Below are 144179 nucleotides of genomic sequence, written 5' to 3' on the forward strand. Positions count from 1 at the left end.
TAACTGCCCCTCTGAATCATAGTTTGATGGCAACAGGACCCTCACCACCTCTTTTGGCATTGGCTCAACATATGCATGGGGCTCCAGTCCCAGCCCATCAGACTCTTCATGCTCCTACTTGGCAGCATCAAGTTTTCAATTCAAGTTGCGACAGCTGACTCACCCCGCACAGTGAATTTCCACAGAAAGAGTATCTTCTGCCTGCCAGCTCTCACCTGCACTAGTTATCAAATTCTCAAGAGAAACATTTCAAAAATGAAGGATCATGTAAACAAACACAAATACTATTTATCTACTTTGGCATCCTCCTCTCTGTCCTTGCAGAGTCAGACTTCATGAGACATTTCTACATTGCTAAAGTGTATCATCTATATAGTACAATATTTTACAGATTATTAATAATAGATATGAACTCAGACTTGCCACAGCACTTAAATATTGGCAGTGGTGCTGGGTAGAAGTGGGTAGAAGTCTGTATTCCTCTCCTGGTCTGAACTGCTGGCTGGTGAAGGGGCAAGCAAGAGGCAGAGCCCACTCTACATGTTCAGAACCTGAAAGAATCCATTTCAAGATAGGTTTTGGAAGGCCATAACGTGCATGTGTGGGTCTTCTTCCTATCACAATGACAAATCTGCTTAACCTTGCTAAGTCATATGATGCCTCAAGCCAATCTATCTCCATAAAGTTTTCAAGTCTGGCTTCCCCCTATACAGTTTACACCTTCAGACTCATCTATACATTATTAATATTCCCCCCCCAGAATACAGTCCCATAAGATGCAACATTGTTATGGTTCTCGTATCCTGCAAGGGAATGCTTTTTGGTCTCACTTACCTCATCGATCGTGGTACATGGCCCTGGTAAAGTACTTGCAGGCATGACTGTGCAAGGCTGGTTGTTCTCAAAGGAAAGGTTGTTCACAAACCTCATAGAAGCCAGAACAGCATGAACTGTGGAAAAGATCCTGCAAACGTATCAAAATATATATTACAGGAGTGCGCTGACAAACAAAACCACAACTGTTTATCTCCAGTCTGTGAGGTGGTATAGTGTCCCTCCACCTCTTCTGGGTTATCTTTGCAAACTATTTAAAGACAATTCCACATATCGCTGATCCATCTCCTTGTTACCGATACTTGGGCAGAAAGGCTGACTTTTTTTATACTCGACTGAGTGGGATATATGGTCTCAAGTCCTACATGGCAATTCCAGAATGGGCATCAACCTTTTGACTTCAAATACAAAAGAAAAGTGTTGGCCCTTTTTACCCCTACATGTTTACTGAATGTCTTCCTTGTTCTCTGGTTAGGAAGAACTGTCTGCATTTTCCTTTTCATTCCTCTGATCCTGAAGTTTAGCCATATTATGATAAAAGGGTGAGGAAAGATGAAATAATACTCGTGTTCATCCACATTCACCACCTGCTAAGGAATCAAAGTTTTTTGTTTCTTAGGGCTTCGCTAGCTGTTACTTCCTGCGCGTACCATCTTTCTCATCTTCAGAATCAAAGTGGTTCTGTATTTATAAAATCAGTAAGATGACCCTTTAGATCTCCAGAACAGTTAATGTTGATCCAAATGAATGGTCTTCACTGAAACATGACTTTTAAAAGAGACTGGAGGCTGTGTCAATGGCTTTTATGGTACTGATAAAGACAAAGTCCTTTAATCATCAGAGCTCCACCAGAACTCAAGCTACATCAGTGTACTTGCTGAGAAATACCTCTGTCAGTTGCATCTGCTAAACAGTCCTATGGAATGTTATCTATAGATAATACTTAAAGACCATTAGACAGAGTGGTCTTTAAGCTGTACAGCTGCTATGCAAAGGCCCTTACCCCATTTCCATTTAAGCATTTGTTGGAACTGCTGCTTGGAGTCACCTACTGCAATAAGAGGTATGTAGACTGTCACTTGCAGACAGAAAGCTATGTTAATCAGTTCATTGAGATACACAATTGACAGGGAAACCTGCTTCCTGCCTTACCCTTTTGCTGTCTAGCTCGAATCCTTTAACATCAGATACCTTTGGGATTTTGCAGTAACAAGGCACTCTCTATCATATGTGCTCATGACTGTTGCATGATGGAAGGTGGGGCTTGAGCTCACCCCTATGGACACTTTGGTATAAGGATATACATGAAACCATACATAAACTACACTTCAACCAAAAAAAAAAAAAATCCCCAAATTACAGAATGCTGCACCAAAAGCACAAAGCTTACACATCTACTCACCTGTAGGTCTCCTAAATCACAAACCTACTATCTACTGGAGACTATTTTATCAAGCACAAACCTTTTGAGCAGAGTTATTTGCACTCTTATATATAACAATATTGTTGTTTACTAAAGAGTAGACAGAGCCATAATCAAGAGAATAGTATTTCCCTTCTCTCCTGTCATTGCCTCTTTGGAATTAATTATTCAATTCCTAGTGTTTACAGTTTGGCACCTTTATTATGTTCTGCATAGTAACTCCATCTGCAAAGGTCTTTACAGGAAGCTATTCCTGCCAAATGCTTATTGCCATCAGAATAACCCTTCATAAACAAGTCACCGGTTCTCTGTTTAGCTCCCAGAACTGCCTTCCTGCATCATCAGATGAAAATGATTGCCAGCACAAGGGAGGCAGCAAGAAAGCAAACCCAGGGTTTAGAAGTGCCCCTTCAGCATCCCTATTTATTAGCTATCAAAAGAAACTGCATGTTTAGAATTGGAGCATCTGTCAATTCACATAGCATAACTAACTGAGCCAAGTTATGGGTAAAGACAAAATGTCAGTGGTAATGGATAGGAATCAAAAAGCAAAACAATAATTGCTATGTGAAAAGTTCTAAAAATACCATACTTGCATAGCAAAGAATTTTAAAACACTGTGGCTAAACAATTTACATTGCATTTTGACTTCTTTTTTTGCAAGACATGTTGAGGAAATCTCAGTAGCAGATAAAGACTGAATTTATAGAAAGTTAATGCAACAAAAAAAGCACCTATTTGAACCAAAGATTTTTGTCAAAGGTAGCCACAGCAAAAACAAAGCAAAGTGCTCTCCACAGAAATATCTGATACACAATATATTTCACAAATCAAACATTTTCGGTAGTGTTACTTTTAATTTCTCCCTGTGGTTGTTCTCATGATGTTTGGATTTCAGAAGATACTTCATTCAGCACAAAGTCAAGAAACTGCTTAAGCCGCTATAACCCACGTAAACAATATTACTGCAAATACATCATTACTTTCTCTCATTACCCTTTCCTATTCCCTGATCCTTCCCTCTGCTCAGCTTTCATCCGAAAAAAAAAGTTACTCACTGCCTTCATGAAGTTTAATAGTATGCTTAGTTTATTTTTATTAAATTCCTTACAGTGACTTCTCTATTCTCAATTCCTTACTGTCAGTATCAAAACTTGCAATTGTAATATGTGATGAATTACAAAGTGAGTGAAGCTGTTTTCCTAGTTAGGTCACTCACAAACACGTATATCTTCAAGAAACCATCTCCAATATTTACAATGAGTATATACAATGAGCCTTAGTATAATTAAGTTGAAACTTCATCAGCAATGAGACACAAATCCAGCCTTAATTACTTTAGTACCTCTTCCTCATTCATTCTAGAGGACAAACCTGGTCTGCAGATGATTAAGACAGTATGCAACGGATGAAGCTTTGCTGTTAGAATCCCTAGTCATTTACTGCAGAGTAAATCCCAAAATAGATGGGCTCATTCAGAATTAAAACCTTGTCTCCTCATTTACGTGGGGAAGGACTAAAAAGCAAGGTGACATCAAAATCTAGGGAGGAAAAATAAAGTGAAAAAGTCAGTCAGAAGCATGACACAATACACAATATCGAACAACAACCCTCAAACAAGAGAATCAGACATAGCTCATGGCTTCCTCTGTTGAGAGAAACCCAACTCATATGTATCATTTCACAAGTAGTAATGAGCCCTACACAGGTTTTCTTTGCGTTGTCTCAGATATGTCCACCACCTCAGCCAGTGCCTGATACTAGCTAATAATGAGATTTTCCAAACTCACACATGTATAAATCAGTTCTGATACATAATATAACTTCCTAATGCAGACAGACTCTCAATAGGCTCAAAAAATGCTAGAATAGGAACTTCAAATTGAGCACTCCTGAAAGACATATTCCAGCACCATCCTCAGTTCACATAAAGGGTAAATATGAGTAACTCCTGTGAGCATCCTATCATATCCTCAACTCCAAGTCAAAAATCACTACATACACCTCTGATGTGCTATAAATCCAGGACAATAAAAGAGATTAGACAGTTGTGTTTGTAACATATGAAGCAATTAATATAAAGGCACCAAGGTATCATGGTTTTGGTAGTAAATATTGCTTCAGGTTGCTCACAACTGCCGTGTAATTGCTCACTCTTCATTTTCTGAGTACCCAACCTGAGACGTTGAATCTGATTAAGAGAGCCAAGTGCCTGCTGAAGTTAATGCAGTAGGTATGCTAAATATATAAGTACTCTCTTATGTTAAGTATTCTTAGTAATCGTACCCTTGTGATACTAAATTGAACATCCAAATTTAGTACTTCTGAGCTCTGTTTTAAGGTTTCAGTCATTAAGTTGGCACTGCCTAGATAGGGTCCTGGAACAGGCTGGAGTCTATATGTAGTCGTTACCAATTAAAGGAATGTATCCTGTCAGCAATGACTAACGTAAGGATAAACAAGCAGTGGACCAGTACCGGGTCAGTCTGCTCCTTACACAGAGATAAGAGTGATTTGAGGAACTCTTTATCAGGAGCTGCTGGCCTTGCAGTTTGAACATCCTGGAATATGCGTAATTAGTTAAGTTTGTTTAACATATATCTTGAGACTGTCAGATGGAGTGTCCTTTGGATGAACTTTGCTCATTATAATACTAAAAATCACACCCACAGGCATGAAGACCCCATCCCAGGTGAAGACCCTAACCCGTGAGCATGCATAGTCCAAGAAAATGTGCAACAATACATAAATTACTAACCAGTCCTGGAAAGGGGGGTAGAAACGTGAGGAGGTACTAACCAAAACTGAAATGATGCAGGTACTGTGAAGAAAGAGTGCTAGCTTTGTGGTTTTATCACCTAGCTCCCAACATGGCACAATCTCCTAATAAAATGATATCTGGACTCCATGTGTATATTCGGCTGCTTGCACACCAGGTAAAGAACCCTGCTTTTGGGACAACACATACAGGGAGGAAAAAGAGATAATTTTGATAAATATATTATGTCATTCCATACAAAAGGCAGCAATTCTTTGCGCTTGACTTAAGAACTATTATTTCTTGATAGAGTCTTCATGATTTCATATGGAAAACACACCACTGATGTAGAAGTTGCCAGAGGTGAAGCCAAAGGTTTGAGTGATTGAGTAAGGAAAATAATCTTATCAGAGCAGGTTTAGAGATAAATACATTAACTGCCCAATTCTGCTAAAACAAGATAACAGCAGCAAAATGGTTAATACTCCCGACAGTGCTATTATCAATATGCCATTATAACACTTAATGTTTCCAAAGGTATACATATTCAGAAAGATAGAACTACATCAACTTATCATTGCAGTATCAGTGTTATCTTTACGACCAAGAAATAAATGGATTGAAAGAAGGGAAAAATATCAGATTAAGATGAAAAGTTTAGTGACTAGAGAGACTCTGAGACCACAGAACATAAAGCTCTGTCCGCAACAATCTACAATAACCTAATAATACATAACAAAATATTGACAAAGAAATAGGTATATTTAAGGCATATTTTAAATTCTGTCACAGTAGGAGGGGATATAAGGATTTCATCTAGTTTCCAACTGTTTTTAGGTTCATGTTAAATAATAGTCTTCCTGGGAGCCTTCTGAATTCAATGTGCGCCCCAGCATTGAGAATGACAGAAAGCTGGTTACTTACGGTTACTGAAGTGACGTTTCCTTCTTCTCTGAACCTGTAACACCTATTCCACAGAGAACTCAAACAGCTTATTTGGAAGCATGCTCTCTTAGCTTTCTGATATTCTACAAAACATAACAGGCAACCAGGTTCTTGCAGTTTGCTCCAGGGATTGGAGAGAGAAATGACTTTTTAATATTCATTTAATATCGCATCACTTTTAATTCATGCCAGGTTCAGTTAAACATGCAAATAAAGATGTTTATTCACAATGTCTGAAACAGATAACAAGTTTATAAAGGCATAAAAGGGTGAAAATGAAAAAAAAATATTTTCTGAAGTTAAATAAGAAAAGGTTTGGTAGCTTCCTGGCAAAATGTCTCTCCCAAACTTTCCTAATATTCAACTTGCCGAATCACAATGTTCTTCCATATACTTGCACCTCAGACCACATATTTTAAGGAGAATCTCTGCCTTTAGACTATCACTACACCAATGCTGCTACGTTCACCACAAGCCGGCAGTCTGGAGCCTTCTCTAGAAATTGCAGTTACTTTTTCTTTCTTTTTCAGTCATGTCATCACATCATCGTCATCTCATTGTTTTATTCTTCATATTACCTGGTCACCTGTGAGGAAAAAAAAGCCCCAGCTTTGCTCAGATTTTTAAGACCTACTTTCTTAAGTTTGCAGTGAGTATTTGTAAAACAGAAAGAAGTTTCAGCTAGCTCACTCCCTCTGTGATACACATGTATAAATTATATACTGAGCCACTGATTGGTTCTCAAGCCACTTAGAAGATAATTTAAAGTAATAACCAACTTTCATCAGTCTCAGCTTTCATTAACCCTTAAGGAAATTTTTGGAATAAGATGTATGAAAAAAATGAAGAGGTACAAAGAGATGCATACAGAAAGAGCAACGTGCAGTAGAAAAGTATAAAGTGAATTTCCAATATTTTTTAATTTACTGTACAATTTTTTGCTATAAACTGGAAAATTCTTCAAAGTCATAGCACTTTCAAAAAAAAAAAAAAAGAGGCATTTTAAGGAGCCAGATATTCTAATATTACGCTTTCTGTGGTGAGGTGAGTGTAACTATGTAATTCCAAGTGAAACTGAACATACCTGTTACAATTTAATAGCTCTCGAAGAGATGCTTTATGAGATTATACATTTCTATTTTTATTATTATTGCATGTTAAAGAATTGCCATAATTACCTTATAACAGACTGGTGATAAAGGTTTCTAAGCTAAGCTCTCATGCCTCTATTACTGAGTCTAGCTGGCAGATCTGGCTGAGACCAAATTTCATATTTAACTAGATGTTTCCACATAAATGCACTTTTATAACAGTGAAAACTGGGCAAGTGAAAGTAACTTCACCTCGAATCACTTTGGCCTCAGTCACTTGGCCTGAATTGTCTACAGTAGCAGTTTAACTGTATCTGTAAAAACACACTGTAAGTTACAAAGTTATAATATGGAACTAAGAAGGACTGCCAGCACACAGTGTAATAGCTATTTTGTTGTGATTTTGAATAGCGTGTTAATGAAAAAAAAAAAACCACAACAAGAAAGAAAAAAATACCCAACAAATCTGATATGAGATTTTTCATAGTAAACATTAACCATAACAGATTGTTTACTATCTATTTAGAAGACCACACCAGTACTACGGAAGTACTAACATACAAACACTATAGATGAATGTTCCAAAGCTCTGCTATTTCAAAACAAAAAGCAATCAACTAAATTCCTTCACGTACTGACATATATCCAACAAAACATTTTTGACTGCTCAAGTAAAAAAGAAAAATTAACTGATAAAAACAACTCACATTAAAAAAAAAGTACTCGCTTAAGCACAATTTTTCTCTCTAAACACTGTGTTAATCTAAAACTTCGCATTACTTCCAAACCAGTGCTGTTAATGTTCTTCTCCTGCTTCCACTCGCAAAGGCGAGATCTAAGTTGTTATGACCAGCAACACTGAAGTCTAAGAAGCAGAAACCTGTGATCGCTGCTGGTAACTGGACAACAAATGTCAAAGCCTCACCAGATTATATCTTTACGTAACTCTCTGTACAAATGATGTACACTAAAAAAAAAAAAACCACAACAAACCACTCTGCTTCACCCCCACCCCACCTGAAAAGCCTGGATCCCTCAGTCCAATTGACAACCTCGACTAATCTTTCTCAGTCACAGAAGACAAACACTGACTCACAACTGAACGTCAAAACTGGAAGAGCAATAGCGGGCCACCACTTCACTGAACCGGCACAAGGCATCTCCTTCATCCCTGAACAGCTTCCCCGTGATGGCTACACAGGGGACCAGAAACAAGCCCCACCTGAAGTGCCCTCCCGAGGCGGACAGCAGCTGCAAACACAGCAAAACGGAGCCCAGGAACAAGTCCAGCACGCGTTACACTACAAATACATGTCGAGGTGGGTTTTTAAATGCAAATATGCGTAAGAGAGATTAAATTCCTGAAAACGTGAGGGCTGCGTTCAGACCAGCGACCCGCCCGTACCCCAGCAGAGCGATGCCCATGAAGGCCTCTCTCTCCTGGGTGTTTTGGCCAGGGGATGCCGCCCGCCTTTCCCGAAGCCGGGGCCCCGCCGGCAGCCCCCTGCGAGCCGGACACCAACTCCCCGCACCGCCTCGCCCGCCAGCCCCCGCTGCGAGCACGGGAACGGCCGCTCCGACTGCAGCCGGCCCAGGGGAGCGCGGGACGCTCGCCCGCGGCCTCCCGGGAAAGGCGCTGCCGGCCCGGCAGAGGCCCCTCGAGGCCTGCGGCGCCGCAGGAACCCCCCAGGCCGGCGCCGCGCCGTCCCCGCCGCCCTCAGAGCCGCAGCAGCAGCCGCCACCGCCCCTCTCGGCTGTCCCAGAAAGGAAAGGGGCCGAGGCGGGCGGTCGCGCCTCTGCGGCGAAGGCCCGCGTCTCACCCCGGCCCCGCAGCGGGGGCGGCGCAGCAGGACACCTGCCTCCCTGCGCCCGTCGCCGCCCCGATCCAGATCCGGGCGCGGAGCCTCCCAACCGCCCCCTGGGTGTCACGGCCCCGGGGCAGCCATTTTACGGGCCGCGGCCCGGATGACATGTTGCGCGTCGTGCGTGCTGCCGTCCGCCGGCCCCGCCCCCCGCACCCGGCGCCTGCGCACCGCGCCCCGTGGCGGCCGAGCCGGGGCAGCCTGTTCAGCGCCGCGGCGGCGGCGGCCGGAGACAAAGCGCCCGGCTAATGAATGGGACGGTCCCGCCCGGCCCTTCCTTTTAACTCCTTCGGGCCCGGCCGGGTGGCGGCGGCGGCGACCTCCGGCTTCCCCTGCGACGGCCACCCGAGGAGGTGAGTGGCGCCGTTCCGGCACCGGGAGGGGGCCGGGCAGGGTGGTCCGGTTCGCCCTCCCCCGGCCCCCACCGCCCCCGCGTTTTGCCTCAGCGGCGCCGGTGCCTGTGTGGCCGGGGCCCCGCGCCCCGGGCCCGGCGGTGCCCCGTCCTGCCTGGGAGCGCCCGCAGGACAGCGCCGCCAGGCCGGGGAGGGGGCGTGTGGCGGCGGGGCGGCGCAGGAAGCCGGGGACTAGGCCCGCGGTGCTGGCTCCATTGTCTGCGAGGCCCCGGGAGGGGGCCTGGCCAGCCCGGCGGGCGGGGGTCGCCGGTCCCTGGGGGCTCGGCGCTGGCCCGGGCCGCCCGGCAGGCTCTGGGGGGTTGGGTGCCCGCTGGCCGCGCCCCGAGCCCGCCCGGCATTGTGCGCGGACCGGGCCGGGCCGGCGGGACCCGCCGGGGCTCAGCGTCCGCTCCCACCTGGCGGGGCCGCGCCGCGGGGAGGCCGTGGAAACCGAGCCCGCGGAGGGAGCGCTGACCATGTGGCCGCAGCCATCCCGAGCCAAGATGGCCCGGGCAGCCCCGGGGGCGGAGAGCCCGCCGCCCCCCGCAGCGGGCGGCCGTGGCTCCGTGCAGGGTGCACGGTGGCCCGGGGCTGCGCGGGGAGCCGGGGGCGGGTGGGTTCTCTGGCACAGGCTTGCCAGCCGGGCGCCGGGGCCAGAAAAGCCCAGGAAATCGTGAAAACCCTTCCCCCCCGAGAACACGGGACACGAGGGGACAGGCGCGCTTCGGCCGCGGTGTAAACAGCGCAGCCCTTCCTGTGCGCGGCGACCGCCCGGCCCGGCGCTGGGAACAGCCGCTCCAGAGAGCTGCACATGGGAAAACTGTAGAATTCAACTTCCCTGTACTGCTTCTCTCGTTTTCTACTTGGACGCCGTAATTTTGCTTAAAAATGTCTTCTGTAACTTCTAGATCTAGACTGAAACAGCTGCTGATAGTAGAGACCGGCTGTGTTATTATGTTCATTGGATTTTGGAGGGTGTCTGATACACTCGAAGTTACCTGCTGCGCGTGCAGTCTACTAAAACTGTAAAAACATTTATTAATGCAATGAAAGGTAAAAGACCTGCTTTGCATTAATGGTGATTCTAATTGTCATGGCTATGTTTAGTAGCATTTTGCTTTGCAGTGTAGAAAAAAGTCCTCTTTCCACAGCCCTTTCTCCTTGGTGCTTATGTGTTAAAAGCAGTCGTGTCTTGTTTCTGGGGGGTATCTTTGAGATATTTAAGATTTAAATAATTTAGAGTGAGCTGTCATGCTGTGCCTATAATGCCATGCAGAGAAAGTCTTCCAAGCACCCGTAACACAAACATATTCCTTAGGCTTTCCTTATGTTTTGTCTCTATGTCCCACCATGTATGTGCATGTGTTTTGCTTTTTGAGACAGTGAGTGCAGTTCTTCTAAAGGTTATCTTCAGTAATGCAACATTTTACTTGAAAGCGCAGATGCACACCCTTGAGAGGATGTTCGTGGAGCACATACCGGGGGTAGTGATGTGTGGAAGACTTTATCAACTATCCCCAAGATACCATGCTGCTACTAGAAAGCCTATATTTGTACAAATACTGGGCAGGGCATTCTAGTTATTATTTACTACAGAGGTTTGTTTTATAGAGGGAAAAAATCTTCCATCTCTTCATTGTGTTTTAAAATCAGGCGAAATTCTCCTGTGTACTTTTAGAAATTTGAGTGCTGTCTGTTAGCTATAAGACCAACAGGCAGGATGCTGGAAGTTTTTATACAGTTGGATGCCTAGCCACTTTGGTACTCACAGTGTTGGTAGTATCTTCCAACTTTAACAGATGTTGAGGAATTTATTCTGTAGACATTCTCCAGAGCAGACAAATGTAAGTATTGATTGAGAATAAATAAAATGAAATATATAAACTAAGCATCTCAGAGGAAAGTTTTCTAAGCTTTTGTACTTTTGAATAACCATAACTTTTGCTGTTATTATATATAAAGCAAAATTGTGACAGGCACAGGATCCTCAATGGTAACGTGAAAGGCAAAGTATATAATAGCAGATGGCTAGACAGGTGATGAGCCTAAAGTAATGCTTACTGTCTTTCTGTTACCTTGTCTGCTATATGGCCTTTCTCTCTGTTTGGTGTTTGCACCTGTTCTGGTTCATTTTAAACCCAGACTGCAAACGTCTTGAGGGAGAATTGTGTTTGCAGAACAGCTGGTGTCATGGGGTCATAGGTGGTTAGTGCTGAGGGGTCTCCTTCAGTAGACACATCGTACATCATTATGGCTTATAAGAGGTCCTTTGGAAATACAGGAGGGCAACTGAATTTCACACGTTTATTTGAAATTGTCTATCCATATAAAGTTGAATACCCTCCTATCAAAGATTATTCAGAACTAGGTATTACAGAAAGAAGTCTTGGCAAACTCTTAGGTCGTAGTGACTAGTTGCTGGTTTATGTGGCCTTCAGGCCATTGTATCTTTTATTTTCTCCCTTTTTTCTTGGAATTTGTTTCCTTCTAAATTCCCAGAACCCTGAATATGATAGCTTCGTAGAGTTTTGGTTTTTTTTGTTTTTTTTTTTTGTGTGGCTCCAGGAAAGTTTGAATTAAGGAATGCAGATGTTTTGGGTTTTATCTCCCAACATCTTGCTGCATTTTACCACCATTCACACTGAAGACTCTGTATGAGACGATTTTGTAAATCCTGTCTTTTGAGGCTCACTTTTAATTTGTAGGAGCTCTCATTTTCAAAATAAGCGTATGTGCTATGAGGTTCCCACTGTAATATACAATTTAAAATAATCTGCTTTATGCAAATAGGTGTGATTATACATGTATATTAGCTTAGGTTTAGCTAGAAAACGGTATTATAGATAGTTTAGTTGGGGATTTTGCACAGCGTAGACCATAGTGTTTAACTCATCAGCATGACTGACTTTTTTTTCCATGAGTAGGGACAATCTAGGTGTTTTACTAGTATTGGCATAAATTAATGTACGTAATGCTGTCTGTTCTAGTGCACACATTCAAAACAGGCTTCACAAAAAGGTGTTCTCTTGCACATGGCAAATGTGCATTGTTTTCTGTACAATTTTGGCTGTTTATTTTCAATTTGCTACTGGCATCATCGGTATCTGTCAAGTCATGACTATGAGATTGTTTGATTTCAACCAATTAGTGAAAAAATTAGTTGTTTCTGTGGCCTAAAGATAGCTTTCAAGTGAAATCTAGAGTTTAAAGCACATAAAGAGGAACAACTAAAGCTTTTATAGGTTGTTTTTGGTTTTGTTTTTTTCCTGAGGTACAGGAACTTCTATCCTCAATTATGTAGTCTGATACATAGTTTAAGCATGGTAGTATTTGTTCGTTTCATTGTTGTGGTTTTTTGTTTGTTTACTTGTTTTTAATGAGACAGCATAATATGATGGCCTGTTAAAACAACAGGGAAATAGCCTGATTTTTAAGGTCCTTATTTTCATTCAAGTGTGATAATTCAGAACAAATTGTGAATTTTTGATATTGAGCAACGTATTGGAAAGTGAAGTATCAGTCTTTCCTGTAACCTGTGTGAGACTGGTTTTCAGTGGATGTTGATGTAAGAAATATTTAGATATTACTATAATCTTTGTTTAAACTTACAACCCATGTGCTCTGTTTAGCTATTCCTGCACACTTGCCTCCCTTCCATCACTCACTTCTTTCCCTTCCCCTTTGCTTTGTAATGACATTTAGGGTTGAACAATCCCTCTTTGAAGATTTAGAGGGGTTACTAGTTCACCGTTATATTTGCCTGAAAGCTTGTTGGATTTTTTTCTTTTTTTTTTAGTCATGCCTGCTAGTTTACATTCACAAGTGTCAAACAGATATTTTTCCCTTTGTGCGTTAGAGTAATTTTTGCACTGAGTACTCTGATTTCCTGTACATTTGATTCAAAAGTCAGTTCTGGATTTCAGTAGTCAGTAGCTTGAAAATTATGGCTGAAAATAGGCTTCGTTTAGCAGCTGTGACATGTTTTAGCAATACTCTTCTGTAATTCTTTACAAATATATGGAAGAAGATCTTTAAAATTAATAACATATGACAAGGATCAAAGAATTTGTACCAATTTTGCTCCAAATATATTTGGAGTCCACAGCCCAGGGCTAGAGAACCGTGGCTGCGACAATGATAAACTCCCAATCAATCTGGAACTTGTGTGGGATTTGCTGCACCAGCTAGGTCCCTATAAGTCAATGAGGCCTGATGGGATTCATCCGAGGGTGCTTAAAGAGCTGGCTGGTGTCATAACGAGACCTCTCTCCATTATTTTTTTTTTTAACACTCCTGGGAATCTAGGGAGGTCCCACATGACTGGAAGCTGGCAAACCTTGTCCCAGTCTTCAAGCAGGGCAGCAGGGATGACCCTGGTGACTACAGACCTGTTAGCCTCACTTCTGTGCCTGGAAAAATTATGGAGAAGATTATTCTGGGAGTTACTGAAAAACACCTGAAAGACAGTGTAGTCATTGGTCCCAGGCAGCATGGGTTCATGAGGGGAAAGTCCTGCTTAACAAACTTAATTTCTTTCTACAACAAGGTGACCCACCTAGTTGACCAAGGGAAGCCAGTGGATGTGATCCTTATGGATTTCAGTAAAGCCTTTGATACTGCCGCTCATAGCTTCATCCTGGACAAGACGTCCAGCATACAGCTGGATAAACACACGATACAGTGGGTGAGCAATTGTCTGACAGGCCGGGTTCAAAGGGTTCTAGTAAATGAGGTTATATTGGGCTGGTGACCAGTCTCTAGCAGGGTTCCGCAGGGATCCATCTTAGGGCCAGCACTCTTCAATATCTTCATAAATGACTAGACACAGGACTTGATGGAATACTAAGTAAGTTTGCTAATGACACAAAATTGGGAGGCGCTGTTGACACTGTTGAGGGCAGAGAGGCCCTGCAGAGGGGTCTGGACAAGTTGGAGAACTGGGCAATCACCAACCACATGAAGTTCAACAAGGGCAAGGGCCGGATTTTTCACCTGGGACACAACAACCCTGGCTGTACGTACAGACTGGGGGATGAGATGCCGCAAAGCAGCTCTGCGGAGAGGGATCTGGGGTTTCTGGTTGACAGCAAGTTGAACATGAGCCAACAGTGTGTTCTGACAGCCAAGAGGGCAACCGTGTTCTGGAGTGCATCCAGCACAGCATCGCCAGCCGGGCAGGGAGGGGATTGTCCCGCTCTCCTCTGCACTGGTGTGGCCTCACCTGGAGCACTGTGTGCAGTTCTGGGCACCACAGGATAAAAAGGATATAAAGCTACTGGAGAGTGTCTAGAACAGGGCTATGAAGTCAGTGAAGAATTTGGAGGGGAAGCCGTATGAGGAGCAGCTGAAGTCACTTGGTTTGTTCAGCCTGGAGAAGAGGAGACTGAGGGGAGACCTCATCGTGGTCTACACCTTCCTCACACCGGGAGGAAGAGGGGCAGGCACTGATCTCTTCTCTCTGGCGACCAATCATAGGACCTGAGGGAATGGCAGGAAGATATGCTGGGGGAGGTTTAGGTTGGACATCAGGGAAAGGTTCTTCCCTCAGAGGGTGGCAGAGCACTGGAACAGACTCCCCAGGGAGGTAGTCATGACCAGAAGTCTGTCAGTATTCAAGAAGAGACTGGACAACACCCTCAGATACATGGTGTGAGCTGTGGGGCTGTCATATGCAGGGACAGGAGTTGAACTCGATGATCCTTGTGGGTCCTTTCCAACTCAGGACATTCCATGATTCTATGTTCATTTAATTACCATTTCAGTAGCTATACTGCTTACCTGTTGTAGTTCTGTATGCTATTTTCTGAATTAGTGTTTGCCTCTAAAGAAAATAAGCTCAGATCCAGCTAAAATGACTTTTTCTTTGTTATTCTTCTCACTAAAATAAACAATCAGGAAAACCCAAACATTAATTTGAATTGAATGAAATGTCTGACCCAGCTCGAAACTATTTTATAGTAATCTTTAACAAATGAAAGAATGGGAATGGAAGGGTTGTGAGATTTTGGTGTTGTTTTTTGAAGACATGGTGGGGTGAGAGAATAAAGATGCATTATTTGTGCTCTATGTTGGCTGCAGTTTGATGGCTCTGGCACTTGCAAGGAATGTGGGAGAGCCAGGTTCACTTCCCTGCTTTGCCTCAGGAGTTAATCCAGATCTTGAGAGAGTTCCTTAACTGCTCCTGCTGAGCATCCTGCTTCGGGTGGGTCTCTGTCTCCTTGGCAATACCTTCTTCTTTGTATATATTATTTAAATGACTTTTTTTGTATCAGTCTTCACTGCCAAGTGCTCTAGCGACACAGCCCAAGTCACAGGAGGCAGAGGCAGGATCTGGGAGAATGAAGAACCACTGATGGTAGGAGAAGATCAGGTTCGAGACCATCTAAGGAACTTGCAGGTGCACAAGTCCATAGGACTTGAAATGCCTCTGTGGGTCCTGAGGCAACTGGTGGATGAAGTTGCTAAGCAACTATACATCATATTTGATAAGTCATGGCAGTCTGGTGAAGTTCTCACTGACTGGAAAAGGGGAAACATAAGCCCCATTTTTAAAAAGGGAAAAAAGGAAGACTCAGGGAGCTACAGGCCATTCAGTCTCACCTCTCTGCCTGGCAAGATCATGGAGCAGATCCTCCTGGAAACTATGCAAAGGCACATGGAAAATAAGGAGGTGATTTGGGACAGCCAGCATGTCTTCATTAGGGGCAAATTGGGTCTCACAAATTTGATGGCCTTCTACAGTGGGGTTACAGTGTTGGTGGGTAAGGGAAGGGTAACTGATGTAATCTGCCTAGACTTTTGCTAGGCATTTGACACTGTTCTTCATAGCATCCTTGTCTCTAAGCTGGATTTGACAGATGGACCACTTGGTGGATAAGAAATTGGCTGGATGTCACACTCAAAGAGTTGTGGTCAATGGCTTGATGTCCAAGTAGAGACCAGTGACAAGTGCTGTTCCTCAGGGGTCATTATTTGGACCGTCACTGTTTAACGTCTTTGTCGGTGACATGGACATCGGGACTGAGTGCACCCTTAGCAAGTTTGCTGATGACACCAAGCTGTGTGGTATGGTTGACATGCTGTAGGGAAGGGATGCCATCCAGAGGGACCTTGACAAAGTTGAGAATGGGCCTGTGTGAAGCTCGTGAAGATCAGCTAGGCCAAGTTGCAAGGTCCTGCACATGGGTTCAGGCAATCCCAAGCACAAATACAGGTTGACCAGAGAATGGATTGAGAGCAACCCTGAGGAGGTCTTGGGGGTGTTGGTTGATGAGAAGCTCAACGTGACTCGGCAATGTGCGCTTGCAGCCCAGAAAGCCAACCGTATCCTGGGCTGTATGACCGGCAGGTTGAGGGAGGTGATTCTCCCCCTCTGCTCTGCTCTTGTGAGACCTACCTGGAGTACCGAGTCCAGCTCTGGAGCCCTCAACGTAAGAGGGACACAGAGCTGTTGTACTGAGTCCAGAGGAGGGCCACAAAGATGATCAGAGGGCTGGAGAACCTCTCGTGTGAAGACAGCATGAGAGGGTTGGGATTGTTCAGCCTGCAGAAGAGAAAGGTCCAGGAAGACCTTACAGCAGCCTTCCGGTACCTAAAGGGGACCTACAAGAAAGCTGGAGAGGGAGTTTTTACAAGGGCATGTAGTGATAGGACAAGGGGTAATGGCTTTAAACTGAAAGAGGGTAAATTTAGATTAGATATGAAGAAGAAAGTCTTCACCCTGAGGGTGGTGAGTCATTGGAACAGGTTTTCTGGGGGAACTGTGGATGTCCTATCCCTGGAAGTGTTCAAGGTCAGACTGGATGGGGCTTTGAGCAGCCTGGTCTAGTGGAAGGTGTCTCTGTCTGTGGCAAGGGGGTTGGAAGTAGATGATCTTTAAAGTCTTCACCAAGCTAAACCATCTTATGGTTCTATGAAATGTTCACTTTAGTAGGCACAGCTGAAGTGTCTCAACAGTCAAATTAGCCAGCCACACAGCTCTGGAGATGTTTTCACTTGCTTTAGATGGAGTATGGAGGTATTTTTAAGTGAAGATGTCAGTAAAAGAGGTTATGTAGTTCATCCAATAATGCACTGTAAGCCAGGGATCAGGACTTTCAGCCCTCCGAGAGGTGTTCTTCCCAAAGCAAAAAAAAAAAAGTGTGTATATATATAAAAATATATATATATATATATATATATGTGTTTATACGTATATCACACCGGCTCACAATCTGAACAAGAGTGGTAAGCGCTGACTGGTGAGGAGAATGCTTTGCTGATTTAACCCCTGTTGATGCTTGTTCCATATGAAGTTCAGAAAACAGGACAAAGCAGCATCCTGACCACTAAACATTGCAAAGTCCAGCGTTTTCTGCATTTGGATTTGAAGTCAAAGTTGACTTTCCGCATTTTCTGAGATGGCACAAAAATTTCTTGTAGGGTATATTCGTATTGTACTGGGCCAATGAAACAGTTGGGGCATCTGCACAATGACACTTGTGTCTATATAATGGTCAGTGGGACTGAAGCTGCGAAACTCCAAAAATAGGTCCTGTGGTGGACTGTTTTGGTCTCTTTTGTTGCTAAGTCAAAATATCTGACATAATATGCTCCACTTGCAATCATTCCTTTCTCATACATGAGGAGTGATCATCTTGTGTTGATTCTATGCTGTTGTATGTTGATTAATACATGTGCTAGGTGCGGTGTATAAGCAGTGTTTTAGCTCATGGAGAACAGGCTGCCGGATGAATCCTGTAGTGCATTGGAAGATGTCAGCAAGCTCCTTTGAAATCTTGCATGTAGTGTAGACTTGGTTTCATTCTTCCTGAGACAGTCATCACTAAGCATTAAAAAAAAAAAAAAAAAAATTAAAAAAAAGGAGCAGCACCAAGACAAGTACAAAAATTTGACTTAAATCTTTTTAGTACTCATCTTGGGAGGGCTGTATTTAGATTTTTTGCTTTGGAGCTCTGGAGTTGAAAACGTCTAGTTTTTCTTGGCAATTATGGGGGCCAGGAATTTTGAATAAAATGTGAGAGCTAGTCATGTATGAGCTGGAGCTCATACCTATGACCTAAAGAGATACTTGAAACATCCCATGACTTGCCACTGTGGCAGTTAAAATGACTAAAAAAAAAAATTAAAAGGAATTGCTTTCTTCTTTTCCTCAGATACAATCGTCATCATTAAGTTTGAGTAGGAAGTATTTAACCTCAAATGAAGCCGCCTACATGCAGTGGAAGAGATGTGTAAGTGGTTTTTGTTTGGTTGTTTATTTTTCCTCAATAAGATAGTGGTCAGCTTGTTTGTTTTGGGTCTTGTATCATTATCATTGTTATTAATTTAGAGTCAGCCAATGGATAAAAGTAATGAATAATTGTATGCCTGTGCATTGACTTTTATGGAGCTTAATAATTTAGCAGGAGTTTTGTATGAGTACCTGAGACTTAAAAATTGAGTTTGGAAGCCTGGATATCTTTAAAGTGTTACAGTAATAGTAACCAGTTTATAATTTGTGGGGCACCTCTTACTCTGTGGTAACAGCTGGCATATATATATCCTTACACTTCAGTCTGTCTCTTAGAATGGGGGAAGTAACTTGCGTGCTACATTAATGCTATACTCAAATTCAACTCACCTTATTCAGATTTTCATGTCCTCACTGATAAAGTAAATTTTAATATTTTCTTCTTTTTTGTTTGAAACATTTTTTTATGTATTAATACATATTCAGTTTGAGCTGTTGAGTATAGATTTTTTGGAAGCCTGAGGTTCCTTAGTAAGATGCGGTACAAAAATTTTTTTCATATGCAGATGAACATTTCTGTGTAGATTAACAATAAATATTATTTCAGAGCTTCCTGTTTATTCTTTTTTTCCCCCTCTTACCTCAAATAAAGTAGTTCAGCTTTTAAGCTGACTATACTATTGGTTAACATGCATGTTAGCCACAGATGGACATTTTAATATAGGTAAAATACTGAGCTAGAAAGTCTTTGTGGAATTGTAGAATAGTTTGAGTTGGAAGAGACCTTTAAAGATCAGCTAGTCCAGCCCTGCTGCAATTAGCAGGGACATCTTCAGCTAGATCAGGTTGCTCAGAGCCCCATCCAATCTGGCCTTGAATGTTTCCAGGGATGGGGATCTACCACCTCTCTGGGCAGCCTGTTCCAGTGCTTCAGCACCCTGAGAGTGAAGACTTTCTTCCTTATATGTAATCTGAATCTCCCCTCTTTCAGCTTCAAGCCATTACCCTTTGTCCTATCACTACATACCCTTATCAAAAGTCCCTCTCCGGCTTTCTTGTAGGTCCCCTTTAAGTACTGGAAGGCTGCTATAAGGTCTTCCTTACAGCAGGCTGAACAACCCCAACTCTTTCAGTCTTTCCTCGTAATGTGATTCGGATTAATTTCTTGAAGGAAAGTTTTCCTAGGTGACCCATACAGAAGGTGTGTGGGATTTTGTTACATACTAAATCTGCTTGTGTATCATTCTTCAACAGAGTCCAAGCAAAAATGAACTGCTAGTGCTTTCCAAGTCCATAGCATAGCCAAAGAGCAGGCAAGGATAATAATTTTTTGCAGTAGCCTTTTGAGTCAGCTCTAGACCACTGTAAAGAAATCTGTTAAAAGGGACAATGTTGCTTTTGCCAGAATATCCCAAAGTTAACTCTTGTATATTTAATGCTGTATTCTAATAGACCCATCTCAGGGTCACTCTATGCCTTGCACCATTCCATTATATGATGTCAAGCACTGTAGCATTTTATAGTTCTACCTGAAGTGTCTTTCTAATGTGGCTTTCAAGGTTAAAAGCCTTCAATGAAAATATCCACTTTAGTACTACCTGTCTGCTGAAAATGAGTATCTGGTCTTAGTGTCTTCAAGAACTATTTCTTGAATTATAATCTTAGGTGAAATAACTCTTGCCTGCAAGTTCAATTGTTCTGGTACATAATAAAATCTGTAAGTGGTTAGTCTTAAAGAAATTAAATGCCGATATGAGCTCCAACAGAAAAGTGTATACATTTTATCACCTGTTTTTTCTGATAGTCATGTGCTTCGTTGAAATTTAGATTGTAAGCACTCTGGAATAGAGCTTAGATAATTTTGGTCAGCCTGAAAATGCATTTATAGAACATATTTTGAGTTCCTTGGGACAATTTTTTTTAAACTATTTTGTTAAGGTTTAGTAGAACACAGTCATTTTTACATGTTTATATTGGGAAATATGAAATATGAGGAATATATCGAGTACATAATCTTAAATTTTCTCATACTACTCCCTGCTAGGGTATTTTTCTTTCGTGTCACGGTGGTTGAAGACTGACTTTATTTTTCCTCTGTGTTTCAGTGCATCAATATGCACTATGTGATGTATTCACCAGTACTGATTGCACCATGCAGCATATTAATGAACAAGTTACTGCATACTAGCTCCTAGAGTTGAGTGCTGCAGCCCACAGAACTAGCACGTTTTGCAAATGTTCCTTCTGTCAATTTGCAAATGTTTTCTTCATTTGTGATTAAAGCGGCACTCTTTTGGTAGTATGGGTACTTATATAGAGCTGAAGAGCCTCCTAAGAATAAAGATGGAAATATTCTGCTCTCCAGAAGTCATCTACTCTCTTAAGATTTTACATTTTAGTAGACCTGAACTGTTATTGATCTGCATCCTTTAGCGACCACTGTAAGAATTGAAGTCTCCCAGTGCTCTGCAGTAGCTTCTATGTGCAATTTAGATGGTTGAAGAAAATCTAGTTCCTGACTAAAGCGATCTAGTAGTGTTAGACATGTCATGAGGAGGTGAGAGAAGAAACAGCAGTTTGGAAATGGCTGTTTGTTTATACCTCCCACCCAACTACTGGCTCCTAGTTCTTGAGAACTTTTTTTATTTAAGATTTGGAACAGCAAATCCTTGCTGAAATGTGGCACAGACAATGGCAATCATATCACATTTTCTATTTTTACTGTTTCTGCCCTTCTTTCTTCCACATTACAGGTGGGAACATGATATGCTAATAACTATGGGAGCATATCTACAGATAGGAGGAAAAAAAAAAAGCACAACCCAAAAGACAACAGGGTAATACTCATTACATGAGAGCTTTTCACTTCTTGTGACTTGCATTAGTCGTTGCTGAAATAGTAGGAGTGGGTCAGCTTTCAGGGAGCCACACAGGATACAGACCATGCTCTCAGCAGCATCTTTGCATTTGACACTGGGAAGCTGGGGAATTGAGGTTCTGTTCTTCTTTTCCTTTCCCTGTGATTTTGAGTTGTCTTCTGTGGCTTAGTGCCTGGTGGGGAGACCATAATAACTGTTTAGGACAGGAAATACAATACTTTTAAAGAACAGGGAGCTTCCTGATTCTTCTCCTTTCTTTAAATGTTTTGATTTCCCATTTCTATACCTAAAAAAAAAATATTAGGTTTACTAAAGTAATTACAGGGTGTTTCAAGAAGATGGCCCTATTACTTGATAATACTGCTTTGAAATTTGGTCCATCTTTTTGAAACACCCTGTATTATGATTTCTGTATAATAACAGAAATCAAGCAAATAGGAATAGCAAGGCTATCCTTTCCTTACCTGCTCTTGAACTAAAAATGTATTGGATCCTGCTCTGAATAAAACAATCTGTGTAACCTTATTCTGTAAAACTTATTTAAATTACAGGTTGCGTTACATGAATTTAAGCTCATGAACTGCACTGGTTAGAATAGGAACTGCAAAAAGCTTTATTCTCAATTAAAATTCTTCCCATAGCTCCTCAAGCAAAACCTTGTTTTCTCAAAATCTGTGTCTACAGCGTTAGGATGGTTCTCCTATAAACCATCTCTTTTGGGAGAGGAAGACTGAGGTATCTGTTTGCCAGGGATAGGAGTGTCTCTCTGGATTTCCTGCTAATGCTCAGTGTGGTGCTAGTGGAAACAATGTTGGATTTCCTGGCTTGGTTGTCTTTGTCAGCTGGGTCTGCTGTGAAGACTCACCTTGCCTTGAAGGCAAAGAGAATATGTCCCTGAAAGGGCTTAAGGGGTGGGGAAAAGACCCCTTGGTATGGAGGCCAGGGACAGGCTGGTTGACAAGTGAAGAGGGAGTTCTATACACTCAGTTCTCTCTCCCTCTCCCCTGTTTTATGAATATGAATGTTTGTTTTGAGAGGGACAGAGTTGAGGTCATTGGTTTTTAAACTGGGATATCAGGTGAAAATGTCAGATGCTGCTAATGAATGTACAATTTACTTCGACTGAATGACAAAAAAGTGCTTGAAATGGATGTGAGTTCACCCCTATCATGGGCATGATCGATTATGCCTGCATGTGATATGGAAGCTTGGCTTTAAAGTTATCTGGTTGTTCTTGTTGCAGTGCTTGTGCTTGTTGGCAAGATGAAACTGAGTATTTCTGAACTCTATAGAATGATCGTGGATGGTATTGTGAATGTTATTTACTATTATTTAGTGTATTTAGAAAAGAGATGGTATTTTCCTTGCTTCAAGTAAAAGATCTGTTTCTTCAAATTACTACGTGAGGAAGGAAGAAGATAACCTGGTACAGAGAAGGAACAGATTTCTTTGGAGAATCATTTGCAATTGAGGATACCTTCTGACTTGAAATAAAGTTTCGTGACAAAAGAAGGAGTAGGCTTAGCTGTAAAAATTCCCTATGAAGTATTTATACTACTGTTTATCTTCTCGAAAGTATTTTTTGTCTTTTCAGGGACTATGAACTGCGTTTTCTTTCTAACTTGTCGTTACATGCACAAGTGTTTCAGGATACAAACGTAATATAAGCATAGTACTATGTGATATTACACATACATGAATAATATATATGTAAATCGTGGAAAATCTCTCCATAACACAAGTGAAACTGTCTGAGGACATGTAACTAACCAGCATCAGTCCAAACACAGAAGTGGATTAATAGGTAGCTATGAAGGATTTTTTTAACAGACCTCTTCAGACTTGATCTGGTTAGTATCAAAATAGATACTAATATATGATAGTTTTAGCAGTTCAACAGATATATATATATATATTTTTAATTTTAGAAAAACAACAGTTCAAAGAGGTTAAGATAATGTTACGTTATGTAAATGCCCCATTTACATTTTTTGAGGTTTTTTTCACTTTATACTTACATGGATGTTTTCAGCAAGAGTTTCGAGAAGACTTGCTGTACACACGACACAGCTTGCCCCTCCTAACTGCTTTCTCATTCTTCATCATCCTGCCTATTCAGCTCTGTTACCCTCAGCTTTCTCCTTTACAGGTGTCTCATTTTGAACTGAAATAATATTTAAAGTGCTTAAAGTTTCACTCTTACTGAGTTTAAAGATAGACATTAAAAAAAAACAAAACAAAAACCCACAACAAACAAAATTTTTTTTTGGAAAAAAGCATATGTTTTCTAGTATATTTAGCAAGCTAGAAAGGTGGACTAGTCAGAAGGATCTCCTAATCCTATCCCATTTATTTTGTCAGTTATGGACTGCACAAGAGAAGGAGGAGAAGGGTGTAACAGGTTATACAGAGGAATTGATCACATGGAGAAAAGATGTGTCAGAGAAGCTTTGCTTTGAATTCTCTAACACTTTTCTGAAAGCAGGCTGCTGTTCTCTAGCAACATGGAGTAAATGTCTTTTGTCTTTTATTCTTTCGGAACTTGTTACTATGTTTTTGTTTGTGTTGTTTCTTGTTCCATGATAGTACTGATTCATCTTCCCTGCTCTGTTCTTACTTTTGTCTTCTGTATTTTACCCTCATGTTCTGTTACTGCAACCTTTGCTCATCTTCCCTCAGCCCTAAATTGTACAGCATGAGATACTAAAAGCAGCTTTGATGTCCTGCATTAAAAATGTTGTAAGCCAAACAGTATGTACTTCAGCTGTTTAAAAAAAAAATATATATTTTTTTTTTCTTAAGAAAACCACCTTGTCTCTTGTAGCATTAAGAACTGTCCCATCTTATTAGCATATAATATTTGTTTGTCAAAAAATGCAAGTGATAAAAGTATCAAAATAAGGGTATAATCTGTAGCTTTCATTTAGATGTGTAAGATTTGGGAAAATCCTGCTTAAAGTTTTAATGAAATTATTCCTTAAAACATCAGCATTTTAAACAATGACAGATCTGACATTTGGTAGGTGTGAACAATGGCATAGAAACATCTCCTGCAAACATTGCTTCAGTAGTATCATACCAGATAATGAGAAATAACAATTCAACATGTAAGAGACAGTTTGCATTCTAGAAAAATGTCCACGTAATTTACTTACTGTGACAGATGTTTTTTGTGAGTGACCTCTTAGTAAAAGCTGGAACACTTTCTTATAGTGTGCTGCTGTGGGAAGTTAGCAAAGGATGTGTGAAAGAAGAGAGCCTCATTTGAGATCTGATGGTATTTTTAATGCACTAAGAAAAAAAGTAGTGGCAATTAAAGACTTATCAGGTGGTTGTAGGTGTGAGTAGTGTTACTGTTTGTGGTGATACATAATATTATGTATGGTGGTACATGTAACACGGTGATATTTATTATTTTGATGTAAAACTTGGGAATGACATCGTTTTGGCTGCAGTGATTTTTTTGTTGTTTTAGCTTTGCATTTTTATTTTACTTTTAAGATAAATTCTATCCGAAATAATGTGGAATGGGCATTTCTGTTCTATGGGCTTCAGGTGGTGAAGGATGATGCTTCAAATAGATATACGCTTAATAAATTGTCAATTAAATTATGAAGAGTGATTTCTCCAGAAATAAGCTTGAGTTTTGACTTCCTACCCTATGTCAGACACCTATTTTATTCTTAAACATACTGATAAGTCAGCATGTACCACTGAGGTCTGATGAAACGTGTGGGTACTGAACAAGTTTTGCAAATCCAGTTGGGCGTGAAACAGGGATGTCAGGACTAAATGTCAGCCAGATGTGAATAATACTTATGCTAACACGAACATCCTCATTTATATCAAACTTCACAAATAATGGATATGAAATGTATAATATGTAAAAAGCATTATCTCAGTCTTTTTAAGAAGTTTTATTGTTGAGGATATACTGGTATAAGAACTGAATTAAGAATGAGATCCTATTTTTTTAAAAAAACCAAACATTAATTTTGAAAATGAAATCTTCATTTCTGCTTTTTGTCTATTTCAAAGTATTTTTAAAATTATGCTAATGTGGAAATCATGCCGTTTCTCTTTGGTTTTGCCATAGTCATGAATTATTTTCACCCCTTTTATGCCCCAATGTAGTTTTGTGCAGGGGGACCTGGTGCACACGCTTTCTTCCATACACTGTGATGCAGATGATTTAGGGTTTGAGATGAAGGTATTTGTACAAAGCCGAGGCTTTTAATTCTTGAATCTTTCCTGAGGCTTCAGGGAACATCTGAAAATGACCAGTAAATAGAGTCCCATAGAATTTTGGTGTTTACAGCAGCAAGAGGAAAAAACAGATGTACAAAATAAGTCAGGTTTTAAAAGAGTAAGAAGCTCAGCTTGAGTTTGAGTTTGTGCAACGTTAGGTGTTGTCCATGTGCTGGTTAGATTTTAACTCGACTCTGTCCCTTTAGCAAGAGTCTAAGAGTAAAGCTATCATTTCTGAGCTGTACTGCTGATTGTTATCTTCCTGCGTTACTGTTAATTTAGTGGTGGTGGGGAAAATAGAAGACAGAGAAGAATCCAGAGACCGCTAAACCAAAAACATACAACTTGATGCTAGCAAGTCTGTGTTACCGCTTAATATGAAATAGTCTGTGTTCACAGTAAAATTATTTGATATTTTGGGGACAGGAAGCAAGAAAGGGGTGAATATTTACATTTAGCTGGTAGTCTTTTTAACCTTTTAGTCTCTAGCTAAATTCCTGCATTCGTAATGAGGGCTGAGTACCCAGAGTCTAATGATGGCTATGGCTATAATACTCAGCTCTCCACACCTTGCTTTTTCTCTGTCTGTGATGACTGATTTAGGCCACAGCTTACACCAAACACTGAGTTTTTCAGCAACATGTAGATGCATGAATTATCTTTATACTTGGATAAATCGGAGGTCTCTGTGTCTTGGATGAGCACACTGGGGAGCTCACATGCCTTTCTTGGAGGGCTCTCATTCCTCGTGCCTTGTCTACCAGGCCTCTGAGCATGTACCTTTGTCCCATCACTTTCCAAAGCACATTTTTGTTTCCCTCCTTATGCATTACTCTGGATATGTTATTTTCTCTTTGAAATTTTTCCTTGCATCTCCTCAGGGATGAGGGAGTTCGAGGGCACCGGCTGCCCTGTTCTTCCAGCAGCCGAATCCCAGCAGTGACAGCATCCTCAGGAGGTGCCTGGTTCCTGCCTCCCAGCCTGTTACAGCTCCTACACATGGCATCCTACTTGGCTGGTTCCCTATGTGTAAACTAGCATTTTTCTAAATGTTTGTCTCGCTCCAAAATGGAACTTTAAAAATAATTATAAAAGCGCTGCTTTTTCCTTTTTACACGTTTCAGGAGTACTTAGGGAGCCTTAATGAGAGTGAGACCTTGTTGGATAAGGTGCAAAGTAAGATGACCCTGTAAAACTCATAGCAGAATAGATGGAACAAAACCAAAAGATGAAAGATATTACAGCCCTCCTAATTGTGAGGGTGTCATGGAGGGAGAAATTGAAACATCTGCAAGAGCAGTAGTTTATGACAGAACAAGAGCTAAACCTATTAATAGATATGATTTCTCAGCTGATATTCAAAAATGTTGTGTTTTTGTTACTTTCACATATCACATATTTTAAGATACAAGGAAAAAGGCATAGTAAATAGTTGAAATTTTAAATAAAAGTACTTTTCAGTTTCTAACATCAGTAGTTTTCAGTAAAAGAGAACACTTAAAAGGAATAGCTTCTGTCATTTGTTTGTTTCTTTTTCTGTGTATACCTCTCTTTTTTTTTTTTTTAATTGATGTAGATATTATTTTGGTGATGATGTTTCCCCTATCATTAACATAATGCTTCTCCAGTTTTTATTTTTACATAATTTCTGTTAAGTTCACAAATTCCTATAACCTTCAACTCTTTCATGTACGATTAATAAAAATGTCTCATATTACTTGTCCTAGTTATTATATTCTGTTGTGATATTCGGTTAGGGTGAAGACTGTTCCTGTCAACAAGGAGCAATGTACAGTATTGGTGGTGCTGTTTCCACACTTTACTCTTTTGTGTCCAGATGGAACATTTGGGGTTGTGAACACGAGAGGTTACTTTGCAAGTTGGAGAGAATACCTTTGTAAAACCGCAACAGTTTTCGATTAGTGTAAGATTTTCATTTCAGGTGACTGGAAAAGTAATGGAATAGTAAAGGTGGCTTTATCTTCCTCTTTTTTTCTCTCCCAGCAGTCCTCTACAAATCTTACCTCCCATGAAGTTCAGAACAATTTGTTTCTTTTATTAAGCCTGGCTTTCTGTACTTTGATCCCAATTACACTGTTGCATCCACTAGTTCATGCTTGTAGGTCCATGCAGATTCCTGTGAGCTTCAGTGAGACTGGAGCGCAGGACTCGCCTTGTTTCAGAGTGGGACTAACATGCTAATTTTGCAGTCTCTTCTAGTATCATATTTTAATCACTCAGTATATCGTAAACTTCTGCAGTTCTTTATGAGTGAGCTTGTAATGATATTTTGTCATAGGAAATCTCTGTAAAAAAAGAAAAAAGTCACCATTCTTAGTTTTCCTTCTTCAAGGGATTTGTAACTTTGAGAAGTGGTGAGGTTAATCTAGGCTATACCTTTAATATTAAAAATATATTCTGCTTGTTTGTTACACATTTTTGGATGTATGTTTTGTTTTCAGTTTTTTGGAGTTTTTTGTTTGCTTTGGTTCTTGTTTGTGTGGGCTTTTTAGCAAATATTCATTAATTAGTATAGTACCTGCCATTGAAGTGGAAGTTAATAATAATTTGTTGAAATGTCTCTTTCATATTGCTTGTATTGCTTGCTTATGAGGGTTTTCTTTTTACTTGGTGTTCTTAATGATGCCTGTACACTTCCAAAAATAAACAAGATTAGCACTATTTATTCTAAAACTGACATCCATTTCTGCAAATTGTTTTTAATGTGCTTTTATGGACCTCCCACGCTCAAAATCTGTCACTACTTTTTTTTTCGAAACAGTAAATAGTGTTGCTTTCGCTATCTCCACATTTGATGCCTCTCGAAACAACTACTCTTGCATTTTGCAAGTGTGTGTGTTTGTATTTACACTGTATGCACTTTTATATTAATTTAAAGTTTTTTGGTTTAAATTAGTTTTTCTAGACAATTATTTGCCCTAAGATTCTGTAACATAATCAAGTCCATGATGATTGCCTGACTGCTCAGTCTAGAATTGTTTACAGCTTGCAGGCCACTATCTGCTTTGCAAACAAATAATCTGCTCATGGCTTAGTGCTCTTGCATACTTTTCATACCTCTCTATGTGTTAATGTATGCCTCTGTAATCCCAAGACACCAGTGTTTTTCTTTTTTTACCCCTTCCTTCAGCAGTAGTTTCTTCTGGTCACGGCAGCCTGCTGTGGCACTCTGGATCAGAGACATTCTTCTGACGTTTCTTGTCAACTACCATACACTTTCAGTAATCCCATTTTGAATGGAAAGTCTTATAAAATGTTTCTGCAAGTTTCTTGCCACAGCAAACTGCTGACTATCTACAGCTGCTCAGGAGCTAATAGTCCAGGGTAGTATATTTGAGCAGATAATGGTCCTCTAGTTCCATTTATTTTCTTTGGAGATTTTTCTTGCAAGGTAGCTCTTAATTCTTTGGTTTGCTGCTTGTTGGTATCTAATTGAGGAGATTTCAAAGGCATTCATCATTTTAATTTTGAGCTGACTGCCTGTAGGCTTTTGCGCCTTTGAAAACATTTTCCTTTTCATTGAATATCCTGTTCGTTTAGCAGTAGTCCTTAACTTCACGTAGCTTATATCCAAGGGTAAATAATCTATGTAAAGGTGGTCATAATGAAATTTATACCTTTTAAAAATTTTACAGTAATCTAGAACATAGGATGGAGTGTTTTGTTTGGTTTTAAAATATATTGGTTCTTATATAGAGTTGGCATGGGAAGGGGAGATGAAAAACATATCTTTCCAACCCTAAGCATTTTGGGGACTGTATTCTAAAGGAAACTTGGGTCGAACTCTTGAGATTGTTTGAAGGAAGCTTGACATAATGTTACAGTATAGCGTAGTAACACTCAAAGCAATAGAGATCATGCTTAAATGTTTGAAAATGGAAAAAAAATCTCTTAAGGGGCATCCAACTTGGGGGATTTCCCAGGAAGTGATGGAGCAGCCCTAACAATTCTCCTTGAAGAATATCAGCTATTCTGCATTCCTAGAAGGCAGCAAGAATGCCCAGAAAAATAGGTACTATGTAGCCAGAGACCTGTAGCAGCGATAAAGTGGACAAGATTCAATTAATATTCTCTTTTCTTAAGCTCAGTCAGAAGTACACTAAAATAGTGTAACTGGCCACAGTATATAAGCACTTCATGACATTGCTAATAGCATAACCCTCCTAACAATATGAAAACATTTTATGTCACAGCTAAGCATAATTATAGAAATAATATGTAGCTGCTAAGGGAGACCTATATTTAATTGCACAAATAGGGGACAGAAAAACATGTGAATCAATAATTCCAGCAGCAAAATCTGCAAGCAAAAACAAAGCATACAGAATAAGCAGGAAAGATTTCTGGTGGAACAAGAGCAGTTTTCAGTCCTAAAGAAAAGAAGGTAAATAATGTCAGGAGCAGATGAGATTGCTTCCCACACCCTTTTTTGGTGGGGGAGATTATAAGCATTAAGAACACCCGGAGATGTCAAGGAGAAATAGGAACGAATGAAATCTACCACCGCCGTTTCTGCTTCAGAGCCCAAATAGCTTTCTCCCCGTTCACCTCAACTTCATCAACTAAGACCGTCAAGGACTGTAGCCATCTGTATTTAACCACATGGCATCAGCTCAGTGGTGTTTTGTGGTCAAAGCTAATTTAGGATAAGATGATTAGGGCCTACCTGTTTGAATATGTAGTGATAATGGCTGATAATGATTAAAAACTCTTGGCAATGAATATTGTTATTGAATGTCAGTCTAATTAAGTATTGTTATGAAGTTTGCAACTGGCCGCATCTATCAGGTTTCCAAATCTTCCCATCACAGCTGCCTTATATTATACTTCGCTGTGTAAGCAGTAACTGCTTATCAGGACAGGGACAAGTGAAGCATCTCTGTGGATTTCTCTGGTCAAAGCCTAGAATTGTTTTTGCATGGTTAAGAAGTTACAGGAATTGCAGGCTAAAGATGTGATTACCTGTTTTGAGGCAAAAAATTGTGCACAACTTCATCATAACCCTATACCAGTTGATGCATGTGTGTCTTGTGTGCGAATCTAACTAGGAATCTGTAATGTCCTTACTGTAACTTGGCACTTAGATGCATAATTTATGTTCTGTAAGCTCTGCATGGAGTCACTTGCTTGTGAGCCTTTCCGTTCCGTGATCCTAAGTCACAGCAGCTTATTACATATTATTGCTTTTCCTGTTTGCAGTACAAGCTCCAAATTCACAGATTAGGTCAAAATAAAGATAAAAAAAATCCTCTTTAATTTCTGTTTAAAATGTTGACAATCTTTGGCTATATCATCAATATGTGTGTGATCATTAACTTGTGTTTCATTCAGTCTTATGGTGAGTAACATAAAATTAGTTTCTGCTGCCTTAGATGTGATTTCACAAACGTGTGCAAAATACTGTGTAGTGTGTTAAATTTCTTCTGGAAATTTAAGGTTTTTCTTCAAGTCTCCCTTCATCAGAACTGACATTCTTCATGCTCAACCCTCATATCTTTTGTTGTCAGAAAACTTTTTTTTTTTTTTAAAGGAGAAAGAGTACAAATACTAAAGCTTTCACAGAAAGAATACCAGAGTTACTGCCTTCCTCTTCGCAAGTTCTGACTGTTGCATCTCCTTTTCTTTAAAATAACTGCAGTAAGCTGATTACCCTCCCTGTTCCCTGCCTCTTCCCCTGCACTGGAAAAGAAAGTTCTCACTACGATAGGCTTTCCAGAAATCTGAAATCCAAAGAATAAAAAGTGTTTCTGATCTCTCTTGTAAACAGGCCTCAGAGAAATATTAATTAAAATAGGTTAGAAAGCTAATATGGCATTAGTCTTGATACAGGGGGGAAATGGCTGTATAAGTACAACCTAGACTTTTCTTATGTGTCCTGTAGCTATGGCTAATTTCACCTTTTGTCTGCTGAAATCCTTCTTGTGTTTGAGTAACACATGAAAATTGTGTGAGAAATTTTTAAATAACCGATTCAAATTTGTGTTTTGTCTTCAGCTGGAGAGAAAGAATCCCTTAAAATCCAGTCTGCACAAATTGGACTGCATAGTGTAGCATCAGCTGTGTGGTCAAAAAATGGTTATCTTGAATGAAGATACCAGTAACTACATTAATGATACAAGAGAATGAGTGAGAAAAGGTTTGGCAAAATTTAGAGTTCTGATAGAACTGTAGTAAAAAGGAAAAAAAAAAAGTAGCTGACAAATGCAGATGTATTCTTCAGGTTTGTGTGGGGCCGGTGAGGATTTCTGGTTTTTGAGCCTGTTGTTGCCCTGTGATTTATATGCAGCTGTACTTCAAAAAACTATTCTTTGTACTGGAATTGTTGGTGGGTGAAGTCGTTAGCCATGAGGGAAATAGGCTGTCTTGCTGTGAATGTGATTTCTAGCATAACCGTGGGGGTACGTGAGGAACCTGAGCTGGCGGTGCTGCACTGGGCAGCTCTGTGTGCCACTGTGTGGATCTTTGCTTCTGAGTGATGCTGTTATGCTTTTGGGAGACCTCAGTGTGTGTGTGGCAATTGCATAGCGAGTTGTCCTAAATTCAGCATTGCTGTTTTCAGTATGTAACTCTAAAAGTAGCTTGTTTCTATAGTATGGTGTTGTCTGGGAGTGTTATGGCTTGAATATAACCATGTGAGACTATGGTTAAAGGAACAGAGAGATTAGTGTGACTAAACACTAGACACCCTTACAGAGGTTTCTTGTAAAATACTATATTTTTAAATACTGCTGTCAGTAATGAAGGGCTCAGTGTACAATAGTTTAACATTTAGCTTTAAATATGTATTTCTGTGCTAATGTGACTAAATGCTTGCTTGTCTTCCTATGTATCTGTACATATAGACACGTAGTATATATTTGTGTATGTATGTGTATATGTATGATTATGCAGTGGTTAAGATGTAGGATGAGGCATAGGTATGTCCAAGCAAATATACAAGTGACACTTGCAGTCTAGATTTTGTCAAAGCTGAACCAGAGCTGCACGTATAGACGCATATTTGCCCACAAAAAATATATTAAGTAAATATTTGTTGTTTTGTTATAGTACACTCAACTGTTTTTATCTCAGAGGAGAAAAAGAGGGAAAAAACCCTCACAAGCCCTCCCCCCCAAACACAAACAAGCAAACAACAACAAACAACAAAACAAACAAACAAAACCCCACAGAACATATAGTGCATGTTTGCAGTTCACCTTTGCTAGTTATTTAGAGTGTTAGTCAACTTTGTCTTCTGATTTTATTTTATTTTTTTTATTTGTAGATGGTGCAAAAGAATTGCAGTTGCCCAATCAAGATGAACAGAATGGCTTCCTTCAACAAGAAAAGAGAACATTCTTTTTTTAGGATTATGTCTACAACATGAAGCATTTAACAGTATCTGTCTTTGAGAACATTCATCTATGACCTGAAATGTCCTGATCCTGAGAAAAAAATGAGATTCCATTAATTAGGTCTGTAATTTTTAAATGCATTTTTATGACTGATCATATTTGCTTATGCACAACACGGGAACAGAATTCATAAACCAGATTATTTTGACACATATGCACATTTCTCTTTGTGCATTCAGTATACAAGATACATCATTTTAATCAAATATAAAATAATCTTTTAAATTGTCTGTATTTATTAATAAATGAAGACTTGGCAAGAAGAATTTGTCATCCATGGACAAGAGTAAAGCAGGTTCCCCCAGAATGGATGGTAATTTTGTATTGGGTAAAATCAATAACTTAAAAGTAGAGCAAGAGGAAGACAGCATTAATTGTACTCTAGAAAGTATGGATATTAAGACAGAACAAGATGATTTCAAACATGCGGACAGCAGTGATGAACAAGAAGACAAAGAAAAGAACTTCATTACCAACAACCCTGGCAAATATTTATCTACAGAAAATGAAGATGATTACGGATCTCTTTTTTCTCAGTATAGTAGTACGCTGTATGATGTAGCAATGGAAGCTGTGACACAAAGCCTCCTTTCTAGCAGAAACATAAGCTCTAGAAAAAAGTCACCTGCTTGGAACCATTTTTTTATATCTCCTAGAGATAGCACTAAAGCAATATGTATGTACTGTATGAAAGAATTTAGCAGGGGTAAAAATGAAAAGGACCTGAGTACAAGTTGTCTCATGAGACATGTGAGGAGAGCACATCCCACTGTGCTAATTCAAGAAAATGGAAGTATGCCAGGTATACCTTCCTTTTCTTCACCTACATTGTTACTGCCACCTCAGTCCACAGATGTTGGAGATCTGAGTTCTATGTTGTCCCCTATAAAACTGGTCAAGAAAATGGCTTCCAAAATACCATCTCCAGATCGAATAATTGAGGAATCTGTTTCTGTTGTTTCTTCTGAGGAAATATCGGATCTCTCAGTTTCTGAAAAGTGCAGCAAAGAAGAAGTCATGGTTGAGTCATCTCCACAGCTACCCAATAACCAGTATGATGACACTGTGGAGAATGTAGCAGAAAAAACTGTTGTCATTCCAAAGAGCACATCAGGTTCCAGAAGGAGATCTGCTGTCTGGAAACACTTTTATTTGTCACCTCTAGATAATTCTAAAGCTGTTTGTATCCACTGTATGAATGAATTCAGCAGAGGAAAAAATGGAAAAGACCTGGGAACAAGTTGTTTGATAAGACATATGTGGAGAGCCCATCGTTCCATTGTCCTGCAAGAGAATGGGGGTGGTACCAGCATACCACCTCTCTACACCACACCTCCAACTCTGTTGCCTTCTTTACTACCCTCAGATAGTGATCTGAATTCTATGTCATCCTCTCCTGGAAAACTAATGAAAGAATCAACTTCTGTTTCTTCTTCTCCAGACAGAATCTCTGAGGAAATCCATACTAATCTCTCTTCCGGAGATGCTCTAGTGGAAGACTCTATGCTGTCATCTTCTGATGATATAGGTGAAGTCTCTTTTGTTTCCTCTCCTGAGAAACAGTGTGAGGGATTAGGCCCACTGATATTTGAACCTACTGCTGTATTTCAGCAAAACAAAAGGATTATGAAAAGGCTTAAATCAGAAGTTTGGCATCACTTTTCACTGTCACCTGCAGACAGTCTAAAAGCAGTATGTAGGTACTGCAGTTGTATGATAAGTCGTGGTAAAAAAGGAGATGTGGGCACAAGCTGCTTGATGAGACATCTATATAGACGCCATCCTGATGTAATTGGAAACCAAAAGAGCTTTCTTGATGTAAGTTTGGCAAATTCTCCTTATGCCACTTTGGCTTCTGCAGAATGTTCATCCTCGAAGTTGACTGACTTGCCTACGATGGTTACACATGATAATCAACTTATATTTCCTGTTAATAGTAAGAAGACCTCAAAACTGTGGAATCACTTTTCAATTTGTTCTGCAGATTCAACGAAAGTAATATGTATGCACTGTGGACGTACAATAAGTAGGGGGAAAAAGCCAACAAATCTAGGCACAAGTTGCCTTCTAAGACATTTACAGAGGTTTCATAACAATGTTTTGAAAACTGATGTCTCGGAGACAGTATTATCCTCATCTACGGATAATCACATGCCACTGAGCACAGAATTACTAGGATCTTCAAATTTTGATGAAACCAATGACAAGTTTTGTGACTCTCACCCAGTTGCCAAAAAAATCACAAGTCTTGTAGCCGAAATGATTGCACTTGACCTTCAGCCATATTCTTTTGTAGACAACGTTGGCTTTAACAGGCTGCTTGAATACTTGCAACCTCAGTATTCTTTACCTTCTCCATCTTACTTTTCTAGGACAGCAATTCCAGATATGTATGATAATGTAAAACAAATAATTATTTCACATCTGAAAGAAGCTGAAAGTGGAGTGATCCATTTTACGTCTGGAATATGGATGAGCAACCAAACACGAGAGTATCTAACTCTGACAGCTCATTGGGTAACATTTGAGTCTTCATTTCGACCACAATGTGAGGATTACCATTGTTCAGCACTATTAAATGTCTCGCAGATTGATTGTGATTACAATGGAATCAGTATTCAAAAGCAGTTAGAGTACTGGTGGGAAACATGGATTACTTCTGTTGGCCTTCAGGTTGGGATTACTGTTACTGATAATCAGAGCATAGAGAAAACTTTAAATGAAGGTGATCATTCAAGTGTACAATGTTTTAGTCACACTGTTAATGTCATTGTAAATGAGGCTATTAAAAGCCAGAGAATGGTTCAGAATTTGCTTAGTATTGCAAGAAAGATCTGTGAACGCGTCCATCGGTCAGCAAAAGCAAAAGAGAAGTTAGCTGAGTTGCAAAAAGAGTATGAACTGCCTCAGCATCAGCTAATACAAGATGTTCCATCAAAGTGGAATACATCATTTCATATGCTTGAGCGTCTTATCGAACAGAAAAGAGCAATTGATGAGATGTCGATAGAGTGCAGCTTTCGGGAGCTCATAAGCTGTGATCAGTGGGAAGTCATGCAGTCCGTGTGTCATGCTCTTAAACCTTTCGAAGCTGCAAGTAGGGAGATGAGCACACACATGTCTACTCTCAGCCAAGTGATTCCAATGATTCATATACTCAACAGGAAAATAGAAATGCTATTTGAAGAAACAATGGGCATAGATACTATGCTGAAATCTTTGAAAGAAGCTATGGTGAGTAGACTGTCCTCCACGCTTCATGATCCAAGGTACATTTTTGCTACACTTCTGGATCCCCGGTATAAAACATCCTTATTTACAGAAGAGGAGGCTGAACAATATAAACAAGACTTAATCAGGGAGCTGGAAATAATGAGTTCTACCTCAAATGATGATAAACCTGTTTCCAATGGATGTGATATAGGTTCACCATCTACAAATTCATATGAGGAAGATAATCTTTGGTCACTCATGGGTGACATGAAGAAAACGAAAGACCTGAAAGAGAGAGCAAAGTTACCAGAGGAAATGGTGCTTTCTTACTTGGAGGAAGAAGTGCTTGAGCATAACTGTGATCCTCTAACTTACTGGAACTTTAAGAAGTCATCTTGGCCAGTGCTGTCAAAATTGGCTGTCAGGTTCTTGGGTTGCCCACCAAGCATCGTTCCTTCAGAAAGATTATTCAGTACATCCAATGAAAGCAACAACTTTAGCCAGTCAAGGTTAATGATTGAACACTTTGAAAAGCTTATCTTTTTGAAAGTCAATCTTCCTTTAATATACTTCCAGTATTGAAACTAATGAACAAACTGCTAGACTAAATCTATTGTTGCTCACTGGATATTAACTATCTAAAACTCGGATTGTTAAATTGCTCCAATAGGGGCCATGTATGACATCTAATCAGTGACTATAATTCCAAATTTTAGTTTCATTTTTTTCAGCTTTCAATATGTCTACATGTGCCTTATTCATAGTACTTCAGGCCAGATATTGTATATATGTTTTTTAAAAGTTCTTACTAGAGGTAGCCTGTCTTGTCAAATTATACAAAATTATGTAGGTTTTAATCCATAATTGTAAATGAACTTTAAAAAAGCTGAGTCATTTGTTTTAATAGAATGGCAAAAAAAAGATGTAAACAGTTCTATTCGGTAGTTTTTTATTCAATTATTATGTAAAAACCATAAACCAGGTACTGTATTTTAGTTGAACATTGCTTTAATTGCAACAAAACAGCTTTTGTAGTTGTTAAAGCTGTACATGAAAGGTGGGGTTCAAACTGTCTTTTTGTCATGTGTGTTTTGGTTTTTTTTTTTATCTGCAAGCCCTAAAGTACTTAAAGGATTAAGAAGAGTTATTGAAGCAGATGTGTTTACAGGAGACTATTGACTTTGTATCTGAAAATGAATCTTAAATTTGGAATGATATGGAATGTCAGTTATACAGCAATCGGTAGTAAAACTTCCCATTCTAGATTCTCTTGTTCAGGTTTTACATTTTAACTGAACTACAGAAATATTCTGGGTATTTATAAAAGCTCTTTGGAAGTCTTATCAAAGTTTGTGAATTAATGCTGCTTATTTAATGCTGTGTACAAAAAAAGGCAAGAAATTTACCATGAAGACTCAAATGTCATTCTGAAGCCTTTTCTAATCTTTAGTGCATTGAAGCTATAAGGTTCCCTATTGTAAAAATTGAGCTCTTACTCCTAACGTAATTTTGGTTGTGTAGAACAGCCTGTCTTAAAGCTCCTAGTACAGAAATACCTGATCTTCTGATTTTCTGTCATAGCCTTATGGATATGGTGCACTGCTTAGAATTTTATGTAGTAGGGTTGATTCTTGACTGTTGGTATCCATCAGGAAAATGGGATATAGAGCCCTCAACACTTCAAATAAGATTAAAATCCTGGCTATTTTTTTTATTATTATTTGAAAGGAACATTCTCCATGGTTTTTTTTAACTCTAGAAAGAATAATTTTCTCATTTCAGTTTTCATTGCATATTTTTGGGAAACAAGTCATCATTTGTCTATGACCTTTTAGAAAAGTTGTAGCTTTGTTAAAATACTGTACCTATGCCTAATCTAATTTTGCATTTACTATGTTTTAGTGTATTTATAAATGGTGAACTCAAGTTTCTGAAATTAAACATTTTATTTGCAATTTTCTAGTGGTAGTCAACACTGCCTTTTATTTTCAGATGGATTTAATTAATACAATTGCAATTATACCACAGAACACGCTATGTGAAAAGATTGGTTTTCCATTTAGCTCTTTGGACTTCAGCCTGGATTCTAGTTCTTTTCATTTCACTCCAGGTCTTCAGCCTCAGGAAAATGTGTTCAATTCTTTCTCAGGTGGCTTTGGTTTCCACATGACATTTCTCTAAATATTTTATGGTATCAGGTATTTCGACTGTTATTTCATCAGCTATGTTTGCACCTGTACTATTTAAGTAAATTATTATGGAGTGTACTTGGGAAGAACTAACACTGCATTTTGACTCCAGTATTTTAAAAGGCAACTTTTAATACTATCAACAGTCAGCATGTCTTTGTTCTTCTAGGGTTAAATGAGAACAGCACGTATTTTTTTTCCGCAGTAACAAAACAATTTGTTCTAGTTTATATATAGTTCAAACTAAGTGAGTTTGAAGCAGCTTGTTGGGAAACATGTTTAAATGGTTACTGGTTAATTATTATCTTCATTCTTTTCCTTCCATTTTAACTGTGAATATAACCTTGATGTTTGTAAAGATGTTTAATCTCTCCAGTAGAAAAGGGATGGAAAAATCTTTTTTTTTCCTCTAACAAGTGATAAAATTTTCATTCAAGGCTTGAATATAAATATGGCCTTAGGTTTAAAGCGTTGTAGAGCCACATCATAGCAGCAGTGCTGGCAGTGAAGTAGCTTCCCTGAAAATCCCAGTTCTCTGGAAACCAGCGTGGTGGCTGAAGGCCTTTGCTGTAGCTCCTGTGTGGCTTTCATGTGGAAAGCTGAAGAGCTGGCATTTTGTAGCCCCTGATTTGCATCTTTTTCATAGGGATACTTAATTGTATAGTTGTGCTTTTTTTTTTTTTTTTTTTTTTTTTGAAAGGCCTAGTTCTTAAGACCACACTAGTTCAGTATCGGCTTGGCAAAGAATTAATAATTACATTCAAATTTTTGTGAAGATAATATCCAGGCCCAAAAGGCCTTAAAATCAAACCATGTAATTCTTAAAAAATCAAATAAAAATAGGAAAGACTGAGAGCCCAAAGCTGCAATTTTTCAGATGTAAGCCTTGATCCTTCTATAGGAGTTACGGGAGCATCTCCACCTTCAGTTCAGGCACTGCCACCGTTGAGAAGAGAATGACTTCAAAAGGGCCGAAAGCTTTCACTGAAGTATTGAGGTAAGTTATTGAGTGGGTGTGTTTTGTGTTGGGTTTACTGTATTATTTTTAATATAAATTCTTAGTGATTGCTAAAAGGTTTTTTTCCCTTTTTCCCCTTCTAATATTTGTATTGTATAGAAACTCAGTATTTTTACGTTACTCTCTCTGACTGAGCTCTATTAACAGAGGGAGCTTTTATCAAGCTGAGTTTGTGCTGGAATGATCCCTCCAGCAGCAGACAGTTCCCTAATGCATAATGATACGGTGAACCTGCAACAGTGATATTTATTTTATTTAAACAGTTAATTTCAGTACATTAGCAACTTTAGAAATAAATTTAGTAAGCAGCTTTTTTCTCTTAGCTAAAAAGTAAAATGTAGCTTTGTACTAAACATGATACTTCGTGTCATCGTTAAGAATCTTTGGCGTTTGCTTAAGAGTAGGCAGGTGTAACAGTTACACGCTGTAGCAAGAAATATTTTGTAGTAGATCTGTATACTGCTCCAGAAGCCTGTGATAAAGCTCCCGCCACGTTGCCCCTTTCCATTTGGCCTCTTTCCCTACCCACCAAGTGAAAGTGAAGGTTAAACCTGTTTGACTACAGAATTTGGCTGGTGAGTGTTTACTAGGAATACTCATAGCTTCTCCTTGCTCCCCAAGAGCAGCTTCTGAATTTACAAAGAACCAAAATCTCAATCTAGAACAGTTTAAATTCTAGCATAAGGATGTGATGGATTAAATGTAGCTATAGATGACAAGCTCTAAGTAGATGTTTACAGTTGTTGAGAGATCTGTCCCTTAAAGTCTCATTTTTTTCCACCACTGTACAGAGCTGACCATAACAAACTTGCATCTAGGTATCTCCAAACACAGGAAAAACAAACATATAATTAGCAAATAACACTTTCTAATTACACATTATTTAGATTTTTATAAACTAAGTATTTTAGTCATTCCACAAATATATTCATCTTTTTATTCTTTACCTTCTTGGTTTCCTTGCAAAACTGACCCAAAGCTGCTTCATTTCATAAAATGAACATGCCAACCAGAAATAGTAACCGTAGCGATGTCCCCAGCTCAGGTATCAACTTGGCTTCCAACGCCAACTGCTTAAGCAGTTCCTTGGAGTTTTTTGGTGTTTTTTATTGGTTGTGGTTGTGTGTTTGTTTGGGTTGGTTTGTTTTTTCTTTCTTGTATGAACCAATTCCTTTTTCCAATTTCTTGATTTTTAAATTGGCAGTTGAAAAGATGGACTCCCATTTCAGACAGCATTGTTACCTTACACTTGACATAACTGGACACAAATCAAGCCTTAGTATGGAACCAAGGGCAGTTGCAGCTGAAATAAAGCAGAATTGGTGAAAGACTGCCTGCAAGAGTAAGATGTAGAACTGCAGAAGAAACACTGGCCGTCCTCGCTATCATAAACAAAGGACTAAAATGAACAGTCCAAAGTAGTTGTAGTTGCTTCTGTTGATCCAAAGGGCTGATATAAAATAGTTGCATACAAAATGGATCAATTACATTTAGGAATTATATTTAAATCAGTAAGGAAGATCTTCACAGAGGTATTGTCATTTAACTTCAGGAATTTTTGCAAAAGCCCTTTTTAGTTTTCTGTGTCACTCGTTAAGCAGATAGCTGTATGTTTCATGTAAGACGTAGCTGAGACTCGTTGTGTAACCAGCTACCCGAGAAGGCTGTGGCTAAACAGTCTTGCTGACATCGGTCATAAACTCAACTTGTGGTTTTCTTCATTTCTTGCAAATAGAAAGTGAAGTCATTTGTACAGGAAAGATTCTTTGAACACTGGGTTACAAGGAAGGCTCTCGTGGCAGGGGGAAGGGAGTATTTAAGAATGAGCACAGGTAATAAAATGAGGAAAGCAGCGCTAGACTTCTGTATAATTTCTGCTATGAATGAAAAAGTGCTCTTGGATGCAAGGGAAACGCACACTCCTGCATTGAAACTGAGATACAGCAAATAAGTGTTTAAATCTTGTATCACCTTTCAAGCTCCTTAGCGTTATAGAAAGAACTAGAAGTATTCGGGAAGACAGGAATGGTCTCAGAACAGTTGTAGCTGCAGTAGGAGAGACAGCACAATCTCAAATCTTGTTCACCTGAATGTGTAACCTGTCTCACAAAGGGGATGTGTGAAATGGGTAGAGAGTGACAAAAAGGGGTGTGATCAATGTTTCAAAATGTGTCATGCAGTTGTATTGAGGTTGTGTTTGGTGGCTGAAGTGAAATGGACAACAAAAGGAAGAAGCTGAGGCTCATTTTCTCAGTGTTAACAGATACATTTTTATGTTGGATCTAGTACAACCATTTTCCAGATTCCCTCACCCCAAATTTGCTCTTGACAGAGAATCATAGAATACCAGGTTCAAAGGGACCACAAGGATCATCTGGTCCAACCTCTCCTGGCAAAAGCACTGTCTAGACAAGATGGCCCGGCACCCTGTCCAGCTGAATCTTAAAAGTGTCCAATGTCGGGGAATCCACCACTTCCCTGGGGATATTATTCCAATGGCTGATTGTTCTCATAGTGAAAAATTTCCCTCCTGTCCAATCAGAATCTCCTCAGCAGTAACTTGTACCCATTGCCCCTGTCTTTTCTATGTGACTCCTTGTAAAAAGGGAGTCTCCTTCTTTGTAGCTACCCATTAAATACTGGAACACCGTAATGAGGTTTCTGCTAAGCTGCTTTTCTCAAGGCTGAACAAACCCAGTTCTCTCAGTGTAACAAGTACTTCAGGCAGGTATAAGGTAAACATGATCTGGTATTTTTTTCCCAGCTCTGAACACTCTACTACTTAGAGACTTTGTGAAGTGGAATCTGTTCCTTGACCTTTGATTCTTTTAGTTCTTGATGGGAGAGTGACCTGTTTAACCCTGTTTTGAAGCACCTTGTACTTTCAGCATCCAAAAATGTCCTCTGTCAGTGAGTTCCACAACTTTTTTCATGCAATTACTTCATTCAGTTTTATAACACAGGGTATCCTAAATCTCAGGCTGTACAACAGTGATTATTCATAATCTCTGAGCGAAATGACAGAGTTACGTGTTTGTGTTCAAATCATTTGTTAGCCTTGCTCTTTATAGGAACAAATGTTGCCTGTAAGAAATTCAGTCGAACTTCAAAAGGCAATGCATGATGCTATGAAACATTTAACAAGACATCCTGAAATAATTCTCATTCTACAGCAGCATTATACATGTTAAATGCCTTTCATTTACAATTCCATTCTGTGTGAAAATGTCATAGATGTAACATAATTGATAGATGGACTGTACTATATGTCTTTTGCTTTATTCAGGTTAATTCAACCCTCAATTATTTGAATACATTCACCTTATTTCTCCTTTTATTAAGCTGTACTCTAGAGTTCTTTGTAATCAGTCAAGACAAAAGTAATTTTTCTTTTAAGAACTTCAGTAGTCATTAAAGTAATAAATTGTTTAAGTCCCTTCAAAAATTTCCACCAAGTAAGTTTTCAGAGTGTCTCTCTTCCCTGCACCATTCATACAGGAACTTGAGGCTCCCCTCTACGCCCCCCAAATGCAGAAGAATTTGTAATACCTCAGGAGTTTTGTTTTAGAATGCGTGAGAGACTTCCTTAATGCCCTCTTCTAGGGGAATTTATCTATACTAAAAGAAAAATAAGTTCTGTTTCTTATGGAGCTAAAGAAAGACAACACAGGACTTGGCAATGAGAAGACTGACTTAAGAAAAAGGAGAGATGGCTTTAGTTTCTATTCTAAGGATTGCTTGTTTATTAAAAGCAGCCTTTGGAGAAAAACTGCAGTAATCTTCATTCCAGTTTGACAACTGCCCCTTCTTCTTCTGAGTGTGGGCTACTGTAGTACTCATGGCCTGTGTTGGAAGGGTTATGTGTGCTGTCACACAAGTCATGCAACCACTGCTGCTATGGTGCTGCCTGCACTGCATGGTCATGATCAAGCTGTTGTCCACAAACCCAAACAGGTTGCAGATCTTAAAACTAAGCACTTGCCAAGAACCACATATGCAGAGCAAGTTGCACCATGACCTAAATAAACTGCAGCCACTGTTCAAATCTGCAATCCTCTATCTCTTTCCTGCCTCCTTGTATGCAATTTTACCTTTGTCTACTCAAATACACTAAACAGGCCAGTTTGAGCTGATAGCTTCTATTGTACTCAGCCGTGAGCAGTACACACCACTACTGCAGCCGAACTCCATCACTGGTGTAAGCCCAAGAGGTAGCATCTAGATACCAGAAGCAAAGTCCAGAAGGACCCAGTCAGCTCAGTGTGTTTGACATTCAGCAAGACCAAACTTTTTCAGATGCCTAATGTCCACATGTTCTGTGCTGCTTTAGGCATTAGCTTGAAATGCCCATGTTACAAGCATAATAGTCCTAGGTTCTCTCTGTAGTTCGTAGAAGCAAGTTTCTTCAGCAGGATTCTGACAACCAGAGATTTGGAAAGCTGGAATAACTATACACTGAATTTCAGCTGTGCAGACATTTGTCTACACTTGGGCAGGATACATTTTAGTTGTGGATTACAGTGTGGGAGAGTTACATTAAGTCAATTATTAGGCTTAACATCAGGGCCTACATCCTTACTGAAAAGTTCTGTGTTGTTCCAGTTTCTCATATATTTGCACATGTACTTCCTTCTGTCTCATGTGAATTGTTTTGATGTTCAAATTGGCTCTGGAGGAAGCTGAGTTTTCTTCCAAAGACAAGTCAAATAGATAATACTTGAGTGATTTCAATTTCAAGAGCAGCCAGAAACTGGACCAACAAGTTCTGCATGTTGCCTTTGCCAGATCTGCTCAGCGTGAGGAAGCCTGAGCAACAGCCACCCACAGGGGAGCAGGCTCCACCCCACCAGAGCAGTTGCCCTGATACATAATCTAGAGGATAAAGAGAAAACATGGTTCTAAAAACTGAAGTGTAGAGAAGGTAGTTCCTGAATGAAGCACACTTCTGAGTTAAAAAAGCCAAAACATAACACTTTATTCAACAATTTTTTTTCCACTTGAGTTTTCAGTCAGTGAGGAAGAGTTTTCTGCCCATGATTATTTAAGCAGTTCTGATTTCTTACACTAATGGAGCTCCTGTCATATTACAACTGGTCCTAACCATTAACTTGTTCCACTCAGCAATCTAGGCAGACACCCTTAACAAAAACATCTAATGAAGAGACTACAGAGCATGCAATCTTATTCTAGTTTATAGAATGCAACACATAGCACATAAGATTATTCCTTTCTGAAGGGACTACTTAACAGAAGAAAAAAAAAAAGGAAAACAGCACCTATATTCTTAAAGCATATTCAAGTGAATATTTTCATTGGTAAATTTTTGCACTGCAAATTAAGATAATATCGTTGCAGCAGAAGAGGGAAACATTGGTTTTAAAATTATTTTTCCCGTGAAATCCAAGTTGCTGCTTATTCATGAACGGTTGGAATAAAGATAACCATCCTTTAATACTCGAATCTGTTATGAGACAGTGCTTGTCAAGAGGTTCAACTGCTTTTGAAGTGAATCTTTCACTTTAATTAGCTTGGTAGCCTACAGGGCACAATTAGGTATTGTGATGAAGCTACAATGAATATGGCTTTCCTATGTTGATAACATCATTAAGTTTCACACAGGTAATCTGACAACTGATGGGGTTACAATCCTGCAGATACATCAAGTAATACATTTTTGCACACACAGATTACATATCAAATTATTGCCACAGCACAAACCTGTTCCATTATGTATTTTATACAGGTCAATTAGGACATACCTGTGCTACATTATGAAACAGCTACCCAAACCAAGTCGACAGGTTTTACTTAATACCACTAAACTAGTAGGTAGCCTCTCTCAAATGTATCTAACAATACAACTCAGTATTTGAGTACGTACTGACTAGGAATGCATTGTAATATTTATGTAAGAAACAGGACGGAGCTAAATACCAATCGGTACAAAGATTTTCTGTGCCTTTCCACAGAAGCTGAATTGCAGTGCTGGAATGACAATTTGCTGCTGTCTTAAATTATTCAGTCATCAGCAAAATTACATCAAAAGACTTACTTAAAATTCACAGTCGAGATGATACAGGAAGTTTTTCCAACAGTACTAATTTTGGTTTCAAGTTTAAAGTAAAAGGAGGTAGCGCAGTAAGGTTCAACCCAATTTTACTGATGCCAGGTATATTTGCCAGTGGCCTGTGGGTTGTCTTGTAATGTGATATTTGAAGAGGGTTTGTTTCCATCAGTATGTGTGTATAAGAAAACATCAACTGGTCTCCTGGTTTAACATCTTCTCTTTTGTCATACCTGTAGAGAATAAAGAAGGCTTATTTACTTTCCTCTCTTTACATATTGAACATCTCCATTATCACAAGGGCATGTAGCATCCGAGATGAAAGACGAAAGGAACTGTAACATTCTCAGTTATAGCTCTTGATCAAATTAACTAGTACTGGAGGAGGAAAGACTATTTTTGAAGAGTTTAGAGAGCCAGTCATTCTATACAAGTCCTTCTGCTGCTATTATGAAATAAATCAGGAATCCTAGAAAATTCCTCACTAATCCTCTATTTGAGTTCTGTGGAGAAAGGACACCAAAGACTGTAGAAAAGTGAACTAGTTTTTCAGTTTTACTCTAAAAAAGTTGCAGTTTCAATAAGTGTGGGCATTTGTGGAATTTTTGTTTGTTGGGTTTTTTTGTATGTGTTTTTTGGGGGGGAGGTGTTTTTGTGGTTTGTGTGTGGTGGTGGTGGTTTTCCCCCCCCACGTACATTTTTTTTTTTTTTAATTAAAAAAAAAAAAAAGGCACCTTAGCAGAAACCTTTATCTTCCTGTAGTTGTACATTAAAGTAGGAGCCTCAGAGAATAGTGGGGAGAAGACTTCCTTAAACACTGTAGAAAAGAAAGAACAGCCTGGCAATTATAGTAATAACTTGGCACTTGTTATTTCTGGGTTCATTTCCCTGATCTACTACATGTTTGGGCAGGCCACTTTGGGTCAACTTTTATAAAACTGTTAAGGTACCCAAATATATCTAAATTATATATTTTTAAAAAATATGTAAAAAGTAACTAGTGAGTTCTAAAACTATTTAACATGTACACTTACAGTTATTTCTCAAAAGCAGTTAGATTGTCTAGCTGTAGAAAGAATTTACAGGATGAGAAAACAGGTGACTTAAACATTCGGCAGGGATGTGAAGGATCGATGTTCAGCCACTCTCAGTCTGACCTAAGCCCAGAACCCAAGTTTGTTATCTCACAGAGCTGTATGAACCTCTCCAATTTTCTAGAAATTGAGAGACATCTCCCTCACTGTCTCCTGAAGACACTGTTCTACTTCACAACAGTTATTCGTTCACTGAAGAGAGTCATGTGGAATTTATAGCCTAAGGGTTATGATGCTTATATTGGACATGGCAGCCTGACCTAGTCCTAAATGCAAACACTTCAGAGGGAAAGAATAAGTCCACCCCAAAACACTCTGTAGACACCTGTTTAGTGTACTTCCAAAAGTGGGAGACCTGGACTCGGATCTTTGTTCTATATTCCAGAAAAACGTACTACACTAATGCTGACTAACAGTCCAGAAGACAGAGGTTAAGACAGATGTTACATACCTTTAGTTTGATTACAAGACAGCCTTGGGCACCTAACTGTACAAGGGTGTCCATGCCCTGTGACCAAAGTGAAGAGCAGTGCCCAGTTCTTCACCATTTCTGTTGCCCTTTTCTGTGACCTGTCATCTATCAACATTTGGAGCTCCTATTCTTAGGCACCTGATTTAGGCCACACATTTCACAAGCAACTCAGGGCTGTGGCTTTTCATACAGGCAGGGACCCTGGTATGGAAGTGGTACAATTGCCTACAAACCCTACATACTCTTAAATGCACCTCAGAGTAAATCCAGGCTGCATCTTTTGCCACATGTATCTTTGCAGACCTGGCCTCTCATCTGCCTGAGTTCTCTGTGGAAAAACTAGAAACAATAATATCAATGTCTATTTTTACAATGTTCTCTGACCTAGCAGTCATTAACATTTGTTAAACTAAAATTTTGGCAGCCTAGAACAGACCCCAGGCTGATAGAATCCAGAGGTGTCAAATACATCATGTATTGCAGAATTAGACTTTGCATACTAGGTGCTTTCTTATTCTTAAAAAAAAAAAAAAAAAAAAAAAAAAAAATTGCACACTAATGTAATCTGCTATTTCCAAAAAGATCACAATACCACTCAGGATGGTACGTGCATCCCAGCTGGCAGAAGGAAGGGCATGCTTCATAACAACTTTACCAGCTACTGATTTTGCATTTTCTTCATCAGCAAATAAAGGGCCTTTCATCTGGGCTGCAAGCATTTCTGAATTTTATTATTTTTAAATACTTTAAACTTACACAGCATATTTATTCCTGGTTCAAAGAGACTGTGCTAATTGAAGACAAGATTGTAACACCTGTCCTGTGTAAGAATCTGCAAACTTCTTTCAATCACCCTTTGAAGAAAAATAATGGATCACTTGCATTTCTCTTTAGGCAAATAGATCTAATCTAAGCACACCACTGCAAGCTGTTAGCTTTAAGACACTTTTAATAATGGATTGTAGTTATCCTGATGAATCATCAGCCTTCACAGCCGCTCTATCCATAAATCTGTTTTTGCCTGATGTACATAGTCTATGAAGATGGTAAATTAGTTTTCATCCATCTGAAAGGCTGTCACTTCTCTGGATAAAGAGAAAATGGTCAGCTGGTGCCATTAAACTTTGCACTATTGTGCTGTCAAAGTGGTAGCCCTGTGTACGATGCTCAGTTGTGGATTTTGCCTGATTTTTTTAATGTGAAATTTTATGATGAATCATCCCTCTTGAGGTTTTTTTATGATGAGTAAAGATAAAAATGAGACAAACTGGATGTTTCGTAGTCTTGCAGCTACAGACCATCAGTGACAGGGATATTACTTGTTCACCTTCCAATTCTACTACACTACAGCCTTGCAAGCCCAAAACAATCTAAAACCCACCACCCAGAACAGATCATTGAAATTAAGCATTGTATTTAGAGAGTAGAGTTGTATTTAGAGTAGTGTGTGTACTTAAGTATATTCAAAAACCAAAAGATTGGAACATTTTAGCTATCATGTGTGTTCTATCACTTGTACTCTAATAGTTTAATGTCTCCACCCGACTATTCATGGCTTTAAACCTTCTTTAGATTGAACATGCAAAAAACAATTTGAAATAAGCATTGGATTGGTAACTGCGAAGACAATTCAGTTTTAAACTGCCCATATCATCACAATATTGTAAGAGAGCACAGAAATAAGGCATAGCAACCTCAATGATTTTTATAATTCCCCCAGAAGCATACTCTTCCCTTCTTCCTCTTTACTTCCAAAATAGTTTTATCACTGAACAAAACAATAATTAAGTTATGTTCGTTCATCTGATCCTGAAGACTATAACTGCAGAAAAAGAACCCGTGCTCAGAATACGTCTTAAACCAAAGTCTGTATTGCTTTTGTTTTGTACAAGTATGAAATGAGCCTTTGTGTCACTTTCTGCTGAATCATTTTCATAAGATGACATTTTAAATTAGAAACCTACACTTCATGTGAAGAGGTAGGCCTAAGAATCAGAAAGGTGCCCTTTTTTTGGTCTGCATCCCAGAAATGTCTCATACTATTAATTTAAATATTCTGATTCTTAAAACTGTTTGTACATCACTGCTGGTCATGGTAACAAGGCACTGAACTGCTTTCCCTCAGAGCTAATGAATGTGACTGATAGACCACAACAGCAGCTTCAATGCCATTTATATGAAGGATGTTCCACACAAAAATACACTTTGAGTGTTAATACACGCATAAGCCTCACATTGCCACACATCATTTAAAAACAAAGCAAATGAGAAGATAGTCCCACAAAAAATGTTCATCTACAGCTGAGGTTTACAAGATCTAGTGATACATCAAATGTAGCTGCATCAAAGATATTTGTTTTAGTTAACTAACAATTTTTTGCACTGTTTCCAACATCTTTAAAAGATTCTACAACTATTTAGGCAAACCAGAACCAACCAAAACAATTAAAAAACATTGCAGTGCTCTATTTCTGAAATGGCAGCAATGCTCACATCAACATTCTCTGAAGATTCACATTGCTCTTGACCTGGCTTAATAAATATGCCGTACGAGAAACTGTATCTCTGATGCTTGCCCCTGTGTATACACAAAAAAGGAAAAAGCAGGCTCCTCTCTTCAGATCAAAATACCTTGTTCACAACATACCTCCAATCTGAATTGATTTCCAGAAATCGAGAAACTCCTGTTTGTGCTGCAGCCACATCAATATGAACAGAGACGTCTATATAAACAAGAAAACAAAATACAATTTCAAAATTCTTTGAACACTCTGATTAATAAATTAACAAAACAGTAACAGAAAAGATGCATGTAAATAGTATTAAGAAATAATATCCAATACATGTAAATATATACCAGCAGAAAAAAATTTGCAATTGAAATTAAGCAAACATACCTCAAGCCAGATTTACATACCTGCTGTTGAAGGTACCAACTCATGCAACTTCTGAATTGCCACTCCTCCTGGATAATTGAAATGTGAAACATATAAAGATGTTCCTGAATAAGCAGCATTAACTAGAAGATGCATTATAACAAAAAAAGATCCAAGTTTGTACAGCCAGGATTTCCGGTAGTTATTCAGACTGTTGAAGGGGAGAAAAAAATGAGTAAGAATAAACTGTTATTTTTCTTTCATACTGGTCATTGTCTATTGTGACAGAACTTTTATGAAAACTCCATTGCTGGATAATAAAGATTAATGCAAACTTTATTACAATCATGTTTACGGAACACAATTATCTATTTCAAAAAGGCTAGCTTCTAGCAACATTTAAATTAGAATATTCTCATTAATAAAGCTAACACAAGCTCATCAATAAAGTATTCCTATGTCTCAAACCTTTAGCTATGAAGGTATTCTCCATCAAAGAAATTCAGAGTTTAGCTTCAATATACTCAAGTTTAACTGCTTAATACAAGCACCATATTTCATGAGCCCCACCTGTATATTAAACTATCTCCTAAGGTAAGTCATATTAACAACACAGTAGTACATTGGAATGTGTCTTTTTCTCTGGTGAAAAAAATAAACTGAGTTGTAACAGCATAACAGTAAAATCAAGGCTCTGTTATCGACTCTGCCCCAGACTTGCTAAATGGTCCTATCAAATAATTTTTCTTTGTCTCTATTTCCCTCATTAGTTAAATGGGTATAATGATATGGACCTCCTTTCTAAAGCATACAAAAATCAAGATGATCCAGATTCCAAGATGGAAAGAAGCACATAAAACCCAGTAATAATAGACAAAACCACAACAAAACAGAATTTTGAACTTACATGCGTGAGCACATTTTAGCAGCCACTATGTTGAAGACAGGGAAAGTATATATGATAAAACGCAGCTCTTTATGTGGGAGAAATGAATATAAGAAAATAAATCCCAGTGCTGGTAAAAGTAATATCCGAGTTCTCTTTTCTGCTACACCTAAAGGTACAAACACAATGCTGCATCCCAAAGCACGAGGCAGGGCTGAATAGAAATACCATAAGAAGGGGGAGGTCTTTAAGGTGAAAAGGAGAGTTAAGGATGCTTTCACTGCTGATAAGTAACAGTTCTTTACAGTAGTACATGCAAATTTTACAAATATGCAGTATACTTTTTGTGTATCACATTATTGCCAAGGCATTTGGTTTTTCTGCTTTATCCTTTGAGAAATAAAAGCAGTTGCCTCACTACATTCACATCACCCAGAGGCACATCAAATGGCGCTAATGATGGGTAACATGAAAAACACAGGGGAAGAAACCTGGCTCTACACTGGTAGAGCACAAAGAAGCAAGAAGGAACAGTCAGCAGAGGAAAGTTAAAATCTACAGAAAGATCTAAAAAAACCAGACATTGTCTCATAAGCTTCAAATACTGACATACTAAATGAAAAGTAGAATTTAGGAACAGGTTACATCAAATCTCTGCTTCGGCTGGTAGTGTTCAATAGATCTTTTTCCTGGGATGTTTCAAAGGATACTCCCCAGTTGGAACTTTTGTTTAAAATTGTGTTATACCAGAGCACTTTCCCCTCAGGCCACACAAGCTGCCTCCAAAACAGAGAATCCACAGCAACTGTTAGCCCTGAAAGAATTAAAGAACAAATCCGCGTGAATTAAAATCTAGGGCAAAGCAACCTAGCGCATCCAAATTGTACGTTTACTGATGAGATAAACTTAAACTGCAACATGCATTGTAAGCCTCACCCAAAGCCACAGAGAAGGCTGAATCTGTCCGTCTTGCAGTGGAAATGCAGGGGAGGGAGGCACTTCTATTAAGAAGTCTTAACGGAAGCACGTTAGATAGGAATCTGATTGAGATTCATTCCACTCCAACCCCAGATGTGAAAAGCAGTGGTTTAATTAAAGTTTGTTTTAAAGGAACAAGAGAGCATAAACTCAATCAATGGTAAGAAACCTGGGTTAGCTTCAAATGGTACTAAATGGATTTTTTTATTGTACAGCTGATAAGTTAAGAAAAACAATTTATAGAGGTTTGCTACTATTTATTAGGTGGGAGGGGAAAAAGGAGGATAATGGATGAAAGGAGAAAGACCAGAGACCAGCAAATCCCTTAGCCCCATCTCATCCACTCAGCTCTGTGAAAATTGCTCTGGTATTTAAGAAGTTTGCTCAGGGAGGGAATGGGAATTCTGGTGAGTAATTCCCACTGGAGCTGCAAACTCTTACGCTGCGAGGGGCCTCCAAATGCACATGGCATACATGGCATAATCTTTCCTTGTTTCTACTGTCCACCCTGTGGAAGGACAGCACACTACCAGATGACTGGTGACAACAAATGCTGCTGACAGCAGCATTTTTAGTTAGGTAGGCTGGCAGAGAAGCTTAGAGTATTTACATGCATATGCATAAGCCTTCCATGGATGGGTAGAGACAAGGAGATTTTTCAACCTCTCTAGCATGGATAATCACTTAAGCTATTAAAATTAATGTAGTAAAGAAACTGAGCCAAACTGTGACTCTCTCGGCAATCCTCTTGCTCGGTGTCCCTGTCCGTCACACTGTTGTATTTTATCCTGGGATTCAGCTTATTGTCACAGCAATAGATACTACAGCTGATAATGCATGTGTAGCTACAGTCAGCTACTAATTACACTAAAGTCAACTTGCACATCTAAGCTTTTTTAAGATCGGGACATTACATGTAAGCATAAAAAGGCAGGGTTCACAGAATCTTTCTATTGCCTTGTGCATACCTACTTCCTCACGTGGAAATTTTCAAATAAACAGATAACCCTGTCATATATACTAGCAAATAGAATCAGACATAAAAAAAAAAAAAGGGAGGAAAAAAAAAAGCCCTAAGGGCCAAGTCACCAGAGAAGTCAGTTAAATCTCCAGAATTCTGTTGAATTTAGTATATGTAGCATTTTTTTTTCCAAGCAAACACTTACCCAACCAAAAAACTCCAGCAGGAACAGCATGGGAAAGCACCTTGAAAATCGATATTCTTTTAGTTAATAACGTCACCAGGAGCATGAGGCCTAAGAATATGCAGAGCTCTGATCGGAAGACTATAATTGCCAAAGCTGAGAACCAAATGAAAGGCCTTTGCTTTTGCTGTATCCAAAATGTCAATGCCAGGAGCACTGCAAAAATAAACAAAGCACACTGTTTGACATGCTGACCTATTGGTGTTCTAAAAGGCAACATTTTTCTCAATGCTAGTGTCTTGCTCCTTGAACTTCTCACCTCTCTTGGTCCTCCTACAATTTCTAGCCCAGAAATTCTTCCTCTGTTAGATAAAAGTAATTTGGAATAACACACAACTTTGTACTGTTGATGTTTAAGTAATTAGGGAAAGTAGTACCATGGAACGCGTGGAAACTCTTCCTAGACAGAATATGTAATAGCTTTTGGGAAAACAAACAAACCAACCAAACAAACCTTAAAGGAATACTAATAGCCTTTCAAACAAAGACTCATAATTATTACTGTGCAATATAAGCTGAAGAGTTAGTTTGTTCTCTTGGCTGAGTATATCCTGTACTCATGACAAGAGCACTCCATTTCAAATATGAAAGAGAGATTACAGAATACCACTCAGGGGGAAGAACTACAAATCCATTTGTATGGTTAGCTGGAGACACACTGTATCTTTACAGATGAAGCTGTCTCTATTTTTTCAGTTTAAATCACATGATAACACTGACTACATAGTAAAGTGGTCATGATCCTAAGCAAAGTTTGTGAAACATTAATAGTACAAAAACATGAAACAACTTGTATTTTTTAATACCTGCAGAAATTATCTGAGAAGTTTATTACTACATGGTGTTTGTCTGACAATTCAACTGCTTTTTGTTTTGTTTTTCAGTTCTGATCCACACAGGTTCTTAGACCAACCTCATGATTTTATCAGCTGAACAACTTGCACTGAAGCATTAAGCGACTCAGCTAATATCTGTCACATGTGGTTAATCTTTGCGCTCATCATCTCTGGGGAAAAACTGTATGTGCACAGTAAAGTTTTGACTTTGACTTTTTCCCCCTTTAAGTGTACAAACTGCTACATTTGTAGATAATTCCAGAAGAGGAAGGTGGAAAGGTTGTGGTGCGAGTTTCTTCCACATTCTCATGAGAAAACCACTTCCTGTGTAGATCAGGTTCACAGACTTTTTTCTGAACTGCAGGTGTACCTATGGCCTTTTCAATGGCTCTGGTTTATGCATCAGATACATGCACTCAAACCACTAGTTAATCAAAGCCATGTGCCAAACTCCATGTACACTCAGATTCAAGAAAACTTGATTCAACAGTCATTGAAAGCACATATAGTAAAAAGAAAAAAAAGAAATCACAACTGCTGAAGTTTTCTAGTCTTGTTATCACACAACTTAATCAAGTACATATATTAATTTGGTCTGATCACACATATTCAGCGCTTTAAGTACTGATACATTCGAGAAGAATTTTTATATTTTGAAATTATTTCTATGCAAATACTTACCAAAAGGAAGTGCAAACACATTAGGGAGGGTTCGTGTACAGTAAAACATCAAATGAAACTGAGTGACAGTGATGAGACAGAAGATTGTTGATGTAGTTGCTCCAAACTGCTTTCTAACTTCTTTTTGCAACTTCCATAGTGTGTAAATCACACTGAGCCCCAAGCTTCCTCGGACTATTAGAAGAATAAAAATGGGAAGTAAGAGTAATATCAGAGGGACCACTGATAAACCATGTTGCATAACGTAATGGGAAGAAGTTATGAAAAAATAACACAAGATATCACAATATTACCAGCTTCAAAGAAAGGAAATGCAAAACTTCCCCATTAGTTTATCTTTTTAATCCAACTTTAACTTGTTTGATACCTTTGTGCAAAGGTCAACACTTCTATGCCCAAGTTAAACAGTATTTTCTGAAGTGTACACGGAAGTACACATGGGAGTGTACCCTCTGAAGACACTTGCTTTTTCTACGTTGTCTGACATCTGTTAGCACAGGCGTTCTCTGTACTGCCAGTTACTCCGAGGCGGGGGTGGAATTGCCATGCTGGCACTCAGTACCTACAGTTTGCAAAATCCCTCTCTAAGGTGTGGAGGTTGCAGCTTGCCACCCCTGGGGCCACCTGAATGCCCGGACCAGCGAGGCACGTTGGGGAGAACAATTCCCATTATGCAAGTGCAGTGAGCCGAGCACTGAGGCAACCCCTCTGCATTCTTAGAGCTCCTGTGTATGGGAAAAGACCCCCCTTCTGCCCAGAAAGGTGGCAACCATCAGTCACTCCTGACAGCCTGGTGCACCTGCTACCTGGATCACAGCCCGAGCAGGATGGTACCAGAACTATATGATCTGAAAAGTTCTGGACGTAGACAAATGGTGGGAAACAGCAGAATACTACCTCATCCTAAGCGCAGCTGGAGTGGAAAAAACACCGACTGAAGTCAATGATCTCGCGACCCTATAAATAGTGATCCTAAAGGGAGGCCCGTGGAGCTCTCCTGGAGGGCAGCAGGTGGTGACCCAGGACCTCCCCCCCCGGGATGCCTCTTCAGGGCTGATTTCACCAAGATTCAATGATCGTCTACTGCTGATTTTGCAAGGATTGAAAGGCCTAATTTCACACAGTTTGACAATTGTCCACTCATAAATGTCAACACATAAAAGTGAGTGATTTATAAAACTCACAAAAGGGAAATTTTAACTATGGGTTAACCTTTTTGTGTGTATGTAATTTGATTTTAGAACTGTTTTGTCTATTTGTCTTTTTGTGTGTATTTTAATATACCCTCTTTTATGTGTGTGTGTGGTTTTAGTTAAGGAAACCCTGCTGTAAGTTTAGTATGAACCTTGCCATTTATGAATCTTTAATTAAGTCACTATTTTGATTGATTATAACAAATTTATTTGACTCACACTGTTAAATTGACTGATGATTAAGTGCTATTAGTAATCATACAACCTAACCTTGTAATCTACCACAAGATATTAATAAATCGTAAATTGCTGCTAAATCAAAGCTGTGTAAAAAATTCCATTTGCAACGTGAGGAAAAGAATATCACATGTTAACAATTGATCCAATCACTGAATGTTACAACAATGTAGTATTAGTCCAGCAGTAAAAACATCTCTATTCTGATGATTTAAAGTTCTCATACCTATCAGCTGGGAGTAAAACTTGGACATTTTAAGCACGGAAAGCACATATATAGCTGGGCTGGAAAGAGCAGCAATAAAAATTGGTCCAAGGAACGTTCTTGGGACAACTCCAGGAAATTCATGATGGTCATACTGCAAAAAGGAAAACCTGCGTAAGACAGGCAAATCGGAACCAAAGGAAAACTGGCATAAATCATACTCATACTGCACTTATCCTACTCACACAGCAGGGAATAGCAGTCTCTAACAGTGTCCAAGAAAGAGCACCTTCTTTCCAATTTACCTTATCCAAGTCCAGTTGGTGATACACCACATCATGGATAGCTTGTAAGTTAAAGCTTTCCTCCACTTTTGTAAAAGGACAGACAGTTAAATGAACAAAGGCCACAACAATGATCAGCAGCAGCAATGGGAATGCCCGCCCACTTGAGCTCCTCTTCTGAGCCATCTTGGGTTCAAAATTCACATATATTCTATTATTATAGAAAGAAAATTAAAAGAAAATACATTAATAACTTGGCATGAAGTGTACAAACAAATTCATAATGCAAGAAAAACATACTACAGTACTGTAGAAGTTTAAACAAAGACTACTAAATCAAATGATCCATCCAATTTTTTTTTTTTTTAATAAATTCAACGAATCAAGTAGATAGTAAAAAACACATTCAGGCAGAATTCCGGGATTTGTGCCACCTTCTGTAAAAGTAAAGGTTTTAGTTTTCACCCAAAAAAAACTCAGACAGCATACACCATACTTAATAAATTATTTCCCTTTGCGTTCCATACTTTCACCACTGCTGAGAGTGCCACCTCAATTATGTCTGCATTTTGCAAGAGAGACAGCTTTGTAATTTACTCTCACTTTAATCTCACACTGGACTTACACATGATCTTGGAAACATACTGCCTCATTTTTCTGGGATGCTGAAACTAGTGGGAGAGGAACCACGAGGATGAGAAACTGCTCAGAAAAAAGTACTCAGATCTTCTGAATTTGCCAGCTTGCCACTGGCTGGATCTGGACTCAGCAAGTGAAGGAGGAATCCCCTTCGGCACCCACACCACGTGTTGCTACGGCGTGAAACAGTCTGAACCCCATCCTTTGCACTACTGCCTGGAAATTAAGGCTGTCTCTCCCTAGTGCTTATCTTCACAATGCTGTGCAGAGACATTCTTATGGTAGTATTTATGACGTATTTTATCATGATGATAAAATCATGTGTCCAGGTGACACCAGAGCAAATAAAGCATAGGTATTGTCATGGGTAAACAGTTCTGGTTTTAGATTATAAACCAGAAAGGAAAAAAAAAAAAAGCTAGTCTCCATGACCATCTCCAGCAAAAACATGGTAATCTATTTCATGTTCTTTTAATTTCAGATTCCTAGTTTTTGTAACTTTAGAATATAATAAAAGAGATTTTGATTATAGTTATTGTTCCTTTCTCACAGAAACAAAACATCAAGACCAGCACCTCTAGGATATAACTGGGATTTTGGTTAGAGATGTTCTCTCCTGTGTTTTGGTCTAAATATATCCATCAAAAAGATGTAAGATAGTTGGCAGATTTGCTAGGATCACTTAGCAACTGTCTCCTAGAGTTACCTTTTCCCGAATTTATGTTTTCCTGCTCATTAGTAAACAGAGAGCTAGTGTTCCTTATTTTCACAACTAACATCAATAAATCCTGAAACTTGTGTAGTTCCTGTAAATTGCATGTATTTGTATATAATTTCACCTCACTGATCGTGTCTCCTCATGATCGCTGCTGTTACAGACTGTAACGGAAGGTCTAACCCTGGGCTCAAAGACAGAGAGTTCTGTGGTAGGTCCTTACAATTTTTGGCTTGTTTTGCAATATTAAGAGCCTAAATAAACACAACATCCCAGGAAGCGTGAAGAAGTCTTCTTAACCTGTGCCTAGTATTACTTCTTTACAAGGCTGGATAAAAATGAGTTACACCACAATAGAATCATTCTTCCACAGCAGCAGTAAAAGAGGTTTGGGACTGCCATCAGGAGCACTTCAAGGAGTGTTTGGCAGGAATTAAGCCTCTGCACAGGGCAATTTATCTTGTACAAATTCTTGTCTGTAGAAAGCTCTTTTGCTGAATTCCTCCAATAAATACAGAGGCATCTCATGTTTCTGGCCAAGATGATCCGAGAGAAAAAATGGAGACTGCAGGATCAACGCACTGCTGCACACAGCAACACAGGCATGGAGTAGCTTGTGTGTCCTGTGAAGCAGCAAGGCAGGTATTCCTCATTCCCAACTTGCAGCTTCTTCACATTTCAGATATTTTAGGACCAAATGAATCCTTGTAAAAGGACCGAAGTGCCAAGAAGCTCTATTTTTTCCTTCTTAACGATATCAATTGTGTAACAAACACCTCCGCTTATAAATATTCCATTCATTACAGTCTGACCACTCTACAATATAGCTTGCTCCTGATTATCTTCAGTTGATCACCACATAAATAATCAGTCCTCAACTTCCTAAATCATCAGAATGACAGTGAAGCTGCATATCGCATACACAGTTTATCACAAGGCTTTTTTTATCTTGTTGACTTCATCCTTTTGTATGCCTGAAGAAATTAGGCTTGCCAGCATACTCATAGATTTTGAAGATAATCATATGCATTATACATCCTGAGATTCCCTGAAGGCAAACACACTAGAAGATAAAAAAAAAAAGCATGAAGACAACACCTTGGTTTCTGAGATAAAGCCTAATAAATTTACTGGTCTTGTCAAGACTCAAGATAACTTGCTCTGTCAAAAACTGATACTGACAAAGCCAAAAATTCAAGTGGAATTTATCAAGACAAGAAGGCACTAAATTCAATGTTTAAAATATATTTGCTATATAAAGGCAAAATACTTGCAATTACAGCTTTTACTTTTAAATGTCAGAACCACAGAAACAGATTTTCACTTAATAAAAATATTTTAATAATGAAGGTTAGAAGAATATCGTAAGTGAATACAAATCGTTTCATCCACAATTAACGTTCTAACAACTTTAGAAGAATCTTCCTCAGACCTGTACAAAGCGACATTGACTCCTCCCCAGATGTCTGCAGTAAGACTGAATCACAGAAGAGCAAGAGATTTTCAATACAAAGAATTCATCCCTTCCTGAGATTACACTGGATGAAAATCAATTGTTTTCTTACATTAAAAAAAGGCTGAAGCACTTTCATAAAAATGGCTTATTCTTTTTCTATACTTCTTCTGCAGAAGTGTCATTAGTTCAAATAATGGACTTTATACTCTTTCCATTAAAAAAATCTACCATATTTGTCACACTTATGTTTTCCAGACGCTCATCAGTATAAATTTGTTAGAGTTTGACAGCCAAAAAGCATGTTGAATCTGTCTACAGAAACTGCATTTCACTCCCTCATACACTATATAGAAGCATCTAAGCAGAACCACCAAGAGCATCCCAGTATAAGGGACTGATCCAGCTTTGGTAAAACCTATGTTGTATCATCTTCAGTTTTCACGTTTTTCCCTACACTTTAGCAGCTCTTCCAGCTTTGCTCCTGCAGCTAACTTCTGAATGAGGTCAGATTTAAACCTTGTAGTTGCTGGGATTGCTTTTTCTTCTTTTCTAAGAAGGAACATGATACTTGGTATTCCTACATACATTTCCTCATGAGTTTGGGGACAGGCTAAAAATGAAAATTAAGATAAGAAAGATGAAGTTGAGACAGGAAATCAATTCTGAGACAACACCAGCTGTGAAGGTGTTACGAAGCCATGTAGAAAATGTCACTTTTCAGACTGAGGAAGAAACACACAGAATGCTCTCAACTGAAAAAAAAAAAAAAAAGAAAAGAGAAAAGAAAAAAGAAAAGAAACAAAGCCGCCCCCACAAACCCCCCGCTCCAGCTGAACCCGTTAACCCCACGGCTGCCCCCGCTGCCCGGCGGCCCTCAGACGTGTGCCCGGCGCCCTCCAGCGGCCGCCCCGCCCGGGCACAGCCGCCGCCGCCGGGTCCCCGCGGGCAGCGCAGCCTCCCGGCCTCGCCCCCGCCACCCGGAGCCGCCTCCAAGGGCCGCGCGACGCTGAAGCCACCGCGCTCGGGACCCGAGAAACGCCGGGTTACGATCGGCGGGACCCGCACCGAGACGTGCGCACTCGGGGCGGGTTTAGCGCTACTCCCCCGCAGGTCGCTCCCGGGCGGTTCAAGAGGAGACCGCGGCATCACCACCGGCTCCGGAAGCCACCGGCACCGTCCCCGAGGCCGCACGGGCCCGCGGCAGAGGCCGCTGCCCGCTGACAGGCACGGTGCGCTCCCTCAGGAGGCGGCTGCCCGGCCCGGCCCCGCTCCCCCGCCACGCCGCAGCCGCCGCGCCCGGGAGGCGGAGAGCCGGGGGGACCGCCTGGCAGCGGCGGTTACAGCCGCAGCCCAGCGCTTCCGCGGGGGACGGGGCTCCGGGGACGCCCGCTGGCCCGGTTGTACCCGGGCTGCGGGGAAAGAACGGGCCGTTAGCGGCCTCCCCGCTCCCCCCTCACACGACCGTTACTCCTGCCGCTCCCGCCCCGCCCGGCCCAGCCCGGCACAGCCATGGGCGCAGAGCACCCGGCCCGGCCCGGCCCGGCCCGCACTCACCACCCGGGCGTCCACGTGGCCGCCCCACAGACGGCGCCGGCAGGAGGGGGCCAGGAGCGGGAGGGGGGAAGACAGCCCTGTGACCACGTGACCACTTCCCCGACCAGCCATATTAGGTGAGGGCAGAGCACACCCCCAGCAGCAAAAGGGCTCGGAGGCGGCTGCCAAATACAAATGGCGGATGAATCTGAAGCCCCTATGGAGCTTCTGGCTGCCCGTTTTCATGATGGCGGCAGCGCGCGAGCCCGATGGGCACTGCTCCTCAGGCAGCTCTTTACCACGCCCCCTGCCCAGCTCTCTGAGCACGCGGGGGCTTCCAATTGGCCCGGAGCGTGGCGGGCGCTGATTGGACCACGTTCTTCCGCTTCCCTGCTTCCACCAACGAGCGCCTGCGGCTGGAGTGTGCGTGGGGCTGACGCGGAAATCTGAATGGAGCTCGCGGGCCGGTTGCTACAGGGGCCGGGGCGGGGCGAGGCGAGCGCGCTGCGCGCGGCCGGCGCTGCCGTCGCTGAGGCGAGCTCGGTGCCGCGGCTGGGGCGGCCGCGCCATGGGGCCCGGCGCCGCGTCTCACCCGGGCCGGCCGCCGCTGCTCGTGGCGCTCTACGCTGCCCTCTTGATGCTGCCGCCTGCCCTGGGCGCCGGCGAGCGGCGGCGCCTGGCGTGTTCCACCTGCCGGGGCATCGTGGACAGGTTCAACCAGGTGGGCGGCGGGGCCGCGGGGAGGCCGGCGGCAGCGGGAGGCCCCGCTGTGGGGACGGGGGCCGTGAGGAGCCGGGCGCCGGGTCCCGCTGGGCAGCCTGAGGTGCGGTGGCAGCGGCGCAGGCCGCTCCGTGCCCGCCACTCCGAGGGTCAGCGCCCGGAGCGATCAGCGGCCGCGGGCCCGCCGCAAGGCCGGCGGCAGCGCCCGGCGCGGTGCGGGTCTGCGGGCCCCGCGGCTGCCCGACTCTCCGCCCCGGAGCTCCCGGAGCCCCCGGGCCAGACTCCGGCAGCGCGTCCGCCGGTGTGCCGCGGCTGACCACCGCCGTTCCCAGCCCTGGAACACGGCAGCGGTTCGCTCCCGGCTTCCGAAACGATTGTAGTCCGTAGGTCGGCAGGTTACAGAGCTCACCGAGCTTTGCTATCCGAGCTATTTTGGTGCTCTAGTGCAAAAAGACTGACTGCGCGGGCTGTGGCATGCCCAGCTCCCTGAGGGGTGCTGATTGCAGACATCACCCCCTAAAATTCTGTGTCTGTTGCCACTTGCAACAGCCCTGCATTGTAGAACAGTAAACTCAGTGTAAGCAGCAAGGGGCTTCTTTGGCTTGTGACAGGTACTTAGTACTGTTTGTACAAATATTCATCGTTGTAGGCTTGGTAGATCGCTTTAACCGCAGAGATGATTTGATAGGCATTGGCTGTGACTTGCAGAAGTTGTGCTGATCACGATGAACTGTCCCGTTGTGTGTTTAAATTACAACATGGTGAAGACTGAGCTAAGTCCTTTCAAAACTGAATGAAGCAGAAGTCTTGATCGACTGGTTAATGAAGTTCCTTAGAACTTAAGGAGGAGGATATAAAGTTTCATACACTTACATTTTTTGACATAAATAAAGACTCTAACAAGGCCTTGTTTATGTGTTACAAGAGTTGAGTAATGTTATGCTATAACCTACACTTCCTCACTTCTCTTGTTACGAGTACCTGTTTCTTTCACTTGCTTTGGAGCTTTACTGAACTTTCTACATGGCACTTTTCACAGTTTTCGTATACGTGTTTACTACTACTGCTCTTAATTTCTGTTAGAAACAAAACCTATGTAGCTCACATTCCTTTGGTACTTTTTGTAGGGATTAGCAGATACAGCTAAAAAGAACTTTGGTGGTGGAAACACTGCTTGGGAAGAAAAGACACTGTCAAAATATGAGTCCAGGTAAGCTGTCTCAGTACTTTCTATTCGGTTACATTTTGTGTCCACTGTATTTAACTTAATGGTACCGGTGTTTGGAACTTCAGTACTGAATGTCACAGCTGAAGTTTCATGTGTCTGTGCCTTCAAATCTTATTGGTTAAAATGTAGCAGATTACACTATAAAGATTAAAGACTGAAACCCCTTATTAATGCCTTTGTTTGGCTTGTTTCTGAAAATTACAAAGGTTAATACTGTTATTGGTCATAGTAGCTTTTTTTCTATTTACCCATTGAAGTTCCAGAATAATGATCTTAAATAGTGGTCAGTAGCTAATTGATTGTCATAAAAGGTGTGGAGTACGGCAATACTTGTTTTAGAAGTAAAGCAGTATCTCCCCTAGATTTGTCACTATTTCAGTACCGAACAGAAAGAGGTGCAAATTACTGCAATCTTTTGTATGTATGTTTGATTACTGAGCAAAAGGATCTGGTATCTTTCTTCCAAATTTCAAATTCACTTTTTAATCTTAGTTGGAAAACTGGGTTGTAAGGATGGTATTTCTGAACCTCAGTTACTGTGAGCTTTGTGGACTTGTATCAGATGTTAGCAATACCTAAAATGTATTGTTGAACATAAGAGAAAGATACTACACTCAAAATTTGCTGGGAAGCTAAAAATCTATCAAGCCTACAATCCACAAACATAATAAATACAAGCAAGCTGATGTATTTCTTGTGGTCATCCTTCTAACATTTTCAGTTGAAATAATGTTCATTAGTTCTTTATTCTTATTTGCTTTGTTTTGGAACTAATTCAGAACTCGCCATAAACTGGTAAGGTATTCTAGGCTGAAGTTTAGCTTCTCTGTCTTATATTGAGTAGCGTAAAATGTTTAATTTTAACTTATGACTTTCCTTTTCTGCTCCTAGTGAAATTCGTCTTGTAGAGATTATAGAGAATCTGTGTGACAGTAGTAACTTTGAATGTAACAACATGGTAGAAGAGCATGAAGAACATATAGAGAAATGGTGGTTCAAACTGTAAGTATAAATTTTTTTTCTGGACATCTTTGTGTGGTTAAGTATATAAGAGGATGAACTACTGATGTTAAATATTGTGCCTGAATGATAGGAATATGGGTAATTCTTCACAGTCCTTCTAGAGTTGCCATTGAGGACAGCTGGGTTCAGGCTGATTCTTAATAGCGTGTGCCACTGTACCATATTCTTCTTCATTTTCAGTTTCAGAAGTGTTGCACCAAAACATCCAGGCTGGCTTCTGACTGTTTACTCAGTTACCAGTGGGGTCTTGAGGCAAGCTAACATTGGAAAACTTCGAGGTTTATTGCCCTTTTTATTTTTCTTTGTCATAAAACTGCAAGGGACTCTGGTTCTTGTGGGCTTTTTGTTTGCTTTTGGTTTTTTTCTGAAACATTTTGTCCTTTTGTCAGTCAAAAAATAGTTGATACTAATAAATTTAGAAGTTGGATATCTTGAGGTTGGTAGTCTAGCAGCTGGCTTTTCTACCTGCCTTCTGAGCTAGCGTGTGATTTGTTATAACTAAGGTTTTTGTATAAAATGTAATTAGTGCAAGGATGGCATTGTAACATTGAAATATCTTAAGATCTTTTTTAATTCCAAATCATGTTTCTTCTAAGTATTCTTTACTTTAGATTGTCAGAACTGTCATTCAGCTAGAATTCAATAGGGTGAACTATTGTTATACCAATTCATCACTGGATAAGGATTTCTGATAACCCACTTTGCTCTTATTGACTGCTTTATTGCTGTATTCTTTTACCTAACTGTACAGGATTGTGTATACATTAACGTGCCACTTGAAGGAACAGTGAGCTATGCAACCCAGAGTACACTAGGTCATTCTTTGAAGTCGTCTTAAATTTGTGGACTTCAAATAAATGAGTCTTAAACTACAGAATTTGACCAAGTAGACTTCCTAAAATGTACACAAAACTGTTCATAAATATATTGTTTTTATGAAAGTTTCTGTATTTAGTAGAGATTTGAGTGCAATTGATTAACTTTTGCCTCCTGTCCTTTAACCTATGATATCAAAATGTCATTCAGTTTCCGTGATAGTTTCCAAAGACAGTTTCTTTGTCCCTGGATGCCTTAGATCTTTTTCACTAGTTCTTACATTACATGCAATACTCAGTAAATTTACTTTTCAGGGCCTGAGCTGTTGAGTCAATACAGTCAGATGTAGTAGCTTAGAAAGAAGCTGTACATGTCTCAGGAGCTGCTGAAGACCTCTGCCAGACTACAGAATTTCTAAGTCTTTCTTTTATTAAAGTTTTTGAGATTTCAGTATCAGCATGATATTGACATGTGTGAATTGTCATTCAGAACTGTAGTAGTCCTCATGCTTACTTGCAAAATAATACCTAGGTTTTCATTGTAAATTGGTGATATATTCTAATGCTAGAGTAGCACGTAAATAATTTCTTAGTATTTAAAAAAATCCTTCTAAAATAATACTTGATTCATGTTAAAAAAGAGGAGAAATTTTAACAAGCACCCTATTGTGAAGTCAGATTGGCAATAATTTGAGCAGATATTGATATCTGTCCTGGGTTATCTTCTGCATAGTTTAGATAAACACAGCAGTTATCTTTAAGAGAAAGATATAAGTAAGATCATCTAAACTATATATAAGCCTACTGTAAAAGTAAGATGTTTTTTTAAAAAAAAAAAAAAGTGGGGGAGGGTGTATCAAGATAATATTGAAGTGATTTTATTGTTGCTCTTATTTCACATTTTTCATAAATATAAACTATAAAAGTTGAGTAGAGTCTGTTAACAGTATCGTGGTTTAAAAGGTACATTCATGTCAAGTTGGAGGACTTCTAGAAATGGATTCCTGAAATAAGATTATCTTCAGAACAGGAAGAAAAAGGTTTCTAATCTCTCGTGCAATAGATTTCTTTACTGTGTTGTGCAGGTTCAGTTGTGCGAGCTGGCTTTTAAAGACTCTTCATTCTTTTTATTGATAAATGAATGTCTCTCATATACAGAAAGAAGAAATATCCTGATTTGTTTAAGTGGTTTTGCATAGAAACAATAGAAGTTTGCTGTCCTGCTGGAACTTATGGACCAGATTGCCTTGGTAATTTTTCCTTTGAAAAATACAGTAGCAGATAAATTATTTTTGTGTTTGTTTTGGTCTTTCATAGTATGGACAAATATGTGAAGTATGATACTTTGAGACAGCAGCTGCTGTGTAGTATGCAGCTGCCTGCTGCCTGATAGGTTAGGTGGCTGCCTTGTGGGCATCCTGCATGAAGAAAAGTCTTCTGGCCATGAAGTAACATACGAAGCTCTCAAGGGTACTTAGATGTGCAGAGTCCATCTAATCTGATGCTCACATCCACACCTGACCCATGCTTAGAGGCTCTCCGTGACATCAAATCTGTTGTTTAGGTGGCCTTTCAGAAGCTATGTAGACAACAGTCCTTGACCAGTTTCAAGAGTAAAATGTCCAAAACACCGTTGGGGATTAAATGAAGAAATTCACAACTATGGAAAAAGTTGGGTAAAAGTAGGTGGGAGACAATTGGATAAAAGTAAGGTCTTTTCAAAAATGATGAATGAGGGGGTTTTTGACCCTGAGGTTTGTATAATTTATAAATCTTTAAAACCTTGCACCTTGTTAGAGATCAGATTTGGCCTCTTATATTGTTAAAAATTGACGATTCCCAGGTTTGGTCTAAATGATAGCTAGTATGTTTTTCCAACTGCAGTATGAGCATTCTTAGAAATCCAGAGTACAGAAAGATACCAACTTTAGCCAGGGAGCTAGGAAAATAGGTAAGTCTAAGACATGGTCTTTACCCAAAATTTAATTAATAACTGAACTTTCCTGGAGATTGTTTTGCATTGCTTTTATATGTGAACACATTACTGAGCGTGCCTTGTTGTAAGCCTTTTGGTTGCTCTTAAGGAAAAAAAGGGTTTGGAAATTATGTTCTGGTTTAGTGTGACTACTTTTTTTTTTTTCTTTTTTTACATTTTACTGTCTGTGAAAAGGGAGGGTCTTCAGGTGCCTGTGGCTGAGAACAGGAAGTTATTTCCTTGACCATCTGATTTCAAAGTATTTGTAATCCTTTTTAGCTTGTCGTGGTGGGTCAGAAAGACCTTGCCATGGAAATGGCCGCTGTGATGGCGATGGTACCCGAAGTGGAGATGGCTCATGTAGCTGTAACAAGGAGTACACAGGAGATTTTTGTTTGGATTGTTCTAATGGTTACTTCAGTACCTTGAGGAATGAGACACATTCTGTTTGTACAGGTAACAAAGTCTTTGACACATGCTTAGATATTTGTCTTCTTTTAGTTTTGTTTACAAAACCCGAAACAATTTAAACTGACAGATGTAAAAACAAAAATAGTTAGGTTGGTCACTCAACTTTAAGTGACATCAGTCAGTTTGGTGGGATTCTGAGAATTTTCTAAGTCATCCTTCCAGACTGCCCTTGATTTTTTTTGTTTGTTTGTTTTTTATTTTCCTGCTTTAAATTAAGAAGCGGAATTCATATATGGCATGAGGGAGGCGGGAGGGAAAAGCAAGCTGTGGGTCACCCTTCACCCCCCTGCAAAGTACTGTATGAAAATCTTGAGCTGCAATTGCTGCATAGTAGACTACTTTGAAAGCTAGGATTTCCTCATGCCTCAGATAAGCTTAACTGGAGTAAATGGGCATGAAAACAGCTCGTCTGTACTGTAGACTACATAGATTCCAGTTAAGTATGTCTAAGCTTAATTTTGAAACAAAATCAGGTTGTAGGAATAAACTTTTTCAGTCAGTCAGGTTTTCATCTGTTTTTACATCTCGAATGAGATCCTGCAGCATCTAAATCCTGACTGTGGGGTCTAAAAAGATTGTTTTTCAACACTCTGTTTTTTTGTCTGGATATGTAGTAATTCCTCTGTATGATTTCTTTTATATTACAATATCTAAAATGCATATGTTATATATTGCGTGTTATATATGCAAGTGATATATATATAATACATATACATCTGGATTTCTAGTATGTTTCCTTGTGAAGTTCTTTAGACACATATCACTTCACGCATTGCTCTCACAGCTAGTTGCAAATTAAGTAGTCTGAGGATTTGTTAGATGGGAGTACTGAGCCTAGTGTTGTCCTAACCCTGAGCAGCTGAGCAAAGTTTGTTGTCTTGATCTCCTCTTCCCAAATACTTTGGAAATTGGACCTGCCATTTCTGGTCACTAGCATTTTATATTTTCATGACACTGTTTTTAAGTGGTTTGGGTTTTGGGGGGTTTCGTTTTGGGTGTTTGGGATTTTTTTGTTTGTTTGGTTGGCTTTTTTTTAGGATAGAGCTGCATGTTTTGTAAATGATATCTCCATAAAGTCAAGATTTAATCTTTTGAATGGGAGGGTCAGACTACTAAAATATGATAGCTTCCAGTAAATCCTAAATAAGGTTTCTTTGAGAATTTGTGTGCCCAAACTTTTCTTGGAATCTCTCAACAAAGCTCAGGTTGTAGTTTTCCCTTATCTCAGCCTGCCATGCTGCCTGTAAAACTTGTACTGGTTCAAGTAACAAGGACTGCCAAGACTGTAAAGAAGGCTGGATTAAAAATGAAGAAGCAGCTTGTGTGGGTGAGTAATGCTAGGCAGAATTCAAATGGGTTTTGTAACAATGCTTGCTAATGAGATTAGATGACATCACTTCAAGTTTTATAGTATTTAATGGAAGTGTTCTGTCAGTTTAGTTTTCTATAGTTTGTAGTCTGTATTGTTTCACATTGCAGGAAAGCAGTATTTCCTCCCCACTGATTGCCTGGTGATTATAGTTGTCATTATCAAATTGTTCACTATGAATCTTTTTAGTTTAATGGAATACAAATAGCAACAAGTGGGGTATTCCACTTAAAATGTGAGATTTCTTATGTTTATGTGAATGTTAAAGTCCCCTGCTCTTGATTTAAACTATTTTGCCAACTACTGGAAGATTGCTCTCATCTACATATTTTATAGTGATTGCACAATTGTCTTCACATTACTGTATGTTTGTAAATGCTCTGCCCTAATAGAGTCCAAACATTTCACTAACAGCCACACGTACTAAGTTTTCCTGTTATTGCAGAGAGATACCAGGAGGCATCCAGCTCAGAGGTTCCATTAATCTCTTACATATTTCTGGCTTAGCATTTCTCTTGGTTTATAAGGAGACACATATGGAACACTTAAGGAAAAACCCAGATACTAAAAACATTCCCAGTGCAGGACTGCACTGGGGGAGAGTAACACATTCTGTTTAACTGGTTGAATTTGACCAGTGAAAAACCCTTGATATAATGGCTGGAAGCAGTATCTTAGAAGTTATGTGAACACTCCTTCTTTTGAAAAGTGCTAGTGAGAACTAGGATTTGAAATAAAGCTACTGGGTTTTTAAGATGCTCCACTATTGTCTTCTGTACAGCTGTGGGTTTTTGCTTTTTTTTATTTTTCCCAAATAATCATTGCAACTGATCAAGTATAAATTAACTGAGTAACCAGTAGGAATTATGTCTGCAGCAACAGGATGAGGTAGACAGCAAGGGGACTGAAATAGCCTTTCTCTGTCCAAATTTTTTATTTGCTAGTACTGTTGTGCCCTTTCCTTGTATTCACAAGATTAGCATGTTTTTAACTTCCCAGATAGAACTGGTTTTCAGTTTGAGTGGTCCTAACTGTAACTTGGTTTTCTCCAATTTGCCTTGTGGAGAAAACTAAGCAGTGTATATGTGTGCATTTGTGTAATTTTTTTTTAATACTTTAAGAATTTCCATAGCTTGATAATATAGGAGTAGAGAAGTCAGCCGTATTCCGGAAGAGTGGTCTTTCTGCTTATTTGTTATGCTATTTGCATAAAAAACCATAAATGCATGCAAAACACTGATTTCAAAATGACAAGAATGGCAGGTATTCTGGAAGATCTGATCTCTTGAATTTCTCATATGTCTGTTATTGTCATCAAAAACACCTTAGGATCAGTTTTGGTTTGTTAGTGTAAGTTTAAGATGAACAAGACAGTATATAAGTTACTATGTTACTTTTCTGTATAAGGTGTTGCATGTCTGATCCTAAACTCATTGTAACAATGACTCTCAATGCAGTCAGTCTAAGTTTATACCTTCTGTGGGCCAGTTCTTACAAGATGTCAAAGCACAGCATTTAAGTATTAGTCTACCTATTTAATAATGACTACTGTTTTAGGTAACTTGTCACTTTTTATCTTTCAGATTTAGATGAGTGTGCTGCCTCTCCTTGCAAAGATCACCAGTATTGTTTGAATACAGATGGATCTTTCTCATGCAAAGGTTTCTTTTTAATCTGCTGTTGTACTTTATTGTCTAGAATACTAATCTAGTGCTAGAAAGCGTGTGATACCAGGCATTTAGTACAATGTGGTTTGGTCCTGACTGGGCATGAGGAGGATGAGGCTTTAGACCTATTTTATGAGGAAAGCAAGAGATTTCTGGTTATTTCTACTCTGTTCTCATGAGACTTCACCTGGAGTACTATGTTCAGCTTTGGGACCCCCAAAATAAGAAGGACGTGGACCTGTTGGAGCAGATCTAGAGGGGGCCACAAAGATGATCAGGGGTTGGAGCACCTCCCCTAAGAGAACAGGCTGAGAGAATTGGGGTTGTTCAGCTTAGAGAAGAGAAGGCTCTGTGAAGACCTTATAGTGGCCTTCCAGTGCTTAAAGGGGACCTACAGGAAAGATGGGGAAGGATTTTTTTTCAGGGAGTGTAGTGATAGGATGAGGGTAATGGTTTTAGACTGAAAGAGGGGAGATTTAGGTTAGATATAAAGAAGAAATTTTTTACCGTGAGTGTGGTGAGGCACTGGAACAGGCTGCTCAGAGAACTTGTGGATGCCCCATTTCTGGAAGTGTTAAAGGCCAGGCTGGATGGGTCTTTGAGCAACCTGGTCTAGTGGAAGGTGTCCCTGTCTGTGGCAAGGAGGTTGGAACAAAGTGATCTTTAAGATCCCTTCCAACCCCCAAACCATTCTATGATTTCTTGTGTGGGTAAGTTGACTGACTTTAAGGGTGGTACTTTAAACCTCAGATATATGAATTTTTCTGTTTAAAATATTTTTTCTTAAGCATGTGATGCCAGCTGTGTAGGTTGCACAGGGGAAGGTTCTGACAAGTGTAAGACCTGCGCATCTGGATACATGAAAGAAGATGAAAAGTGTACAGGTTGGTGGATTTAGCAGTACATGGTAGAACCCTGGTTATTAATAGCTCACTCTTGGTTAGCCATGCTGAGGAGCTGGTAAGTGCTTTCGCATTTGACCGCTTCAGTTTTCAAGCCTATCAAAATGAACCCAGTTCTGTTATTAGCAGCAAAGACTTTGTTTATAACTTCCCTTATATTATTGAGTTAATACGCATGACAAGGCTAAGAGGTGAAACACTCCTACAAAAGGGATTGAGTATTTTATAGCTGGTTCAGGAAACAAATATGTGAGTCTCTTGTCAGTTATCTACCACTTCATTAGAAGTGTGCATCTGTGTTCATTTTGTAACAGAAAGGCAGGGATGCAATGTAGATTCTGTTGTCTTTCTGTTATTCCATTAACATCCAGGTTCAAATGATACTAATTCCTAGTGAATTACAACATGTGAAATGCTAGTAAAAAGAGTGAAATTAGAGTTTCCTTGTGGGCAAGAGCAGAAGGTACATACAATCTTAAGTAGCTGTTAACTATGATGATATAGTATTATATTAACAGGCTCTCTTCCCTTTAGTTGTATCTTGATGGCATCAATAGAAAATGACTATGAGAAGTCTTCAGTAGATTAAGATGAGTGCTGTTGCTTAATTCATTTCCTCACATAAGAACCTGCAAATCTTAAAAAACCCTAGTACTATCTGAATAAATTTGAAATGCAGTCTAAATCATGAAAAACCTTAACAGAGTATTTTAACAGAAGTTAAATCTGTTGCAGCAGCATTCTGCTGCTCAGTGTATTTTATATTTGGACAGAATTTTCTTTATATGACTGAGCACAGGTAAGTTTTATTAAAAAAATAATAGCAGTAAACTCTTTCTTTCCTATTTCTAGATATAGATGAATGTAACCTTCCTGAAAAGGTCTGTGTGAAAGAGAATCAAGACTGTGTTAATACTTCAGGTAGTTACAACTGTGTATGTTCAGAAGGGTTTGAAGATAAGGATGGAAGATGTGTTCAAACTGTAAAAACAGGCAAGTGGCTGTTTTAAAATATACTGTATTGACAACTTGGAGATGTGTTTCTGTCTAAGGGTCTAGTCACTTGTGAACTCTTCTGTGTAATTTCACATCTTATACAGCTGTGGTCTGTGCCAAGTAGTTTGTGGTGTAGGCCACATTCTGGTATGCATGTTTTATTGCTCAAAGACAGTGGGGTTTTTAAACATCCTGTTCTTGCATTGTTGGTGTTTTTGGTTTTTGTGTGTGTTTGTGTTTTTTTTTTTTTCCTTTAACTCAAGGTTGTGTTTGTAAGTCACTTAAGTCTCTGACTTCATTACATAAAATGAACTAGCAAATTACTGCTATCATAAAAAGGAGGTCTTCCTCTCCCCCACTTTTTTCCTTTATCATTAATTATAATGACTTAAAGATTTATCTGATTACATGCAAGCTGTTTCAACTCACTGAAGTCTCAGATGAGAGACACTCAATCTCATACTTTTATTTTCTTTCTACTTCTTAGCTTGTTTCTTTTTTGTCTCCTCCCACCCCCACCAAGATTGGCATTTCATCTTGTACTAATAAATTGTAAAGGTCTATGTGGTATTGCTCCTCAAGTCCATTCAGTTCAGTTCTTATACTCTCAGTACTCACTGCTATTAGTCTTTTAAAGTCAGTTGTGTGCTTTTCCTGTGCAGATACTCAGGATATCAGTTACTTTGTTTTTTAATGTGGCCTGACACTTTATGAGAGTAAAGGCATAATGAAAAGTTGACCAATTGGCTTAGCTTTTTTCTTACAGCCAATGCTTTCACCAGTATAATAAAATTGCTCTGCTTTTTTAAAGGTTGTTTTGACATCTGAACTGAGCAGTTCGGACTATAGAAAATAATTCTGAGTAATACTTTCTTTTTGTTTTCAAATACCAGAAGTTCTTCTGACAGGTCATGCGGAAAGCTCACTGTGAATAGCTGAAAGCAAAAGCTTAGAATAGAAATAGCTGTGCTGGTTTTATATTCCATTAAAAATATCATACCAGTTTATTTGAAAAGTTTTGTTTGCATCTAGTAAAAAGAAAATCATAAGCTTAGACTAGGCAGATGATGCAAGTAGCTCTTCTATATGGCTTTATTGCTTGTCTAGTCTTAATAAATGTGTTGATTTGGGTTTCTCTTTTAAAAATTCCTAATATAAAAAAATATATGGTATAATTTATAATATATTTGTATACTAATTATGATACTTAATTTCACAGGAGAGGAAGTAGAGAGGGAAACAACTGAGCCTTCACCTACTGGACATGATGACTTATGACATGCATTCGGAACTAAAAGACATTCCTATCTAAAGTTTTAAATTATTGGACTAAGCCTCTGCTAGCTGACATACTGTGGAAATGGTATTAAATATGCAGGTTACCATTAAGATTTTTTTTAAGATGGTGATAAACTGTTCTTCAAGCTGCATTTCTTTATTCCTAAATGCCACTTTTTATATCATTCTTTAAGAACAACACTCTAGATGGGTAAGTACAAATTTGAATTAACATAATGTTGTACCCAGCAATTGTAAACAATTTCCAGGTTTCTCATTCTAGTGCCTACTGAAAACGATCATCATTTGGAAGGACTTGGTTGCACTTCATAATTCAAGAAAAATTTAGACTGAAGTTTGGTGTTTCTTGACATGAGAAATATTTCTGTAACTGAAATACAGCTCTTAGAAATTGTTAAAGGGAATCTCTTTTTGGGGGAAATGCTGTTCCCTTAAACAAAATAGAATGCCTAATACTGCATTCAATAAAAGTCTATTTTGTTGGAATGTGCCTTGAAAATTTTTAAGATGTTAATAGTTTGCTGTGCTGTCATGTCTATTTTTCATTTGGGCAGTGGAAAAAAAAAAGGCAAAGAAACCACACAAAAAACCCAATAAATTTGCAAGCACTTTATTTCAATTCAACGCTGAACTCCAGCACTTGGTTGTGCTGGAATGTATATGGGAGAAAAAAAAAAAACACACCCCCCCGCCCTTTGCCTCTAAAGGAAGAATTATATCAAACTTTAAAACTTTCCAAAGGTAGGTAGACAAGTCTTTCTTCCAGATGCTTGCGTTATGTGTGTAAACTAGTTATACAGTAATGAAAAGTTGGGCTAACACCTGCACTCAGTGGCTCACAGCTGTTGTATGAGCGCTCTAGAATTGATGAATACATGACTTTCAGTACAGTCTATTGCTGCATGTAGTAGCTTCCTGTCCTTTACAGAGCAAGCATTCTACAGTCAATTTACCTCCTTGTGCCATTTCAGAGGGAACGCTAATAGGCATAGTGCAGACACAACTTCCTGTGTGTTGTCTCTAAGCTTAAAGGCAAGTATAAGAGCCAAAATTGGTATAGTCTGCAGGACCACCACCTCTGTAAATGAGATAAGGGCCATCTCAACGCAGTATTTAAGGCTCTGAATGACGTGAGTAAAGTTTGGAATACATTTAGTTAGTGGCTACAGGGAGGATGAAGAGGAAGTAAGTGTCACGAGGATGGAGCCAGGCTCTTCTCGGTGACAACCAATGATAAGACAAGGGGCAATGGGTACAAACTGGAACACAGGGGGTTCCACTTAAATATGAGAAGAAACTTCTTCATGGTGAGGGTGACAGAACACTGGAACATGCTGCCCAGGGAGGTTGTGGAGTCTCCTTCTCTGGAGACGTTCAAAACCCGCCTGAATGCCTTCCTGTGTAACCTCATCCAGTGTTCCTGCTCCGGCAGGGGGATTGGACTAGATGACCTTTCAAGGTCCCTTCCAATCCCTAACATTCTGTGATTCTGTGCAATACAGGTAAAAAAAAGCATAGCTTAGGCTTCACTATGAAGAAGTTATAAAAAGTACCCCAGGGTAAGTGGAAATAAAAAAGGTATGAATAGGATTGACCTGTTGATCAGTGAAGGCCAAACATCTTCTGTATACTCCTGCAGACTTGTTTGTTCAAACTAAGTCACAGTTCAGTTTGTGAACAGTGCATGTAAGATTTGTATGTGCAATAGATATTTATGTGAATATTGTACAGAAAAGGATTCAGTTGAATTCTTATGTTAGAAGCTGTCTAAGTTGATCTTGAGCTGTAGTTTAAGTACCCAATGGTATTAAAAAGTACCTGTAACAGTTTTCTTTATTTTCCTTCGGCTGTTATATCTAGATGTTTCTTAATTTGCCAGTCTGTAATTGCCAGGTATGGGCCAATATGCCACATCTTTCAAGTTGTAGTCTAGATGTTATATTTAATGAGTGCTAAATTAAAAGAAGGAAGAAATAGGCAGTTTGGGGAGCAGAGAGAATGCAACTCTATGTTTAGAGTTTTTTAGTACAGGTGTAGCCTTCCGGAGAGACAAAAGGATTTATGGTACTTTCTAAACATAACTGACATTTCATGTCACTATTAACAAGGACCATTAGGACCATCATCTGGAGCACCTGGGAGTTAAGTGTCAATGGCTGAGCAGCAAAGACAAGCTACACTCCTGTAAGATCCTGAAGGTCTAATGTTACCATAACTGGCTACATACAAAAAGAAGTCTGTTTTGCAGAATAACTTGATGGTTTAGGTAATTCAGGAAGCCAGGGATCACCTGAAAGGATTGAAATCACTATCTTCTTTCTTAGGAGATATGTCAAAGCCTGTAGGTTATAGACAAGACCAGGACACGAGTCACTGTGAATTATATGGGATAGACTGTACAAACACAACACTTTTTCCTTTTATGGTTGACAAGGACTGATCATACGTTGTCCTAGTATGTATGGGAGAGCTGCTCTTCATTTAGGCAGTTGTCATTGTTGGCCTTTGAACTGACAGTTGCAAGTTAATAAAAGCATCAAGAGTTGTGAAAATCACCAGATCACATTCTGAGTGTTAAGCTCTCGATGTATGCAGCACTATGTGTGTATGTTAAGACAATTCTCCCTGACAAACAGGGTGCACCCTGCCCTTCAAGTTGCTTTCAGACCATTAATACAGTACCAGGTTAGGCATACAAATAATTCAAGCTTGTCTTAACAAGTGACAAACTGAAAAGAATGCATGAGAAGGAAAAAAAAGGGGGGGGGGGCGGGGGGAAAGCTTTACAAAAACCCAAGTGTTCCTGGAACATACATAGCAATAATATAAAAGACAGTTCTCCATAATGGCCTTAGCTGGCCTCCTGATAGCCCCTCACTTCCCTCTGTCCATCAGTCTGCCATGGGTTATTTTCTGAGATTATCTATTCTGAAAGGAAACTTCTGAGGTTATTCAAAGCAATCGTCTGTGCTTTTTTTTTTTTTTCCTTCTTCTTCCTTGGATCAAAATGGAATTTTCCTCGTCTTTTTCTGGTTTCAGTTCTGATGTTAATTCAAATATGATCTGTGGTTAGAGCTCAAATATGTTTGCGAGGATCTTGCTTTTTTCTCAGATTTCTCTTAAAATTAGATTTTAACTGATGCTAACATAGTAGTCTTTCTCTTGCACTAGTGTATTAGATTTTCTCTCTTACTTGAAAGTACCTTTGAAATTGTACTTCTGTTGCATTAGATCTTTTTTTGTAGCCTTTTTGTCTTTATTTTAACTTTTAAAAAATATATTCAAGTTAATATTTCATCTTACAGGACTGGAATGTTAAAACTTAATTTCTAGTCTACTGATTGTTCTTTGTGTCACACATGGCTACGTGTAAAATAGTTGAGGTAACAGGGATGTCCATTACCCTGTCCTTATCATGCTGTTTAATTTCTTGGGGGGAGGAGGGAGAGTGGCTGTTAGTCCTGTTGAACCTAGACCTCTTAAATAGAGATTCTAGAAGGCAGAGGAATTTCCTGGAATAATCTGTGAGATTCCTAAGAGACCTAGGCCTGGATTTATTTCTCCTGCTTTCTGAAAGTGCTCTAACGACTCGGTTAACTAATAACTAGAAGCGCAAGGCTACATCTGACCACATATCAAAAGAAAAGAGTGAGTTTATACAAGTTTGTATGTTCTTTTACGAGTGTGTGGCTTTTGGGTATTTTTGGTTGGTTGGTTTTTGTTTTTTCTTTGGTGGGGGTTTTATTTGTTGTGGTAGTTTAGAATTTTTTTTTTATTTATTTTTTTTTAGAGAAATACTCTTAATATGTTATTAGTAGTATCTGTTATCAGTAGACACAACTTTCTGGTCCTGATTAATATACTTAAGTTCCGTAGAAGGAATGAAAAGTCATACTCATTCCTAAGTGAGGGAGGTTTGAGGGATGTTTTTGGCTAGGAGTACATACCCTAGCTTGCTTAACCTAGGCTATTTATTATGTAGGTGTCAAAGTCTGGCTGAGTTGTTTGACAGTTGCTCTTAGAACAGATTACATCTGTTGTTGACACCTTGCTCACACCTAGTAGGTGCTGGGCTCCTGGAGTAGAAGCTGGAAGTCCAGATTGCAGAGAATGTAATTACATGAAAGAATTAACCGTTCCACTCCACTCCTGGCACAGTGCAATGTCCTATACCTTCAGCTAGGCTGGACTTGGCCTGGCTTAGCATCAGTTTGCTTTGCTGGTGTGGTATTATGGTTGTGGGTGTCCGTCCTATCAAGCACCATGGGTTTACTGTCTCTCCAGATTATTCAAATATTCCCTAATCTGATTCTCCCCCAGGAAGACCTTGTTTGAGACATTCCTGCAGGTCTGGGTATCCTTAAGGCAAATCTTACCAGTGAAGACCAAAGCAAAGGTGGCATTGAGTACTTGACCTTTTCTGTGTCTTTTGTCACCTGGTACCTTGCTCACAGCAGTGGGCTCATGTTTTCTGTCATCTTTCATTTGCTTGCAGACATTCGTGTCGTAGCCCTTGGTGCTCTTCAAATCTGTTGCTGGTTCAACTACAGGTGGCTTTGGCTTTATTGACTCCATCCTTTCACGTTTTGACAGTGTCTATATTCCTTCTTGGTCACTTGCCCGTTTCCACCTTGTGTGTTTGTTTTTGCATCTTGAGTTTAGTCAGGAGCTCCTTGTTCACTTGTGCTGGTTTACTGCCACCTTTGCCCGATTTCCCACAGATCAGAGCTGGAGAAAGCAATCACTGAAAATCAACTGACTCTCTTGGACCCTTCTGTCTAGGACTATCAGCCTTAGCTTCCCTTCCAAGCAGATCCCTGAACAGGCCAAGCTCAACTTTCCTGACATCTAGAGTTATGATCTTGCTATTGCTTTGGTGGCAAAATGGTATTTGGTTACACTAATTGGTCTGCTGCTGAGGTAAAAATATTGTCTCTCTACTTAATGATGCTTTTTTGTTGAATTTGAACCTCCTAATGTAGCCTTTGTCAATAGGGGGACTATGGGCTCTTTGAGGCTGAGGATCATCTTTTTGTTTTCCATTTGTCAAATAGAGTAATGCCCTAATCCTCATGCATCATAGCATTTGAAATGTAAAATACACATATACCACTGCATCCACTAGTGCAGAAACTGCTTGAGTAGTAGCTGGAAAGTTGTGAAGCCAGGAGCAACATTGTCTTGGTAAATTATTCTCTATTCACAGGGCACTGTAAGTCTGGGGATGGGAGAAAAAAAAAAAAAAAAAAAGAAACTTTTTGGATTTTATATTAGCTATAAGATGAATGTCCAAGTTAGGCTTGTTAATGTTGGGACAATAATCTTTAAATACATCTTGGAGCTGCTATGACAGTATTTCTAAGCATATTTGAGAAATTATTATGGGTGCTTTGGTGACGGTGCTTCATGTTCTGCAAATCTGTTAATGTCCATGTAGTATAATATACTATTTTGGTAGATTATATATACAATAACTTTATAAAACCAGTACTTTCTGTCCTCTTTTTGACATATATCATACCTGGACTAAGCATATTTATGTTCCTTGAGGAAAAAAGAAAAAACACTTAAAATTAAATAAGTTCTGCTTCATGTTATTTTTTTTCAGTGTCTTCTAGGAATCTAGTCTGGATCCTATACTCTTGCCCATCCTGTGTACCTATAAGAAGGTATTTCTAATTTTAAAAATTGCATTGTTTTTCTTTAATATTTCTTAGTTTAAAAAAAAAGGCTTTTTTTAATAAAGGAGAAGGAGGAACACATTTTAAAACCAAAAAATAAGGTGGCCTTTATGTTGGCTGGGTTTGGTTTTTGTTGTTTCCTAGACAAAGAAGCTGCCCAAGGAAGTGATGTGTGAATAAATTATGCAGTATTCTAACAGGAGTGACCTTGAGGGGTCATCTTATTCTTCCGGTGCCAGTGTAGAATTATTCTCTCTGTGCCATTTGAAAATGCAGTATCTAATTACAAAATTGCTGAGGTGGTGTCTTTTCCATCATTCCCTATTGTTTTATCTATCAGAACATATTGTCAGGTGATAGTAATTCTTTTTAATCTGTAGCGCAATAAATAAGAACTTTCCCTCATGCAGCTGTGATCGTGGCCTCATTTGTTTGAGGTAACACATAGACACAAAAGATGGTCTTATATAAGATCTTTCCTTTGCAAAAGGTGGAAGAGGAACAGATTCAGAGGACTGAGGCTCATCTTTGACATTTTACATAAATAATATGCAGGTTTTTAGTTTGATTTCAAATTTTTTGGTTCCTGGAGTAGGCAAAGTCGCATGTTCAAGCACTGAAGCAAAGGCGGCCAGAAACTACTATTTAGAAAAGCATAGCAACAGCTGACACTCTCATATGAAATACAGTTCTGTAAAGGAAATGGGTAACCATAACTCCTGGCAGCAATTTGCCATGTAGTTTCAGTGCTAGGATCAGCTCTAACTTGCTCTCAGGAGATTCACATTTTTTGCTGTATGAGTGCATCCCCTACATGATTCTGTAACATACTTTAAGAAAGTTATTGTTTCATTTATTTATCAAGTAACAGCAAGGTGAGCAGTGGCAGCTCAGCATTGGCAAATAGAAGGATCGCAGATCACTGAGAATGGAGAAGAGAAAAAGTGAGAAGTCATCAGGTGTCATACAGCCACCAAAAAGGGGTGGTGCAGTATCTACCATCAATGGCAATCTCTTGGAGCTTTTGTCCAAGAGCCTTGACTGAAGCAGCAGCTTCTCCTTGGTAATCAGATTAGAAGATAAATAATTATCTCAACTGTTTGGGTTTTTTTACATTTATTCCTGTAGAAAGTGGACAAACTCTTCCCATGAGCTCACAAGGGAGAAAGATGAGTCATTAAGACACAAGCTGTTTCATCTTTTAGGACATAATTCACTGTACATGTTCAAAACAGAGTGTCCCCAGACTAAGTTTTATTTTGTGTTAAGGCTCTTCACACAGATGGCATTTGATGGGCTATTTGACAAGACAGGCATCCTAATAGGATGACAGCTCTGGAATTCCTGTTTGAGAAAGAGAGCCCTGTAGCTGGCGTAGTGCAATGTTGCTTCAGGCAGTCCCTTTGTAGATGATGTATGTTACTGCACAGCTGTTTACCCCATGCAGGGCTGCACAGCTGTGCTGGGAAAGGAACCTATATGCCTGCCATGCTGTTTCAGTAGATTGTGCTGCAGTTTCACGACTTTCACGTTAAGCCAGCAGAGGGTACTCTTAAGCTTCCAAGAAGAAGTTGCTATATTGGCTGTTTCAGGAGGCCACTATCTCAAACACAGTTACAGTACTGAGAGGCAAGGCCAGAAGTGTAATCTCTTTAATTATGTGGGCCTGATTTCATCAGTTTTACTTAAGTGCTTAGATCATATACTTCTTTAAATAAATCTTCTACACTGCATTCTTTCCAAAAGCACAAACAACTGAGATCTTCTCAGTCATATAAAATAACATGGTCTTAGAAACAGGAAAATTCAAGTTAGAACTTCAGGGTGTCTCTCATCCAGCTATCCACTGAAGCAGGGTCAGCCGTGAAGTCTGGGTAGCCGCCTTACCCACTCTTGAAAACCTCTACAGATGGAGACCACACAACTTCTTGGCAGTGGTTCTCACAGTCAAAATGTTTTTTCTATACATTCAGGCTCAATCTGTCTTGTTCCAACTTACACCTCCTGTCTCTGCCCTCCTGCCATGTGCTGCTGTCAATCCTTCGTCTGCTGGCTCTATGCCTCAATGCAGACTGGGAGGCTGGTGGCCCTCTCTGCTGTCAGGGCCCTGCTGGCTTGTGCTCACCTTGCTGCCCACCAGGACTCCCAGGACCTCTTCACGGACCTGCTCCTCAGCCCTCAGTCCCCAGCCTGTGTCACTGCCAGGGGCTCTTCCTTCCCAAGTGCAGGAATTTGGGGTTGTCCTTGTTGAATTTTATAAGGCTCCTGTCAGTCCATTCCTCCAGCTTTGATCCCAATTCTGTGAACTCTTCTGTTTACACTTTATTTTAAATCAGTAGTTCCACTGCCTTTAATAGAACTAATTACATGTATAAAGACTAAAAGTTTGTAGGCTTGTAGATTACAGATTTATACATAAAGTTACTACAAATAAAGCTACAAAATTAGGTTATGGATATCCAACCTATTCAGCAAATAACGGAGTTCTATATTTTATTGGAAAAATCATACTTCAAGAAGAAAAATAGTCTTTCTTACAAAGCTTACATATCTTGTTTGATGTGATAGTCAAAGTACAAGACACAAATGCACAATTCACTATATTTGACAGGATGATGTTGACCTCATTATAAGTAAGACCTTTCTTTTTAAAGGCTTATAATCTTTCTTGAAAAAGCATATATATTTGTCATTGCTCATCTGTAGAAATACAGTTTATTAAGTGCACAGCTGTTGCTCCTTCACTGGTTTTGTGTCTTTCTCTCTGCTAGTCAGCTCTATCACCAGTTTTTCCTACTGCCTACAGCTGTGTTTTCTGCAGATTAGAAGCAGAGCGATGAGGTAGCCAGAAACACCTGGAAGAACCTCTTCAGGATTCTTGCTGGCACACCTGGAGCTCCCAGGATCATTACAGCACTGAGGCTAATGGAACCACTTTTATGATCAATTTGCAGTCTGGCACCACCTGAACCAGATGAGTTTTAATGAAATCTGATGAGTCATTAGGCGCAATATAACAGTGTATTGTACAAAAGCCTTGACTTGATACTACAGCCAATTAATTTCTACCTCTTCCTAAAACCTTGTGGGAACATACTGAGGCAGTAAAAATGTATGTTTTTTTGAAGGTCATAGTCTAGTGTACTCCACCTTTTAATTTTTTTTTTTTATGGTTTGATAGAAAAAGTAAGAGATTACTAAGCAGAATATTAGGTGCTGGAATATGTATAGACCAGACAACAGTCTTGTTCCTGAAGAGAAGTGAGGTCAATCTTCTGCTTCTTAGAGCTCCTTCATTTTTCCAGCTATCATCACTTTAAAAATGCAATACTATTTTTTTAAATTCTTCTTTACCATTAACTTGAAGACTATTCAAACAGTATGATAGAAATGCCAAATAGAATAATTAAAAATGTCATTTCAGTTTCGCATGATGAGTACACATTGCTTCAAATGTAAAATCCTTGTTTATATTTTGTGTGTGTACATGTGGTTTTTATTTCACCTGGTTTGGGCACTCTTCAGAAGACAGTAAATCCATGCAAATATACACATGTATGTCCTCACTCAGGAAAGTGTGTAAAGCTTAAGTAGAAAGTACTCAAAGCCAAATGTATACATAGTCCTCTTCCCATAAAGTTAGTGGGATTTAAGCAGAGGTTTAGCTAGCTTGCTGAGTCAAGTAGATCAGCATGGATGTTGGCTCAACACTCTTCAAACAAAAACATATACTCTTCATTTTAAGGTTGTGAATAATCCTACTGTTTTCAGTGTGACTGCTGCAATTAAAATTTAAAACATATGCAAGAGGATTCAGCACTGGCCTGGAGGGTTCAAGCAGCATGTTGTGCTACTGAAGAGAGAGACACCCGCTTGAAGGCTGGAAGGCTTCAATCTATGGCAAGGCTCAACAACATATAGCATAAGTGCCGAAGGTGGGGGAGAGGTGGATCCTCAGTGTCACTCAGGTATAAAGAGGAGGGGCTACTGAGTCCTGACAAGATATTTGGTGACTCTCCTGACTCTTTCTGCATCTGGGGCTCGGACATCTCTCCTCGCACAGAGGAGAAACAATTGGCTGCATCACCCCTTTCAAAGGCCATATTCCCCAGCTCCCTCTGAGCTCCTTCCAGTGCACTTAGCTTCCCGCTTGGGAAAAAAAGTAGTCTGGCACACTGCGCTCAAAAAGATTCTGACCCCTGTTCTACATCTCACACTTTCATGGGAAACATCAACGGTTGTTGAATTTAGCTATATCAGAGCATGTGTTCCAACTCCTGTGAATTTATGTGTCTGTTAACAGCAATTTAAAAACCTGCCAGTTTTCATAGTATGCTATAAACAAGAATATGTAGTACTTCTGAAGAGCTATCTGCTATTAATCTGAAAATAGTATGATAATTACCAGGGAAGTCATCACCAGTGGTAATACACACTCCCTATTGGTGTGCATTCTTTATTGTAATAACATTTGGACTTCTCACAATGTGAAGTGGAAAGCAGTGTTTACATGAGTTAGAAGTACAGTACTGGAAAGAGGCAGCTATATGAGTTAATGTTCTTTGAATACCAGTTGAATAAACTTCCATGGGAAATCTGTTTATTTCTGAACTTAAAAATGGTTCCAGGAAATACTCGTGCTGTGACAAAGTTTCACTATTCTCTGGAGTAGAGAGGGATTTTATCATGGGATCATGGCCTTCTGCATTTGCCAGTAAATGAATGGACATGCTATACTTTTTATTCTGAGCTCTAATGTTTACAAATATAAAGAGAAAAAAAATGTAATTCTGCAAACCAACCTTGGAAGTTGTATTTAAGGTCCCAGGAAAGCCTTAAAAACCTTACAAATCCTGGTAGCAAATTGAAGGAGGGAATGACCGGGATTCGTAAAAATAAGCAGTTGTGGGAAACAGCCACTGCTGAGCTTTCTCACTGGAAATATCACTACTTCTAATGCTGTTGTCCTCTATACATAAGCAGTAGACATAACATTTTTACCGAAGCATGCAAACCAAAGATAAGTTTTACCTCAATATTGTTTTTAAAAACCATTGGAACTACAGGAAAAAAAAATAGATATGATGACATGTAGAGCAAAACATAGAATCTTCTAAAAACTAGAGCAATCCTGAATATATGGTGAAGACTATGCCAGTGAAGTAAAGGAGCAGATCCTTGCCACAGAAGTAATTTCAATGGCATACTTGACATTTTTTCTTTGGTTCTTGCACAGGAGGAGCTGTGGAACATGTCTCCAAAGCTTTTTGACTTACACCTGTGTGGCAGTCAGCAAGGACAGATGACTGCTGAAGTAAGAGCTGTGTGACGGCAGCACACCAAAGCGTCAGTCAGTTGCATCCTGTAAGATAACAACAAAGATTGCTCTGAGTTTTGACAGGGACACTTTTGAGGTACCTTTCAGAAAGCGCAGGAGGTTCAGGTGGCATGTCCATAAATGAGTCCATGGGAAAAGACAGTCTGGTGGACTGCAGGCAGAGTGAGATTTCCGAGTTCTAGGTCTAGCCTTGCTGTAGATTACCTGTGTGATTTTTTAAACATTTGCTTCATTGAACTTTATTCTTTAGGCAGGCCTATACTTGATAGGCTCAGTAGCCAGGCTGGCCTAGATGTGTTATCCCAGCATGAGGTGGGAAGGCATTTCTCATAGTGTAGAGGGTGAGATAACTCCAATGCCTCCCATTGAATTTGGAGGCCAGATTCAGGAACGGAAAGCCTTGACCTTAACGAGGAAACACAGTGCGCTTAGTCACCCATAGTCATTGTTATTCGAGCATCCTCGTGGTTTCCTGACTTGCCCTGGTGAACCTGACAGGCCTGTGGCAGCCTGGGCTTTTGATGAACACAGGGGCACCTGGTGCAAACTGAACCTCTAGTGAACGGGAGAGCGAAGCGATTTAGTGTTCTCTAGTGGTTCTGTGAAATTCCTGTCACCACGGAAGCGGGAAGAGCACTCACCCCAATGCGAAGTGCCTAAAATGATGAAATAACTACAGGCTTTGGACTGTGGAGCAGATCTTATACCAGTTCAAACAAAACTGAAGATTAATGTAGATTTTGTAACGACAGGCAGCTGCATTTTTGGCAAGAACTCAAGCAAAATACAGGCATGGAGAAAAAGTTGCTTTTGATTATACAAGGTTTGGTCGTATGGTCATAACTGGAATTTACACAGCTTCTTGTTCAGGGAATCGGCACTTTGCTGCATTCCCACAGCAATAATAAAATAGTTGTACAGAGAAAATGACAAAATGCAACATTATTAATATGTACTGTCCCCAATCCTTCTCTTTTTTGAAATGGCAACTTCTGAATTTTTCCTTTTTTCCCCTAAAAAGTAACAGTTCTAATAAAAATAAAGCTTGTTAGAGAATAACATTAAGAGAAGGACAAAATGTTATTTCTTCTTAGTAAAACCACCTTTTCTTTTGAGAATGTGTCAAGAAATACTAAACTTCATGAAACTTCTTTAACCTCTCATTCTTTCATAGTGAGTGGTGGATCTTCTGGTGACAAATGATGAATAGTTCTGTAAAATACTTGTTTCTGCTAGCAGGAATCTCAACATATTTTCCAGGAAAAAAAACCTCTTAAATATAGTGATTCTTGTTTAAAGTAGAAGCTGATTTTGAGAATCTCTGCTGTAGTGGAATCATTGAAACCAGACAAAAGGAATTTTTATTCTCTTCCAGCTGCAAATGGAGTTTAAGTTATTTTACTTGGATGGCCTTCTCCAGCCTCAAGGTTATGTACAAACATTTAGCTAATTAGTAAAGTAAGCCATGCAGGCAGGAGAGAAGCTGAAGAATGCTTTCCAACACCAAATGGATTTTGGAGATGACTGGTGATACTCATTAAGCGAAGCTGAGGATCATTTTTTCTGGCTAACTCGTTGGCTTTCTCCACCCCTCTCTTCCTCACCTGCTACATTCCTCCCTCCTCACTTTTATCTGCAGCCCCCCTCCTTCCTCAGACCACAGCTGTCCAAAGGCCTTTGCTTGCTGCTTACATTTTTTCTGCTCTGCATGCCGGCTTACCTCACTTCTGCCGGCATCTAAAGAGGCATATCGGCTGCTTTTCCTCGCTAGCGAAATCCCAGCTGATCCCCAGGGATTCAACACTGCAGAAGGGATGGGACTAGTCAGCATGTAACTAGCCTGAATTGTGCAGCCAACCCTGTCATTTTAGGGTATCACTACAAGTAAAGTGTGACCTTTGCTGTGATCAGGGGGAGATGTGCCCACAGCTTTTAGCTGGACCATGACTGAGACCTTAGAGTGCTGAAAATTAAGGAAGAAAACCAGAAACCTTTCTGTCAATGTTTTAAAGATGTCTGTCACCCAGAAAATACCCTGGTCATTGGGGACTCCTTTGTACTGGAGCAAATTATCTTTCAGACAGGAAGAAAAAAGAAAGAAGAGAAATAGATTTTATCTGAATACTCTATTTAGAGTATTAGAGAATAGAGTAACAGAGAAAACTTCATTTAGTTTGGTCCTCTCACAAAGAAAAATCTCAAACTCCAAAGAAATGCAAGAATAGGGGTTAAACGGACGAACAAATAGAATAGCAAATGTTTTTGCTTGCCCACGTGTAAGAAAAATCAAAGTATCTTCATAAGCCAAACCCTCACATACAAAGTTCTTGCAAATAAGGACCGAGTGTGACTGGTGGCAGGAATCTGGATGATATTGGTAACTGCATCTCCAGGTCTGCAGGGGCCAAATTTCTCTGAAAAATCACTTTCCTCCCAAAGCGCTGGGCTGGGGTCACTGAAGGTGTTTTGGTACAGTGCCGGTCCACATTAGGTGCTTCACAGAGATATTATGAGTTGTTTATTATGATTCTATATATTCTCGACAAGGGTTAAGCAGTACTGAGCAGGGCTGACACTATGTTTATACACATTAACCAAAGCCTGGTAGTCTGCTAAGTAAAATTCCAAATAAAAATATTTGTGAAACTGTTATCCAAGTAAAACATAGAAAATATTTTTGAACATAAAGGCTAATACCCATCAGTGAATAAAATGCTGCTATCTTGATGGTGATATTGTCTTTTGGATGTGTCAGTGGCTTAGTGCAAAGCCAGACTATTATGTCCCCAATGAAGCAGAGAAAACAGAGTAAGTAGCATTCAGCAAACAAAATCAGTCCCTCCAGTCTTTCATCTTGCAGGGAGGCTTAATTTGGCTTGAATTAGCAGAAATGTCATTGTAATGGGTATGCAATGATGGAAATCAAGTCTGACTGTGGAGTACTGCACCACTTCGAATGCAGGTTATCACAGACTTAAGGGTCCAAATGAGGGTTGGATGCAAAAACATTAAGACTTCAGAATCAGGATGAATTTTTCAAGTCAGATATGCATTGCAGTTTCGGCAAGGAAAAGGAACAGAAAAATGTGTCTTTTTTATTGGAAATAGTTCTTCTGGCAGACTAAACACCCCTCAGTCAACAGACTGACATATTTTATAGACTCTATTTTGTTCACATTGGTGAGAATTTATGCCTGCAGAAGTGTTATAGGACACAGCAGCAATAATTAATCCCAAATCCTATCAGTTATATAATAGTTTTAGTGCTACACGATGTTACTAATAAATAGCATGCCACTTCTCTAGGGCGAGGCTTCTCATGCAAAGAGTATATTTCCAATGTAATATTCTATTGGTATGCTGGCTGAGTATGTCTAACAATTCAGTAAATTATATTTCTCAACCTAATTTTCCATTATTGTTAATTAAATCATTTGCTATTCAATTATAATTGGTAATAATTGTCTGTGAAATTCTGCTTTCTGAACTAATTTTATAGTTTCTCCAAAAATGACAAAAAATGTAATTATGTGGGACAGTTTATGGTACATCATCCCATGCCTTAGGTACAAATCAGGACCAGACTATATGTTGCAATTAAATTATTTGGTATTTGTGATGACACCTCCTTAGTATCTTCCAAATGAAAGCAAGAATTTTCTCTGTGTCCAGCTTTGTGTATATGAAATTTCTGGTGTCCAGCGGTGGTAGTTTTTAGGGCTATCTAGAAATTCTCTGCTCCTCTATTGAGTCCCTCCAAAAAACCTTTTCAACTGTCGATGTCATATATAGTTCACAATATCTAGAGTACACTGTGCAATAAGCTGTCCATGTGGAGCTAGCCTTACTGCCAGGGCTGTTTAAAGAGTCAAGAGATGCTGGGCATAACGTGCTCAGGAACTGCTCAATGTAGATGTGTTGACTCTAGATCAGCACCCTTGCCTGGCACTGACCCCCCTGCACACTGGCTGTGGGGTCCCTTCAGAGCAGAAGCTTGAGGACCCCGTCAGCTTTGTCTGCAGGCAGCAGCTGAGTTTGAGTAATCTTCATCCAGATGTTTGAGAACCACATTCAAACCCAAAACCTTCAGATTCAGAAGCTGTAGACAATTCCCATGGCCTGGGTTACACTTAGCTCCAGGCTCTTTTGATGTGCTTCCGTGTTGGTTTGCCCATCTGGGCAGCCAAGGACTCCCTTGGCATAGAGGCCACCCAAAATGGATTTAAAACAGCAGGAGAAATTTGTTCCTTAATCAGAAACATACCTCTTAGGAACAGTTCTCAGCCTGCTAAGTTTGAAGTAATCTATACAATGTTATGGACTCCTGTAGAAGTCACTTTGGCCTCTCCTTGGGCTGAATGAAGGTGCTGGAAACAGAAAAGTAAATCACTATTTCCCATATGTTCCTCACCATGGAAAGGCTGCCTACTCTTTAACTTATGACAAGCTGAACCTTTCCTCATGAGATCACTGTGCTAAATGTGTCAGTCAAACCCCACGAATGGCCCCTTCCCACTGCCTGCATGAGCATCTTCAGCTAGGAATAGACCTCTGTATTCCAGAACTGGTTTATAGGGTAGGGTTAGGAGTAGTTCAAGTAATAAAAACCACCTGTGAAATGCCGAACACTCATTGCGTATACCCAATCAGAACAGGAAATTGTTTTATTCTTATACTCCTTTTCTGCACTTACAACTAGGCAAAACTAAGGTATGAGGTGCCCACTCAGTGAGACAAGATCTTGGTGAAATACAAGGGAAAAACAGATTCTTAGTTCTCTTAGACTTCAGAGTAATTAAATTATACTGGAAAAATGCTGTCTGTGTTCATGTCACCCAATACTTACCAAGTGTTCATTAAAAAAACCCAACCAAACAAAAAAAACCAAAACCACACACAAAACCAAACCAAAACGACCACCACCACCAAAACACAAAAAAACCCAGGAAAACAGAAAGAAAAGAAAGACAATTAGATTCTTGCAGAATATAGCAAATCATCAAACTTTACCCATGAAAGTAACTGAAACCACCTGTTCCTGCTTCTCCCCTAGAAAAGAGAATACCACCCTCTATAAAGCACAAAGCAGTGAATGCAGCTAGTGCTGAAGATGAATCACGAGTGAGTGCCCTGTCAGTTCATGTTGACTTCATCTGTATACTCGCTGAGTAATTTGTACCTCTGGCCAGTAGATGATGCATTCGCTGTGTGTGGTCTCCTCTGTTGCTGACCAATACTGAGGTGTTTTGAAACTTTACTGTCTTTGCATCCTTTAAAACAGTATAAAGAACATTTTCAGGTATCAAATAGATAGCTGCCGTTATTACTGCTGCCCTTACCAAGACAAATCAAAGCCTTGTTATTGAGAAATGTCAGGTTCTGTTGTTTCACATCGTATATAGCCTTTGCCATATATACAATGGGTATCTCTACTAGTGTGATCCTAAAACTTCAGCTGATTGCTGCGCTAATATTTGAAGTCAAATATTGAATATATAATATAGACAATATATGAAGCCAATATACGTCTCCAAATATCAAGACCTCATTACTTAGAACCTTTATCTTTCGTTATTTTCATTAACTTAATGGAACGAAATAAATGAAAGAAAAAAAAGAAAAAAAAACCCCAAAACCCAAACCAAAACAAATAAACAAAAAACCCAAAACAACAACAAAAAAACCCCCAGCTTCTCATAGTAATTGGCCAGATCCTCAGCTGGCAAAACTTCAGCAAACTTGCATCAGTTTATAGGGTGAGGCCTTCAGATGCTGGAGAAATTACCCTGAGAAGTCTGTATGCTATATGCATTATGTATATAATGGTTTGCTGTACAATAGCTGCTAATTGATCATAAAAAAAACACTGTTAGCATTTCAGATAGCATTAAGTATATTACACATTTGCACTTCTTGATCTTCCTTTCACATACAATTACGTCTCTTGATTGACATTTATATTGTCAACACTTACTCTGCAGTGTGCGTAGTTAAATAAGCATTAATGTTACAAAATCTGGTTTTCATATCTGCTTGAAAACCAGTTACCCAGCCTGCTTTGTTCCTGTAGTACTGGCCTGAAGAGGAGATTCAGGAGCTTGTACCAGACAGCGGAATGAACTTGTGATTTGCTTCTCCAGAGCTGGTTTCCCTTCAGTCCTCCTGTTACACGAAGGTGACTCGAGAGTGCCAGTAGCCAATGCAGCTGTGCTGAGCGTGTTTGATTGGTGTCTCTTCGCAGTTCTGTTCAGGTTTCCCTGGAGGGACAAAGCGGTTCAGGAACAATAGTGACATTGCGTATGCTTGAACTGGGAGCACATGGCACCTGTAAAACTTCCATTCTGAATGGCTTGGCAGTGGATCATTTGGGAATTAGGGATGAAAGCAACAGATGTTATTCATTCAACCACCTGGATAAAGAAATGAAAACCTGAAAACTACATATATTATTTTGACAAAGCAAAACAGTGAAACTTGCATTTGTCTGTGATGTCCCATCCTATTCAGATATGGTGCTGTTTGTTTTTAAATGGAAATATGGCTTGGCATAGCACGACAAAACCATAAAGGCCCTTGTGGCCATGTTACATCTGGGGCAGATGTATTTGATGTTCTTACTTTGATCTCCTGTGTAATCAGTGTGTTTTCAGCTTAGATCTTGAATCTACATCTTTTGTAAACAAGAACAATTCCCAGACCTTTTGATCTGCAAAATGACTCATTCTTCCACAATTCTACTCTAGGACAGCAGAGAGAAGTGATTCCTGTTCCTAGGGGTTTCTTTGGCATGCTTCTCTGTGGCATAGAAAGCTCTCTCCTAAAAAAATGAAAGGGGCTAAACAAGTTCTTTACTGGATATCTTGGAGCTTTTTCTTTGACATTCTTCCTCTGGCTTTCCTTGCACCTTTAAAAACTTGGATAAAGTTCCCTATGAAGACTGTATTCATTGACCACATTGCCTGGGACTTGTTTAATAAGGAACCTGGGACTGTAGAGAAAGAAAAGAAATAATGAATGTATAGAGGCTGATGGGTCGTGAAGGATGCAAAGAAACTGTAGAAAATGAGAACAGAGACAGCAGAGCCAACAAGGACTTAGTGATAGGTGGAGCTTTGAGACGGGCTAGGCAAGGACATAAGGACAAAGGACTGAGGTGCAGGACAAGGGCATTGCGACTGGCTGAGGAGTTAGAAGGAGAAATTATACATCTGAACTCCTGGGATCAAGCCCTGTGAGCAGAAAGAAGTGATGGGAGGTGGCAGAGGGGGGGAAGCCAGGCGACATGAGGGGTCCAGGGCAGGGGGAGTGGGTCTGGCTTGTGGGGGAGAAGAGGAGAAAGCCTTGGAGGCAGGGATGTGGAAAAGACAAGACTGAGGCCAGCCCGGAGGGAGAGGGAGCCCTAGCAAAAAAAGAGGGAGCAGTGGTGACCACTAAAAACATACTCTTCACTATATGAGCACATGCCTGACCGTCACTATTCATCCACACTTAGCACCTTTTTGTGGAACAACTTGGCAAAACGTCCTGTTCCTTTCAGAATTAATGAAAATCTGTTACGCTCTTCTCTGAATTTAAGGGTTTTGTACTAAAAACCCCCACATTAGCCTTATTTAAAAGAGTGAGGGTTCATTTCAGTTCAAAAAGTGATTTTTTCCTTTGAAAGCGTACAAGCATTTTGGAAAAACATTTTTTTCCTACCTGTCTATCCCATTCAACCTGTGGTACTAAACAAGATGAATCTTGCTAAAAATAGGGTGAGATCATGTAAGGAAAGACAATCCCAATGCATTTACAGATGTCTGAATTACAATAATTCTTTTTGCGGGTGCAGTTTGACTTTTCAAATCACCCTTAATAATACTCTTTTAAAACACACTTTTCCATTACTAGATAGAAACATTTCTACCTAATATAATGAGACATTACCCACAATTTCTATTTCTGTTTGCCTCCTCTATTGTGCTTCTTTTGTGTGATATACTCAGAATGTGGGTAGTAGCTGTGAGCTATTTTCGGTATGTGATACTATAGATGTGAGCAATGGCTCACATTTCAGAACAGAGGAGGATTCTGCAGAAGATATCTCATTAGGTGCTATTAAAAGTATATAACTCACAAATAATGTGAAATGTTGCAACCTCCCTGGACAGCCAGGCACGAAACCTGTTTGTGTGTAAGCAAGCAGAAACACAAAGCAGTGCTGCATTTTTCTAACTAATGGGTGCTGTCCACCTTCGAAACTGCTTATTTTGGCACAAAGTCACTACACAGGCACAAATCTTATGTTTTACTTATGTTTCCCAGTTAAATTTCTTTGTTTCTTTTCTCAACTAGAGGGAAAGCAAGTGTCTGTGATTCTATGATCTCAGTTCTTCAACTTATGTGTGTTTTTACCTGAAAAGCAGTTACTGATAGCTGTGCCAGAAAGCTGGCTATGCCGTGTCGTCTTTGAGCACTTCAGTGGCTGCATATCTGGGACCTGCCATGTCCGGTGGGGTCACAGAAACCCGGGCTGATGAGTTTCCCTGGCATGGCTTTCACATCGTGCGCAAACACAAAATACGCAGTGTGGGCCAAGGCACCCCTGTTGCCCTTTCCCTTACTAAAAGTACCGCTTGCTCATTGGGTCTTTTTTAGCTTTTGACTAGAAAACTGCTGGGATTTACTGAGAGGCTCTGGGAGTTCCCCCAGTGTTTTCCTTTGGAGAAACCTACATCCTGTTATCGAGGTGCTTTTCCACTTCCCTTCGCAAAGTGAAAGAGGCCCAGGAATGCAATGTTTATCTGCTCCCAACTCTGTCTGGCTCGTGTCTGTCTGTGAACAACAAGTGCTTAAATAAAAAGGGAAAGCTATCTAGTGGAGTGCTGGTTTAAAAACCAACACAGAGTGAATGGCATGTAAGTATACACAAGTGTGTAAGTGTATTAAACACTGTGTGATTGATCCTAAAAAGCCTGTCCTTCAGGCCCAAAACATTTGCATTCATAACTGAAAATTTACCCTGTATGCCTATCTTTTCTTATTTCTATACAACACATACATGAGGGTGTATCTGCTCGTTTCACTGCATCACATGCACCAATGTGGACCTGACCTTTGGTCTTTTTAAAAGGCTGGTGGGGTTTCTCCAGTGTCAGCCAGCCACTAGATGGGACTGTGACCCTCTGCCTGAGAAGCTGGATTTGGGGCCTTTTGAGCATGGCCTTTCTGTGGCTAATAGGTATTTGTTTAACGTTTAGCTGCCGGGTCTGGCCTGTGTCTGTGATAAGTCCCACACGGGCAGGAGGCAGGTTGTGCCTGGAGCGTTCCCTTTCACCCAGTTGGAAGATGGAGGGCAAGGGACGGTGTTTCTGGGTGAGAGGCTGGCTGGGGAGGGAGGCTGCTGCCCTCAGGCTAACATCTGACTGCAGTGCGGGAGGGAAGGGTGGCCCTGAGACCCCCACTGGTCCCCCGGACATCTTGTTCTAGAGATTTACGAGTGCTCAAGTGACGTGTTTGGTGTGAGACTGCTGGATTCACAGGGAAACCTGGTAATAAAATGAAATCTGGCCAGGCAAAAGTTTGATCCATACACATCCCCCGCCTCCACTTCCATAACACCGAGACAGAAGCCTATGCGCACTTGGCCGGACAAGAAACCCATTCGGTGATACTTCTTTAAATGATAAAGAAATTACTATTAACATTTTTATGGACGGGAGAAAGCTTAAATTATGCATGCATTATCTAGATATATTTGGGATATAGCAATCTTTTATGCAGTTATGGTATTTATTAAAAAAGAGTCAGTGGATAAAGAAAGCCTGGACAATAAACATCCCGGTGGAGGTGAGACACCTGGTTCATGTCCACTGTTGTTTCCATGTCCCATGAGTTTATTACAGACACATGTGACATTTTACAAGAATAAACCCATATTGATGAAATACCTTTGCTTCCCTTGGGGCAAAGAGAAGGCCTCTGAGCTCAGAGATACAGTAGTAACAATACTTTTTCCATTTCTTTTCAGGGTAAATACTAACATCTTCTCCTCTTGAGGCATCCCCTGTTACACCTGAGTACTGTGCCAGTCCTCTGGTACAAGGTCCAAAGATGCCAGAAGCCTTCTCACCTTCCCAGTTCCTCACAGCTTACTTTACTGCACTTTCGTGGTTTATTGTTCCCTTAAATCTTCCCAAAGCTGTCAAACGCCTTGAAAACTTCTGGGGATAGTCCAGTTTGAAGGTCAGTGGAGTCAATTAAGAATGTTTCACTGACTTCAGTTAATTTGGATGAAGTTTCCATCCATGTTTGTCTTATGATTCTATCCATGTTTGTTCTATGATTTTCAAGCATTTGTGAGGGGGAGAGGCATGCTGATTATTCTGGAATAAGCTTCCAGCGGTGTGAACCACCACAGGTACTGCCACTAGAGTGACTTTAATTCATACAACTGCCTAAGCACGTGGCAGTTGACTCTCAAAGCCCCAGTTGAACAGCAAAGCCAAGAGCTGGGCTCCTAGAGCATCCTCTACACTCCTGGAGCATACTGGAGATTTGTTTGCTGATAAAAATCAGCCTGAAGGCTTCTTCATCTGAGCTCCGGCAGAGCGTGATGGATGAGGTGTCAGACCCTGAAGCTTTCAAAGGGTCTGGCATAACCACGGGAGCGTATGGTGTGCAGTGGTACCGGGTTAGAGATTCCCAGCTGGAAACTGGCTGCTTTGTAGCAGCCTCTTAGCTGGGGAAAGGGACCCGTAAGCAGCGGTACTAATTCTTTCCGGTATATGCATCTCTACTCTGGGAGATATTCAGAGAACCAAAGGCACTGGAGAAATCTGCAAGATTATTTAGTAGCTTCTCATAAACCAGATGATACAAGAAAATGAGCTGGAAATCTCTTTTCTTAAGAAATTAAAAAGAAAAAAAAAAGCCAGGCAATTACAGGTCAAAACTGCAGAGTCGTCGTTGACGGTAGCAAGTCCAGGAAGGGGAAAGTGAGGACGGCCTAGAAACAGCTCCTTTAAAAGCAACAGGAGAGGGAATCCCCTGAGCTCGTTTGTAAGGAAGTGTCAGGAGGCAGGAAGGAAGCGCTGTGGTTCGACTGCAGTGAGAAATAGGTGTTTTGTGGCTTTCTGTGATCATCCAGGCTTTCTGTGAGGTGACCTGGTGTTTTAAACACTGATATAGATTGAGGTGGATCACCCAGGTAGGAGGAGAATGAGAACTCTACAGTCAGGTGGGCCACATCCTGGCCTCTTGAATCCAGCTGGAATCTACTACTGCAAATCCTTGTGTGTTCGGGGTGTCCCAGATATTGTCATTTTCCTTTTCCTGACAGCGTTTCAGACATCAGGTGTGCTGGTGATTTAAACTTGCACCAACCAAACTACAAAACAGCTTCTGAGTAACCAGGATATGATTAAAAACTTTCAGCACCTGGCTTTGAACAGATGATTAAGTGCTTTATAGCCTATGCTATGCACACCAGACCCCATCCTACTCATATCCACACTAAGCAACATACACAACTTCCCTTTTTTCACTTATTTATCTCTGTGAGTTTTTATTGGGTTGTTTTCTTTGCTGCTTGGTTACAGATTTGTGTTGGACTGTGAATAATTGCTTCAGTTGGTTGCTTGCTTGTTTGGTCTAACTGATCTTGTTGATTTAAGATAAAATTTACAAAAATCCAAATAAATATAAGGAAGAACCAAAGTGACTGCAGAACAGGGGTTTTTTTACTGTCCTAATTTTCATTTGCTGTTTGACTTAGTCTGCCATGAATGTCCAGCCATCTGAATTTGTATCTCCACACACACATGTACACACGAACAAATACAATGAACTCTTTCATAGTCAGACTTTACTGGTAAATGGACAGTAATGTTGAGTGCCTGCTGCTCTCCCGTTCACGGCAATTAGTTTGGATTGGATCATATGCACTTTTGAATGCTGCCTGTAAGGTGCTTCGTGACCTTGGATGTCACACAACATCCCTCTCCTGTCCAATAGTTAAGTACTGAGCTGCTAGAGCATCTCCATGTGAAGTGGATTTCAAACTCTCTGGAAAAGACACTTTTTATCCAAAAATTCCTTACAAGTATTCTCCAGTAAATGTTCCCTTTAGTATAGACAAGAGTATGAAAGGCTTCACTGAACAGTATTACTGAGGTTGTGTAGTGATGAAAAATGTAGGAGCCAAAGGATTTGTTTATAGCAGATTTCTTAGCAGGTTGAAAGTAAAAAGTATATTAAAAAAAAATCAGGGTATATAAATACTCCTGTATATACATTTTATAGTGCAATAGTTCAAGAAATATCAAATTCAACACATTTTTTTTTCTTTAAATGTAAATGTCAGTTTATGACCAATGTTGTAGCCAAGTCATATCACTGTGGAAAGACAGGGGCTGTCTTGCTTACCATGTCTCTCCAAGTTACCTGCACTGAGTTGTGCAGACGTGTAAATGAAGCCCAAATTAATAATTTTCTGGGTATGTTGCAAAGCCCAGTTTTTATAACTGGTAATCACAAAGGACTGGGCTGGAGAGTGAGAAATAATAAAATGCGTGCACGGAATAGAATGATTTGAATTTGCATATTTGGAGCTGTTTATTTTTCAGTTCCCAAAAGCACTGAGGATAGACATATCATATGAGCCAAATCTGATAAAATTGGCTCCTGCCTTGCACCGGCATGCTGTAAAACATGTATTTTAAATCCTAGCACCAGTCTTCCTTCTGCTCTGTGAGTCCAACACCAGCTGCCACTGGTCAGCCTGATCTTGCACACTTGCAGAGTGGTCACTGAGTAGGAGGAAGGACATAATGCTGAGCAGCAGCTGGGATAAGCATGTGCCAAGCCTGGAGCCAAGATAACGTTGCTGTGAAGTTTTTGAAGCGTAGTGGCTGGCCTGACTAAAGCTACCTGGGCCTTGGACATGCACCTCCTAGTCGTGTTGAAGGCACACACGGAGTGTGTGTATTTAATGCCTGTGAATCTAATGGCTGTGATCTCCTAGTCTGCCTGGCCATCTGGGAACAGGAGATCACTGTCAGTTAAAACCATATGTGTAACACATGCAAAATGGTAAGAAAACATAGAGGAAACATATATCCATTACATGAACAAATATGGTAGGAAAAAATTCATCTTAGAAAAGTTACTGAAAAACTTAGTTATTTAAGATGTCATGTCAAAATTCAAATTTATTTCATCTTAGCTTAGACTCGTGCATCTGGATTCAGCTATCTAAATGTAGGTCCTGTGTCATTTCAGCTTAGGTCTCGTGTAATTTTAAATGCTTGTGAGACATCTCACCTGTTGTTCAAAAATATTTCAAATATTTTTCAAATTCAATGTCATATGTCATCCTGTGAGGGTGCCTCAAATGGTTTAGAGTACCTACGTACTCTAAAGTAGTATGAGACACCTACAAGTATTCCTTGAATACTTTAAAAACTTTGGACACCAAAACTTAGTTATCTTAATCCAGTGCTAAATCCCTCTCCTACAATTCAGTGACATCAGTTCCAATCAACAAACCTCAAAACTTCAGCTTTGCAAATGTCCATCAGTATGCTTGTACTAGTAACTAGATGATCAGTATCACACTGTTTTAGTAATGATGAAGGCATTGGAGAGCAGTAACAGGCTTAAATTAAGATGAAAGGCAGCAGATCTAGTTGCTGTTCTCTGAAAACATGAAGGAGTTAGATTTTTCCTTCCTTTAATGGCTCAGGGACCAAAGAGCCTCACAAGTCTTCGAATTCAGAAAATAAAAAATATTGCTTTTTTAGTAATGAGGAACAGAAGAACGCTCAGTATTCTCGCACTAGTAAGCTGTTATCAGTTACTGAATCCAATCTGGAAGCTGGAGCTGTTACTGTGGTCCTTTCCAGAATCTGCTTTATTTATGTAATGTAACATTTCATCCAGCCGTGCTAGATGAGATGCCACAGGAAATGCCCAGAGAGAGGTCTTTGGGACATGGACATAGACTTGGTTTCCATCAGAAAGTACAAAGGTGAAAAGGACCTCAGAACCTTCTGTTCCCCAAATGTGCCCAGAACACGGCTGCTGGAGTTGGCCCTGTCAGTTTGTGGTGACTATGGGAATTTCCAGCTTGATCTAAATATGATCTACGCAATTCGATTTGTCAATAAACGTGATGATACTTCTCAACTCCATGTCATCACTGAATATCATAGTGTCTGTTTTGGACACTGTGTGCAACTGCATATGGAATATGCTTCATTACATCGATTAAGCCATACCTTTTTCTTCTACTATATCATTTGATCATTGATAACTCAAAGCCTTTGGCATGAGAAGAGTCTTCTGCCTTTCTTACTCGTCCTTTTATTGTCTTGGGTTTTATCTGAATAATGTCAGGTAACTAATTATGGTTTTGGTACAGTGGCATTTCTGGGAATGGACAGTGACTCAGCCTCAGCGGAGCAGACCTATGACCTGGGAACAACCACTCTTTAACAAAGCTTGTTATCAGCTACTCCAACCAGACACACAGCTGAAAGAGTATTTCTCACACTAGTGTCTAGACTTATTTGAGGATGCCTCATAGTTTTATTTTACCATTTTAATGTAGACCATTAACTGATGTTCTTGGTTATATGGAATTAAACTTTCAACTTAAAAAAATATGTTCCTAGCTGTGAAGTGTAGGGTATGTATTTCTATTTTCCTTTGTGTGCTTTGTAGGAGGCAGCCTGTCTCTTTCTCTCAAATGTTCCTGATTAATTGTCACAGAAAAAATACACCTCTAATTTTATAAAATGGTGAAAAAATTGTCTCTTTTCACCTTGACAGAACTTAGGGATGGATGGAGCAATTTCCTGAACTGTATTCAACAGTATTTCACCTTGGGACAGAAAACTGAAAGGAAAGATTTAGCTTATTGCAAAATGCAGGGGTTTTAACACCTATGTATACTGTGTACATATATAGGCACACTAAACAAAAAGCAGTGTTTCCTAACAAATCACAAGAGCATTGTATGGTTTCTAACAATGTATCTAAGGTATCTGCATGGCCCCATTATCCAAATGTCAGCAAGCTTCACAATATTTAATGTTTTCTTTCATAAAATCCCTACTAAGGAAAGAACGCCTCTGTCCTCCTTTAGCAGACAGAGAACTGGGAAGGAGTTCAAAGTGTTGCCTTACAAAGACTGCTGCACTGAACTTGAACATCTGAACTCGTTCCTGAATTTGTGCCAGCACACGAGCTGCTGTGGTCAGACCCGGGTGCTGTGCTCTTTAGCCCTGCCCGCTGCAGAGAAAGGAAACATCCAGGAGGGAATACATCTGTGTAACACCGTATGCAATCATAAGGGTAGGTATATCTGTGTAGCTGTATAGCTCTCTTAACGCAGGCGTCAGTCCTGGCTTATGCGAAGCAACACCAGCTTGTCCAGACAAACTACATGAACCCTTTGAGCTTCCTCTTTGTTCTTCTTCAGGTTTGTTTCTCTTCTTCCATGGGACAGGAGAGGTACTCTTTAGTTTTAAATTTTAAATCTTAGGTCTTTATAGTTGGATTTCAAAACTGCGGAAATGCAGGTCAATCTTTACAGCTCCAGGCTAGCAGAGAACAGAATGTTTGAGGCACAAAAGCAAGCAAATCAGTCAATCAATCAGTCAACCAAATGGTTAGGGTCTTTCTCTGGTAGGCAAATAATCCATAATACATCATGTTAAATATTTTAAATAAATGATGTCTCCATAGTTCAGGGACTAGTGCAGGGTGTGCTGCCATTTCTCTTTATACAGGGTAATATTGCTTGCTGGAATGGGAGATTCTGATGAAGAATTTTGGCAGTGTCTTGAGTTATAGTCAGCTGTCATTTATTATCTACTATCATAGCAGCATGACAAGCTTTTCTTGGCATTCTAGACTCTTTCAGAGGACATTAGAAAGATATTTAAGTTGGGTGAGAGATGCAGTACCACATGAGGGCATGATTTTGAAATCTAGGGATTAAGGGAAGGGATGCATATGATGACTAGAAAGCTCCTATCTCCAAACTGCCAGTGAATGGTTAAACAAAAATTAAGCCAATTTCCTCCTGGTTAGTGGGCACCAAAATTTCACTTTTGGTGGTCACTGAAGCCTGATCCAGCAACACAATAATGGGTCATCCTGCCAATTATTCAAAACCCTGCTAAATAACAAATGCAAGGCTGAAATGTTATGAAGCATTAGGATTTGTCATTGGCCAACATTTGTATAAGGAGTAACTGGGCCTGTTGGTTTAGGAAAGTTATAAAACCAAGATTTTCCGTTACCTCCACACTTGAAACTAGTTACAATGCCTCTTTTAAAATATGTCAGATCAATCATCAGGAATTGCTGAGTTACAGAACAGACTTGATTGGAACTCATTGTCTCATCTTATGACTGTTTCTTTCTTCTTTATTTCTTAAACAGTCAGTTATCAGAAGTAATCACACTTCACAAACTGAAAACAATTTAATACAAAGAAGCACTAAATTTACTTCAGGAATGTTGCCTTGGTTTTCAAAGCTCACTAGGAAACTGGATTTCAGTATCTACTTTTTTCCCTCTCTATAAAAAAACGTGTCTAAGTGCAGACAAAATACTGGGAACTACAGTAGGTCCAGCAGTGAGCACTGAGTAGCTGAAGCAGTAAGTTAGACATCAAAAAAGTCAGCATTTCATTTCTGATCCTTGGACTTTAGCCCGCCGCCACTGAGGCAAGACAAAATTTTGCAATGGTACGTGCTCAAAGAGAGCCCTAAGCTAGCTATGAGTGAAAGTTGCGTCTACAAAGCGTAGTGCAGCACTAGACACAGATGTTGGTTGGTCATAGAAACAGTATACTGCTGTGAACACTGCTCTGAGCCCAAACTAACTCCGCTTCTCGCTTGGATTCAGGGCTGCACAGCCATCACTACTCGTGCTCTCCTGGCTGCGAGGATCAGCTACGCGGCAGCTCTGCACTTAGTGTCCTGATACACTGCCAGCACATCCAGCTCTGCTGGCCTCAGATCTTGCTGCTGCAGGTCTGCACAGCTCCACTTACCTCTTGGTTACATGCCAAAAGATGGACAAGAATTTGCTGGGATTTGTTTTGTTGCCAATGCTTTTCAAGTTTTTATAGACAATTCAGCCTCAGCTTATGGTCAACAGTAGTGAAGGATATTTCCATAAGCCACTGGCCATATGTTGATACCTGACTTCCCTATATAGTTAGGCAGTGGTCACTCATTAGCACATTAGTTGTTCTCCCTTGCTTTACAATTTGGCTAGTCAAAGATTTTCAAAAAGAGATCATCTGCATAACCATGGTACATCAGAGGAGAGTAACTGTCTTCTTTCTTTCAACTTTGAATGAATCATAGAGTTAATCATGGACACCAAGAAAGCTGTATTTTCAAATATCAGGCAGCTATTTAAAACCTGTGATCAGCTGTCAGTGTGTCCTGATGGAGGTTGGACGGCTCTGAAATGTTGACAAATCCACTATTTGAAAATAAAAGCAAGTTATAACACACCAGACTGCAAGCATCTGTACTGTGAAGACTGGATGCAAAGCTTAGAAAAGAATGCAGAGTGGGATTACATGCTGACACTTCTCCAGCATTTTTATTCCAATGTTTCATTTAGGATGATTTAAGACCTGGATGAGCAATGCCAACAAAATAAATAAGTAAATGCAGACAGGCTACAAGAATGCGGCTATCATGGGAGAATAACAAACAAATACCCAGATATCACATTCTGAGGGGGTCCCAGCCTGTCCACTGCCTTGGTGCGACAGGCTCTGTGGTTTCTGAAGCAGTTTCAAAGCCATGCGCTGACTCCTGATGGTGTACAGATATGACATCCCCAGACATTTGCAAGTGTGTTCCTGCGTGCACGCATTCAGATGTGCGTGTTCCCATGCCTCTGTGATTCTGTTTGTGAGGACAACACATTAATAGGAGAGCAAAGAGCATGGAAACCACCTGGAGAGCTGAGGTGGCAGGGAAGGGAAAAAGCAGAAGACACAGGCATTGCCCTGTGCTTTCTCCCTTGTCCTCTGCCCCAGGAGCCCCCTTTGGTACAGTCCTCTGTGCCCAGTTACCCTCCAGTGAGGTCAAGGTCAGCATTGTCACTGTGAAGAGAACTGTGGAGCCCCTCCTCATCTTTCTTTCCTTTACAGCATACCTCAGATGCCTGAATCACTCTTTGGCTGATGATCCAATGATTGCACTAGGCCTCTTTGCCACAGACTGTTGGAAGATCCCATGGGCCATTCAGCTGATCTCTCGTCACACCGATCCTTCTGTCAGGGTGCTTGAATGGCTTCATGTCATCTGAGCAACACCTCTTCATCCCAGTACGTTGTCATAGAAATATCTGAGCAGAGGCAGAGAAACGAAATAATTATCCAGTGATAAATTTCAAAATATTATTCCAGCCAGCCAGGGACTTCCCAAAGTGAACATAGTGTCTTTGTCTTTAAAAGCTTTTTTGTGGATTTTTCTTCCATAATTTCCTCTAAATGATTTTTGATCCTTTGACAGCATTTAACATTTACTCTAACTTGAGACAAAAAAAAATAATCTGTAGTTTTACTCTGAACTGGGGAGAGGCGTAATTTCTTGTGTTTGTTTTACACTGCTTTTGCTAATGCTATGCTCTTCAGGTGTGGATCTTCATGGCAGAGCCTCACTAATTGATAGCATGACCAACATTAATATATGCTTTGAAAAGCAATAGATAAAAGCATTTTACAGTATCTAATAGTGGTGTTAAGGCATCTTCGAAGGATCTTGAGCCAAGACTGTGGATGCACTGTGCTAGGCACAGTACATAGATATAAATAGATATGCAGACCTTTGGTACTGAGGGTGACTCTTAGCTTTGGGCAGAGTTCTTTTCAAGGGCAGGCAAAACCAGAATGTTTTAAGAATAAGAGGACTTTATATCTCTGTATGGATGTTTGCTGGTATTTACATCTTATAGTAAGACTGAAACCTTAGGAAAGGCAGATAAATCAGTAGGGAAAAAAAGTATTATTATCCATGGTTTACAAGTGGATAAAGAAAGTACAGCAGAGTGCATGAACTGCCTGGGGTTGCACAGAAGATGTTTGTGCTTCTGCTGAACTGTGGCTCTTGATGAGATGAACATTTATCGGAGTATTTTCAGCCTGGGAAGCCTCTGAAAAGGTGCATCAGGATGGCAGGGAGCGTGGGAGAACAAGCATTCATGGAGGGGAATGAGCACTCGTGGCTTTCATGCCGTCTGGCAGAGCTCGTCTCTCGAGGGAGAACATGAGGGGAGAGGGCTTGCAAGCTTGTGCAGAACTAGAGAAAATGGCTGAAGCCTGAAGCTTCTAGGTCCAGCATAACAAAATCAAGAGAGAATGGACAGATGAATATATCAGTGGAAGATGCTTTAAGAAGCTCATGACATATTCACACAGAATGGTTAGGGTTGGAAGGGACCTCTGGAGATCATCTAGTCTATTCCCCTTTTTCCCTTTCACAGTCCCATGACATCCCTTTTCTTCTCCCATTTTAAACTGAATTTCTGTTCCCTTGATATTAAACAGTTATCAAATTTCATCAAAGTGGCTGCAACAATTCAGCAGTGGATGAATTGATTTCTTTGTCTCAGTCTTCATCACATATGTGTGGAAAGTGCTGCAAGATCTGTTAAAGAGGGAGGTATATGTTAGGAAAAATAAGGGATTAATGCTACAGCCTGATGGGTGGCCTCCTCTGGTCTTGGAGGATTTTTAAATACATTCTACCACAGAAGTGATTAAGAGAGTTCTATGGCTTTATACTTAGGAAAAAAACTCCTGGATGATGGAGATTTAAATATCAAGCACAGACTTGAACCTGTCATGTCCTGTGGATGTCCTGGTTGAGTATTATCTTTTGGCTTAAATAAACGCACCAACATAGTCGTATTATGAATCTTGTATCTCCCATTTTTTCCCAGCTGACAATAATAAGTAATTCAATCAAATTGCAATATCTCCTGTTGTCAGATAAGCCACTACCTTAGGAGGCCATGCAGCACTAGTGTAAAGGGAAGAACACAAGCAGACCAGTAATTGTAAAAGATGGGCTTTCAAGGTTTGCATTTCTCCAGCTTTTTCTTCTTTACTATTATAATATCAATTAAGTTGGCATTAATATATACTAGAGCATCTGGACCAAACTAAGTAGTTGTCTTTTATATTGCAATTCATTGCAGTGCTCAGCCCTTCTGAAATAGGATACATGAGAACAAAAGTTTTATTTGAGCTCGTTATCTCATCTGGTCTTACAGATGAGTTAAAAACTCCAGCAATTTCCATTTTTAGTTAGGAGAAATCCAAACTTAATCTTTGATGTTCTTTGTCAAACTGAGATTAGAGTATATCTGTGTGACATGTTAGTCTAGATTTTTAGCCTCTCTACTTTGGCCCCTTCTTCTGTGTTCCCTCTGCTCCAAAAACTAAAACCAGACACAATCTTGCTGGTTCGGGGACCACAGTGGTGCCTATGATACACACATTACAAAGTGTAACTGTAATAATAGTTGACACTTCAGAAACTCAGCAGGAGTCAAACAGATTTACTTTTACAGATATTTCCCTCCTCTCCCAGTTTTTGCTTTTGAAGTGTTTGAGTTAATCCCTGATGTAATGCAAAAAAAAAGAAATCTCATTTGTTTAGGGAACCAGTTTCTGGATGTGTGAGAAAGTTGTGCGGTAATTTATAAGAAATCTTTTAGCAAAGACCTCACCATACTTCTGCTCTTTGGCACTATGAACATAGACGATTGTTTTCTCTACAATAATCGGGGCTACTTGACTGTAACCATTTCAGTCAATATAGCTATAAGAGAAAGACAACATTTGTGAGCCTCAGTCCCAGTGTGAACACAGAGTTTTTTAATCAACTTGTAAATTGATTTATATAATCTGGGACTCGCTCCCTTTTGTAAAAAATTATCCATCTGTAGCAGTGCCTAAAATTAATATATATCCAATCAAATACTTCAAGCAGCATATGGCAATTGCATGGATTTTAACTAAATCAGTTCCAAAAGTTTTAGTTAAATGTATATAATCTCTGCATGTAGCTAGCGCTTGGTCACAGAGTTAATCTAGACGACTTTCATGGGAACTTCACTTCGTCTTTTATCTTTCTACCAAGCCAGTAGAAATTAGTGGTTGCATTGTGAGGTGACTCAACAAAAATAAGACAGCATTAATCAGTGGGAACAAATCTTCATTTGCATAAGTGTAAACATGTTTCCAGAAATAGAGCAAACATAACATCAAGATTCACTAGGCTGTCGCTCCCACATCAACAGGTTACAGCACCCAGCTTTCTCACAGAGGTGACAGTCTTTCTGGTAACTTTTCATAGATTATTTTTGTCGAGAACGTCCCTAACAGAAGGCAAAGAGAAGCTGGTGTTAACGCCTAGCCAGGAGCAAACCTGCAAGTATCTGGGTCCCTGATTCATGCATGGAAACTCAGTACTAGATGATGATTACCCATGTTAGCATGTGTGCTGCATCAGCGCAGCTAATTTGGGGACCTCATGGCATTGCACAAATACTCGGTTGTGCTAGAAAGTGTTGACGGGTCTCTGATTTCAGGATACCTGATCGCAGTGTAAGTTACAGCAAGATTTTTTTTTAATGGGTACCTGTTGAAGAAAAGTTTCCATGGGAATGAGAAAACACAGAGATCTACACTGGCATGTTACCTCCCTTTTGACATGTTTCAGACTGTAACTCCCAAAACATCACCTGTCAAAGAGCAGGCAGCTGAAGGAAGACAGGCAGCAAAGACAGGACTAACGCAATCGTGGGAAGCTACATACCAGTGGAGGACTTTCTACAGCTAATCAGTGGCCTTTTCATGACCACTTTCTCCTGAAGATGACTCACATGCCCCACACTAAAAAAGGCGCGTGTATTTTAGGTGGCAAAGGTGTTGAAAAGGCCGAAAACTATTCTTGGTGGAAGCTCTTCTATTGACTTCAGTGGTGTTCTGTGAAAATACCCTGACTGCTGGGATAAAAGGAGCTGCTATTCGTATTTGAAGTTGTATTTGAAGTCACTATTGTATACACAGGAAATGCAGAGAATAGTAGGAAGGTTAGCAATAAAAATAATTTTCGTATTAAATCATATAAAGGGCCTTGGATGCTCGTGAGGCTTTGATTTCCTCTGTTGTAAACAGAATCACTGATTAAGGTTCAGAATATTTTGGTCTAAGTACTTAAGAGATGAGCTCAGGCTTGAACCTAGCTTCTGTGTTTGGAGGTGGTATTACATCCAGCTGTTCTTTCCTACCTCCCTCCTTTTTTAAAGGTGGAGCAACAGGGTGCAGGTTGCAACAATTATCCATTTGCCCGGCTACAGAAGCAGCAACCTTTGGGAGAAGGGAAGAGTAAAAAACTTCACGTGATAAGCAGGATATGTTGATAAACTGTAGTGACCTGTAATCTGTGAGAGTACGGACTAGATAATCTAGCCTTTTCTATAGAACAACAGAAGCTATAAACTCTGTATATACGGTACTCATTGCTGTTTTCATGCAAGTGAATGGCTTAGATTTGTTCTGGGCACAGAATTCTGATTCTTGCAAATGCATGTGTCTTCACTAGGGAAGTGATGTGCTAGGGTTTGGATTGCGTGCAGCTGGAGGTTAGAACTATTTTATGCTTATAAAGTACAGCTGAGATGCAGAATTTTCATATATTTCATAAATGAATCAGTTAGATAGAAATAAGGAAACAACCAAAATAAAAGATGGATTTTTTTCCTAAAGATCTGCTGGAAGTAACATATGATTTTCTAAACAATGAAATATGTATTTTTTTTTAAATTGAAGTTTTGCAAGAGGTCATTTGTCACGAATGAATACTACCAATAGCCAAATATGTAACTGATAAGAGCTAGAAGGAGACAATCTAGAGCAAAAGACATACAGAAACAGTTTGGACTCATGGAAGCTAAAGATTAACGTATGAGATCCCTGAGCTTCTTCTGCAAAGTCAAAAAGCTGCCCAGCGGAAAAACCTTGGAGGAACTCAATCACTAGGGCTGCCTCCTGAAGCCTGCTCCAGTTGTAACCTAGAAGCAGCAGCACTGATGTCTGCACAGGTCTTCTTCTTGGGGATTGTTCTTCCACTTCAATGGGAGAGGAGATACCTACCTGATGTGTTGTGTGCAGCAGGCTGGGCGGGTGTGAGTATGGGGTAACCAGACACAGCCCACAGAAGCAAGGCAATGGAATACCAGCTGCCTGGCAGTTTCTGCTCTCTTGCATGACCCAAGCTACTCCCGCAGGGCAAGCCCTGAACCAGGACGGATGAACCTAGTGAGAACTGATTGAACTTTATATGTATCTGTCAGAGCATCTCTGCAATGTGCCTGGCAATCTGACCCAGAGGTGCTTGAGCAGACACCCTGCAGAGACAGCTTGAGTTCATGGCTTAGTAGCTATCGGACCCTGTCACCCAAAGGTGCTTCTGGGCAGGAGCTGCCCCCAGGGCAGGGGTCCAGCCTGGTGCAGGGCTGGGCTGGTGGGCTTGGTGTGGGTGTCTGTGCACCCCAGGCACCTTCGTCCAGCACACAGAGGGCTGAGCATGAACTCTCACCTTGCACGGTACTGGCATTTTTTGCTCCGCAGATTAAAGCCATCTGAAGTCAATTCACATAATGCCAAGTTTTCCTGACTCAAAAAAGGACAAAAATGTGTCGAGTCTCATTCCACAAAGCCACTGATGAAACTCTCCACCAGGCCCTTGCTCAGGGTGGCGTGCGACTGCATGTTGAGACTGATATTTAACTGAAGGAGATTTAAACACTTGCTTTAAGGGAGTACATTCCTTAGCTGGCCCTGAAATGGCAGCACTAGTGTGGCTTCATACACAGTATTAGTTATATCATGTCCTAAATATGGCATATGTTGAGAAGTGGTGAATGAAGTCAAATAAAATACAGAAAAAAATTTCCTTCCTATAATTAGAGACAGACTGCAAAAAATTCCATCACACAAATAAAACATAAATACTAAGTGAAACAATATAGTCGGGTTTAATGATTTATAACCTATTATTTTATACATACCCGGTAACATCGGAACTACTACATATATCTAAAAACAAATGACGAAACAACTTACAAAAATATTAGTGACTAAATAGCACAGGCAGTGTGCTGCTTTGGTGCCAAATTGTGTAGATTCCTTTTTGATAGTTTGTCTCTCTGGATTTCATCCCTATCTGTTTTTCTTTTTATAGATATTCTTGTATTTCAGCTCTAGCCTTTCAAAAATACACACCTCAATGGAAATACAGACACATAGGAGTGCTTTAGAAAGGTTGTTTTGTTTTGTTTAGCAAGATTTAGGTAGTATACTTTAGGCCATTTCATATTTTAAAATCTTCTGCTTGATCTAGTATTTTACATTCCTCTCTATGTTTAAATAAACCTTCACTTTATTTATCCCTATTATCCAAACATTCCCTTGATGAAAACAAGTTTTTGCTGTGTACAAGCTGCTGGGAGAAAAATCTTAGCTCTCCTGAAATCAATATTTACTTAAAATTTAAATGAAAATTGTTAGTTCTGAAACTCTTAGGAGACAATCTTGTCTTGCAAGGAACTGAAATAATTTAAATTGTAATAGTGAACGCCAGACTCCATGCTGCCTCAAAAGCAGTTTAATGTTCTTCTGATATTAATATCTACTAACAAAAATATAAAATCTATCGCTTCTTCCAGTATGAAGCCAAAATAAAGCAGACCAGACCCACTTATCCTTTCACTGCTGTTTTGAAGTTTTGGCTTGCTGTGCTGCAGAAAAAAGGTACAGTTTTCTTTTAAACATGAAGCTTAATGTGGTCTTTGATCTTTGCACTTCAAAAAGTTTTTTGCCTGGAACAGTCTTCCACAGATGAGTTATAAATCCCTGAAAACAGAAATACATAATGGAAAAGCTGTCACCACATTAATAATGGTATCATAAATGTGGTGCTGCTTCTACAGTTAGTCACTGCTTAAAAATAAAAACAAGGAAAATAAGATGTTCTGACATGAAGTCTATCCTCACTGTGCTCAATGTCAAATGGTCAATATTTAGTCAACTGTGTTTTCAAAAAGTGTTAACTCTAGTGCATTCCTTTGCATTTTTTCTTTTGAGAACTTTCATTTGTTAGTATATAAAATATTACATTTCCACCAACAGATAGGAGTTGGAAAAGAGTGAAGATTACATATATTAAAAAGTTTCATTGCATAATAAAAATTATCTTGGATATTTACTTAGAAAGCCGTTAACTGGCTTACTTTTTTTTTTGACCTTGCAATCTTTGTCAGCAGTTTGGATTCAAAGACTCTAAGTTTAAAATTTCCTATTGATCTCCTGCAGGTCTTGACATCCTTTTGATTTCTTCTGGACGTATGCCAGCTCTTTAGACTTTAAATTAATTTGGAGGAATCACTTAAACATGATGTAAATGATCTAATATGGTAAACTTTGTAGACATTCAATAGACTGTGTGTTTGTGTTTGTATTTGGTTTAGACATGATACTGAAAGCACGAGTTAGTAGGTATCTACCTGGCACAGGGAAAAAGCATAAATCATGGTACAGTACAAATTTCACAATGATGATCTTCCAGGGAATATCCAAACAAAATTCTAAAAGAAAAATTGTCTGTTGATACAGTATGCTGTGCTGAAAGATTTTCTGGACTTCGACAGACACACAAAAAGCATAACAAAAAATGCTTATGAAATGGAAATAGATACCTTTTCTGCTACTATCGTAAAGCTGACACTGCAATCCAAAGATTTTGGTCTTGGTAGCAATATTTGTGATCCACTGAATTTTAAATGTTCATGACATATGTATTTAACCCTTTGCATGGTTCAGAATGTGACAGAAGGATCTTTTAATGGCTGAAGATAAACAGAAACAGAGCAGCTAGCTGTAGCAGTCCCATTGAGGTATCTCTTGAGATGCTGGGTGTAACACAAAGAAAATACTTCATTTTTTTGTTGTTGTTTGAATTCTTTCAGACTCCTCTCTCTGAAGTCTTCACTGCTGCTCTTGTTCTGCATAATTGTGTCATAATCATCCTTTCTATTTCCAACTCTGTTTTAAAACAGATTTCTTCCTAACAGACTACCAAGCATTAAACCTTGTGTGGAAGGATGTAATTGTAGGAATCTTCAGAATGAAGAGCCCTTCTCAGTACCAGTGCTGGGTGACGTTATGGGATGTGGCAGTACTGCAGAACCTCCTCGTCTTAGTCCAAGCACTGCTGGGCAGAGAAATACTGTTAAGTGCATGTTGAAATTACAATGTTTTCATCATGATCATCTCATTTACTCTACATTTTGACTGGTCTTCATTTTCCCTTCCTTATGTCATAATACACAGAGCAGCCAGAAATAGCAGTGTGAAAAAGTGCTGTTACTATTGGCCCTGGTCACAAACCAGCACAGGCAAAATGAGGTGCTCTCCTATCACTGCATGCAAAATACTAGTGTCTTCTGCAGAATTCTGTCGTTCTCCCCAGTACGGAACATCTGAGTGATATCTGCCATCCTGGGATCTTGCCTCAGTATTGCCTTCAACAGTGTGCAGTGTGCTGTCAGCACAACCAAATCATAAGTGTCTTAACATCCAGTGCTTTAATATTTCTGGTTTTTGCAGAGGGTCGGAACTCGGCCTTTTTTAGGTACTTGGGTATTTTCTTCAGTAAAGAAAAAAGGCACCCGTAACTCAGAGCAGTTAGTGCACAATAACGCTCCACTGAAGACAGAGCAGTTTGTAGGCTGTAAATAAATTAAACATTGAGCTGAAGATCATACAGAAGCCAAATGTGAGCTATGAGTTTCTTTGCTTTTACTAGGTTTTTACTTTTAGTTAACTAATTCAAAATAAGAACACACCTTTTTATTCTTTTTTTTCTCCTTTTAAAAAAAAATATCCTTAGAGAAGGCAAGACCTTGCATCTGACATACCAAAGCAAAAGAACATTTAATTCAGGATCCAGATTTTGCAATTTAGGTCCATCTGTGATAAGAACAGAGTGTGAACTCATAGAAATGCTTGTGTGAATTTTTAATAAATTGTCAGTGGTCCATTATGATACAAGCTAGAAAACTGCAAATAAATGCAACAAGGAACTACCATACAGACAAGAGGTGTTTCCTTAGCGCTGAGTCCAGCCCAGCCCAGCCCAGTGCGCTCCAGCAAGGTGCAGGGAGTAACAACTCCTCACGGCACCATTTGACTCCATCTCACAGAGCTGCTGCAGTATCAGTAATTGGGCATGGTCAGAAGCACTCTGTTCCGTAAGGACAGGACTCAGAACAAACAGTGGGAGAAGCATTTGCATTTAATCTGGTAACCTGATTAAAATTAGTTACCTTATTTTCAACAGATTACATGCTAACAAGTGCAAACATTTGTAGTAGGTCAAATATACTAAAAAAGCCATAAAGTCTAAAAAAAAAAAGACATTTCATTTCTTTTTGGTCCTCAAATGATTTGTGCTGATTTGTCTGTTTTGCCAAGGAAACGAGAAAAGTTCATTTTAGGTCACTATTTTTTAATTTTGTTATTTGATAATTTTTTGGCAACTTAACCATACAAACAGATATTCATATAGCTCTAGTTTGTAGTTCTGGTGATGGCTGTTTTCCAAGATGTATTTGGGATACAGTTAAGCTCCCACAAGTCCATTTATTAGGAAGGGAATTATTAGATATTTGGGATTTTGTAATTCTTTCTTACTTTACTCCGGTATTCAGTTTTCAGGATTGCAAAGAAGGAAAAACCTAATCTCTTCAATATGAGGCACACAAATTTGAACTTAATATGCAATGTGAAGAATGAAAATTCCTTTTCTGGGTAGAGTTTGAACACTCCTTTAGTAAATTTTGCAGACACACGGAAATAATCTGAATTATGTTAAGATATGCAAATAGTTTTCTATGGAAACTAGAAAAAGCTGCAAACTTTAAATCCCAGATGGAGTCCTTATTAAGGAAACCTCATACTTCTGAAAATCCTATTTCTCCATCTGCTTGTAATATCTTTCAAGTGTCTCTCTGTATAATTGTACTGATGATTTCTTTGGGTCGCATTCTTTATTGTTTATTACATAATTCCATTCCTTCCCCAAAAATGCAAACATTCACCTTATCAGTCAGCAAGGACTAAATTCAATTTCTTTGCTGATCTGAGCAGGAGAAAGTGATATATTTGCGGCATCGCGGCAAAAACTCCACCAAGGGAGCGTGCAGCTTGAAACTCACTTCTTCCTCAAACCCTCTGCGGAGAGAAGTTTTGTTCTGGGGACCCTGTCCTGTCCTTGTGGTCTGACTCATTCTGACTCACTGAGTTTGAGAAAGCATCAGCTATACTCCTTTCTGGGAAACTGCAAAGAAGGAACAATCCTGCTCCAAATAAATGCAAATAAGTGAGCGGCAAGCATCTGGGGAAAAGCTGTTAGAGAAGTGAGAAATCATTTATTGTCATCCAGTATTCAGCTACAGTGTAATTCTGGTTGTTATTTTTCTTTCCTGATCAAGGGAATGAAGTTTATAAGTTGTGAACCCAAGCTCAGTATATGATTTCAGAAAATGAGAGGACACATTTGGTTAAATTTCTATTTCAAACTGTTGTTTAGAGGTTTTTATCCAGCCATTTCAGTTTAAGAGTACGAGCAATTTCATTGACTTCGGTACATTCTTCAAGTGCATTAGCTTAAGCCTTGGCTGATTTACTTGGAGAAATGTTATGGTTTCTCAAAGAACATTCTTGCTTCTCGCTTTATTTATTTGCTTGCATGTTCCTGAGAAGATAATACAAGAGCCAGAGGTTCACCCTGCTGATATAAAAAAATCCAAAACAGTAGGTACAAGAAACTGCTTATACTAGGTGACAGCTTTTGACAGGGAACATTACAGACCTGTGGAAATAAAATAACTACACCTGCCTTGAGCACGGCTATGGAAGGAGGGTGCCTGCTGCTAAGGAGCCCTCAGCTTTTCCAGCTTTCATAGGGTGCACGCAGGAGGTCCTGGCTGTTCACTGGGGATCCCCCATTTGGAGCTGGAGGTCGAGATACTGTATTTTTCTGGGTATAAAAGCTGTATTTCAGTGATGTTGTAAAGCCTGCAACCTCTGTAGTAGCCAGATGGTGTCAGTCTTGTATTGAAGCTTTGTAATTACTCTCCCCTGGTGCTCACTGGACCATAATAAATTCTACTGTTCAGATTTTTTTTTCACCTGTACTTGCCTAACGGAAAAAAAAAAAAAAAGAAAAAGAAAAAAAAGAAAAGGGAGTGACTTGCCAAAATCTGCTGTGAGCAGGTCACACAGACTGTCCTTGAATTGCAGTTAGCTTTTGCAGACCAGAGTGAAATATCTGCATTTCCTTAAAATTGAGAGCTCTTCTCTGAAAAATTGCCTGATCTGTCTGTCTTGATTTCTTTGTCAGAATGACCGGGTCTTGCAGAAATCCTTCTTATCAGAGAGAGACACAGAAAATGAAGAGTGCCTGCAAGACTTTAAATGGACTAAACCTGCCCAGAATTGGAAAAAACAACAGCAGTGAATGACAGACCATTTTAAGGCAGGCACCATTACCAATAAAAAGAATTCTCATAATATGCAGAGCCACAACACATCGCTGAAATGGTAATTATTATATAATCCATTAGTTAATGCAAACATTATGAGCTTTTGGATGAGCTGTAAAACCGAGTTCTTGGCCATGCTTAACCTTCAGAAGTGCTTAGGCACTTTGGCCAAGAGCTGGAGTGTTAACACGAGGCCTCTGTCCAAATTCCGTTTTGGTTACTATATTTTGCTTAACTGACATTTGCATGTAATTTAGTTATTATAGTTAGATACATTATTATTCCTTGCTTGTCTCACACTGTAGTACAGAGCTACTATATTAAGGGTTACTGCTGTCTTGCCAGGGGTTTTGATAATCCAGAGACCAGCAAAGGGATTCCTGTTAGTACCAGAACAGGGGTTGTGGTCAGTTTTTTGGAAGTTTGGAGTGAAAGTGCTCTATCAATAAATGTCCATAACCAAAGCTCTGTTTCAAATATCACAGGTACCCTGGAAGCCTTGGCATTTGCTGGTGATGCTGAACCCCTGACACTGCTGACAATGTTAAGGGAATTGGTTAGCCTCCCTGCTGAGCCCTGAACGAATAAAACAAGAGAACTGGTAAGAGGGCTCAAGAAATCTATGCTATTGTTCTTAGTTGAATTTAAACTATTTATTTTCAAAAGTATCCATCTTGCAGTCTATCCAAACTTCTTCAAATCTGAGCAGCTTCTGTCTCCAGAAGCAGACATGACAGCGTCACTTGGCTGTTCTTCTGTGAGGACTGGGTAGGGGTTTGTGTTGTGACTACCTTGTTTTTCAGATAGGATGTTTTGGAGGGTGTCTTTAGGAAATTTGCCTCATCTCCTTGGGAAGGTTACTCCCTCACTGGATTCTCTGGAATAGGAATGTTTTGCTGCCTATCTTTCACGTACATCATCTTAAATATTGTGACAAGAGCTGTATTAGGTAATCATCACGGTAGCCAAGGCTCCTCAGAGAACGGTTCTGCAGGACTTTGTTTGGGGCAGTCTGGTCTGCACAGCAGTGCCAAGGCAGAGGAGGATCTGCCGATGGCAGCTGGCAGAGGGTGAGCCCAAGCCAGTGTAGTTACTGCAGAGTCCTGCAGCTCCTCCTGCCTTCTCAGCCTTCTGAAGGGCCACATGTGTACCAATGAAATGATCATGGCTGCAGTGAGGGTTGAGGTGTTCTTCTGCAAGTGCCCAGAGTGTCTGTCAGCCCAGCTCGTGGCATGTGTTTGAACCACCCAGCACTCTCCCAGGTGGTACCTGGGCTTATTTCCTGGCATAGTGTGAGCCTGGAACAGGTCTCCCTCTGTGGCAGCAAGGATAGGACCACTCTGCTGTGGAGGGGCAGAGAAGCAAGCTGAGGGGACACGACTGCTGCAGAGCTGGTTATGTCTGTATTTTGAGAGCAGAAAGAGAACCAGAGATGAAACCAAGCTGTGAATACCAAATCCTTGTGGTTGTGCCCTGTGGGCCAGGGTTGTGCTTGGGTCTCCTCATGATAGTTCAGTCCTGAGGAATCGAGACAAGTGGAACAGGGGAAGACACAGCAGAATTTTTTCTGGCCCATGGGTTATATGTCTGGTTCTGCCTAACATGGATAGCCATACATGAGACTACAGCAGCCTGGCTAGTTTGTGAAGGAAAGCTGAGATCTGTCAGCTCTGCGTAACAGTCACAGAATCACAGAATCACAGAATGTTAGGGATTGGAAAGGACCTCAAAAGATCATCTAGTCCAATCCCCCTGCCAGGGCAGGAACACCTAGGTGAGGTTACACAGGAAGGCGTCCAGGCGGGTTTTGAATATCTCCAGAGAAGGAGACTCCGCAACCTCCCTGGGCAGCCTGTTCCAGTGTTCCGTCACCCTCACTGAGAAGAAGTTTCTTCTCAAATTTAAGTGGAACCTCGTGTTCCAGCTTGAACCCATTACCCCTTGTCTTACTGTTGGTTGTCACCGAGAAGAGCCTGGCTCCATCCTCGTGACACCCACCCTTTATATATTTATAAACATTGATGAGGTCACCCCTCAGTCTCCTCTTCTCCAAGCTAAAGAGACCCAGCTCCCTCAGCCTTTCCTCATAAGGGAGATGCTCCACTCCCTTAATCATCTTTGTGGCCCTAAGGTCAGGGACCTTGGGACTTCTTTAGGACTAAAGAGGCCATGGAGACAGAGAATTCTGTGACAGCAGTGCTCTCACAGCTTGCATGCACCAAGGCAGAGGACTCCTCTGCAGCTGCTTTCCTCCTCTTGCTGTAGTGAACCTCTTTGTTAGTCTGTGTTTAGCTTGCTCATTTTATGTCTCTGGAGAAATGGTGGCGCTTGTCTCTTCACAGAGTGACATCAGTGGGGATTTCCAGTCACTGACACTTCATAGACAGCGTCACCATGTGCATCATGGGAGCTGTTTCCAGTTCTCCCTGTTGTATCTTGCCACTGTGAAATGCGTTGTTCTCTTCCAGTAGCAATGACATCCATTCCCCCCGTCTTTCTATCCATAAAAACACTATACCAGGCTTGGCGTTCTGTTATTTAATCTTCTGTCTCACTGAAAACATTGTGGAACAAGCAGTGAAAGCTGGTACTGGGTTGTATATAGAGAAAAAGTGATATTTTATGAATTTTATGATGCAAAGCATCGCTTCCAGTAAGTAGCTCTCAGTTCATCATGCTTGTTGCTATGTAGAATGTGAGGAAACACTGACTCTCACGCAAGTGAGTTTAAAATGTACTTTATGTGTTATAAAGTCAAAAGCACAACTTGTTTCCAAGTGGAAATAAATACAGAGAAAACTTATTATGAAGAACTAGAGGATTCTGATTTTCTCTTTTGCTTTGTTGGAGTTTGATTTCTTCTCCCAGGGGTGCTACTCTAAGAGTTATAATCCAGTAGTGACCTATTTGTGGTTTTGGTGACTACATAAGAATCCTAAGAAACTGTTGTCTTCCTGGATTACTTTTTCCATTGAGTTTATAAGCCTAAAAAAGGGTCTTCCTAACCCATTTATACTTTTGAAATCACAGGAAATTTAAACAAAGGGGTATATTCTGCTTCTGCCTTACTGTGATGCAGCTCCACAGGAACTCCCTTTGCTTCCAAGGAGTTTATCTGGATCTACATAAGTGCAAATCAGACAAGAATTAGGCCACTAAAAATGCAGCTGATTTGGACATTGCCTTAGCATGCCTGGCATTAATGATCTCACTTTATTTAGAGAACTAGCCAGCTCTCTTCCAACTTAATTTCCTTTAGTTTTTTTAATATTCCCTAGTGGTAATATGGCTTGAGATGATAGGTTACCTTACCCAGCAATGCAGGATGCAGAGTGACAGAAAACATTGAAACAGTGGTAGAGTGCTGGCTAACACTGATGGTAAAAGTGCCATCCACACCCTATGAGTGCCTGAATCAGAGAAGACATAAAATATTTTCCAAACATGCAGTACAAATTAGAAAAAGGTCTTTTATGCCTTTGTTGTTGCCAATGCTGTAGAGAAAGGAAATTAGCAAATTGAAACCAAGGGCCCTTCCCAGAACAAGCTCTTCCTTATCACAGGACATGCCATGCTTGAGATGCCCTTGTCATGTCTCAGCTCACTTTTGGTTTTCACCAGTCAGAATGAGCTTATCTGTGATTTTTTCATGTTTACTCAAGCTCTCAGCTTGATAGTGATGCACGACTGATACTTGGGTGGTGCCACATTCCAGGAGATTTGTAAAGTAAATAAGAGAGAGAGACCTTTAATTATGTGAAGTTAGTTTTGGAGCTTTGCTTTCCACAGCCATTGCTATAAAACCTGGAGGCAGCAACTTCAGCCTCATTTGGAGTCCTTTGTGCTCTGCTGGCAATGCAGAGGGTCCCAGAAGCTGCCATCAGCAGCTAGATCGGGATATTTTCTGTCTGCATGTTGTAATTTGGCTATATCGTTTTGTGGACAGAGGAAGATTTGTCCATATATTCTGGGGCAGTTTCTATAGGGAACATGGTGTGGAACACTGGCCATTCAGCATGGGTTAGGCAGCCCTGAGACATGTCCAGATCACACTGAGGATAGGGTCAGTTTGGAACAACCTCCTGAACAAGGAAGTTGCAAGAAGTTTCCCTTCCTTTGCTATTGCATGGCCTCTCTGTGTACTTGTTGGAAACAGCCAACGAAGGAGCCTCATATCTTCCGTTACTACATTCTAAAGTACTTTCTATAAAGTATAATTTGATTTTCCTATCTAAGGATGTTGAATGACCATGTTTTAGTTGAATTTTTGGTATTTAAAGTATGAAATCTAGCTGAAATTGATAGTTTATTTGGAAACATGAAGCCCCGATGTCTTTTGTTTTTATAAATTCTTTTGTTACAGTGTAATTTTGAGAGCCTTGTAATTGCCAGGTGAACTTCCAGGATGGCCGGACCTTTACAAAGATATAATGAAGGTATTCTTATTCTGAAACAGTGGACATGTTTTTATTATGAACTTCTTTGATTAATTTTGGAAGACAAGCTAATGGACATGAATTTTGCTTGGTGTTTAGACAAAGAGCAAAAAAAGAAGAGCATCCTTGCTTTTATTAAGGAACTTCTTGTGGTAGTGGTGCAAGAGATTTTAAGGTTTTTTTCAGTTGCTTCTTTATGTCTCTCTTAATGGATAGTTTTTCCCATCTTCTAGGCATGGTTGAGCAACAAAATAATTAACCAGTAGGCTTCCTATTTTATTTTTCCTGAGATCTCAAAAGGATGGAAGAAATAGTATACTCACCACCAAGCAATCATACTGCCGCTTACCACCTAGTCTTGTTGGTGAAGTCAGCACAGGAAAACTTTGCAGAAGAGGCCTCCTTTCCCATTCACAAGATGTGACATGTATGCAAATAAGTTTTCTTCACACAGTAATCCTGGGGTTGTCTGCTTATTGACTAAGAAATCTTCCTTTGACCCGCCAGATCACCATGTTTGCAGTGGCCCACCAGGCACAAATTCTTTAACAGGTTGTCTCTACAGAAGGTAACCTCTGGTGGGATCTCTGGGTGCCTTGGAACATATCAGCTGGTGTATCCAATGACCTGACCTCCAGGGATGTGCACCACACAGGGTTCCTCCCACCCTCTGTCATATTTAAACTGTTATACTAAACTCAGAGCACTCAGCCTCCTATACATATCTCAGAATTGTGTAGCCTGCACTCATATGCATGATGTGGTTCTTCCAAATCTCTGTTGCAAGAACTCATGGTTATTTCATTTTAAATGTAGAACATTCCTGATAAACATATCAGTATCACTTACCATTTGGGTGGAAGGGAAAGACAGGCATGCAGAGAGTCCCATGAATTCCTGTCTGTAAGTACACAAACCAGACTTTAGGCTCTGTCACTGCAGACCATAAGGTGAAAGTCATAGATATTTTGTCGTATTGGGCCATATCCTCTCTCCACTACACAGTGATGATGCATCATATCACATCCAAAAATCAGCTGTGGGGGAGGGGCTACAATTTTGCAGATTTCCATGAGAAGATGGATCACAATGGACTTGCTCATGACAAATTGCTGGGCTACAGAGCTGTGGGAATCTGGCCACATTACAGAGCTAAGTGCCAAACCAATTCTAGCCAAAACCAGATGTACTGCCACTGCAGAAGATCTGACCAGAAAAAAAAAGAAAAAAAGGTATGACATTTTGCATCAAGAAATTAGCAGCCCATTGGTTCATCATCCATGTCTGAAGTTACAGCTCTGCCTTTCAGTTGTGTGGCTGGAGCAGTGGATCACATGCCTCCTGAAGAAGCAGCATAAAATTGCATGGAATAATGCAAAGTATGTGGAAGGCCAGGAGAGTATGTTTATTTGAAACAAGTGAACTGGTCTGGCCCATGGGAATACTGAGTTCCCAATGATCCCTGTGAACATCATACCTCTCTGTCTCCCTAAAGAACACGCACAAATTCATTAGGCCAGATAAATAAAAGGAACTAAAGTATCTAACAATTAAGTTCTTGGCCTCATTACTGTATACCTTAACTCACTGTTAGGCATTCAAATGCTGTGGAGAGACTTCCAAAACCACTAGTATGCTGAGTGCACTGCATACTGCAGGGCATGCTGTGGATGGGATCACGTCTAAATCTAGACCCTTATTCTCCTTTTCTAGAAATACACACAAAATTGCTCTGGAGATACACATTTTTCTTTCTACGCATGCATGGAAGAGGAAGCATAACAACAATCAATTACAGCTTTAGTCCAGGGAGCTGAAGACTTTAGTTGTATTGTGGCAGTAGTTTGTGGTGGTTTGAACTTCCACTTCTCTAGCGAAAGGCTTTTCTGTAGCTTGCTGCCTGTGATATAACGAAATGTTGTGCATTGAACCCAGCGATATATTTAGTCTGAGGAAGCTTAGTGTTAGAGGAAGTGGTTGGGATTTAGGCATCCCTCTCCCCTTTGGGAGTAGGTATTACTGAGACCGAGAAATTAAATTCCACCAATATCTGAGTCTTAGAGTGTAGTAGACTTTCACTAGCTCCCAGACTCTAGGAAAGCTGGGTCCTGCTGATATCAGGTAAGGGGCATCATTTAGCAATTATCCACCCAAAAAATGACAGCAAAAAATCCAATCACAAGCCACATGGCAAGAAGAATTTTATATAAGCGATAAGGTCCATACTACTTTCACTTCAGCATGTTCCAGCAGGGCTTGTGAGTGGATGACTGACCAGTTCTTTCATAGGAATCATCTTTAGTGTTTACACAACTATCTGTTATATGCATCTTGTTTTTCACACTCATTGGTAAATTTTAATAATAGTGTGCTGCAACAGAGTGCATAGAAAATCTGATGACTGAAGTTTCTTACTCAAGCAAATTTCAGCTTTTAAAAAAGAATTGTCTTTTCAGGGCTTTGTCATAAATGTTTTTCTCCTTTTCAAAGTGAGGGTGATATTATTACCTAGTAAAACCAGAAAGTGGGACAAAATGCTATGCAACTGAAAAATGAGATTAAGCATCTCTAGGAAAACTCAATATTTTCCTGTCTTTCTGTGTTGTGGTTAGACAGGAAGGCTGGTGGGCAGGTATGTTTTCAGCAGGAAGGCATATTTTCATCCTAGTCTCTGTGACGCTCATATTAACAATCGTGGGATCATTAAAATTAGAATGGTGAGAGAAATCAGAGCACTACTCTTCATGTTGACCATGGAGCTGCTGCTTTCAAAACAAATACTCTGTCCTAATAGGCCATTAGGTATACCAGAAGGCACCCATAGTAAGATTTACAGAACAGACAGGCAACAGTGCTGCTCTTAAATCACCTGTGAACAAGTGTAAGAAACCTGAGTACAGGTAGGAGCAAACAGGTGAATAACCAAGAAAAAAGGAAAATGAAAGAACACAGAAACAAGGATGTAGAAGTATTATTTGGTGTACATTTAGTGTAAGTTTCAGTGCAAATCACTGGGCTTATAATGGAGGTTGGCGAACCTTCTAAATTATGAATCATAGTATTCAAGACATCTTTTGTAATTTTTTCCATCAGTACTAAAGAGATACTAGAGTGATGTTGGTCTCTCTGGTAAACGTGGATACTTCTTAAAGGAATATTATTTATCTGGAAACTCGTTAACAAGTATTTCTGCTTTTTAGTTGTGTGTTGTAGGTCATAACTGAAACAGTCCTCATGTTAAAAAATACAAATCAAAACTCATTTTAAGTTATGCAAACACTATTTTTGTCATTTGAGTTCATGTAACAAAAATTTATTTTGAATTTTTGGCAGAAGCCCAGAAATAATTACTTGAGTTTTACACACACATTTTCAAGAGTCTTATCTGGCATCCATAAATATCAGTGGAAATTTAATTTTTATATGAAATTGTGTTACATTGTATCCATGTAATATTTTAAAACATGCCAAAAGCTGTTGGAGTGCATTTTAGGACTTTTCAGCAATACTGTCAATCTCAATAAAATTAAAAAAAAAAGGATGGAACCATATTGGAGGCTGTTTTCAATAACAAAAAGTTGTTGTCAGCTTGGTGCGGAAGATCCTGTGGAAAAGCATGAGCAATGCTTTTCAAGTAGTTACTGAGTTTGCAGTTTTAGTAGGTACTGAGGGTTCAAATTCAGATCCAAACTTTGTGATGCAGAATCAACTTTGCCATAAATTCAAGTATACCAATGTCCAAGAAGGTTTAGTACTAATTCCGAATATCAGAATGAAGATGCATCTTTAAGCTTGATAAAGCTCCTAAGGTCTGCTTGACATTGCACAGTGCTGTCAAGAGGGAGTGACTTCATAAAATGCACTAATAGAAGAAAGTAAACTGAATGAGATAACATAAAATCAGTGTAATGGCAAGAGAATTGGGTGGTTTTTTTACATGAAGGTTTAAATAATTCATTTTCTTCTTCCATTTTTGACATCTCAGCCCAGCTCAGGCAAAAGTGTGGGCTGAGAAGACAGCTACACTAGGTAGGCAGCCAATTAAAACAAACTTTCATAAAAGAGCAGGATGATTTTTCAGGACAGGCATCGTTATTTTGTGAGCACCAATATAACTTCCTAAATGTCTCACAGATGCAGACTGAAAGAAATTGCATCCCCCTTCCAGTAAAAATATCTTAGCCACCTCAAAGAAGAGACCATCTGGAGGCTTACTCACTTTGGGGGATGCTGAGTTAATTGAGTGAAAGTCCAAATAACTCTTTAGGAAAGACATGCTGAGGAATAGCAGTAGACTAAAATGATTTAAAGCAACATATCTCCAAATGAATTTGCTTAAGTATTGTTATTACTTAATCAGCTGTATTATCACCATACTTGGGAAGCCTTGTCATAGACCAGAGCTCATTTTGAAGGAATATAAAAATAAATTTAATGAGTACTCTTATTTGTATTACACTAAAAATTCTGTCAAAATCCAGTAATATTTCAAAAATAAAATCAATACTGTTAGTTACAATTTGCCCTGGCAGCCCTGTTTTCAGACTAGTTTAAGATAGCTTTCAGGAAGTTTAAGAAATGTTTAAGTTTATTCTCAGCTAGTTTAAGAAAATAATATTCACAAAGCCTCTGAAATGATCTCTGAATTAAGATATATGATTCCCATTAAAATCAGCGAAGAGTTTCCAACCAAATTTCTATACGCTTCTTTGAAAACCAAACGGCTTCTTTGAAAACCAAAAGGCTGAAGAGTCAGAGTACTATAGATTTTTATCCACATGATTTTCATTAAGTTTAATGGAAGTCATACAGACAAACAAAATGTTTCTAAGAGGGGCTGGAGGATGAAACATATACCAGGTGAACCATTGGTCAATGCTGGGGTCAACACCTCTTAGTCCCTTCATTAAGGATCTGGATGATGGGACAGGATTCACCCTCAGCAAGTCTGCAGATGATACAAAACTGGGAGGAGTGGTTAACAGACCAGGTGGGTGTTCTACCATACAGAGGGACCTCACCTGGTGAGAAAAATGGACCAATGGGAACCTAACAAACTTCAGGAATGGGGAAATGCCAAGTCCTGCACCTAGAAAGAAAAAGCCCAAGTACCAGTAGAGACTGGAGGCTGACAACTGGAAAGCAGATTGGCAGAAAGACTCGGATGTACTTATAGATACCAATCTGATGGTGAGACATCTGTGTGTCCCTGGAACAAAGCAGAACCTGGGCTGCATTAGGCAGAGTGATGCCAGCAGGTTGAGGGATGATTGCCAGCTTTTCAAGTGAAGAGGCAGTAGCAAATGAACATAAACACTCTCGTGTTCAAAGGGGTGACTCCATTTGCCTGGAGGAGAGTCTGAGCTGTGACTGAAATGGGCAGCATGGATGTCCACCCAAGATCCTTGGGAATTATATGAGATTACCAGTTCTCTTCTTGAAGCAAGTGGATGTATGGAGAAAAGGAGGCAATCACAGGAAAAGAAGGGGTATAAAATGAGAAAGTGAGCAATGGAAGCATGAAGAGACGAAGAAGAAAAAGGGTGTCATAAAACAGAGCCTCTATATCGCTTGGTGGACTTCCAGATGTCAGAAATAAGGTAGATGAACCTCTCCTTAATATATAAGCAGAACTTTTTTGGGGGAAGTTTAGAGGTTCTAGCAGAAATAAAAGTATTTTGTAGAAAATCCAAAATGTCATGATTTTCACAAATGTTGTGCTGTGCTACTTATTGCTTTGTGAAGAATGCCAAAGTAGAACAAATTACATCAAGCTTTGTGTAGTAATTAGAAAAAGAAAACGGAAACCTGAAATTTTATGACACTGGCAAGAAAGAACAGTCTTATGCATGCAACAGCTTACAAATCTGTGGAAGCTATTGTGACTAGTGTCCAGCCCTCACTTTATACATTGCTCAGTGTAAAAGATGATGTCACAGAAGGATTAGGTCTAATCCTGGACAAGAAAGCCTTATAATGACTCAACAAAGGGCAGAAAAGGGGGAGCTGAATCAGCTTAAAGTCAGGATTTATGGGTTTGTATGGAATCAGCATTTTGCATGTGTGGTCATGCTATGTACACAACAACACACTCGGTTCTCTTTGATACTCTGTCTGCCACTTCCCTATTCCTGCCTCCCATTTTGGCATGCTGCTGGCCTGCTCTCTGCCTGCCACTAACACAAAATAGGAGACTGTGGTCCAGGATCGATATAAGGAAAATTTTAATTAACGGCAGAGGTCTTTGCACCACCTAAGTCTCACAGCACATTGATCAGTGCAAATAGGCAAGGGATAGATCAGAGCAGGCCTTCAGTTTTCATGTGGTACAAAATGTGGCTGCTAGATAAACCATCTTAATTTCTCAAGTTCTGCAGGTAGCCTTCAAATCTTCTGTTTAGCAAAGCACAGGCATAGTTCTAAGTGACCCAATATGCTTGCTGCTTAATGGTTGGTGTGGATTACCTGCTGGTTCCTCCAACCCCAGAGCTCTGCTCAGCCCAGCTGAATGGCAGCAACAGGACAGGTCTTTCTAGAAAGCATAGGTCTGCAATTTGTGTAAAAGCTATCAATGAGCCATGGATCATCTTTGAAACAGGCCCTTTAGTCAGATCATCTCTTACATGGGAATCAGTTAGGCAGTAAGGTGTTCAGAACACCACTGGTTCAACATTGCCTGAATCAGAAGCAAAAGGTGGGTGATTTGAGTGTTATCTGAAATGGCCACTGCAAAATGGGGCTATTCTCATGCCTGATACTGAAGAAATCTTTCTCATATTGAAATGAAAGCAAACCACTTGCAGAGATTTATAGAACATTTAATTGAGCTTTTATTGGAAAAACACCAGAATCCTGTTTGAGGAGGTAACAAATGGAAAAATAATTTGCAGCTCATCATGGCTCTGATATTTCCTTAATTATTTATTTTGGAAAGTATTACAAAAATGAGTGATAATTGTTGCAGAGATGATTTAGTTTCTGTTTCAGGGAGGTATGATTTTAAAGTTTTCTTTATGTTTTAAGCAGATTAAGAAATGGAGACTCCGGAGATATCTCCCAAAGTAATGTTTCTATACTCACACAGTTTTTAGTCTCCAAAAACAAGTACCTCATTGAAAGGTGCTGTCTAGGCAAAAAAGATTTTTAAAAGGCATGTAATTTTATTTCAAAAGTTTGCTAGAAAATGTGGGGACTGCTATAAAAGCTCTGTTTTGCAACTGCCACTTTAAAACCTTAAAAAGGAGGGCCAAATCTGCCCTAGGTATAAGTCCCCTAAAGTGGATGTGACCGTTGGAATGAATTTGGTCCATTATTTTCATGGCTAGTTGCTCAACTTCTAAATTACTCTTGCAAGTCTTGGATGTGTAAGAAAAGAGTACAGGAAGGAGATTCTAGCACATGGAATAAAAATAAGAAAAATACTTTTTTTCCCCACTGAGGAAGTATGCAATTACATGATATTTCACAGTTAAAATATTATGTAAACTGGAAGAAATGTAGATATAAAAATCAATGACAATGATTATATGACAGCTCTTTGTCACCTTTTGCATAACAGCTTTGACATTTCACTCACTTTCCAGTGGACAGTTGTCAATCCAACTGTCAAACCACATTTCAGCTGGGAGAGTTTTGCATAGAGAAACTACAGGTCTCAGCCTGAAGACACGGGGGAATCCAGGATCCTGGGCACATGGAGAGGAAGTTGCGTTCTCCTCGTGTGGTCCCCCAACACAGGATAATAGCTGGAGTCAGTCTAGTGACTGGTGATCCTTTCCTGATTATGGAAAGGTGTTCTGGCAGGGGTGTCTCCTTTCTCTCTTCTCTGTCCAGTTGCAGAGTTTTTTCTTACCTCATCATGAGTTTCTGGCTTTTGAGAGGATACAGAATGAATATTCATCAGGAATTGGTAAATTGCTGTGACAGCACATCATAATCCCTCCTATAAAGCCGTTTTAGGTTATTGAACTGTTGTCTCCTGTCCAAGTATAAAGGACAAACAGAGAAAAACACTTAACCATTGTGTGCTTCCAAGAATGATCTGGAAGAGATTTTGCAGCACTGGTAGTAAAAAAAAAAAAAATAAATAAATCAAAACAAGGGCAGATCCCCAAAATGACTCAGGGTTGATACAATGAAGAGTTGGGGAAGTTCTGGAGAAGCTTGGGTGTAGCTGAGTGTAATTATGATCCCCAAATCCCCTGCTCAGCTGCAGCTAACCCAATATAGATACCTAAACTCACCAGAGGCCTCTTGGTTTGATGTTAAACATTACTATTATGAGAGTTCAGTTCTATGCAGCCCATCTCGGATTGCCTCATTATGAGGAGCCCAGCAGCTGGTTCAACACTTGATCAGGTTTCAGAAAAAGGAATTTTCCCTGAAGTCTCTCTTTAGCTTGAAAAATATTCTCAGAACATTTCTAGTAAACACAGAGAACACTGTGTTGCATGAAAAATACGATTATACATATTTTTTAAAAGGAACCAGAAAGAAATTTTTAAATTTCTTCATAATATAAGACAGAATTTTTAATACTTGCAATACTTCCTTGGCTGGACTGAGAAAGTTCAAAGTCAAGTCTTTCATTTTTCAACTGAGTCTCAGAACTCTTCAGCTCAGGTTGCTCTGTGGTTCTTGCTGCATCTTCTTGAGTTGAATCTGGAATATGTCACAGATTAAAAAAAAATAACCAAAATTAGCATAATAAAGAAAAAAAGAGCACGATACAGGGCTCAATCCTGAAAATTAGGGACTGTAAAATAAACATCACAGGGAGCAGAAAGATTTATTGATTTTAGTTACCATTTTCAGGAATGTTTGTTTATCCGGCAACTACTTAATATCAAAACAAGAGGAGAAATGGGTTTGAATTCCCATTGTCTGACGAGGAAAATGAAACTAGATGCTCATACTTCTTGGATAAATACCTTTGTTTTGAGTTTGTGTGGCAAGGTTTTGGCAGCAGGGGGCTACAGGGATGGCTTCTGTGAGAAGTTGCTAGAAGCTTTTGCTATGTCTGATAGAGACAACGTCACCTGGCCCCAAGATGGACCCACTGCTGGCCAAGGCTGAGCCCATCAGCAATAGTGGTATCACCTTGGGGATAACATAGTTAAGAAGTGGGGAAAAAAGTCTAGGGAAGACCAGCCAGAGAAGAGAAGTGAGAATATGTGAAACAACTCTGCAGACGCCAAGGTCAGTGAAGAAGGAGGTGCTCCAGGCACCAGAGCAGAGATTCCCCTGGCCATGGTGAGGCCAGCTGTCCCCCTTCAGCCCATGAAAGACCACGGTGAAGTAGATTTCCATCAGCAGCCTGTGGAGGACCCCAGTCCACATCAGCTCTAGGGATGCACAAAACTAGAGTTTCAGTTTTCCATGAAAACCAGGTTAAGAAAAAAAGAAGCTATATAAAATGTTAATGTACTCTTCATTCTTTGACCAAAGTATACATGCCTATGAACATCTATTTCTGAGCAAGTTCCAATTCCAAGTCAGAAGTCTTTGGTTCTAGAGTTATAATGTAACTGAAAACTTAGATTTACTTTTGTTTGGTATTTGTAAGACAGGAGTTTTGGAATTGCCATGCATTTCTTTGCAATTTTACTTTTTTTTCCTCAGTCAGTGGAATTTAATGAAGATGAAAAGCAGAATTTTAACTGCCCTGTAATTATTCTGACATAATAGCAAGAAACTTTATTTTATTGTATGGTTCCATTCATAATTACAATATAATTACTTGTGTGTAAATCAAAAATAAGTATATTTTAATTTTAAGTTGTTTTGTTAATTTAAAATGAATCTGTTGGTGCCGTGTGAGGTATATACTGAAACACTAATTCTGAATATTTCAGGACTCAATAGGAATAGATATGTAATTAGAGTATATGGAGCAGTGTAGAGGGGTTTTTTTAGAGTCAAGTAACTACATAATAACAAACATGTACAGTATTTACTAATTACATTCTGCATTTCTTAAAGAATAATTAGAGGCATTTTCTACTTTGTAAAGTATTTATTTTTATCTTTATGTTTTCCCTGTCCTCATATCTATTCTTGATGACAATTTCATATTTGAGCATTATTTTATATAAAGAAAGTGAATTGACTGAACTTTCAGGTTATTATTTTAAAATAATTGCAAGAAAAATAACAATAAAGATTAAGCTTTTATATACAACACCTTCAGCTAGGCTATACATACCTTCCTCTACTATCAAAGTCCTGCCCAGGTTGATTTCTGATGGGTTAAATCTGTGTCCAGGGTCTCCAGATGGTTTATCTGAGGATGACCTTAGAAAGGGGAGGGCTCAGCTGGAGGCAGAAGTTGATAAGAAGGTACTGATTCATGACAGTCAACTGGGGGGTAATAAATGGGAAATAAATGAATAGCACCATTTGGGAGATCAGAATCAGGGTGAGAACACTGAGCTGAGGGCCTGGAGCTTGGGAGTTGCAGGAGAGGAAACAGAAATGGGGAATAGAGAGGGACTTAAGGTCTAGGGAAATACTTCGTAAAGGGTTTGGAGAAGAATGGTGGCAGATGGGAGAGTTCAGGTTCAAAAAGGAGTAGGAAAGCCTTATTTCTCATTTGGTGGTTGCAAGGACTGACTGTAGGAAAAAGGAGATTGAGTTGGTGAAAGGTATGGGAAAATAATTGTCAAAGATAGAGTAAATATAAGCAAGGAGAGCTGGGGAGGAAGATGAGTAGCTTTGGTATGGGAGGAAGGTGCTTTGGAAAGGCCAATGTGGGAGGGATCTATTGACATAAAAGGTATTTGGAGTTTTTAGGCAGGAGGGACTAGGGGATTTGAGACCTGCAACAGAAGGGCCTGAGGATAGTAGAGTGTGAGGGGCAGGTAAGGGTTACTGTCTGGGAAATATTATTATCTGGGTCTTGACAAATATTTTTATCTGGTCCTGATGTTAGAGCAAAGGCATGTACACAGAAAACTGCCTCCCTGTCCCTGTGCAAAGGACAGTCCTTCCCTTATTTTCTGTTCATAGCAATTGCAATAGGCCTGTTTGGACTAAATAACCCAGAGAATACTGATGTAGTCATGAATGATATGAATTCTGAGTGATCTGGGGAATTATTGTGCCATGTGAAAATTCACTACATGAATGTTGATTTGAGAGATTGAAATGTAATGTTTCTGAACTTGTTTCACACAGCAAGTGTGCCTAATAAATCCAAGTTTAAAACCAGACACTCTTCCACACAATGACATACATCACTTTCATATTAGCTGTTTCCTTAAATCTATGTAGGAAACTGGTCCTAAATCCTTCTGTCAGATCCCAGATCCTTCAGTAGGTGGCCAGGTAATCCTACTCTCCAAATGCTATGAGCACTGAATTTGTGTAAGTTTATATCAGCACATATGTGATTCTGTGATACATTAGTGTTCTACTTTAGCTTTAATCTGCTTTTCTTTTTGGATAGGGCAACACTGAGCACACTCGAAATCCTGTGTGTAATGCATGGTTATTTACAAACCACTTGATACAGAAGTCACAGCACATATTTGTGCTGGCTAACAATCCTTCATCAATGATGGATGAAGATCAGGTGTCATTTCTGATTCTTTCGGATGTGTCAGCTGCCTCCAGTACTATTGACCATGAACTGACCTGCACTCTGTCAGTCTGGAAGCAAGGACAAATGGGATGAGTTGTGAAGCTCAGAGTCATGCACAGCTTTGAGCCCTGAAGCATGCTGTCAGTGGACTGAGGCAGAGATCTCTTCTGTGTTTAAAAAAACCCCAGCTGATTCTTCATTTCGCAGGATTTTTTTAATATGTTTGCCTATTAACAATTAGATAATACAGCTTTAGCATTTATGTAGGTCTCTGCTTGCTTGTATCATAAATTTTAATAAATGTTGTAAGTTTATATGGATTGTTTTCTACAAATGTTTTCCCTCACGGTCTTTTGCCTTTAGATCATGCTTCCTCCAACTGCTTCAAAAAATAGACGAAAAAAGCTGTACTCCATATAGCATGCTCAGAAATGCCACCCACCCCCTTGCCTTCCCCCAACGAGCAGCCAAACAAGCTTGTCTCTGTTGAACTTGGGGGTATGAGGCAGGTTTTATAATTAAAGGTGGAGACAATTTTGCTAGATAGCTCCTCTTGTTGGCTCCGCTGCCTGTATCTCTGCTGTTCTCAGCTGTGAGATGTTGCAGCATACTAATTTCCTCCATTCAGTCAGAATTTGGTTTATACACAGCTCCAGGGACCTCTTTCATACTATATATTCCAATTGAAATGACAGGGGAAGAGAGAAGGGAAGGCTATACTTTTCTGTCTCCACTTCTTTATTCTGTGTGGGACAGCAGAGATGTTACCTCAAGTTGCTTCCAGGTTGAAGACCCAAAATCAACAGTCTGAAGTTCACCTGGAACCAGTTGCCAACCACTCAGACGCGGGTTCGTGCACTGCCGGTGTGTATAGCTCTTCTCAGTAAACCTGTGTGAGCCATCAGTCAGAGCCAGTAGGTGAGCCCAGTATCTAGGGACATATAGAGAACTCTGCATCCCAAGGTGAAAAAGTCATGAGTGGCATCGATACACAGTCTGAAGGGAGCCAACTTCTTGATCCAACTCCTATGGCAGAGCAAGTTATGCCATGTCAGCTCAACTGTGGGAGGAGTCTGTGTTTAAACTACTAGCCAGGTGCAAATATGAGATAAATAGATACAAAGTTCTCTACCCTGTATTTACTGCCCTCAGAGATACAATTAGTCAGAGAGGTAGGTAATTAGGTGGAGAGATAATTCAATCATTAATAGCAAATGCAAATCAGTGCAACACAGGCATCTTGGCTAAGCATTGTGAGGACAAAGAGGCACAGAAGAGGGATTTTCTTTTACTGTTAAAGATTCAGTTACATGTCAGCATAGCTCTATGATTAGACATGGCCTATGAAATCCTACTTTAGTAAGACACGGTTAAATCCATGTCCTCCACCAAGGGAAATAAGCCATTCCCTCATGAATTGCATACATTATACTAATTTCTCTAGTCCTTTGCTGAAGAGAGAAAAATGTACAAATAATAAGGTAGTTCATTACACAATTCTGACATTCGTCCACTTGTTGTTGCTGGTTTTGGCCCCTCTTCAGCCAAAGAAAGATGTGAGCGCCGGAAAGCAGATGGATTTCCCTGAGGGACGTGAACTAGTGCTGTGCCACAGCCAACAGCTTCAGCCATTTGGACAAAGTGCTATGTTGTGTCTTCCAGAAACTGTTCCCAGGGCTTCATAATATTTGATGATTAGACCAGGATTGTTTACTGTAGGGTGGCAGCTACACTCAGTATAAACTTGTTGCTTTATTATGCACTGGCTCAATCTGTTTGTGCAACACTTTATATGTGGTGATAAAGTCAGTAAAACGTTGGCCATCGTGTAGTGCTATTTACCAAACTAATAATATCTCTGTTTTGCGCTTTCCAAAGTACTGAGGATAGATGGATTTCAACTGCCTTGTAGTTTAAAGCAAGAAAATTACTATGTGTAATCAATTGCTACTATCTGGCCTCAATTCTGTCCCATAAATCTTATAAATCTCCACCACAGTCTTTGTTCATCACCATCCCCAGTCGTCTTCTCCATCAGCTGTTAGTCAGCACTTCTATGTTTCTTCTCTAAGATATCTACCTAAGGTGCCAGAGGCAGGTGCAGGAGACAGGCACAGCTGTTCATGATTGTTTTAACATCAGTGCTGTGTTTTCCAGCTGTAAAGTATTTCCAAAGTTTGTTTTCCTCGATGAAATGAAAACAACAAAAAAATCAAACCTGTTTGTATTCCCATGAACTAGTACCCAATTATTTTAAAATTTAACTTTCAGTTATGGTTTTCATCTTAAGGCTTCAGTTGACTGAGTTCCTTTGTTTTAGTTTTGTTTTTCATTATTCTATAATCCTCTGTGGCTTGAGACAACAGGGATTGAGTTTCATTTATGCAGACAAGTTATACAGGGAATATTACCACAGCAACTAAGATCCTGATTTATAAGACAAAACATAGCTGCCTCCTCTATTCAGACAGGATTTACAGGTATTTTGCTAATCATACATCCAGAGTTTCTTTGATTTCCAAATGACGTGCTGCCTATACTATTAATAGGGCTGTCACCTTGACTGGTGCAAACTCACCCAGTTGTTTTATGTCAATGAAGTGTTGGCTTTTCAATTTCAAAGTTTCCTGCTCTCATCTTCATTTGCCGTGTGCCAAAGCACTACCCTAGAAATGATTACATTAAATGTAATTGCACCTCAGTCTGGCAGGGTCAGTATAACTGTTCCTTTGATTTTATTCTTCGAGTGACAGCCAGGTAGTACTTTTTCCCTGAGAAAGGATTTTGCCATTAAGGATATAAGGATGTTGTTCTGGGATGAGCTTTTATCGTCACTTTGCCTTTTTTTCTTTTTTTTTTTTTTTTCCATTCGTTGGTTGGTTGTTTTGTTTGGGTTTTTGTGTGTGTGTGTATTTTTTTTTTAATGTCTGATGTATGGTATTCCACGTTACTACATAGCCAGGCAAGAAAAAATCCCTTCCACAACAGAAACATAAGCCTAAGATGACAGGCTGAATCCCTGCTCAGTTTCAAATTTTCTGTCACGCAAGTCAGTCCACACAGCCTCTATCTTAGCTCCTGAACTGCAAAACAATGCTTATTATAGTGCTACTCCTTCTACTCACTGCCTTTGTGTACCATTTTCAGGCTATGAAATCTTCAGTTACCCTTCTCTCGTGCAACTGTGGCAAGGGTGTGAACGATATCAGTACTGGTGCTGGGAGCTTATGTGGATATCCCTATCACAGCAGAAAAATTAGCCCACACTGTGTCTTGATTAAGCTGTGTGCAAATCCAGGAGAGGTTGTACAGTTGTGTTGGTGAGTGGTAGTTCTTGTTTAAGAAGTTGTTGTTGTCTTGTTTAAGAAGTTGTTGCCATATTCTCCAGGGAATACATGGTGAGCAGGCCGATGTAGCATTAGCAGTAATATATCCTGAAGCTTGAAACACCGTGAGGAAGTTCAAAAATCCTCTCATCTCAGAAGTGCCAAACGCGTTCTTAAATAAAGACTACATTCTGGCCTCACATGCACAAAACCTGTTTCTAGCCCTCAAAGACAACGAAAGCCACAAAGACTTCACCCTTTTCACTGGAATAAAAAATTCTAGGAGTTCATTGGGATGAACTCTTCCAACTCAGGACATTCTAACCTGTCAACTCCAAAACTTTCTTCTGGTTTGAGGCACTTCTCATTAAAAAAGTAGCAAGCAAGATTATAAAAGTAAACTCCTCTGTAAAGGTTGTAAAAAACAATGCCCCAGTTGCAAATGAGTTGCAAATATTGCATTTGCAATATAAGCAGAATTCAGCTCATAGCAAAGACATGCTATGAGACTGCATCAGCTGAGAGCATATAGGATGGCTGTGAGCAGGCAAAAGGTGCTTCGGGTGAAGAGTCCCTGCCCTTGAACTCACAGAGTATTGCATTTTCTACATCTACGGGAAAAGGAGAGATTGTGCCATCCATGATCTCCCTTACCATCGTAAGAACACCTAGTCCAGTTTGACTAATGATAGGCTCTATGTTATGAGTATCCTATGTAAATATAGGTGTGAAACTCATCAAGTCCAGACTTATCTCATGTGTAGGATGGTGAGCATAGGCTTAGGAAATGTGAAGCAGGAGCCAAGCATGTATAGACCTGCAGTGTACACAGGTCAGGGTGCTGTGTCAGCCCAGCCTTGATTGTACTGCCCCTCTGCCTTTGTGTTGGTGCCATGTCATGATGGAGAGGTGATTCCTGGAACACGAGTCCTGGGTCTTCTATCATGTGGACAACTAGCTTTTCTTGTCCTTGTGTGAGAGTGCTTGCCTGCGGTCTGAGCCAGATATTTTGCAGACACACAGACTGGAGAGTGCACTGGCTTGTTGATGGCCAGGGTAGTCAACATGGCTTTCTGATATGAGAATCATAATACTGATTGATAAAACCTGGGTGAACATTTTCTATGGGTCAGTTACAATGCCTTTGAAATTAGAGGCTGGACCTGTATTCAAAACACGTATACATGGACACCACTTTGTTGAGAGTAAAGCTGTTTAAAAGGGGCCAAGCGTGATTTTTTTTTTTTCACATTTTGTTGCTGTTTGAACTTTTAAAATCCTTACTGGATCTCACTGTGCAACAGAAGTCTTATAACTGAAATGACATAACAACAGCAGTAAAGAGCCTGATAAATTAGATCAAAGTAATGCTTTGGTTACACTAGCTACAGGGAATAACTGTAAGAAAAGAAAGCACTGTTACCACCAAGGCTAAGAGTAAAATTCTATAATATGATTTTTTTTGTTTGCTTATTCATTAGATAACACATCTGTAATCCTCAGCTTGCTGATAACTTAGACCAGAGTTGTGAATTCTCTTTAAAACCAGTGCATTTTAGTTAGAGTACCTCCTAATGTCCAACACAGTGGTATTTCCAAGAACAGATCAGGTGAGTTTCTGTGTTAATTTACTATTCTCAGTCCACCAGTGGCCAGTCACTGATTAAACACACATGGAGGACTAATCAATAAAGAGCCATAACTTTGATCTAATTGGTGCTGATGCTGATTACATAAGTTAGTGCTCTTAATGAAACATGGTTCTCTTGACTTTTCAGTGTGAAATCCTGTGTTTGAAATGGTTGCTTATTAAAACCATTATGAAATAGCAACAAGAAGTTGCTCTTATTTACTTGCTTCAAACACTGCGATAGCATGCTCTTCTTAACTGGTTTAAGTTTTTGTTTAGAGATTTTTACATGTGACCCAGAAATTATGCTTTGATCTTTCTGCAAATAGCAAATGGCATGATTTCCTAAAGATACAGTTTACATCTATTTTGTAACGTTAAAGAGGGCAAGTCAGTGCCCCAGTGTCACAAGATACGATTGCTGAATTCGCTGGTGCCAACTCCCAGATTTAGCTGATGTAAGAGGAAGCAAAGAAGAGCCAGCACTGGGCATCTGTGTGCTGTCAATCTGCTTTGACCCTGTCTCATAGATGTGTATTTTGTTTTCTTGCTGTGCAGTCAAACATACCTGTTCACTAGTCGTGAACACTCTCTGATTTCAGCTGTCTAAATGGTTTTTAAAAATTGGAAGTCTGCCCCCAGCCCCCACTCACTCCCCACCATAGCTCTATGTGCTCCCGCATTGAGAAGTATTTCAGTTACCTCTTCATAGTCCTTGTAAATATCAGTTGAAACAAATGAATCCTTCACCAGCTTCAAGCTATCTGCTGTAAAGGATACCAAGTTGTCCCAGGGTCTCTCTGATGATGTCTGCTCTAGAGAGCTGAAATGTCATTGAATTAGAGGATGGAAGCAGAAATTCACCCTTCCTGGCCAGGATTAATTTTAGTTTGTATTGACAGACTTTATACCTTGCTAACCCTTTCCTTCTAGAGTTCCTGTAGTTTGGGATGGGGTAAATTTTTCTCCCTTAAAAATAAAAATGATAAGGCCAATGTCAATGCCTTTCTATATACATCTCAGTTCTCTCTTCTCCTGCTTGGTACATGCCATAGTTGTGAACAGATAGAGACGGCTTTAGCTATGTGAGTTGGTGTATGAAATACAGCTGCACTAAGCTTTCTTGTACCCTCCAGATCTAATCTCTGTCTCACATAGATCAGAGTCATGGCTGAAGCATACCAAAACTCCTTGTTGGACTGTGTGTCCACTAAAGAAAAATAACCTATGGGTATGGACAGGAGGGAGAAAGGGAGAGGATGAAGTTGATTCGAGTTCCTGCTTTAACTACTGCCAGTATGTTTTTCCTGGTGACTCTCGCCTGCAAAATGGTGCCAGAGAAGATCTCAGGAAACTTAGAGGAGATGTTTTCCCCTCTAGTCTCTCTGAGCTGATAGGTAACCTAGCTGTAGCAAGAAGGACATGGAACAGTTTAGCAGAGAGATGTCTAAACAGTGCTTACTGTTACTGCAGGCACACCCTGCTATCTGTGAAGGGTATGCTCTCGAGGTATGTATCATGGCTAGTGGGTCATGAAAAGCACCCAGGTTAAATACACAGGGGCAGGGTATGCTATAGGGAGGACAGAGAGGCAGAAACAAGATCTTTAGGGTGATCAATCAGCTGGAAGAGAAGCTGACTTCTCAGCAGCTGAGTTTCTGGCAGGTGAGGATGCTGATTAAAATGCTGATTTGCATTTTAAAACAAAACTTGAGATATGATCTATGTACTGGCCTGAGATTTTGAATGGTACTTCACTTTACAAGGTGAGAATGAATCTTGTGGTGCCCTGGTGACTCTTCCAGTCCTTCTTGGAGTAGGCCACCATTCAGCAAAACCTCATCACTTCACAAAAATGGAATGCTTGACACAAATCTTCTAGTGCACATGTTCTTGGTGCTTCTTTATGAGTTGTTATGTTTTCATCCTAGTCATCACCAATTATGTTATCATCAAGGTCAATTAAATCAATCAAAGGTGAAGAGCAGAAAAGTGGGATAATGGCAACATTTAGCAGAGTGGTTAGTAAACACTAAATGCTTTATGGCAAAACTCCAAAATGATGAGTAAGGTAGCAACAGATTTTTGGTACACAAAACCACAGTAACAGTGTTTTACAGCCAGCAATTTTGAAAATATTAAGATTTTTTTTTTTTTAAATAAGGGTTTAATGTTGGTCCTTTTATTAGTCCTTCTCACCCTTAGATGTATCAAAGATCAGCAGCTTCGATACTCAAATAATCTGTTTTCTATCCTTACATTTCCACAATTAAGTTCGAATTTCCATGTGAAATATAAGAGATTAAGATTTATCTATATAAAAATTTATAAGGCCTTCATTATCCATCAGCAGTTTCCTATTTTGTTCTTAGATATTCACGCGACATCTGAAAGCCTTGCAAACATTAATGAATTTATGCTATAACCTCTTGGAGAATTAGAGGAGAAAAATTATCTCCATTTTACAGCTGGAAAATGGAGACAGAAAGATTTTTTTATGTGCCTGAGGTCTCTCACTGGATTTTTCAAACTCTGTGTATAAACCACAAGACTTTCTTAGCCTCTGATTTTCTTTGCTTTGGGTATTCTAGCTTATTTAAATTCTATTCTCTTGAACACTTTTCTCTAGGCCAGATCCATGAAAAAATTATTCTTAACCTCAACAAATATTTGGAAAACCACTTGTCCAGAAGAAAGCTAGAGTTTTTATTGCATGTTCACTGTCTACTGTAGCTTGCCAGGCAACAGAAAGCAAGCAGAAAACAGACCCTGAAGGTTCTCCAAAATTCTTTGAAAATATAAGTGCATAGAGATTTGGATTTAATAGATTTTCTCATCCTAATTTTGCCAGGGGTAGATGTACTAGAAGCTCTTCCACCTGAACTTATATTGTTGTTTACACTATTGAAGTTATTAGCATTTTGCCACTTTTTTTTTCCTGAAGCTCTCTCCTGCATAATTAACCTTGAGTTTTTATGGGCTACTTTTATATATGGTTTTCATTTTATGAGGGCTGGATTGCATTGTCATGATGCCTTTCCTTCTGCATTGAATCTACACACCTCATAAATCCCCCTTGATTTAAACACTTAAGAAAAATATAACTGCTTGGTTTGCCTATTTTGTAAGAAGGACAGGAACAGCCAGATTTGCTGTGCTACTGAAATGAGTTAATATCTGATAAGCTACATTGTGCAGTACTCTATGCTGCTGTTGTAAGTCTGCTTCCAGCTCCCAGCTGTCTTGCTAAAGGATATTCACGTGCACTACACTTACACATAACTGTGGTTTGGTAACTCTTTTATTTGTTTTGCAATGATTTATATCAAGTTTAGGGGTTTTTTTGTAAACTGGGGATTTAACTATTCTATAACATTTACCTTGCATAAACCTAGTACACTGCAGTTATACCATTGTATGGGTGTTGATACAAAGGTAGTTTATTCTGCATAAGAAGAACATGCTTGTGAGAAAACCTGGGTAGTAGGACCTTTATGATATGGAAGGCACATCTTATTCCTGAACACACTGAGGGCCAACAGAGTCAGAGGGATGGAGTAAAACAAATCAAGAACAATGAAGTTATTGGGAAGTTTCTTGATTCAGGAAGGAGATCAATACACACTGCTGTGGACCCCTTTCCTTATCTCTTGGCTTAGAGAACCACACAGAGTTGAAACTTTTGGTGGAGCCTCGGGCAGGAAAGCTGAGAGAAAAAAACCATGGAGAAGAAGTCTCCCTCCCATAAAATTGCTGCTCTAAGGAGTATATGTCTTAGATTCTCCTGTTACATACACCTATTCCACATTATGGAACTACTCCTGACTTACTGGATTTGTTACTGACTTCCTCAAAAATAAGAAAAGTTAGAATTGGCTTTGTTATATCTTGATATGAAGCAGTTTGTCAGTGATAAGGCTGAAGGACAGAGTTTAGGACTTCTGTAATTTATCCTTTGTTTTTTCCAAGTTTATTCAATAGAAACGATCTTGGACATCCAGAAAGTGGAAAACACGACACCAATGTTGGTACTACGTGATATCTCACTCTGAGCAACTTGATCTGTCTTCAAAATAGGTCCTGGTTTTAGCAGGGGTTTGGACCAATAGGGTTCCTTCCAAAATGAATTGTTTGGTGACTCTGTGTTCCTGCTCCCTGCTCACTGTAAAGCTATAACTATAGAGAGCCAGGTCTATGGCTTTCCATATGCCCATGTTTCTCAGTGCTTTGAATTCCAGAACTATATGCAGCACCGTTTTCCAGGTGAGGCTGTACACTGGACATGCTCTACACCCTGAGAAACATGGTACTGGCACTGCCACTTTTTGCTTCCACCAGCAGTCGGAGCTGCTGCCATCCCTCGCTTTACCACCAAATCCTTGAGGTCTCATACAAACCCTAAGTTAATAAACCAAAACGCACCTGTAGTTACTCAGTCTGGAGGCCATTGATTGCACAATGTTTTGTTACGGACTCGCAGTTCTGGGAAAGGATTACAAGGCTGCCTGTCTTTCATGAAGCCAAGTAAAGTCCTGGGCAGATTATTAGTTCAGACAGGTTGCCATATAAAAAGCATGACACTAATACTAGACCCAAGACAGTTGTGGAAGCAGCACAGCTGTGTTTTCATGGTGCTGAGACAGCCAATGCCCACTGTACAGTTAATCTGCCCAAGGAGGTGACTGTACATCACAAAGAAGTGGAAGCTTCTTGTGCATGTGGTTCATTGACATTTGCAGGATTTGCAACTCCAGTAGCAGTCACTGGATGAAAATGAAGCAATTTGCTTTAATAATGCAGATGTCAAAATAGTAAAACATTCAGTCCAATTATATTGGGAAACTGTCATCATCAATGTTATTTATTTTTCGTATTGTGGCATTGTTTGAATAGCATATTTCCCACCTTTGAGAAAGATGATAAACAGAGTAACTGAGCTGAAGCTAAATATTTCATAAATCCATCTTTCAACAAGGTGATATGTCATCAATTCAGGCACTGGAACTAGTAACATCATTAAATGTTATGGCACACTTCGTCCAATTCCTCCATGAAATAATTTTCTTAATACTGTGTTTGTAAAGGAAATGAGTATCAATCAGTCAAACACGGACATGCACCATTCTAATTGTGTATTTAGCCAATATCATAAAATCAGTATGCTTGATGCCTTAGCAACTATGTATGCAAAGTATAGCAGAAATATTTTGTCTTCCTTACATAAGGATAATATGGCCTATTTCATTCATATACAACTCAGAGGACTCATTGCCCTGAAAGTGATGAGGAAGTCTGGATAGAATATGCTAAAGAGGTGGAGAGGTAAGCCAGGGGAAGCAGATGACACCATCTCACCGAGGGCTGGACCTGGGTGAAATGACTTCTTGAGTTTCATACCAGACAGGGAGGTTTCATAAAACCACAGTGACAACTGGGAATTGACACTGATCTTAATTTTTTTTTTATCTGATGCTAATGAAGATGTGCAGAGGTACAAGCCAGCATTTCTTTAAGCACATATACAATCCTGAACTTGATGGAGAGTAGAATTAGGAAGAAAATAATTGACAATGTAAGTGAAAAGAGAAAATGCTACAGAATTCTTTATATAAAATGTAGTGTCCCTTTCTAGAAATAATTTGTGTCATATTTTTATGACTTAGGTAAATGTTTTAGATGTTGATATGTACTAAATATACTATTACTAAAGCTGAAGAGAAGACCTATTTTTCTTTTGAACTGTAGACAGCCCAGATGTTTCTAATGAATGTTGTGCTTTGTTATATCATTAATTATTTAAAAAGTGTGTGAACATATCTATTTCTCCATTTACCTACTGATCTATTAATTGCTCTACTTAATTTCCCTCTTACTGTTTGAGAAATTGTGGGAACTGTCCTAAGTCAAATAAACCCTCTGAGTAATCTTCCACAAGCTTTTGTGAGAATTTATGGGATCTCTCCTAGGTGAAAATGAACCACAGGGAGAGTTAGGCTATGACTTACCACTAAACCAGTTAAGGCACAGATTTGATCTGGCCTACAATTATCCATATGGTTTAACCGTTAATGCTGGAAGTAAATAAGCCCCACGGCAGAGTTTTGGTTCATTTGCACTACCTGGGATAACACCCAGGAGCCCTTTGTGGGATAGCATGGGCCACAGACCGTTCCCTACATGGGTAAGGCCCCACAGTTTAGTAGGATAAGGGATCCTAGCTGGCCTGTTTGCTCTCAAGCTCACAATGCAGAGCTCCCAGTGCGTGCCTGGGTAATGCACTGACTCACAGCCATGCTGCTGAAGCAGAATGTCAGATTGGAAGCTGCAAGGTTTGCTCAGCCGCACCTGAGGGTGAGTCAGGCAGGAGATGTCGGCAATAGAGAAGAGCAAATGGGCTTGATCACAGTCAATCTCAGATGCTTCTGAATCAGTTGGGCACTCTTCTGTGCCAGCTCAGGGATTGCAATATGTATGATGAGCATAGAATAGCATTGCATGAGCAAGTGATCGTTCCAGGCATAATAGAGTCTCCTGTTACAGATAGCTCCCAGTATGTAAAAAGAGAGCTAGGAAGAGTCCTTAGCTCCTGAAAGTGTTGGTAGCTCTTAATAATCCTGCTCTGAGTGGGATTTCCAAGGCAACTGCTCTCTGGCACCTCCTCGTAGTTCCCAGGAGAAGTCACCTGCCACTCCCCTGCCTCAGCCTAGGGTTAACAGCGATCTTGTATTTTCTCTCCATCCTGCCCAAAACGTTTCTTAAAGTTCCATTTTTGTTGCCACATGTAAATCTAAAAAAAGTGCATCAGAATCAATGTAAGTTTTTTCATGTAAATACAGGGTCTGCACATAGCAAAAGAGAGAGAAAAGTAGAAGAAAAGAAGAACGGAAAGCAAGAAGGATCATGACTCCTCTCACTGCAAAACTTAAGAACAAGAATAATTCTCCTCACTTTACTCATATGAGAAAGAGAAATGCTCTCTCTCACACACCTACACCCTCTCGCAGTCTTTCTTCTTTCTCTTTTTCTGATGCTCTTGGAGTCTTCTGTCTTTAGTCGGTCATCCTTGCCATAAGTTTCTTTACATTGTAATAGAGTAATCTTCCAGATTCTGAGGGACCCCTTTGCCAGAGGAACTCCTGGGTACACACCCCCTATTTTATGAGATTGAGGGCTGCTAAATTAACTGAGGACTGACTACAGATATGATTCTTTGTTCATAGCAGAAATCCTGTTTTACCAACAACTATTTTTGAGGAAACCTATTACAATATACATGTAGTTGTACATTCACATTATTGTATTTTATTTTCTGTGAAAAAAGACTCCAAGTTCAAGAATATCATGATCTGTGTGTGTGTGCCACATTGGGAGTTTGAACCTTAGCCTATTCATCTGGTACTCCTTAGAGATCCCAAAGATATAGGCACTATTTAAATCAATTTCCCCAAACCATTTTCGTTTTTCACTCTCTCTGTGCACATGGCTCTTAGTCACGTGCAAAAGCCACACATGTACCAGTCTGAAATGATGAATCAAGACCTATTTCATTGACAAGCGGAGATGGCCTCAGTCACTCAGTTTCTGCTGGCAGCTCTTGTCATCTGCAGCGTGCAGCTGGACAGCCCTCAGGAGTCCTTTGACTTATGACCAAGTATAGAGATAAGAAGAGGCAGGGTTGAGAGGATTAGGAGATGGGACCTACCTGTTTTGGGGAGGACGGAAGCTGCCCAGAAGGACTATCATCTGGCCTTTGGATAGTAGCGGTGCTTGTGTCTAAAGTGTGTGTGATTCTGTGACCCACTCCCCAGATGAAGTCACAGCGGGGGTAAGACTTGAGGGACATGCTGTGAGCAGCAGGAGAAGCAGCGTTACCCTAGCGTGTCCATGGCTGAATGCAGCCATCCGCTTCAGTGAGCTGACCTGGACAGGACAGCGAGATTTGCACCTGTGGGCAGGTCTAACCTTCCCTCGCCACACTGCACACCCTAGTTATGGGTTGAAAAACTGTTTTTGAGCTTTTCTTCTCTGGTGTGGTACATGCTTACTGGGTAATGTCTGATCTCTGTGGTATCATAACCTGTCTCGGGGTAAATTTTGGCCTTTGGCTTGACAAATCACGACTGTTTTTTGAACTTTGTTTTATTACAGTAAAGTTACATCAGCTCACCTACGCTGGCTTCTTGCACTGTGCTAGGAAAAAGTTCAACAAGAGCTGAAACTCTCTCTCCAGCCTAGGTTTGAACTTGATTTTAAATACAAATATCTCTCCATTTCAGCATAGTCAGGAAAGACAGGGTCATCTTTATACCTGATATCTCAAGTAAAGCTGTGGATAAATATCAAAGATGTTAAGGCAAGGCAAACAGATCCCTTTTATGTTTGTGGGCAGCATTAATGACACAGGGTGAAATTTATCCTCTTATCAAAGGTCAACACAAAGCTAGGCACTACTTCAAAGGTGCATTGATCCCATAACTGGCTCCTGGCACTGAACTGGATTTCACCAAATTCCAAAACTTACAAGAACCGATAGATTTTATCTATCTGTGTAAAAAATACTGGAGTGTGTTCAGATACAGGCACACATAACAATCCACATCAGCTATTTTGATTTTGCTGGGACAATGTATTGGTTTTTATCTTGTGTTCACATATTTTGGACAGTTCTTTCTAGCCAGCTGTCCCTCCCTCCCACTTAATCAGTCAAAACATCCATGCTCTTCACAACTACAAAATATTTACTCAGACTTTGTGTTTACCAGGAATAAGCTGACAGTCCAGCAACTGAGTATTTAGTAGTGCAGATACTACTTGTTTTGAAGGGGAAAGTAAGAGTGAAGGCTCTGTCAAAGCCATTCTTTCAGATCTTCGTGGATAACTAACACAAGTACCTAATGTTTCCCGCCACATTCAGTCAATGCTCAAAGATACCAAAAAGGTCTTGCAGACAGGGAAAATATGAAAGGCAAGGAATAGGGCAGCAAAGCCAATGCAAGAGCAAGTTAAAAAGTGGTGCCTTTTCATTAGTGATCACACACATAAATGTGTCACTGCACAAGAAGCATGGGATTTTTACATTGGAAGTACGGTCATGCTGGGTGTGAACATATAGATTGTAAATACTGTAGGAGAAGATATGGCATCTACAGTTGGTATTTTTTTCTTTCTTTTGTAATTTCTTTGGTGGCTGTATTTGAGCAGGGTGTGCCAATATTTGCAGTCTGGGGAACAG

The 144179-nt window shown here is 39.9% G+C and overlaps 3 protein-coding genes across 6 annotated transcripts; 2 read left to right on the forward strand and 1 right to left on the reverse strand.

The window, feature by feature from the left end:
• Positions 1-9107: 9107 nt before the first annotated feature.
• On the forward strand, positions 9108-38158 carry ZBED4 (zinc finger BED-type containing 4). Of its 2 annotated transcripts, XM_065656882.1 has the most exons (3): positions 9108-9266; positions 18461-18538; positions 32950-38158. In XM_065656882.1, exon 3 carries the CDS (start codon positions 33356-33358, stop codon positions 36872-36874), a length of 3519 nt encoding a protein of 1172 aa, XP_065512954.1. In that variant the 5' UTR covers positions 9108-9266; positions 18461-18538; positions 32950-33355; the 3' UTR covers positions 36875-38158. The 2 variants fall into 2 exon arrangements, with proteins under 2 accessions (XP_065512954.1, XP_065512963.1); XM_065656891.1 differs by lacking the exon at positions 18461-18538.
• ALG12 (ALG12 alpha-1,6-mannosyltransferase) lies at positions 27736-60962 on the reverse strand. 3 transcript variants are annotated; one of them, XM_065656908.1, is made up of 11 exons: positions 60875-60962; positions 56532-56721; positions 56248-56380; positions 54592-54765; positions 53036-53230; positions 51602-51705; positions 50913-51136; positions 50047-50216; positions 49777-49852; positions 45552-45796; positions 27736-27970 (listed from the first exon to the last, which is right to left on the reverse strand). In XM_065656908.1, exons 2-10 carry the CDS (start codon positions 56694-56696, stop codon positions 45559-45561), a joined length of 1479 nt encoding a protein of 492 aa, XP_065512980.1. In that variant the 5' UTR covers positions 56697-56721; positions 60875-60962; the 3' UTR covers positions 27736-27970; positions 45552-45558. The 3 variants fall into 3 exon arrangements, with proteins under 3 accessions (XP_065512980.1, XP_065512973.1, XP_065512986.1); XM_065656901.1 differs by lacking the exon at positions 27736-27970 and having other exon boundaries at positions 44464-45796; XM_065656914.1 differs by lacking the exons at positions 27736-27970; positions 60875-60962 and having other exon boundaries at positions 44464-45796; positions 56532-56724.
• A 373-nt stretch (positions 60963-61335) lies between these two features.
• CRELD2 (cysteine rich with EGF like domains 2) lies at positions 61336-73804 on the forward strand. The gene is made up of 10 exons (XM_065650971.1): positions 61336-61574; positions 62701-62783; positions 63693-63803; positions 65798-65889; positions 66894-67070; positions 68314-68412; positions 70038-70115; positions 70910-71005; positions 71876-72016; positions 73239-73804. Exons 1-10 carry the CDS (start codon positions 61422-61424, stop codon positions 73295-73297), a joined length of 1089 nt encoding a protein of 362 aa, XP_065507043.1. The 5' UTR covers positions 61336-61421; the 3' UTR covers positions 73298-73804.
• The last annotated feature ends 70375 nt before the right edge of the window (positions 73805-144179 follow it).

Source organism: Caloenas nicobarica, chromosome 1, assembly GCF_036013445.1.
Source record: "Caloenas nicobarica isolate bCalNic1 chromosome 1, bCalNic1.hap1, whole genome shotgun sequence".
Lineage (NCBI taxonomy): Eukaryota > Metazoa > Chordata > Aves > Columbiformes > Columbidae > Caloenas > Caloenas nicobarica.

What these genes read in the sequence shown, in the direction of transcription:
- ZBED4 (XM_065656882.1), top strand. Translation starts at nt 33,356, where the DNA reads ATGGACAAGAGTAAAGCAGGTTCCCCCAGAATGGATGGTAATTTTGTA.
- ALG12 (XM_065656908.1), bottom strand. Translation starts at nt 56,696, where the DNA reads ATGGCTCAGAAGAGGAGCTCAAGTGGGCGGGCATTCCCATTGCTGCTG. An exon ending in ACAAAAGTTCCAACTGGGGA is followed by an intron (nt 51,137 to 51,601) that starts GTATCCTTTGAA and finishes TTCACCTTAAAG; the next exon opens with ACCTCCCCCTTCTTATGGTA. An exon ending in GAAATCAATTCAGATTGGAG is followed by an intron (nt 45,797 to 49,776) that starts GTATGTTGTGAA and finishes TATTCTCTACAG; the next exon opens with GTATGACAAAAGAGAAGATG.
- CRELD2 (XM_065650971.1), top strand. Translation starts at nt 61,422, where the DNA reads ATGGGGCCCGGCGCCGCGTCTCACCCGGGCCGGCCGCCGCTGCTCGTG. An exon ending in AGAAGATGAAAAGTGTACAG is followed by an intron (nt 71,006 to 71,875) that starts GTTGGTGGATTT and finishes TCCTATTTCTAG; the next exon opens with ATATAGATGAATGTAACCTT. An exon ending in TGTTCAAACTGTAAAAACAG is followed by an intron (nt 72,017 to 73,238) that starts GCAAGTGGCTGT and finishes TTAATTTCACAG; the next exon opens with GAGAGGAAGTAGAGAGGGAA.